Source organism: Canis lupus, chromosome 38, assembly GCF_003254725.2.
Source record: "Canis lupus dingo isolate Sandy chromosome 38, ASM325472v2, whole genome shotgun sequence".
NCBI classification, from domain to species: domain Eukaryota; kingdom Metazoa; phylum Chordata; class Mammalia; order Carnivora; family Canidae; genus Canis; species Canis lupus.
The window spans coordinates 10,244,815-10,388,993 of NC_064280.1; the positions used below are offsets into that span (position 1 = coordinate 10,244,815).

The 144,179-nt window shown below is 33.9% G+C and overlaps 2 pseudogenes; both read right to left on the reverse strand.

Annotated features, from left to right (window-relative positions):
* Positions 1–4,572: 4,572 nt before the first annotated feature.
* On the reverse strand, positions 4,573–99,214 carry LOC112642846 (splicing factor 3A subunit 1-like; annotated as a pseudogene).
* A 3,520-nt stretch (positions 99,215–102,734) lies between these two features.
* On the reverse strand, positions 102,735–107,336 carry LOC112642845 (translin-associated protein X-like; annotated as a pseudogene).
* Between the last annotated feature and the right edge of the window lie 36,843 nt (positions 107,337–144,179).

Sequence of the window (144,179 nt, forward strand, 5' to 3'; positions counted from 1 at the left end):
TTGGCTATATTTATTGATTGACCATGAGGAATAGTGACTCTGGTTGTGTAGCTTACCCCTTGTTTTAAGGCTTCTCTGCAGTGCTTTAGTTTAGAATATCTTTGCTGCCAGGTCAAGGTATGAAAAAGACACCAACACCTTTATCCATTCTTACTCTCAATTGTTTATTTATGTATTCATATATTTACATACTTTCAACATGAGTCTGTAAGGGATTGATGGGGATTTTAATCAGTCTATTATATATTGCTATAGAACAGGTAACTAAAACATTGTCATGTAAACACAATTGTTTTTATTTTCTTACATAATTCTTTTTTCTGATTTTATTGAAATATAATTGATATATATAAGATATATAATTGAATTCGTGTGTACAACATAGCCATTCAACATTTGTATACATTGCGAACTGATCACCACAATGAGTCGAGTTAACATCTGTCACCATACAAAGTTAATATGATTTTACTGGTTGTATTCTTCATAGGGTACATTACATTCCCATGACTTATTTATTTTGTAACTGTAAGTTTTTACCTATTGATTCCTTTCACCCCTTTGCCCCCTCTCCCCCTCTGACATGACTTTTTAAGGTGAGCTGAGATCAACTGGGCCACCATTATGGTGTGGCTGCATTTGGATGGAGGGTAGAGATTAGAATCAGCTGGTTCACTGAGATGACTGGTGTAAAGGGTTGAAGCATAACCCATTCCAAATTCACATCTACCTACAATCTCAGAATATGAACTTATTTGAAAACAGGGTCATCACAGATGCAATTAGTTAATGAAAAGTCATGCCAGATTAGGATGAACCCTAAATCCAAAAACTGGTGTTTTTATAAGAGAAAAGAGAGAGAGTCACAAAAACACAGAGGAGACACACACGGGAAAGAACACTACATGAAGAGAGAAGCAAAGATTGAAATGACCTGTATAATGGCAAAGGAATGCCGAGGACTGTTGGTAACCTCCATAATCTAGGAGAGACACAACAGATGCTCCCCCCTAAGACTCCAGGAGAAACCAGATGCACTGATACTTGATTTCAGACTTTTAAGCTCCAGAACGGTAAGAAGTAAATTTGTTGTTTTGGGCCACACAGTTTGCAGTAATTTGTTCCTGCAGCTCTGATAAACTGATACAACTAGCCTACTCTCTATCTTCATAAGTTTGGCATCCTTCCCTTTCACGTGGCTTTGCCACCATGTCTCTGTACATGTTCTCTCCAGCTGGACAGACAAAATTCTTTCATGCATGCTCAGGGTTCCAAAAGTAGAAGCTGTCAGGGTTCTAAAGGCTGAGAACTGCAAGGATCATAGAGTTTTTTCTGCTAAATTTTACTGATTTTGTTTTTAAGATTTTATATTTTTATGTCATCTCTACACCCAACGTGGAGCTCTAATTTACAACCCCAATATCAAGAGTCCCATGCTCCACTGACTGAGCCAGCCAGGTGCCCCTCTGTTAGTCTACTAACTGAAGCCACACTCAGATTTTCTGGGAGGAGACTGCAGCAAAGATGAGGACCAGGAGGTATATATTTCATTGGTGGCCTCCAATGTCAATAGTTTAATAGTCGGGATACTGGGTGGCGCAGTGGTTTGGCGCCTGCCTTTGGCCCAGGGCGCGATCCTGGAGACCCGGGATCAAATCCCACGTCGGGCTCCCGGTGCATGGAGCCTGCTTCTCCCTCTGCCTATGTCTCTGCCTCTCTCTCTCTGTGTGACTATCATAAATAAATAAAAATTAAAAAAAATAGTTTTTTTTTTTTTTTTTTAAAAATAGTTTAATAGTCTCCCTCACATAGTTAACAAGGCCAATTTCAATCAAGGGGTGTGGGTTAAAATACATTGTAAAGCTTTAAGATTTTATATCAAAATAAGAAACAGTCATCCCATGAGACAAAGGAATCAGAATTTAGCTGTTTTTCCTTCTTATTATTTCCATCTCATTAATAACTATTAAGATATTTTTTTTTTGGTACACACACATGGAATCTTCAATTTTTGACTAGTAGCTACTCAGGCAAAGCCAGGTTAAACTACATTGTTCTTACTTCTGACTTTGAGCTCCTTGGGAAAAGACCAAAATTAACAAAAAATAATGGCTTTTAAGTTCTAAAAATTTCTTCAACCTCTCAGTTGGAGAAAGTATCGCTGCTGCTTAATTATATAATGTGAAGCTTTACAGTAGAGTGTGTAAATGTGACATACAAAGATAATTTCCTGGCCTTCATGAAGCTTTTAACCTCCTAGATAATGCAGGCAATGCACAAGGGTAAAATACCAAACAAAATTCCAGGAGCAATAATAACCCTGATGAAAAATAAAGTAGAATTTTAATTAGAGTTCGCAAAGTTTTTCTGAGAAGATAATTTGAACAGAGACATGAATTGGCTAAGAGAGGAAGCCACTTGAAGATACAGGAGAAGCTGCAGGCATAGAAAATAGTGAGAATAAAGGTCCACAGATAAGAAGACAGTAGGAATTTCAAGAATTTGGGCAGCAACATTTCAATAGTTTTAGTTTGGTCCAAAGACTATTATTTCTTTCATGCCTTATTCTTTCCTGATGAGCCAAAACCACACTGGCTCAGCTAAAGCTGCTAAACAAATCCTTGTCAATTAGCTCACCATTTAATAGCATCTTGCCAAGGCACTAGATTTTACTGATGGCTTTTAAATTTTTGCTGCCAAAAAAGATTTACTTCTTTAAGGATTTCTTGGCAAAAATTGATGCATTACTCCCATCAAGTTGAAGTCACAACTCAGAATCAACTGAAAGAAATCATATGTGTGCCTTAAAAGCCTATTATTTATCTCAATTCCATATGCATCTTTCTAAATAAAGGTTCCTAGAATTTTTTGGAAGCTTGCAAATTACTGAAGTATAAAACCCATCAGAGAAGTTGGAATGAAAAATCCAGTTTAAAATCACTACAGCATTCATGTATGTTTACTACTATTTAATTATCTCATTAAATAAAGCCAACCTCAAAGAGGCATATAAGTTGAAAAAAAAAAAAAAGGAAAAACAAAACAAAAAAGGTATTCACAACAGGAGGTATTGAGCTTATTTTTTACCAATATTAAAATAGTAATGAGAAAAGTACCCAACAAGTACAAATGCATTTTTCTGTCACCTCTGTCAATTTGATGTCTTAAGAAGAAACACATTTTCTTCGACAATTATTTCACTTTATATGGCTATCACCATTCCAAGTGCTTTGGTGTTCTGTTCATTTGAGTTGGTACCCCAAAGAGTTCCCCTTAGTTTTTGCCCTGCCTTTAGTACATTCTGACCACTGAGACTATCTTGGCAAAACATGGCTACTATCCATGGAAAATACGCAATATGTAGCAGAGATTCCCAAAGCCACATTCTGGCCTACCAGCAGTGCTCTTTTGGAAACGTAATTTTTTTTTTTTTCTAATTGAAATTAGAGTCAATTAAGGTACTTGTAAAATTATCATAACTGTCTTTGTCTTTTAATTGCAGTGTTTAGGTAATTTATATTTAAATCTATGATTGGAAATCTATTTTCTATTTGTCTCATTATTTGTTACCTTTTCTCTTTTTCTACCTTCTTTAGAATAACTTTTTGTGATTTTATCTCCTTTTTTGGCCTCTGGCCTATTACTCTATGTTATTTTAGTGGTTATATAAATAGAGCACTATACTCTATCATATTGTATCTTCAAGCAATATACTATGTTCCATAAAATTATGAGAATCTCCCACAATATACTACCATTTGTCTTTTCCCGGCTTTGTTGTTCATGTTATGACATTTTTTTTCTATATATATTTTAAATCCCACAAGGTGTTTGTTTTTTATTTGGTTTAATCAGTCCATTATATTGTATAGAGATTTATAATTAAAAAGGTATTTTATATTTCCCCACAATTACTCTTTTCAGTGGTTTTCATTCTTGTTAGTATGATTTTCCTTCTGCTTGAGGGTTTTCAGTTAATATTTTTTTCTGGTACAGATCAGTTGGTTATTATTTATTTCAACTTTCTATGTCTGAAAAAAAAAGTCCTTATTTTTCCTTCATTTTGAAAGATATTTTTACAGGAGACAGATCTTGTAAGTTGGCAGGTTTGCTTGTTTTTTTTTTCCTTTCAGTACTTTAAGATGTTTCTCCTCTGTTTCCTTACACTGTATTCAATGAGAAGTTTCAATGAAAATGAAGAGATTTATCTTTGTAACTCTGTATAAGATGTGTTAGTGTATACTTGGAACTCATGCTGCTGTTTTCTGAGCCTGATGCCCACTTATTCCTATACTTTTTCTGGTCAGAATCTTTCTCCCAAGATATTCATCTGGAGCAATTCTATACAGCTTGAAGGTTTTGGGGTGGGATGCTTGGGTAATTCAGTGATTGAGTGCCTGCCTTTGGCTCACGGTGTGATGCTAGGGTTATGGGATGGAGTCCCGCATCGGGCTCACCACAGGAAGCCTGCGTCTATTTTGCCTGTGTCTCTGTCTCTCTCTTTCTGTCTCTCATGAACAAATAAATAAAATCTTAAAAAAAAAAAAAAAGAAATTATTGGGGTAAATCCTTCTATGCAATGAGTTGGCTTGGAGTCAAGGGCAGAGGTAGAAGCATGGGTGTCTCTGAGAATTGGGCACTTTTTGCCCTTCTTCATCATTTGAATCTTGATCCATATCTTCCATATCTTGCACTCAGGGGTCCTGATCTAGCTTGGGAGGGAGACTACTTGGCCTTGTACTGTTTCTCAACTGCCTCATCAGGTTGACTCCATTTCAACCTCCTTACTCTCCTCAAACTTCTTCTAGCACTCCTGAATGAGGATTTGGGCCCCCAGCTCCTCCAGGGTGGTGAGGGAGAAAAGTTCAAGTCTACGGTTTCAACTACCACAAAATCAGGGTGATTGATATGATGACCTGCAAATGGACACCTGGTCCTTCTCTTCCTCTTCCTTCTTTTCTTCTCTTGGAACTTGACCCACTTGAGTGAGTAAGAAACCTGGTCCAAACCTCTCTCCTTTTTTTTTTTTTTTCTTTTTTTTTTTTTTTTTGAGCTTTGCAAACAAGCCTTTGAGAGGGAATTAAGACTTGGTATAGTATTCCACCAGCTTGGTGAAATAGTTGAAAAGTTGTGCTGCAAGCAGAGGAAGTCAAACTGGTAGCTGTGCTGCTTTTTGTAGATCAGCTGTGTCAGAAAGCAGTGTCCATTCCTGGCAACCGACTTCAGTCATCAGCTTCATCACATGTGGGTCAAAGACTGAGATGGAAGTTGATGCTGTGAATGAGGGGCATGCTTTGGTGAAGTCAAACTCAAGAGAAGACTCCTTGGTCATGATGGTCTCCTGGATCACCTAGGCTTAGGCCTTCTGAGGCAGTTCCTACTGGGTGGCTGCTGCTGCTGCTGCTGTTGCTGCTGCTGCCACTGCATGACCTTGGGGATGGTGGCTGTGGGCTTCAGAACCTTTTCCTCCTTGAATTCACTGACCTAGTGATAATGGTAGGCATGGTAATAAGGGTCATTGGGGTTCAGGAAGTTGAAGTGAGAGTTGTTGATCTCATTCTGTTGTATCCTAGCTTCAAATTTAGGTCTGATTCTGTTCATAAGTTTGTCAGTTGCTGTCCATGATATTCCTGACCTTTGGAGAAGGGTAAATGATCCCCACCACTGGTTTGGAAGGGGTGGAATGCTCCTTTGAAGATGCTTCCTCTGTTTGCAGTCTCGGCTCTGTGGCTGTGGCAATGGTGGGAACACTCTCTTACATGGGTCTGGCCTATATGACTGCAACACTCAGAGCTGCCCAAGAGTCCATGAGCGGTGCTGCATGCATCAAGACAGGCTCCCTGCACCAACAGAGGATGTTGTGTATGTGTTTAAGTGTGTGTCTGTATGTGTTTCCTTTTAAGAGTTTGTGCCATTGGTTTTAAGCTATTTGATCCCACTGTGGCTTAATGTAGTTTTCTTCATGTTTCCTATTCTTTTTGTGTTTTTTACTTATTTGTAAGTTTATTTCATCAGATTTGCAAATTATTTTGCCATTTTTGTTTCAAGTATCTTCTTTAACCCCATTTCTTTCTTTTCTTAAAGGAACTCCAAATTTATCCATATGAGAGTGTTTGAAGTTGTGACTCAATTCATTGACGCTGTATTAATTAATTAATTAATTAATCATTTTATTTATTTATTTTCAGGTTCCATTTTAGTTTCTATTTTTACATTTTAAAATAATTTTCTCCTATAACATAGACTCTGTAGTTAATCTCATATAATGTACCTTTTACTTTAGTATGTATCCCCTAAAGATAAGGTTTATTTCCTATATAAATTAAAATAATCATTTTGAAAAAAAGAATTAACAATAGCTTGATGAAATTATCTAGTAGCCAGTCCACAATAAAATTTCAGAATGTCTCCTAAAGTCATCTTTATCCTGACAAGAATTCAAATTAAGTTATGTTTTACAATTAATTGTTATCTTTTTTGTATTTTTCATCTTAAATATTGCAGGCTGTGTTATTTTTTGAGGGGATATTTATTTTTTAATTTATCTTTACTTAAGTTTTTATTTTAATTCCATTATAGTTAACATGCAGCGTTATATTAGTTTCATGTGTACAATATAGTGATTCAGAATTCTATACATTACTCAGTCTTCATTAAGATAAGGGTATTCTTAATTCCCTTCACCTATTTCATTCATCCACCACATTCTGGTATGGTAGATACTGTATTTTTTTCTATAGAATTTTGATGTGGGACTTCTTTGTTGCTCCTTATTCCTTTTAACATGCTCAATAGTTCCTGTTTCTTGATATGAAATAGATACTTTAATAATAATTGAAATGCATTTTCATAATCATTGTAATAGTCTTGTTTACTAATCCTATCATTTAGGTCATTTCTAGGCCAGATTTGATTGATTTGCTATTCACCTCATTATGGGTCATATCTTTTTGGGGGGTGTCAGTGGTAGGTCATATCTTTATCATAATAATTACCCCAAATTCCTATTCCATGGAAAGGCCATAGGTGTAACACAATTTCAAAGATCAGAGACTTAATAACACTTAAAATGTTCCAAATTATTTTTATGCAGCATGTGTAATATTGAAATTTAATGGTTATTAATTAATAACCATTAATGAATTAATTAATAACCTTAATGAAACCTAAGTTTTGATTCTCCTAACTTTTCATGTAGGAATCTCCTTGGGTATTCCATGTAAATTGAGTTGAACATGGTCCAAAGGAATTATGAAATCTTGCAGACAAAAATTTTGCTTTCTCTTAAACATTATAGTTGCAGAAAATAAACACACACATACACACACAATCCTTGAATAGAAAATTATAACCTAAACTCACTTAAATAGCCATATATCCAAGATACATATTAGCAAACAGAATACAAAACATAAATATTATGCATATTTACCATGTGTTATTTATTCCAGAAATACAAAGATGATTCAGTATTAGGAAATCCATGAATATAACTGCCATAATGATAAGGTCAAGAGAGAAAAATCTCATGATTAACCACATTAATGTTGAAAGGAATTCAAAGTTAAAACTATCTTTGTCTAAAATCAATCAACTAAGGAGAAAAAGGAAACCTCTTACTTTGTGGATGCGAATGCAAACTGGTATAGTCACTGTGGAAAAGAGTATGGAGCTTCCTCAAAAAATTAAAAATAGAATTACCCTACAATCCAGTATTTGCAGTACTATGTATTTACTCTCCAAATATAAAAATACTAATTCATAGAGATACATGCACTCTTATGTTTACAACAGCATTATGTATAGTAGCTAAGATATAGAAGCAGCCCAAGTCCATTGACAGATGAATGGGTAAAGAAGAGGTGGTATATATAATGGAATATTATTCAGGCAAAAAAATGAAATTTTGACATTTGCAGCAATGTAGATGGAGCTAGAGACTGTTAATTGGCTGAGTGAAACAAGTCAAAGAAAGACAAATACCATATGCTTTCACTCAAATGCAGCATTCAAGAAACAAAACAAATGGGCAAAGAAAAAAAAAAAGGTGAAAGAGAAACCAAGAAATAGACTCAACTCTAGAGAACAAGCTGATGGTTATCAGAGGGAAGTAGGTAGGGAATGAAATAGGTGATGGGAGTTAAGAGTACATAAATCATTATAAAAAAATTTTAAAAATCAAATTAAATCAATAAATTAGAAATTAAAGTTTGAGTAAAAACTTTAAAATACACATACTTAAGTACAAAAACCATCATTCTATTTAAAAGGGAAACTAGAGATAATACTAGAGATAGTATTACTAAGTCAAAGCTGTTTATTGTACTCACCATCAGTGATTTAGAGATATTAGCTAATATAATTAAGGAGGAGAAAGGAATCAGATGATATATATTAGAAAGGGAAGAGTGAAATTATCTCTGGTTTTATGGATTGTAGAGATTAGGTGGAAGTCTATGACATGCTCAAGCACATCTTTATGAGATTAGGAATGAGAAAATTTTAGATAAAGGGAAGGGTGGGACTAGAAAAAAATGAAGTAAGAAATGAATAGAAAGCAGGGTTAGGGAGACCATTTGCAAACTGAAGTATTGGGGGATGGTAAGAGAGATACCCTTTGAACCTAATTAGTAATGTTTTTTTTTTTTCATCTAAATTCACTAGACTTTCTTAATGATATCTATAAAACCAGTCAGCAGTGCTACCTTAAATCAAGTTGTAATAAAATTCATTGAGAAAGGAAAATATTGATTTTCACATATACAACCTTCCCTTTTTAAGAAGAGGGTTCATATTTGAGAGCAAATGGAAGTGTATCTGGAATCAGAATGTGTAAATCTCCTATCAAAAGATATCTGAAAAATATCATTGAAGAATCTTTAGTTTGGGAAGACTATGAACTTCAGTAGGTTGAGAAGATTTTTTTTTCTTTCATTTTAGCACATCTTGAACATTTAATGACGGTAATAAACTGAGTCTTTAGTCTTGCCATGCAAAACATTTCTTTGATTCGAAGAGTATTTGAGAAAGCTTCTTGTATTTTAGGGGAAAAATTAATGCTACAGTTAATGAAACCTAAGTTTTGATTCTCCTAACTTTTCATGTAGGAATCTCCTTGGGTATTCCATGTAAATTGAGTTGAACATAGTCCAAAGGAATTATGAAATCTTGTAGACAAAAACTTTGCTTTCTCTTAAATATTATAGTTGCAGAAAATAAACACACACATACACATACACACATAACAGTAGGATGTATTATTCTTTCATAAAGCAAATATTATGATTGCCTTGGGACACAAATTGTGAAAACTTCACTCATATTTAAAATTTTTGACAACATCCATATTTTAAAAATTCTAATCTTGGAATTTGGGGAGTAAAAGGTTCATCTTTCATTCATTTTTATTGCTTTAAGATTCAATTTTAGAGGGATCCCTGGGTGGTGCAGCGGTTTGGCGCCTGCCTTTGGCCCAGGGCGCGATCCTGGAGACCCGGGATCGAATCCCACTTCGGGCTCCCGGTGCATGGAGCCTGCTTCTCCCTCTGCCTGTGTCTCTGCCTCTCTCTCTCTTTCTCTCTCTGTGACTATCATAAATAAATAAAAAATAAAAATTAAAAAAAAGATTCAATTTTAGAGATTGAATTAAATATTACAAGACATGCTTTACCTTATTTAGGGAAATACATTTATTTAGATAAAACAGTTAAGATTATTGTTTAATTCTTGATATATTTGTATTTGAAACTTACTTCCTGAGCACAATGTATTATTCTTATCTCTGTTTCTACTCTTCCAAGGTGAGAAAAGTCATATGAGTATTATGAAGGAAAATGAATAACTGCTCTATGGTTTGCCATACAAATTTGAAGATCAAACAATAGTAAACAGACTTCTAAAGAATCTTGGTGCATGTCATTTAAAAAATATTTATGATTGCCTATCAACCAAAACATGACATTATAAAAATATAAAGAACATTCATGCATCAATCCTTCAATTACATGAAATTGTATCAATTATTTCAGATCTTTTTCACTGAGAACCAAACATTATGGAAAAACTAAGTCCCCAATATTCTATCAACATATTTTCTAAATCTCTTCTCAGGGGAAACAATTCTAAATTTGGTGTTTATGATTCCCATAATGATATGTCCTCTTAAATCACATTTAATATTGCTTTTCACATTCTTGAAATATATGTTAATTTAGAAAACCACTGCATCACTGATGCACATGGCTGACCTAGAGATTACTGAATAAGTTCATAATTGAGAAAAAATTTTTTCCTCAAATATCATGTTCTTGTGTTTATATTTTTAACTTGCATATATCTTCAATGTAGCATGTAACTTATTAAACTCTCCATTTCCATTACTACTTAATTGATTGATTGATTGATTGATGATTCATGAGAGACACAGAAGCAGAGAGGGAGGCTGGGACACAGGCAGAGGGAGAATTCTGCAGGCTCCACGCAGGGAGCCCCATATGGGACTCCATCCCAGGACTCCAGGATCAAGCCCTGGGCGGAAGGCAGGCGCTCAACCGCTGAGCCACCCAGGTGGCCCAACTATTTGATGGATTTATACTATCTTATTCTATTCAACATATAAATCACAGTATGTTCAAATATTGAGGAATGAAATTTTACCCTTTCTTCAAGGTTGCCTGTAAAGTGTATAAATGTGTGCAACCTTTCTTTATTGGCATCACTCAAGTACTCATTTTCAAAAGTTAAAAGAAAATCTCAAATTCCATCCATAGAACACAAAATGTCACTGATAAGATAAATTCTTACATAATTAGCAGCCAAGAGCAATGAAAGAGAATGCATATAACTCAGTCTTTTATATATTTTTTAATATTGTCTATCTTTGTTTCTGTGAACTATAGTTTAATCACAGGGCTTACTAGTGTTAAATATTCGTTATTTTAAGTTTTTGAATGAATTATGTGTAATTATTAAGGTAAATGCAACCAAATTAACATCTGACTCATATATTTGAAGAAGAAAAACACTTTAATTCCAATTATTTCTCTATGAATGTAGTTTCACTCTATTATGAACAAAAAAAAAAATGCAGCTTGTGCTTGGGTTTTACTGCCTTGAGAGTTACATAGCTTTGATCAGTGGATCAATTTGAAAATAATGCAATTCATATTTTTTTAGATCTCTGATTATTTTGAGTTAGCACAAATGTTGATATACGATCAAATAACGTACTAAATATGTAAACACACCTATATATTTTGAACAGGTTTCAAACAAGAACAGCTTTACATCTAGAAGTTTCTTTATTAATTTCCACATCCTTTTTCATTTCTCCAGCACTGACTCATGTTTTAATCTTCACTGTGATAGTATATCATGAGAGTAATGGTGAAAGTTTCCTAGTGCCAGACATCTAGTCAGTGTCTCCAAGAACAGTTGTTCGGAAAAGTGCCAGTTTGTAATGGAGTTAATAATATAAGACAATAAAGTGGGCTTTTCACAAAACTAAATGACTTCAATTAAGCAGAGGAACATTTTTTATATGTACTGAGAATATGACCTTTGCATTTTTATTATGCTGTTTTTTAAAGAAATTGTAGTAAATATTAATGGTAATAGATATAAACAATATTTTTTATTTGAGAAATTTGCATGACAATTTATTGCATTTTTTTTTACAATAAAGTATTTTGGTTAAAAAATGAAATATAAATGCAACCAAACAGTAACAGAAAAAAATAATGTTTTAACTGACAAAAGCAGCCTACCACACTGACTGGATGGTTTGGATATGTCAATATAGGCTTATCAATTTTAACAAATGTACCATCCTGGTGGGGAGAAATGTTGATAATACATGAGGGTGGCTATGCATGTGTGTGAGCAGGAGGTCATGGGAGAATTGTGCCTCTCAATTTTGCTGTGAACTTGAAACTGCTCTTTAAAAAGTAGCCTTGGGGTGCCTGGGTGATTCAGTTGCTTAAGTGTCTGCCTTTGGCTCAGGTATTGATCTTGGGGTCCTGGGATCGAGCCCCACATTGGGTCCCTTCTCAGTGGGAAGCCTGCTTTTCCCTCTCCCTCTGCCCCTTCTCCTCCCTCTCCCCCTTGCTTGTGCTCTCTCTCTCTCAAAATAAATAAATAAAGGTTTAAAAAAATAGCCTTAAAAACAAATTTAAAAATTACTGATCAACATAGTCTTAATAGTTTCCTAAGCTTAACTTTAGGCAAATTTCTTCCTGCCTTTAGACCTATGATCACCTTCAAAGAATCCAACCAGCCCAACCAAAGAAGTCCCTCCTTTCTTTTCTTGGAGCAGTTGCTTTAGAAAACTTGTAACTGCGAATTTCCTCTCTGCCTCTTGAGATGTAAATCTTTTTTTTTTTTTTTTTTTTTCCCAAAAAATTTCTTAGCAGTTTTACAGCCCAGGACTACCTTTCTCCAGGACCTGGAAACCATCCCTTTGAAATGTCACCATCAAGGATGCTAGTTAGCTTTTCTCTCTCCTAGTTTCTGTGGAGAATAGGAGCCCGACCTCAGTAAGCATCTTGTCCAGAGTTGTAAAACTACCTCCTCTCATGAAAAGAGAAGAAAGTTTATGTTTCCTATGGGTAAGTCCAATAAGCCAACACAGATGGCCACTTTTTTTTTAATTTTTATTAATTTATGATAGTCACAGAGAGAGAGAGAGAGGCAGAGACATAGGCAGAGGGAGAAGCAGGCTCCATGTACTGGGAGCCCGACATGGGATTCGATCCCGGGTCTCCAGGATCACGCCCTGGGCCAAAGGCAGGCGCCAAACCGCTGCACCACCCAGGGATCCCTACCACCCACCTTTTGAAAAAGGAGTTAAGACTGTGTTATATTCTCTCTTCACTGTTGCAAGAGCGTCCAATAAAACTTTCTTTACCCATTTACTGTGTCTAGGGTAATTTTTGCTTTAACAAAATTTAGTGTCATTTGTGTTTTATGAAATGATAGTTTCAAGAACTGTAGGGTAGAAAATATAAGTGAATAATACTGATTAGAAATAAACTATATTAGTGTAGTCATTTCTTTTACTTTCTTCAAAATGTCCTTAAGCATGGATCTATACAAGTTTTAATTCTAAAACTAAATATAATAGCTTAAAAGGGTTGGACTAACAAAAATTCTTCTTTACTTCACTGTGATTGAAGTACAGCAATTGTGTTCATTTCAATACTTCTGATTTAATGTGTAATCATCGGAATTTGCCCTGCATATAAAGGAAATACCTCAGACGAAAAATCAATAATAGCAGTTTTGAAAATAATTTTCTATTGATGAGATTCTGCTTCCAGAATAAGACTTAGCCCACAATTTGAAACTTTATAGTAACATGAAAACAGTTCACAATTACTGTAATTTAGAATTTAACTCACATTCAAATTGAAATGGGTGGGAAAATAAAACCCTGTATGAAACTGTTTTCACTGTATGTGTTTTGAAGAATCTTTTAAAATGTAAAATCAACATTGCTATTCTAGTCACAGCAAAGCACTTTCCCAAATGTCATATTAAGCTCATTACTGGGAGAATGACAAGGCTTTCTAATGTGATTGTTATTTTCTCATAATAAAGGCAAAAATTGCCAGTGCTTCTGAACTTAAAATAAGATGTGATTGGAGTTGGATGAATTAGTTCTGATGAATATGTATATCAAATGGTTATATTTAAAAAGATATATCTGTATGCTTTGTTTCCATTCAAACCTACTAAACTTTTACTTAGAATATCCTCATTATCAACTTTCTTGATATCAAAGTTGCTTCAGAGTTACATTTCTAAGAAAAGGTTGATACAATATTTGTTACAAATTAAACATGCTTTGGCTGTCTTTTTCAAGTCTTTGTTGTCTATTTTTATAATATTCATACTCTTCATCACTCTGTTTTATATTCATTGGTTTGCTTTTAGCATACTATAATGTGTTTTTCTCTTTGCTTTAATAAAATGGTTGTTAGGAAAAGAAAATTGATGGGGGTTTCTTGAAAAATTTTAGCTATATAAAACACAATTTCAATTATTTATTTGTTTATTTATTTATTTATTTATTTATTTATTTATTTATTTATTTCAGAGAGAGAGAGAGAGCATAGAGGGAGAGTGGGAGGGAGAAGCAGACTCCCTGATGAGCAGAGAGCCCATGATGGGATCCCCTGAGATCATGACCCGAGCCAAAGGCAGACCTTAACCAATTGAGCCACCCAGCTGCCCCCAGAATTCCAGTTTTTAAAGTAAATTATAACAGACTATTTATTACAGACATTCATTATTATCTCTCAGAGAAATCCACAACTTTTAGGCTTATGATATACAAATTTCTTATCTTAAGAGATTTTGTTATTGATACGTGTGAATAGTTTTAGGCATATGATATGTTATTGATAGGTGTGAATAGACAAATGATATAACCAAACTCAAGTAGGGAGAATATTTGAAAAAAATAGAACTATTTTAGTCTAGATTAGATTTTCCAAGATATATCTTTGCATGCAATTTTAATTTCTTAATGATTATCAAATGGACACTTAACATTTTCTCTTCCTTATACTCCACTTCATTTTGAAATTATTCTATTTTTTCTTTTTTCTCCATTTCACTGAAAATGACCTTGCTTAAGTTGTTAAATTGAAATGGCATTTTTCATTTTCCTTGGCTTCTTCAGAACATTCCAAACATTTGACCAACCTCTGCCTCTACAAATGCTCTCTGAATTCAATTCCTCACAATATAGACCACAGTTATTTCTCATACTTTACCAGTTTATCCTAAATTATATCCTTCACCAAGCCAAAATCTTCTACCAGAAATGAATGCCGAAATTCCTTATGGTTTGGTCTTAGGGCATTTTTTATTTTCTACTCATACTCTTCTCTTTCCCCCTAGTTCAGTTGATCCCAAGCATAGCTGACATCAGAATCACCTTGGAAAAATTTCAAATCTGCATATTTTTGAGACACTTCCTCACAAATTTACTAGTACGATGACAATGTGGACTGTTTCCATAGCTCTTGGGGCGGATGACAAAGGCAGAGTCTTGCTAAAGCAATACAATATCCTGGCTCTGGCTTTTAGACTTTCAGAAATGATTGAGGAAGGAAATCATGCCCAGAATTCTACCTGGCTCATGATAAACACTTTGAACTTCAAAGTGAACTTTACCATGTCTTGGTGTCATAATGTGATCGTTAAAAAATTACAGTTTTCTTCACTGAAATGATATTCTATTGAATCTGAGCATTGTACACCCACATGCACATGTTCATTATTGCTATAGAAAAACTTCAATAATATTATTCTTTGTTGTATGTATGCTGAGTGAAAGATCATGTTTACATTTGTGCATTGAGCAAAACATCTTCCTTAATAAGGATTATTCATAGATTTTTCTAAGATGTGTACTATTTATCTTTTCAGATATTTCTATCTCTGTGTGAGTGCATCTTGATAATACTAGTACACATTTGTGATAAAGTTATTAGGAGGGGTTTCTTCATCCCACCCTGGACCAGGGGCTGGCATATAACGAACAAGTGACATATCTGTGTTAGAAAAATCACTTTGGGCAGCCCTGGTGGTGCAGCGGTTTAGCACCGCCTGCAGGCTAGGACATGATCCTGGAGACCTGGGATCGAGTCCCACGTTGGGCTCCCTGCGTGGAGCCTGCTTCTCCCTCTGCCTGTGTCTCTGCCTCTCTGCCTGCCTGTCTGCCTTTCTCTCTTTCTCTCTCTCAATAAACAAACAAATTAATTAATTTAAAAAAAAAGAAAAATCACCTTGATGAAGATATTCATATTGTTAACAATAGAAGACAATGACGGAAAAGAAATCTACTTTTACTTAGGGAGTGCAAACTCAATTCACACATATAAAATACTCCTGTAGTCAGAACATTCTCTTTATCACACTACCAGCTGTGGTATGGGATCCTTATTCACTTGATCAATGTGAGCTAAATATCACTCTTTGGTCTTTGTCATCTTATCATCTTATTAATCAGAGAGAAAACTTCATCTTATATATCTTTTTTCAGCATTCCTATTTTTCAGATAATGACACTTGAAATATTTTTTCAATTACTGTGGCCATTACCACATCAGTCAATTTCTCAAAATTTGATAAAGTCTATTATGGGACCTCTAGGGATGACATAATTAGGTGGTGGGTGGGTATGCCACTTATAATGACTCTACACCACTATTAATATTTCCTTGATATTTGGATTTTTAATGGATGATATTATAAGGAATTTCTAGTTACTCACTTTTTAAATAATGTCCATCATCAGGTCCCAGTGCCTGAAGCTAACACACTGGGCTAAAACTAATTGGGATGCAATTCACATCAATAAATGCAGTCTGATAGAAAATTATGTTGTTTCTTCCTTTCTTGATAATTGTACAAATGAGTTTATGCATTCACTTAGGTAAGCCCAGCTTCTGGTTTTTAATACTAGAGATATTTACAATTCAAGCTAGAGACATAAGGGTCAAAGAGAAAGTAAAAGCATGGATACTGCAAAAAGTTACCGTGCTTAAAGAGAAAATTGGCAGTGAAGCTCTATCAAGATAGTAAAGACATGAGGGGTCAAATTTACAGAGACAGAGAACTGTAGGGGTCTAATATCCACATTCTGTGATGTTCTCCCCCAGTGCATTTGCTAATCCCTCAGCTTTGCCATCAAGAGACCTTGAGGCAAGTAGAAGGGACAGCTAAGGGGCTAGTCACTAAGTAGAGCTTTTGCACTGATTGAGGAACATGAAACTTTAAAAATATCCACAGAGGACTGTTCTTCTCAAAAAACCTAGATTTCAGGTAAAACCCCAGAAAGGCTATACATTAAAATTAAAATCAAATTAGTTCTGTCCTCTTCAAAAGTAAATTCTCACAAGAATCAATGCAATTATCCTTTTTAAAATTTTTAACTTTTTAAAAGATTTTATTTATTTATTCATGAGAAACACACAGAGAGAGGCAGAGACACAGGCAGAGGGAGAAGCAGGCTCCATGCAAGGAGCCCGATGTGGGTCTTGATCCCAGGATTCTGGGAGCTTAACCACTGAGCTACCTAGGCGTCCCAGCAATTATTCTTTAGATATAAGAAATCTGATCCTATTACAATTATCTGTAGAATAATGTTAATTCCTCTTTGCAGAAAGATACCATCAAGAAGTTCTATTTTAGGGATCCCTGGGTGGCGCAGTGGTTTGGCGCCTGCCTTTGGCCCAGGGCGCGATCCTGGAGACCCGGGATCGAATCCCACGTCGGGCTCCCGGTGCATGGAGCCTGCTTCTCCCTCTGCCTGTGTCTCTGCCTCTCTCTCTCTCTCTGTGACTATCAAAGAAGTTCTATTTTTTATATGTAATTCCAATCATTCAATTAAAAAAATCCGTCTGATAAACAGAACCAGATGACAAAAACTCAAGATGTTGTCAATAACTGAATGTCCGATAAACACTGAAAACCATTTCTTACAATTGTAATATACATTAGGCTTTATTCTTTTCAAAGAGATTTCCTTCGATTTTCCTTCATCCACACAACAGTGCTGTGAGGTAGGTGGGCCAGACAACAGATTAGAACCAGAAGTGATCAATGTATGGTAGTTGTCAAATGTGATCTCTGAAATAATTTGTGATTGTATCTTAAGAAGGAGAAAAACTACTCCCTAAAATCTGGAGTCCACATTATTCAAAAGAAATTTTAGAAAATAAAAAGAATTTTCGAAAGGAAAAATCATAAGATTTAAGAAATAAACAGATTAGGGTGCCTGGTGGCTCAGTAGGTTAAGTATCTGACTCTTGATTTCAGCTCAGGTCATGATTCAGGGTCATGGGATTGAGCCCAGCTTCAGACTCTGTGCTCAGGATGGGAGTTTCCTTGTCTCTCTCCATCTGCTCCTCCCCTTCATTGTGCACTATCTCTCTCTTAAATAAATAAATAAATAAATAGATAAATAAATAAATAAATAAATCTTAGCGAAATTAGGAAAAAAAGAAATAAATAGATTAATACTATTCAAGACACAGCAGTAGATAGTAATAAAGCCTCAGAAAAAGGGTCAAAAATATCTAGACTAATCATAAAGAGACAAAGAATGTATGAAATGTGTAAAAGAGAGGAGTTATCCAACAAACTGTTAAAAAAAAAAAAAGAGAAAAGCTTAGCATCTGTCCATGTAAGTGGAGTCCCAAAATGAGAGAAGAGACTATGACAGAGGTGCTGTTTTAAGAAAAAAAATGAATAAATACATTTTGGAAATATGATGTACATGCAGACTTAGTCCATATTAAAAACTGCAAATAGATTTTTAAAAAAAGAAAAATTAGACATATCAGAGGAAAAAACAAAACAAAACCATAAAACCCAGAGGAAAAGTTAAAAGCAAGAGGAGAAAATATATCATCATCAAAAGAGCAAAGAGAAAACTACAATCAAATTGTCAGTAGAAGTATGGAAAATCAGATAATGACGGCCATCAAATGCTGAACACTAGAATCCTATTCTCAATAAAACTACTTTCAAAAATGAAATTGAAATAAATAATATTCAGACTAAATTTTATTTTAACACCAACTGGCCATTATAAAAACAACTGAAGAACGACTTCTTGATACTGAAGTTTTGTTAAAAATATTTATTTACTTATTTATGATAGACACAGAGAGAGAGAGGCAGAGACACAGGAGGAGGGAGAAGCAGGCTCCATGCAGGGAGCCCGATGCGGAACTCAATCCCGGGGCTCCAGGATCATGCCCTGGGCCAAAGGAAGGCGTTAAACCACTGAGCCACCCAGGGATCCCTGCAGAATGGTTTTGAATGGAGAACAGCAAATGAAGGAAGGAATGCAGAATATACAAAGTGCTAACTATGTGTGTGAATCTAAATAAGTACTAATTTACTAAATAAATACTACAATTATTTGGTTTTTGAGGTTTAATATGCTTATTATGGAAAAATGGCAACTTTCATTCAACTATTTAAATTTTGGACCTTAGAAATACAATTATAATTCCCATTTTAATAACTTTCTCGGGATCCCTGGGTGGCGCAGCGGTTTGGCGCCTGCCTTTGGCCTAGGGTGCGATCCTGGAGACCCGGGATCGAATCCCACATCGGGCTCCCGGTGCATGGAGCCTGCTTCTCCCTCTGCCTGTGTCTCTGCCTCTCTCTCTCTCTTTCTCTCTCTCTCTGTGACTATCATAAATAAAAAAAAAAAATAACTTTCTCTGCTAATTATAATATCTCATTTTTCATTCAGTTTTGATGAAATGATTACTTTTATTATTTTGTTTCATATTTTCCTGCTTTTTTGCATACCTCCTTTTTTTTAAACCATTTTATTTAGGTGTGGATGTCAAAAAATATCTGTACGTAATTAGTGTGCACAACTTCATGAGTTTGGAGCTAAGTGTATACAGCTGTGAAACCATCACCCAAATCTGTGCCCTAAACATATGCATCACTTCCAAAAGTTTTCTCTCACCCTCTTTCTTTATTGTTGTTGTTCTTGTTATTATTAATTTGTGGTAAGAACACAAGATTTCTTGTGTTGTTTGACAAACACCCACTTTGTCAACTTTTTATGTATACAATAGAGTATTGTTAACTAAGGGCACTATTCTGTATAACATATCTCTAGGATTTATCTTGCATAACTGAAAGTTAGTACCTGTTGTTTCATAACCCCTTATTTCCTCTTCCCTCAAATCCTGGTAACCACCATTCTGCTATCTGCTTCTGAGTCTATTAAATTCCTCATATAAATTATACCATGTAGTATTTTTACTTGTCTGTCTGGCTTATTTTGCTAATATAATATCCTCCGAGTTCATCTAGGTTATTATAAATGACTTAATTTACTTCTTTTTAAAGGCTAAATAATATTCCATTCTATGTATATATCAGATTTTTAAATCAACTCATCCATTGATGAATATTTAGGTTGATTTCATGTCTGGGCTATTGTGAATAGTGCTGTAATAAATATGGAAGTGTAGACATCTGTTTAAGATGCTGATTTCAATCTCTTTGAATATAAAACTAGAAATGGAATTTCTGGATTGAATGGTAGTACTGTTTTTAATTTTCTTTTTTTTAAGATTTTATTTATTCATGAGAGAGAGAGAGAGAGAGAGAGAGAGACTGAGAGAGGTGGAGACAGGCAGACGGAGAAGCAGGCTCCATGCAGGGAGCCTGATGTGGGACTCGATCCCGGAACTCCGGGATCATGCCCTGGGCCGAAGGCAGGAACTAAACCGCTGAGCCACCCAGGATCTCTGTTTTTAATTTTCTAAAGAACTTTTATACTGTTTTCATAGTGGTTATACCATTTACATTTTTTACCAACAATGTACAAGGATCCCCTTTTCTCCACATCCTAGCCAATCATTTAAATCTATATATATTAGTTATACTATCGGGTGTGAAGTGGCATCTTATTGTGGTTTCATTTTCAGTTCCATGATGATTAGTGATGGTGAGTACTTTTTCATGTACCTCTTGGCCATTTGTTGGTCTTTCTTATAAAAATGTCTATCCAGGACTTCCACCCATTTCTTTTAAATTGGGTTATTTATGTTTTTGCTATTGAGTTATAGAAGTTCTTTATATATTTTGAATATTACCTCTTTATAAAATGTATGATTTGCAAATACTTTCTCTCATCCCACAGGCTGCCTTTTCCTCTTTTAGACTGATTTCTTTGCAGTGCAGAAGCTTTTTACTTTGATATGATCCTGACTGTCCTGCTTGTCCTTTGCTTTTTTTGCCTGTTTTGGTACCATATCCAATAAATCAATGCCAAAAGCAATGTCAGATTCCTCTGCCTTTTCTTCTAGGAATTTTATGGTCTCAAGTTTTATGTTTAAATCTTTAATGCATTTTCAGTTAATTTTTGTGTATGTTGTAAGAAAAGGGGATACTTTCTTTCTTTTGCAAGTGGATATCCAGTTTTCTCAAAATCATTTACTTACCCAGTTGTATATCTTCATATTGCTTTTGAAGATCAGTTTACCATATATCTGTGGGTTTATTTCTGGGCTCTCTATTCTTTTCTATTGGTTTATATGTCTGATTTAATACCAGTATCATATTGGCTTTTTTGTTTTGTTTTGTTTAAAAACGTTATTTATCTGAGATAGATCGAGAATGAGAGAGATTACAGAAGAGGGAGAAGCAGACTCACTGCTGAGGGAGAGCTCAAAGGGCTTGATCCCAGGACTCCAAGATCATGACCTGAACCAAAGGCAGATGCTTAGCTGACTGAGCCACCCAGGCACCCCAGTACCTACTGTTTTACTTTCTGTAGCTTTGTAATGTATTTAGAAACAAGGAAGTATGATAACCTTCTTTTTGATAACTTCATTTTTCTTACATGAAATTACTTTGGCTACTCAATATCTTTTGTTTTCCATAGAATTTTAGGATTGTTTTCTATTGTCATAAAAATACCATTGGAATTTTGACAGGGGTTACATTAAGTCTGTGAGTCACATCAAATCATATGGACATTTTAACAATATTAATTCTTCCAAATCATGAACATAAGATGTTTTTCCATTTATTTCTGGATGCTTTAATTTCTTTCTTCAATGTTTTATATTTTTCAGGATATTTTTCAGCCTTTTTTTTTTTTGTAAAGATTTTATTTATTTATTTATTCATGAGAGACACAGAGAGAGAGAGAGGCAGAGACACAGGTAGAGGGAGAAGCAGGCTCTATGGAGGGAGCCTGATGTGGGACTCGATCCCGGGTCTCCAGGATCAGGCCCTGGGCTGAAGGCGGCGCTAAACTGCTGAGCCACCTGGGCTGTCCCATTTTTCAGCCTTAACCAAGGTTGGTTAAGTTTATTCCTATTTTTTCCATGCTATTATAAATAGGATTGATTTCTTAATATTATTTTTAACTAGTTCATTATGAATGAATAAAAATGCACTCATTTTATGGTGATTTTATATCCTAAAACTTTACTGAATTTTTATTAGTTCTAAAAATGTGTGTGCACATGTGTGTGTGTGTGTGTGTGTGTATGAAGTCATTAGGATTTTCTACATATAAGAACATGTCATCTGCAAACAAATAATTTTACTTCTTTCTATTTTGGATTTTTTTTTTTTGTTTAGTTTTCATTTCTTTGTTTTTGTCTGATTGTTCTGGCTAGAATTTCTAGTACTATGTTGAAAAAGCAGTAGTAGCAAGATTAGGTAAAAGAACAACCTAAGCCAAAAATTAGCAGAAGAAAGGAGATTAGATAAAGATTAGAACAGAATAGAAAAACTATGGGAAAAGTGGATAATTATTTTTGAAAAGATAAAATCAACAAACACTTAACTTTACCAACCAACAAAGAGAAGACACTAATAAACAAAATGAAAAATAAAGTTAGATATTAAAGAAATATCACAGGAAAAAAAGTTATAACAACCTATTATAAAAAGTTATATGCTCAGCAACTGAATATCCTAGAAGAAATGAGCAATTTCTTAGAAACATAACCTGCCAAAACTGAATCAAGAAGAAATAGAAAGCCTGAACAGACTGATAATAAATAGAGACTGAGTCACTAATTAAAAGTCTCCAAAGAAAGCCCACAACCAGATGGCTTAACAGGTGAATTTTACCAAAGATGTTTTTTTTTTTTTTTTTTTTAAAGTAACACTTCTGAAGTTATCCAGAAAAATAGAGGAAGGAGCACTTATACATTTTATAAGGCCAGATTCCGCTTGATACCAAATCCTTCAAGCCACAAAAAGACATGGAGAATAGCTAAATATATATTACTAAATTAAATAAGTCAATCTAAAAAGGATACATACTTTATGATCCCAACTATATTACATTCTAGAAAAGGTAAAATTAAGGAGATAGTAAAAATATCAAAATACGGTTGCCAGGGGTTGGGGTGGACAGTGTTCAAGGGCAATATAAATACATGGTATGAAAACAGAGTACTTTAGGGTGGTGAAAATACTTTGTATGATACCATAATGAGGAGAACATGTCATTACATAGTTGTTCAAACCCATAGAATGTATACAATCAAGAGTGATCACTGATATAAACCACTGCCTTTGAATTATTATGATTTATTAATACAGATTCATCAGTCAAAACAAATGTACCACTCAGGTGAGTGATATTGACAATAGGTGAGATATATGCACAGAAATGGGGTATTTAGGAAATCACTGTACCTTCCCATCAATTATATTGTGAACTTAAAACTGCTCTGAAAAAAAAAGTCTAAAACACACACACACACACACAAGGAATTAGGTATAGATGAAAGAGACCTCAACACAATAAAAGTCATTTAAGAAAAGTCCATAGCTAGTGCCACATTCAATGGTGAGAAATTGAAAGCTTTCCAACTGAGATATAGATGCCTCATAATCTTTGATGGGATACCACATATTCTTAATTACACTCTGTTGCATGTTGGATATTTTTAAATCTCTATATATAACTATTCCTCTTTTTATCTGAGCTTTAGTTATTTAGATATAGTTTGATCCTGTTGGGTATTGCAGAACAATTCTAAGTATTCCCTCCTACTCTAGTAAGACTTTATTAGTACTTCTCACATGATATGACTGATTGATCAGACAGGCCCTGTTCCCAGGCCTGTGCAGTACAGGAACTATTCCCTATAATTCGTAGTAAATCCTGGCACTATTTATATTTTGATATAGATAATTCTATGGGACAGTCCTGTGCATTGTAGGATATTAAGCAGCAACATTGCCCACTGTGGGCTAAATATCAGTACACCATCCCAGCCGTGACAACCCAAACTGTCTCCAGACATTGACAAATGCTCCCTGCAAGATAAACTATTCTTAGTTAAGAACAACTGCTTTAATTCTCCCTGATACCCAGGCATGTATAGTTTCCTCCCATGAATGCACAAACTACCATTCTACTGAATGATTAGGTGATCCCTTCTGCAAATGTCCAGGGTTCTTTTTTCATGTAGCTCTCATATCAGAATCAGAGATTTTTCCTATGATCTCTAGGTACCTTGGACTCCCCCTACCCTTAACTTCATCTCCTTAACTTAGGGAGTATGCTGCTCTCTGTCTCCATTTCTTCTCCATATCCCACAACCTAATAAGCTGGGACAATTGCAACATTCACCTTGTTTCCTATCCCCTCCCCAAATGTCTCAGGAACATTGTCCTTTGTTGCCAGGTAACCACTGTGTCAAAAAGTTCGTGTCATGTATTTTGTTTTGTTTGTTCTTCTTGTTTTCAGCTAGGAAGGCAAATCTGATGTCTTTTACTTCATGGAGGTCAGAAGTGGAAGTTCCTCAACACATAGGACTTGTTTTTTTAATACAAAATTAATGAGTTCAGGGATCCATATACAGTTTGAAAGTTTTAATTTTTAGTAGGCTCTATGAAGTCAGAGCCTTCATGTATATTATCTCTAGAATAAGTACAGAAGGCTCAGTAATGGACATCCAAAGATATCGGGTCTTAATTCCTGGAACCAATACGTGTTACTTTATGAGGAAAACATATCCTTGCAGATGTGACTAAATTAAGCATCTTGACATGGACAAATTAATCTAGACTATTTGAATCGGTCCTAAGTCCAATTACAAGTATCCTTACAAGAAAGAAGCAGGAGAAGATTTCATACACAGAAGAGAAGAAGGCAATATGACCATGGTGCAAAATTTAGGGTGATGTGGCCACAAATCAAGGAATGCCAACAGCCACCACAACCTGGAAGAGCAAGGAATAAATTATCTACAGTCTCCAGAGGGAGCAAAGCCTTGCTGGCACCTTGATTTCAGCTTAGTGAAATTGATTTCAGGGTCTGGCTTCCAGAGCTGAGAGAGAATAAATTTCTGTTGCTTAAACCATCAAGTTTAGTTACCTTACACAGTAACTAATAAATAACAAAAATATGCAAAACAAACACATGGAACGACTCATCTGTTGAAAAGAATAAAAGATGAGAGAAATAAATGTGAAACACATAGTAAGATCAAGACTTTAAATTCAAATACATAAGCAGCCTGTTTCCTGAATAAAACATGAGTTTTCAGTTTTTCCCCATGCTTGTTATTGACAAGTTCTGGGAAAAAAACTACTGAAGATATCAACTCTTCATTCTGTGAGATCCTTTTTGAAATGCTGGCCCTTCTAATCCTGGTTACCTCAGCAACCTTCTAATGATTAATATATAAACATATATGTACATACATTGGTTTCATTAATGCATTTTCCAGTAATCAAGTATGAAAGTTGTAAATTTTATTATTTAGGAGAAAATTCTCTTCAATGAAAGCATTCAAATGGAAGTTGACTCATTATATATTCCTTTAAATTCATTAATAATCTAAATAAATTTATAGTATGACAATCAAGACTAATATACAAATATAAGTTACCAAGATTACTACTTCCATTTATTCCAGAAATATAACTCATCCAAACCCCATTATTTTAAAAAGAAAGTTATTTTTCATAGAAAAATTTTGAGTTAATGGAGACCAAGAGAATTATCCAAAGAATTAATAAATGAATCTCTAGGCATATACTTGAAATAGAAAGAGCGGGTGAGTTTCAAGATTATCCACAGATTTAATCCTTTTTAAAATGAAAACCTAAAAAAACAATGAAAGCCTATGAAGCCAAGATATGCTATAAACCAAAAGATAATTTTAATTGTCAACAAATAAGTGGAACAATATAATTAGTAACTTAGTAACTAACTGCACAATTGGTTCATAACAATATATTGAAATTAAGATATGCAAAATATTTATACTTGCATTATCCTATTATAAAAGTTAATCATATGTTTATTTGAAGTCTGTTAACTTTATGGCCTTTTAATATTCAGAAATAATCCACTTGTAATGTTATTTAAATCTCAGTTTTATGCTGTCATGGTTTATCTTCCAGGAGTTTATTAAAGAAATAGCGAAACAAATAATGCCTCTTATTATTAGCCCTACCATATGAAGATTTAGAAGTGGTCCCACTTTTGTAAAAGGTAGTTAAGTAGTGGGGAAAACAGTCATTTTGTTTTTGAGTTAATGTGATTAAAAATAAATCCTGAATCAACTTAGTTATTACCTTCTCCATAATATGCTGTTTCTTAGTCTTTCAGGTAAACTTATCCTCTCTTTTCCATATGTTTTGTGATATTTTATTTGTAATTTTGTAATACAAATTATTATTTATATTACATATCATTTCTTTCTGTTTATTTCCCCAATATACCATGAATGGTCAAATCCAGAAACTATAACTTCACAGTACTTTTGTTTTCAAAACTAAAGGTTTCACTGAAGTCATCTCTAGTGGACAGATACACAGAGTAAATTTCTCACATAAAATTGAAATAATCTCTGCAGAACGGTTAAACCTTTCATCAGACAATTTTTAAATTTAGATAAAATTTTTCATGTACAAACACCATTCATTTCACTGTCTTTTCTTTCTTCTTCAATTGCAGAATCAAAAAGCTACATCATAATGAACTGTTGTAACTGTTTCTTCATTGAATGAGGGCAGAAATTTTATCTATTTATCATTTTGTTCTGAGATTCTAGAATACCATGCAGAAATAGTTACCCAGTTTTCAAATTCATATGTGGATACTTTACTCCATTCTTGTTCTCAAGCAATATGGATGAATGCAGAGCAAATCCTTAAAAAGGTTCCTCTCTTTTAAGAATTCCTTGACCACTCTCCCTTTGAGAGACATTGTATTTCTCTAGGCATAATGATAAGGCAATTAATAACTGCCTGTGGCATTAAGATAGAATGTCAATTTCAATTTGCAAGTAGAAATAAGACATATACAGACATTTATTTAGTTTAAAAGACTTAACATTTATATTATCCAACGAGTTAATTCATACTCTATGTCAGTGACCAAATTGTTCATTTACTAGTTATTTATGCTGTGAAACTGTGATTGAAGGATTTTAGTTTATAACATGCATGATTCTTATACTCTATAAATTTATAATATGTCCTATCAGCAAAAATATCCAATGTTAATTATCTCTGTAGTAAAGCTTTCTTCACATGATCACAAACCAAAGAAAAAACTGTTGATAAAACAATTTACATTGTTTTGATATTCAATCCAGGATCATTGGAATATGTTTTATGTAATTTTACTCATTCATATGTGGAAAAAGTTATAATTTAGCCATATCAAAAATACGTCTTATTCTAATAAAGGCAATAAAAATTGGCATTAAAAAACTCTCCATAATGGTAAAAGAATTGGTATGCCATGAATTCCTTTTTCGACTGAAAAATATCCAGATATAGTGGCTTATTTTTGTTTTCTTGGTAAGAGAATTTTGGAAAAATAATATGAAATTGTGAAACACATGAAATATGTTGAGTGGTGCATCCAACATTGCAATAGAATAATAGAAAGAATAGATATTAAAAAACAAAACAAAATAGGACTAAAGATGTAAACATTCAGGGATCCCTGGGTGACGCAGCGGTTCGGCGCCTGCCTTTGGCCCAGGGCGCGATCCTGGAGATCCGGGATCGAATCCCACGTCGGGCTCCCGGTGCATGGAGCCTGCTTCTCCCTCTGCCTGTGTCTCTGCCTCTCTCTCTCTCTCTGTGTGTGTGTGACTATCATAAATAAATAAAAATTAAAAAAAAAAAAAAGATGTAAACATTCAAAGACTCATTTTTTTTGCCAGTTTTTTTTTTTTTCATCTGTATGGTCCCATGAAGACAATGTTATTATCTATTTGTAGGTTTCAGTAATTTTCTTAAGATTTTAAGATAATTTTTAAAAATCTAAGTCAATTTCAGCTAGTCTTTTCCTTTACCTTAAATGAGTCTCTAAGTGTATTTAACATCATCATAACTGAGAGATACATGTATAATGACAATGTGTTTATATATCAGTGTCTTTACTCTTTGACATAACCTGTGAAATGTCATTTAAAAATGTCTACCATGTATTATTTATAATAGCATGCACATTTTTCAGATTGTGCTTGCCTAACTGTTAAATGCTCAATGAGTAAGAAAAGAAGTTAAAAATGGAATTTTTCATTCAAATTTTGTAGTACTGTCAAAGCTAGACAGAAAACATTTTGCATTTAAAAATAAATAAAAACAAAATATTTCATGTTTAAAATTGTGACATTTGTGTTTTGAACAGTTTAAAAAATAATTTTTATCTTTATAAGAGTTTTCTCCCCAAAGAGGACATATAAATATAAGAAGTGATTATTTTAATTGAATTACTTTTAATATTCTTATCCAGGAATTAAAGCTATCATTTTTTTTTAATTTTTAGAGATTTAGTTTATTTATTTGAGAGAGAGAGAGAGAGAAAGTAGGAGCAGGGAAAGTGCAAAAGAGAGAGAAGCAGACTCCTGGCTGACCAGAGAGCCCAACATAGGGCTGCATCCCAGAACCCTGAGATCATGACCCCAGCTGAACACTTAACTGACTGAGCCACCCATGTGCCCTAAACTACGTTTGTACAAGACTTTTTTGAGAATTCATTTTGAGTTATATAATTAACTAAGAATTATATTGAGATTAAGAATGATATTGATGGGATGATTGGGTGGCTCAGGGGTTTGCCTGTCTGTCTTTGGCTCAGGGCATGATCCAGGATCCCGGGATTGAGTCCCGCACTGGGGTCCCAAGAGGGATCCTGCATCTCCCTCTGCCTTTGTCTCTGCCTCTCTCTCTCTCTCTGTATGCCTTGAATGAATGAATGAATGATTGAATAAATAAGAAATAATAAATAAATAAATAAATAAATAAATAAATAAATAAATAAAATATAAAAAAAATTTAAAGTGAAAGTGATAATGGACATACTATCAGAATGATAGCCTAAGCACAAGGTAAATCTGATGATTTGTTTTGAAAGTTTCATATGTTACTATATGATTTATTTTCAAATCACCTGTGGGCAGACCTCTACCATTTTCCCTTTTTTATAGAGATTATTACATTTTTAAAAATAATGAATTACCCATATGTGTCTAATGCAACAATATCAAATAATTATTTATATTTTTTAGGACTTCTTTGTGCCAGGTAAAATGGTATAGATTGTCCCAATTAATCCACAACATTCAAAATGCTATGCTATAGAAATTTTAGGGTATATTACTATATCCATTTCAGAGGTAAAGAAGTTAAGAGTTTAAAACTGTGACTTGAGCAAAATCCCAGTGGTGTTATCTGATAAACTTCAAAATTCAAAATAAGGTCAGCTAACCTCTACTGACCTGAACCTTTCCACTTTGCTAATCTGCATAATAAAAAGATGCTTATAAAATTCTGACAAATGGGAAATAAATAAACAGACAGTAAGGGAATGCATACTTCAACTGATATATGTGATATATAATGTTGGCAACTTTTTTTCTGATTTCTATTTTTATATTTGGTACTCATGACAACAGGATAAAATTAAGGTTTATTATCATTATTTTGGATTATTTCAATATATCTTATTATGAAATCATATAAAACTTCAAGAGACTGATAAAAGAAGACAAAATAAGTATAGAACAAAATGTTGCATCCAAGTAACTGTATGTAGGATAAACAAAGTAGAATGAGTAAATGGGGAGCAGGAAGTCCCGTTTTAAAAAAAGATCCTTGTTTGATATTTGAGTATTTGAGCAGGAGTCCCAAATGATCTGAGGAGGCAAGTCATATGGATGTTGGAGATGAGCAATCCAAACACAGGTATCAATACTGTGAAGGCTGGGAGGGGCAATCTGAGGATGATGGTGGAATTACAGGACGAAGATGAAATAAAGTTGGACAGAGAAGGATGAGTAGAGGTAGATAAAAAAAAAAAAAAAAAAAGGTGTGGGGCAGCCCGGGTGGCTCAGCGGTTTAGCGCCGCCTGGAGATCCAAGATCAAGTCCCACGTCAGGCTCCCTGCATGGAGCTTGCTTCTCCCTCTGCCTCTCCCTCTCTCTCTCTTCCTGAGTGTCTCATGAATAAATAAATAAAATCTTTTTTTTTTTAAAGGTGTGTCTAGAAGAATTGTGATAAGAAAAGTAGACTTTTGGGATGCCTGGGTGGCTCAGTAGTTGAGCTTCTGCCTTCGACTCAGGTCATGATCCCAGGGTCCTGGGATCACTTCCTGTATCAGGCTCCCTGCAAGGAGCCTGTTTCTCCCTATGTCTCGGCCTCGCTCTCTGTGTCTTTAATGAATAAATAAATACAATCTCTAAAACAAAAAAGAAAAGTAGACTTTTTATTTATTTACTTTTGGAGTGCAACAGGAAGTCTTTGTAGGGACTTGACTCAGGAAGGATCTTTTATATTTAAATAAGATCATTTTGGGAATTATCTATTTGGGGCAAGCATAAAAACAGGGGAAGCATTTCCATTTAGAGGATATAGAAATAGTCCAAGTCAGAAATGAGGCTCATTTGGGCTGAGGTGGTGATGAAGTATTCAGATTCTGCATATAAATCAAAGATAGAGACAGCTGTAATCACAGATACATTGGGTGGGATACGTATAATGAGATTGGTAAAGAATGACTCCTGAGATCTAGAGCTCAGCAAGTGGAAGAATTAAATTTAGAGCTAATCTGCAAAACCTAGATTAAAAAAAAAAATCTTAAAACCTTTTTGCTCCCTTAGAAGGATTATCTCTGATTACTTTCATTCAAATTTCCAACTTTCTCTGGAGTAAAACTAACTGAATAAGTAAACTTAGAGCTATGGGAGTTGAACTTCTATTTAGCTATAAGATGCATGAATTTTAGTCTTTCTTTATTAATAGACAAGCAGTTATATAAAATCCTTTTTATCCTGTGAAATTTTCTTTTGGGTTAAATAAAAACCTCAAAGAAGTTTTTCGAAGTTTGGTTAATCAGAGGAATAACTGAAGTGCATTTTAAAGTGATCATGGTAAAAGGAGATACCTGGAAAATGTTTGAACAAGCTGAAGTCCTGTCCTTGGACCAGGTTTGAAATACACTTCTTTCTTGTAGTAAGAATTCTAAAGAGAGTTTTGCACTTGGATAAGCTTGCTGTGACCTTTGTAATTTTAGAATTGCCAATTATGATATAATTAAATGCTTTCATTTTCAAGTAGATTTAGGAGTACTTGAGAGACATTTCTGACCTGAGAAAACAAGCACTTAAGTCTGTTTCTTTCATAGGCTTATGTGAGGCTGATATCCTAGTAGTGACAACACAGTAGCAATTACTGCAAATATTTTCTTAACCATCTGTTGATAACTATTTGTTTCAATTTAATATAAAGAAAACAAAAAAAATTGTTATAGTACATTTGCTATTATTGCTAGACTCAAATATTGGAGTTATTGCACACTTTGAAAATGTGTGATTCAAATTAAAAAAAAAAATACTTGGACCCCAAATTCAAAACACAGTCATAGAATTACAATTCAGGGAAGGCAAAATAGAGGAATTTTCTATGCTGATGATCTTAACTCGATGATAGATTGTATCAGAGCAAGGAGGAGGAATAATTGCTCTTTTCATGTGTATTTTAGCTTACTTTATGTTTCATTACATTTAATACCTTTGTCCTTAGTATATTTTATAATCTCTTCCTTTAATTTAGCTTAATCTACTTTCATATCATTTTTTAAATTTTAAAATGTTTAGTTTTTGTTTACTTTCAATGTAAATTATATTTTCATTTCCTTCTGTTTTCTCAGCTGATTTTATATACTTATTTCTATTATTTGTTTATTTTTCTCATTTTGTATAAGTTAAGATATATCTATATACATGTCTTTCATGTTTTCAGCCTCTATCTAATTAGGTTTCCAACAATTCTCATATTCTATAAAGTAAAATTTTATTTTTTAAAAATTTTCATTCATTTATGATAGGCACACAGTGAGAGAGAGAGAGAGAGGCAGAGACACAGGCAGAGGGAGAAGCAGGCTCCATGCACCGGGAGCCCGACGTGGGATTCGATCCCGGGTCTCCAGGATCGCGCCCTGGGCCAAAGGCAGGCGCTAAACCACTGTGCCACCCAGGGATCCCTATAAAGTAAAATTTTAATTCCTGTGTCTTGAATCCAAATCTGCTAGGAAAAAAAAAATCTAATACACTTAAACAGTAATATCCCCATTCTCCCAAGATAGTGGCAATTCTGCTGGGTATTCCATTAGTCATCTAGAAGTTAGAACTTGGCTTCACTGTGATCTACCTCTTAACCAAATACACCTGCAGATTAACTATAAATAGAAATAGAAGTTATTTGGGAGGATAATACTCCTGAAAACTTTCACTATGGATTTCAATATTTAAACTGAATGAAAATGCCTGATTAACTCTCCTGACAAGAATCCCTGAAATGAGGAATTATAAATAATCACAAAAATAAAATAATTATAAAGATATTTCAGAATCAGGGTGTGAGAATTCTTTCCCTGTATTTTTTTTTTTTTAAGCAGGCTCTACACCTAGTGTGGCGTCCAAGCAGGGCTTGAATTCACAACCCTGAGATCAAGGCCTGAGCCAATATCAATAGCCAGATGCTCAATCGACTGAGCCACTCAGGTGCCCCTTTCCCTGTAACTTTTTGATAAACATATCATGAAATATATTCCCTTCTGATCAAAAGAGGATTTTGAAATATTTTCTTAATGGGTTTGTTTCCTTAATAAGGTTCTTTTTGAAAGCAAGGCTAAACCAGAAAGTAATAGGACTCTGAGACACAATGCATCTGATTTTATTTTATGAAATAAATTGACTCCACATGACTTAATAATGGCAGTTTCTCTCCAAATCAAGTTTACACAAGTAGATACCTCGTTTTTTGCATAAAAAGACTAACAGAAAATATGTATTGAATGAGAGTGCAAAAGTTAAACATGAAATTTATATTCATGTGGTAAGAGGAAGCTCTTTTTCTCAGGGAATTTGAATCATAAAATGTCTAAAATTCTACATCAGTTTTAGGGACCATCATTAAAATATACTGCCAGAATTTTGTACAAGTTCATTAAAATATACTGCCAGAATTTTTTCAGGTTCATAAATGGTATTATTTTCATTCATTTAAATCCAATAGAATCTCATAAAAGGTGAAGGTTTGCTACCGCTTTTGGCATGCCTAGGGACTTCCATGTTTGTCTAAATGATATGGAATTTATGACGTTTCCATTTGCATCACAGGTATCATCCTTACTGCCAGTTTTCTCTCACTTTGTAAAAAACAAAAGTGAAACAAAATTACATTTATTTAAATTCTTATACAAACTAGCATTGCTCTATTGGCACAGATTAAAAATAAAAACACTACTGAATTTGAGCTTTTGGCTTCCATATTTTATCACATGCCTAATTTCAATGTTATTCAGTAGTATCAACTAGAATTGTGTGTCAAAGGGTCATTTAACAGGTCAATGTGTAATATGAATAATCAGAAATTGTTCAACGGAGTGTACAAAATTAAGTTACCACCCTCCCACTCACCACAAATCTGGTCTTTGTGAAGTTTGTGATGATATCATTATCTAGTTGCTCAGTCCAGAAATGTCAGAGTCAATCTTGTTATCATACACTCACTACCCAATCCATCAGGAAATTCAGATTTTGACTACCTTTGACCATCTCCTAGTCATCACTGAGGATCAAGTCACCACTGGCTTAAATTGTCAGACCTCCTAACAAATCTGAGTGCTTTTTTTTTTTTTTTTCTTAGCCCAATTGATTATTAGAACAACAGAATAGTGACAGTGTTCTGGTAAAGTCAGAATTCAGATTATGTCACTCTTCTGCTCTGAGACGCTCAATAGCTATCCATTAAAGACATACAAAGGCATACAAAGGCCTATGTGACCTGCCACCCCTTCTTTGACCGCATATGCTACCATTTTTCCCTCGCTCTCTTCAATACAGTCATAGTGGCCTCCATGCTCTTTTTTTTTTTTTTTTTTTTTTTTCTCCATGCTCTTTTTACACCATGCCTAGGACTTTACTACCTCTGGGCACTTACAATTGTTTTCTTCTCTTGAAATACCCTTTCCCCAGATAGCTACTAGGGGAGGCACTTTTCAGAACTCTACCAAAAATCAGTTCTCAATGATATTTTTCATATTTAACTTTTGGAAATGTCTCAACATGTCTTATCTTCTTTGCTTTCATTTCTTCTACACCTAAGAATTTTATTTTATTCATTGCTATAACCCTAGTTCCTAGAACAATGCATGGCACAGAGTGAACACTCAATATATTTTCATGAAAAGGCTCAATAAATGAATAAAGCTATGTCTCTATGTAAGTAACAAGATCTAGACATTCTCAAAAAATCAGTTATTCTGCATAGCAGCTCCAGGAAAAAAAAATTAGGCTGGGGTTTCCAAACTACAGTAGTTCTCATACAGTGACTTCATATGTATGAAATCCTTAACTGAAAAGGTAATGATTTCATTTGCCCTATGTAGTTGAATCTCTGGAAAGGACTTCTCAAATCTTATAATACTTTCCTGGAATAGTAAAGATTAAGATTATAAAATACATGAACTTTATTTGTTACATATCCTATAATATTTTCTTTCTTTTACAAATCTGAATTAAAAATAATTTTATTTTTTAAAGAGGTTTCATATATGTTAGTTTCTGGCTAATAAATTGATCCTGTTCATTTAAATAACTCAAATGATTTAATCATATATGTATGATATGTGTGTATTTATATATATCACATAGATATATAGAAATAGATCTATAGAAATAGATATTTTCTCCTAATTGCAGAATTACTGGTTTGCTTTTACTACACAGCATTTTATCCTAATTATGAGCCATATATACAGGATTATAACATACTGTTTTATTCCCAATGTGAGTGAAGCTACTCAATAATTTAAAGTCAACAGATCAATATTTTCTCTTGGCTGTTCTGGGCTGAGATCAGTTTTCCTTTTTCCTTCATCCATTCCAACCTGTTTGATAGCTTATTACCATGCAACATAGTATTTTTGCTTCAGCTTGAATATAGTCAATGTCTGCTAGGTTTTTTGTTTGTTTGTTTTGCTTTGTTTTTGTCTGCTAGGTTAAGGCACATTGCTAGGCTAATTTCCCTGGAACTAAGTACTTGCTATGTTTGTTTGTTTATGATTTTATATTACATATTAATTTCTTGGCTTGAAGCTCTGAAGCTGCCTCTCAATAGTTGTGCTTTGGAGAGCATAGCACCCATGTGGATGAAGCTGTGCACTGGAATCAGAATCTAAGTTCTCCTTCATTTTACCATGGAGATGCCTGTTATGTGTATCTTATCTTTTTTAATTTTACTTTTCCCAAAGCATTGCAGACTGATAACTTTCTAAACTGTAATATGTGATTCAAAAATAGAATAAAAATGCATAAAAAATAAGAAGCCTTTAAAATATTAGATTCAATAGCAATGAATTTACTCATCAAATTATTATAAAATTTTCCAAATGTTTTCTCAAATTTTGTATTTATTGTATCACAGATATAACAATTTATGGACTGGCAGTTGTCTATGGAAACTACTTGTCCACTGAATTCACTGCTCTAGTGAAAATTGAACTAAGAATCTTGTTTTCAACCAGAGGAAGAAAATGTCATTTAAAAAGAATATAGTTAGTTAGACAGTTTGTCATATTTACAAGTGTCATATATATTACATCCTTTGAAATAATATTTACTGAAGATACCTGTTACAGTCTAATGGTGTGTGTTCTGTGCTGAGTGTTTTGAGGGACCAATGTGGTTAAGACTAATACAATGATCAGGAAAGTAGTTACCTCATTGTAAACCCACTTTAAGAGTGGTGTGAAAGAAAAGAAAAAAAGCCACTTGAGAGACCTTCGGCCAAAGCAATGTCTCAAAGGAGACACATTATTTCAGTCAAGAGATAGAAATTAATGGAAATGAAGAGGTTGAGGATATAGTGTATTCTAATTATATTGGCAATAAACATTTCGGAGCTGGGAAAGGGTGCATGTGGGGTTAGATAAAGGGATGTACAGAATTCTGTGGAAATGGAAGAGATAGGTGATGAGCAACTTCCTGACTTTTGGGTTTCTTGGGTGACTGATGGAACAGAGATGCATTCTATGAGGGGTTGTTTCTGCTTGTTTCTTAGGCACACTGGGGTAGTTGTGGCTGAAAGTATTTTTCTGTTTTTTCACCAAAGACATGCGGATGGTTCTCTGTGTTTCCCATCTCAGTTTCTTGCCTCAGGAGGAGCAGTGTAGCAAGGGACACAGAGAGAGAGTCTGGTTCTCACTCCTGTTAATGGTGTTTTACAAATAGAAAAATGGTTTCAGGATCAGAATAAGCTCTGTATTTCCCTCACTCTTGCCTTTCAAAGAATCTCTCAAAAAATTAGTGGCAGGACTAGATTTGTGGTTTACTGCATTTCAATTCCAATCCCTTTGTGTTCCCCTTAGACAATGTTGTCTGTAGCTCTTGGAATGTTACAATTAATATAACTAATAACCATTAAGTAAGTGTTTGTTATGTGCAGGCACTTTATATGGATAATCCAATTTAATTTAATCACTACATCAACCCAATTTGATTACGACTGCACAGTCAGTAAGTTGGAGAACTGCTATACCACACCAAGGACTCTTACTCCACAAGCTGCTTTGCACCAATTTCTCCTATTTTTAGATAGCAGGGTCAGAATGAGGACAGCTGAGTGTGGCAGACTAGACAGTGTGGATCCTGATGCAAATCGTGCTCGCTTCTGCTTTTACAAGGTTGCACTACTTTATAAACTTAATATGTTTCAAAGTAGGTTAGATTACCTGACCACAGCTTTTTATGAAATATTCCAGCTACATAAACATGCTATAATGCATAAGATGAAAGCTATTCAATGTGAGTTTGTTCAAGACATGCTCTTGAAAGCATGCTGCGGGCATTTGAGAACTGAACATGATTAAACTTATTTGAAATCTAATAATAGTTCAACTACATATCTGAAAATTTCTATAATCCTGGGGTCAAGCATAATGTTCACAATTATATAAAGATAACTTTTATAATTTAAGAAAATCACTGAAGAACTGGTATACTGTGTCAGTCTCAATCAAAGCAAGCTCACTGGTGATGTGCTTTTAACAAAACATTGAGAGGCCTCTGGAGACACCAAGGATGCCAATCTGAGGGATTCCTGGAACAGACAGATCTAATCATTAGGTTTGGCAGGGGTGCACAGCAGGGCAGTCATTTTCAAAGCAAAATCAAGGAGAAATAAAGTAAGTAATCCCTGGGCTGCACATATTCCATATCAGTTACTACTATTTTAATAGCCTGTTGGATAAAGGAATTTTTAAAAGTAACTTCCTCTGGTTAGCTCATTAAAAAGGCATCTCTCATAAATTAACTTTATAAGGGGCAAAAAGCCAGGATGTACATTGAATGTGAAGGGAGGAGAATTAATCAAAGTCATCTATTAAATAACTACTTGAAATCTATTTTTAATTGCATTTTTTAGTTTGATCTGAATATCAGTGCAGTTTTTTTTCAAGGCAAAGGGGTCCACAACCATGAGCAAGAACAAATTCCAAGAAAATAGCATTCCATATCATACAGTTTTCCATCTCCTTCAATGACTACACTTTCAGTTTTGCCTCTTTTTTTTTTTCTTTTTGGCATAGACTTCAATATTGTATTTTAATCTATAAGTCATTCTGTAGTCTTGGGGTCTGCAAGCCAGTTGATTAATATTATTTTATAAAGAAAGCCAAGCTATATCATTATTTACATTTTATTTTCTTCAGTGGCTCATATTTCTCCAACTTTGGAGAAATAAATTCTTCTTATTCTCAAACAACTTTCAATCTAGTTAGGGAAATGCAGCATGAATGTATAGTACATGTAGCATACTATTGTTAATCTATGTTATTTTTTTAAAGAACAATGTTATTATTTTTAAAGATTTTATTTCTTTATTCATGAGAGATACGGATAAAGAGGCAGACACACAGGCAGAGGGAGAAGCAGGCTCCCTGTGGGGAATCTGATGCGGGACTCGAGCCCAGGACCCCAGGATCATGACTTGAGTCAAAGACAGATGCTCAATCACTGAACCACCCATGCATCCCTAAAGAATAATGTTATTAAACAAATTTTAAAGTTACTTTACCTAGGAATTAAAGGCAAAAAATAATTTATATGTCAGAGAAAAATAAATCCTTTTAAGGTGGAAAAGGAAGTAGATAATAGATGCTAGCAAAATTTATTCCTTCTCTTTCATTCAACAAAGATTTAATTAAGCATTTAATATGTGCCACACTCTATGCAAAGTTCCACTGAAATATCTAAGGGTTAATAAGACAAAGTCTCTGCCTTCGGGACACCTGGGTGGCTCAGCGGTTGGGCACCTGCCCCTGGCTCAGGGCGTGATCGCGGTCTCAGAATCGAGTCCCACATCAGGCTCCCTGCCTGGAGCCTGCTTCTCCCTCTGCCTACGTCTCTGCCTTTCTCTCTCTGTGTTTTTCATGAATAAATAAAATATTTTTTAAAAGGCTCTGCCTTCGTAAAACTTATTAGTTGTTAGATTTAGAAATATGTATGTAAGTTAGAGGGGAGAACAAGTAAAAATACAGAAATTAGGAGGCAAATACATTACTTGGAATAAAATCATAATCATCATAATAATAATAATACTCAGCTATGGTATACTTTGTAACTTGGACATTATGTGATTAATAAGAAATAAAACTGGAGACAGCCAATTAGGGAAGAGTCTGAAGGAAATTAAAAACAAGCTCAAATCATACATTATTTCCATTGGCAAAGGGGAGGTGATCACAGCTTTCAACAGAGTACTGACATGCCAGGTAAGTTGTGAGGAAAACTGAGCAGCCTACTGGATGAACACAAGGAAAGAAATATAAGAAAAGGTACTGTTAGAACAGTTTGAGAGTACTTGGTAATTAACTCCTACAGAGAGTGGTACCTCTGAACACAGGAAGAATGAAACTTTAAGAGAGAGGAAAATAACATTTATGGATAGCCTAGGATATGTGTGCTTCATATGTCAACCTACTTAATCCACATAAAAATGTTTTATTGCATTTTAAGCATGAATAAACAGAACAAGAACATTTTTTTTAAGATTTTATTTTTTATTTATTCAGAGAGAGATTGAGAGGCAGAGTCACAGGCAGAGGGAGAAGCAGGCTCCATGCCGGGAGCCTCATGTGGGACTCGATCCTAGGTCTCCAGGATCACACCCTGGACTGCAGGCGGAGCTAAACCGCTGTGCCACTGGGGCTGTTCAAGAACATTTTTTGTTAAAGAGACAGAGTAGAGGTTCAAATCTTGGCTTTTCTGAATAAAACACTCATAGTAGTAATGGTAAAAAAGCATGAAAGAAAAAAAAAAAAACGCTCAATCAGAGAAATACAAACTAAAACCAGTATGAGATACTAGCCAGGAGAATGGCAGAAAGGAAAAAAAAAAAAAGAAAGAAAAAATGTACCGTAAATCCTACTTGTTGAGGACTTTTTGAAGCATTTGGAACTCTTATGCAATGTTGTTGTCAATGCAAAATAGAACATTCTCTTTGAAAATAACTTGAAAGTTTCTTATAAAGTTAGGCATGCATTTATCTTATGGCTCAGCAATCCAATACTCCTAAGTATTTGTCGAAGAAAAATAGAGACATATGTCCTCACAAAAGCCTGCATACCAATGGTTACAGTAGGTTTATTCATAATTGTCAAAACCTGAAAACAAAATATTCATCAACTTGTGATGAAAAAACTGTAGTGCATTTGTATAATAGAATATTACTCAGCAATAAAAAGAATGAAATACTGACAATTTAAAAATTAAAAAACTATGTTGGGGGACATCTCAAAAAGCACCATGCTAAGTTAAAGATATTAGACATACAGGGATCCCTGGGTGGCGCAGCGGTTTGGCGCCTGCCTTTGGCCCAGGGCACGATCCTGGAGACCCGGGATCGAATCCCATGTCGGGCTCCCGGTGCATGGAGCCTGCTTCTGCCTCTGCCTGTGTCTCTGCCTCTCTCTCTCTCTCTCTCTCTCTCTCTCTGTGTGTGGCTATCATAAATAAATAAAAAATTTAAAAAAATTAAAAAAAAAGAAATTAGACATACAATCATATTCTATGATTACATTTGTATGACTTCCTACAAAAAACAAAAGTATAGGAACATAAAACTGATCAATGGTTGACAAGGGCTTGGACGGAGGAAAAGGGCTTCGGTTACAAAGGCATGAGGCTATTTTTAGAGATGATGAAAATAATGTCTATCTTGATTCTGGAGTGAGTTTATAAGACTCTATTCATTTGTCAACACCCTTAGATTTGTACACATAAAAGGAATAAAATTTACTGTACCTAAATTATAACTCAGTTTTAAAAAAAATCCATGTGCATGCCATGCAGAGTGATAGATGATGAAGATGGGCTTTTGGGAAAAGACCTCCAACTATTAATATCTACAGGCTTTTGAGAGTGAAAAAATTTAGGCGTGTTGTTTTGTTTTGTTTTTAGAGCTTAAAATAATTACTTACTTCCTATGTGCTTTAGTTTCTTCATCCATGAAATGGTAATTCAAGCATTCCTTCATTCGTCTAACATTTATTGAGCTCTTACTACTGCGAGACATGTATTTTTATATTGGAAGCAAATTAGTGAGAAAATTACTAAGTCCCTAGATGTTGGTCCTCTTGAAATTTTCACTATACTGGAGGCAAATAGAAAATAAAACAGTAATTCTTCTAATTCATAGAATTGTTGTTAAGACTAGTAGTTACTATATATTTAACTTAAGGAAGATACAAATGCATATATCAAGGCAGGTATATACTGTTATTTTGTAAGTGGCTTATTAGCTCAATAACAAATCTTCCAACTTTGTGATAAAGTCGAATGCCTGCCTGTCATCACTTTGTGTGACAAGTGATGATATAGAAAGGGTTGGATAGGGAGCGGCGGTGGAGTGGAGGTGATCTAACTTCCTTCTCGTGGCTTCAGCTTCCTTAATGCCATTGTTTCTGCTACAAACTCCTAGACTTGCGCCCAATGTCCTGCATACAGAACTCCATACATGTCTTCTTACAAGCTGAAATGAGATCCTGGTGTGGAAATGGAGGTGAAAGTAGAATCTAAGTGCCCTGTGGCTTCTTACTTCATAGTCTGCCCTTATATTTTTCAGCCACACCCACAAGTCCACTTTCACACCAACTCTAGAAGTTCTGTTCCGTGAACTGATAGGTTCAGGAATACCCTTTCGCCGGCTTGAGTGGTCCTGCTAAATGAGTGGCCATTTGTTGCTTTTGTCTCCTGTGCTTTCTTTGTGGCTTTATGTTCTTTCTTCCTTTATTGCCACCAAAGTGAGGATTTAGGAGGTGTATCTTAGTTTGGTAGGGCTGCCACAGCAAAGTACTACAAACGAGGTGGCTTAAGTGACAAATATATTGTCTCACAATTCTGGAGGCTAGAAGTCTGAGCTGAAGGGTAGGTTTCTTTTGAGGCCTCTCTCCTCATCTTAACTTAGTTACCTTGTTGAAGACTATGTCAACAAATATAGTCATTCTGAGGGACTGGGTGTCATTATTCAACATGTGAACTTCAAGGGGATACAATTAAGCCCATAACTGGGAGTATTTGAAATTAGTTATTTCTATCAGGGAACTCTACTAGGTATTTTGCTTGTTTTATACTACCAAGTGTATGTAAATAAGAAAATAAATACAGGCCATTTCAACCTGATTGAATAGAGAAATACAGAGAAGTTTTTTAATTAGATTGGATTTCTCATCTAATCTAAAAATAGCTATGCTCCTTATAAGAGACATTTGTAGCTACTTTCAATCCTAAAATCTAAATCTGAATGATCTATACTTCAGATTAATGTCATTACTTCTCTGGAGCATATAGATTACACTGAATTATGGAAACTATAAACCTTAAATAAGTATTTCTTAGGTGAATAAATGAATAAGCAACCAAGGATATCTGTGCCATTTTGGGAAAAAATTCTGCCACAATTCTATTTAAACATGCAAATTAGCCCTCAAATAATTACACATTTGCCTCCTTTTTGAGTCAAAATCTCTTTAAAACAACAGTAAGGTAATTTTTCAAGAGACAAAGATAAGATATAGGATAACACAAATCACTAGAAGTGTATCAACCAAATACCTGGAAGTCAGAAAGAGGATGAATTGTGCCAGGGCAGATTCTTCTCTAGAGAAATTAAATATTTGAATGAAAAATCCTACTAGAAGTGACACTTGTGAATCTTACAAAAATGTTGCCAACTTTTCTCCATGCCACCCTAGATAAGTGGTTTTCAACTAGGGGCAAGGTTGCCCCCAGGTGATATGTAGCAAAAAGTAGAGACACTTTGATTAACACACTGAGGGGGTGCTACTGGCATCCAATGGGTAGGCACCAGGGATGCTGCTAAACATCTTACAATGCACAGGATAGCCCCTACAAGTAAGAATCCAGTTCTAATAATGTTACTTCTGAGAAATCCTGTGCAATATAAATCCTACCACTTTATACCAATTTTTAATTAGCTTTCAGGGCTTCATTCTTAAGAATGTGGTGTTTGAAGGAAACTATATGAAAGAGAAAAAAAAAGTGGATTAAAAATAAAACAGTACTCCAGAGAGAAAATAAGAACCTGCATATTATCGTCTTAATTGGTGTGGGAATGATTATCAATATTATCCTTCAATATCCCCCTAATAAATATCAGCTAATTGGGAAATAACTGAGAGTTGGCAAATAAAAGATTAAAATGTCATATTTATTACTAATGGATAAAACTATTCCTAGGCCCTCTACCTTAGATCTACATCCAAATGTGCTTTTTTTAAAAAAATATTTTATTTATTTATTCATGAGAGGCACAGAGAGCGAGAGAGGCAGAGACACAGGCAGAAAGAGAAGCAGGCTCCATGCAGGGAGTCTGATGTGGGACTGGTCATGGGACTCGATCCTGGGTCTCCAGGATCACACCCTGGGCTAAAAGTGGCTCTAAACCACTGAGCCACCCAGGCTGCCCACAAATGTGCTTCTTAATACAAGATCTCAGAATTATCCAGACATGGTAGACTAGAGTAGAGCTACATACAGTCCCCCTTCCCCTCTGCCTCTAAGTTGCAAAGCTTACCTGGAACAGAGCAATGTGTAACCTGGACAGGCAACTTGGTTCTAGGAAACAGAAGAAAGCACAGAGGTATACATGCTTATTTTCTCTTTCAAAACTCACCACTGGGTTTTCAAAATTCACTTCCTTAGGGTTACATTGTTGTTAGGTGGCTGAGAGAGATCACGTATGTTATGCTAAAGACTTCCTTCCACAGAGAAGAAATTACCATGGGTGGGAAAGCAATACTCTCTTAAACATAGAAACTAAAGGAAGAAAGAAGAAGAAAGACAGAAAGAAAGAAAATAGAAGATTTTGGTATTTATAAAACAAAAATAACTATTAAATATCCCTCAGGAAAGTTATTGGAAATTAAAAATATAACATATGAAATAAAAACAATCATTGGAAGGATTAAAACACAAAGTTAAGGAAATACCACAGGATAAAGATAGAATTATTAGATGACCCAGAATCCTACTACTCCGTAGTTACCTAAAGAAGACAAAAACACTAATTCAGGGCAGCCCCAGTGGCGCAGCGGTTTGGCGCCGCCTGCAGCCCGGGGTGTGATCCTGGAGACCCGGGATCGAGTCCCACATCGGGCTTCCTGCATGGAGCCTGCTTCTCCCTCTGCCTGTGTCTCTGCCTCTCTCTCGCTCTCTCTGAATGAATAAATAAATCTAAAAAAAAAAAAAAAAAACACTAATTCAGAAAGATATATATGTCTCTGTGTTTTTTGCAATATTATTTACAGTAGTCAAGATATGTGTCCATCCACAGATAAACAGATGAAGATGTGGTGTATATATAATAGAATACTACTAACCATAAAATAGAATGAAATCTTGCCATTTGCAACAACACGGATAGTAAGAGAGTAAAAGGCTAAGTAAAATAAGTCAGAGAAAAATAAATACCATATGATTTCACTCTTATGTGGAATTTAAGAAACAAGACAAAGAGGAAAAAAAAAACATACTCTAGAGTACAGACAGGTACCAGAGGGGAAGTGAGTGGGGGATGGGTGAAATAGGTGAAGAGGATTAAGAGTACAATTATCATCATGAGCTCCAAGCAATGCATAGAATTGTTAAATCATTATATTGTACACATGAAACTAATATATAATGCTATATGTTAATTAATCCTGAATGAATTTTTTTTAGTTAAAAAAAAGAAATGCCACATAAGAAAAAAACACCAAAATATGGAAAATAAGAGATATTAGAAAATTGAGAGATAAATTCATGGAAGTTAGTAGTCAGTTGATATCTGCATCAGAAAGAGAGAACAGGGGAAAATGAAAGAAATAGGAACTCTGAATCATTTGTGTCCAATAAAAAGTTGATTAAGTGAGGCCAACAAACAAATATTAGCCCATTCTGAAATTTCAGAATCTCATGAGAAAAGAGATGCTAGTGTGTATCAAAACTAACAATATTGTCTTTTATACTTCTATATACTTTCTTAGTACATAAATATATACTAAAATTGTTTATATACTAGAAATATATATCTCCTATTCTTTTTTTTTCTCTCCTATTCTTTATTCAAAATTGGGATAACATACCTCAAGTGGCTCATAGCCTTTTTCCACCAACTACAAACTGTAAACTTTTACAATCTTCTTTCTTCTTTCAGTTTCTATGTTAAAGAGAGTGTTGTTTACCCACCCTTGATAATTTCTTCTTTGTGGAAGGAAGTCTTTAGCATAACATAAGTGATCTCTCTCAGCCACCTTACAACAATGTAACCCAAAGGAAGTGAAATCTCACAAATTATTATTCTACAGTATACAATTTAATAACTGAATAGCTGCCTATGTTTTGGATATGTCAGTCTTTGTTTCTATCATTCACTCCTTTAGGAAATGTCTGAGAAGTAGTACTACCTATTTATCATATAGTTAATGTATAATTGACCTTTTAATAGCTTGTTTCCTCACTTTATTTAGGGGTTTTTTGCTTTATTTTGTTTTTTGTTTTTTACTAATATGTGTCATAAATAACCTCTTGCATACATCCCCAAAATTTTCTTGGTGTAATTAGCAGAAGTACAATTTCAGGGCAAAAGATGAAATATGTTTTATACTTTAATAATCATTACTAAATTATCTTGAAACCACTCTTCCATTTTCAAGATACCAGTGGTTTGAGAGGGTTCCATAACAATTCATTAAAGTTTAGGAAAAACAAAATTCTTGGAAGAGCTAATAAAATAGTGAGGAAGAAAAATAAAATTAGAGGATTGACACTACCTGACATCAAGTCTTAGTATGAAGCAAGAGTAATCAAGAGAGTGTGTTACTGGCAAAATATAAATGAATCAAAGGAACAGATCTCAAAGCCTACACACAGATTCATATAAATATAATTCAATTATGTTTGACAAAGGAGAAAAAACAATTCAATGGTAAAAGGATAATCTCCAACAAATGATCCTCAAGAAATGGATATCCACATTTAAAAAAAAAAAAAGTCTGGATAGAGTCCTTGTACATCACAAAAGTTAATTTAAGATGGATCATAGATGTAAGTGTAAACATAAAACTATTAAACTTTGAGATTAGAAGATAGAGAGGAAATTTTGGTGACCTTGAGGTTTATGGGGATGACTTAGATACCATATCAAAAATACAATTCAAAAAAGAAGAAGAAATGTGAGTTGGACTTTATTCAAATTGAAAAAAAATTTCCTGTTCAAGATACTTTTTGGAGAATGAAGAAAACAAGGCATAAACTGGGAGGATATATTAACAAAACATATTTCTGATAAAGGACATGAATCCAAAATATATAAAGAACTACTAAAAACTCAACATTAGTAACGATTAAAAAAACACATTAAAGGGCAAAAAAATCTGAAAAGACATCTCATTACAAAAGATATATAGAAGACAAATAAACACATTAAAAGATGTTCAACATCACATATCATCAGAGAAACATAAAGTATAATGAGAAATCACTACCCACCTGATTGCAGCAGTTAAAATCCAGAATACAACACTCCAAACTGGGGAGAGTGTGAAGCAAAGGGAACTCTCATTCATTGTTGGTGGGAATGCAAAATGGTGCAGCCACTTTGAAAGAGATTTGGAACATAATCTCAGCATAAAAATTTAATGATTATGCTCCTAGATACTTATACGAATGAGCTGAAAACTTAAGTGCACACAGTAACATGCAACTACTGCTTATAAGAGGTTTATTAATAATCATCAAAACACGGACAGAACCAAGATGATCTTCAATAGGTAGATGGGTAAAAAAAAAAATGTGGCACATCCATACAGTTGAATATTGTAAGAGAAATAAGGAAGTAAGCTATAAAACCATGAAAAGCCAGGGAGGAATCTCAAATGTATACTGCTAAGTAAAAACAGCTAGTCTGAAAGAGCCACATACTGTATGATTCCACTTTATGACATTTTGTAAAAGGCAAAACTATAGGGATGTAAAAGACTGATGTTTTGCAGTGGTTCAAGAAGAGGAAGGAAGGGATAAGCATATAGAGCATAGGGGATCTCAGGCCAGTGAAACTATTCTGAAAGAGACTGAAATGGTGGATACATTATGCATTTGTCAAAACCCATAGAGATATAAAACACAACGAATAAACTCTAATGAAATCTATGGACTTTAGCTAATAATGATGGATCAATATTGGTACTACAGTTATGCCAAATACATCACAAAAATGCAATATTTTAATAACAGAAGAAACTGCGTGTGAGGAAGTGGAGGGATATGGGAACTTCTGGTAAATTTTTCTGTAGGCCTAAACTTCTCTAAAACTAATGTCCATAATTTATTTTTATTTTTTTAAAGGATTTTATTTATTTATCCATGAGAGACACAGAGAGATGCAGAGAGAGAGGCAGAGACACAACCAAGGGAGAAGCAGGCTCCATGCGGGAAGCCTGAGGTGGGACTCGATCCCGGGTCTCTAGGATCACGCCCCAGGCTGAAGGCACACTAAACCGCTGAGCCATCCGGGATGCCCTAAAGTCCATCATTAAAAAAAAAAAAAAAAGTTTATTGTTTAATTTCTATATATGTGGGATTTTTCCTATTATAAGTATCATTTCCATGAGGAAATGCATACTAAGTTGCTTAGTGAAAGTAAATTATTGTAAAAGATTCAGGAAAATCATTACTTTGCAATTGTTTTGTTTTTAAATGTTCTTATAAGTATTTTAAAATACTTTTTTTTCATCTCTTTTTGCTATTAAAGCACTAGCAATAGTGAAAAATTTGCTACAGTGTCTCCTTGGAAATTTCCTCGTGTGCGTGTGTGTGTGTGTGTGTGTGTGTACACTGATATTCTTCTGATTTAAACCTAATGCCTGTTAAGCATTGCTCATTTCAAGTAGAACTGTATACTTTTTCATCTAGTAGATGATAATCTTTCATTTAATTGTTGAGTTGGAACAAAATATTACATACTAATTTAATCATGTTAATCACTCACAATTTTTATGGTTCTTAAATACATGATGTGCTAATTATGTAAGAGAAACCACAGTTGATCAAATGGAGTTCACATGTGAAAACAAAAAGATATGTGACTTGCAGACTCCCTCTTATCAGATGATACTATTTTAATATAGAAGCAACAAATATCTACCGACTTTCAAGTAAGCTTTATTATAAAACTATTGTGATGGTAAAAATCTATTAGTACTGCCAAAATTATAAACCATTCAAAGAGCATTTAATCATTCTTTATCTAATGTGAATTTAGTGATGTGAAAAAAAATTTCTACCCATCCTTCCAGTTTGCAATATTACAGTACATGACATTGTATTTCCCAGATTTTCCCTTTTCCTAAAAATCTTGGAGAAAGTTAGCTAAAATATAACCTTCTCCTAAGTGACTATAGATATTATAATGCCAGTCCTCCATTTAACCATCATCCAAATTGAAGTATCCATGGCAACAACAAAGGTTTTTAATACATCTTCAGTTTAGTTTAGTTTTTAAGTCAGTGTTCTTTGAGCTACCTGGCCTCCAGGGAACATTATATAAACTTCTTGGTGGCTCTGAAGTATACCATGTCCTCATTATGGTACTCTAAGTATGCTTGAGAAATGAGTGTACTACAGAAAAGAGGCTATTTCATAAATTACTCATAAAAATGCTGAGTTTAGGTTTCTGTCATTCTAGATGGGAAATTTTGAGACATAGCCAATAAAGTATCTGCATTGATTTCTGAGATATATGGTCTTGGTTTAGGTTTAGGTTAAGTTAGGTAGTTCTTCCTTTCTCTCATTACCCACCTTAAACCAGGTACTGGTGTCACTGACAGAAGGAACAATGTTTGACTGACAAATTCAGCATCTGGATGGGCTCAGATCTTTGGAGCAGAGCTAAGCTCAATAGCAACATTTTTGATAATTTTTGATATCTCTTGTTTCCTGATTCATTACACTGAATATTCAGAGAACAGCTGTTCAAGAAAAGGAACATCCTTTTTGGCAGAGACTTCGGGTTCTTTTTTTTCCCCCCCTTGAGCAAGTTGACAGTTTTGTGATTGCTTGTTGGATGAGTCAGCAAATCAAGAATAAGGCATCTGGAGCTAAGGGGTAGAAAGTTTCTACCTGATTTCTTTTAAACAGTCATTTTAAGACTGAATAAGAAAAAAAAAATCTGTCATGGACAAAATTCAAGACGAGAGGAAACTTTAATAAGGCAGATTCATTTATAATTAAAGGTTACTGGACAGTGTGGTCTTCATTTTTATTTTTCCTGAAAGAAGCAATTAATTATAGTTGACCCTTGAATAATATATGTTTGAACTGCATGAGTTCACTTATACGCAGTTTTTTTTTTCAGTAAATATAGTATAGTACTATAAATATATTTTCTCTTCCTTATGATTTTTTAACATTTCCTTTTCTCTAGCATACCTCATTGTAAGAATACAGTAAATAATAGACAAAACAAATGTTAGCCAGCTGTGTACTGGTCAACAGTCAGCTATTAGCAGTTAACTTTTGGGGGAGTCAAAAGTTACACGTGAATTTTTGACTGTGTGGGGTGTCAGCACCCCTAAATCCTGTTCTGTTCAAGGGTGATTTGTAATAATTCTTTTAAAGTTTTTATTTAAATTCCAGTTAGTTAACAAGCAGTGTAACATTAGTTTCAGGTATACAATACAGTGATTCAACACTTTCATACAACACATGGTGCTCAAATTTTATAGACTGTTTCCTGGATGTTTTCACAATATACATCCTTAAATCTGTGAAATTAGGGTGTATATAAAATAAAATGTGTTTTTTCTTCCCTTTCATTTCCATCACAATTTTAACAATTTAATATCTGTAATTAGATATGGGTTCTTTGTTGCAACTGAAGGCATAACTAATAATTTCATAAGAAAATTCTGATCCATCATAAAAGTGAATGAAGAAAGTGTACAAATAGACCAACTCTTGATGTACAGAAAACATACTGAACAACATATTAAAGAGTCTGGACAGGTAAAACAAATATATAAATTATGCAGTAAATAGCCAATGAAGTTCAAATAATATATCTGCCATAACCAATATTCTGCAACATAGAAAGAACTATGTCCTTTAATGTTAATTCTAGTTAAGAATTGCTTAACTAAGGAAAAATGAATTAACCAGTTCTATTACTCACTTGACAGATTATCAATTTTTTTTTATCTGTAAAAGGCATTTATTCTGAGAATCTAAAAATCTGGACAAAGAATATTGGACTTTTTAGAAAAAGCCTACACAGGATTTCGTGGTTTCTTCCTAATACATTAACAAACCAAATAAGAAAGAGAAAAAAGAACTTTTAAAACAGTATCTCTCCAGTTTGCCTGCAGTTATGTGATTTAAAATATTCCTGTTGTATTGAGGTAAATGCAAACTTTGGTAAATTTAGAAAAATTAATAATCATTCCAAAAAATACAAAACCAAAAGAGAAAAAAAAAAAGCAACAAAAACACAACCAAACCCTAAGATATAGCTTTCCTGGAACATATACAATAACTACAAAAAAATTTCATTCAAAAAAGTACTTGAAAAAAAACCCTAAAAATTCCCTCTTCTAATTCTCAGTTGGTGAGCTGACCATTCAATTGAGAGGATCCAAAGAAATGAAATCGCCCCCAAACACTCCCCCCGTATTGGGAAGAACTGGCTACCCCAGTTTCAGAAGCTGGTTGTCATCTTTAAAAAAAAATCTTATTTTTCTCTTGACTAATGTTATTATATTATTACAACAGCATTGCAAAATCTTTAATTTGTCCCATAAATACATAAATATAGATATAGGATACAGCAAGATTATTTCATTAAATTGTCTTAAATGGTGTCTGTTGGCCATTTGTCTTATTTGTAAAAGTGTCAAGTGTGTCAACTCCACTAAATTAAAAAATTATAAAAATAAATAATCTTAAACTATGATTCCATGCAATTCCTCTCCTTTGTTCTCGTTTTTCAATATTTACATCAATTATAGCTGTGTCACAAACAACACATTAGTCATAGACAGTACAATGTAACTTATCACAGGATTTTTGCTATAATTCAGTATTTACATGAGACTTTCTATCTAGAATAATTTATATCATTTTAAAAATAAAAGCAGGAAGGGATGCCTGGGTGGCTCAGTTGGTTAAGTGTCCAACTCTTGGTTTCAGCACAAATCATGATCTTAGGGTCCTGAGATTGAGCCCCAAGATGGGCTCTTCACTTACTGTGGAGTCTCCATGTCCTCTCCCTCTGCTCCTCCTCCTGCACTCTCTCTTTCCCACTCTCTCCAATAAAAAGTAAAATCTTAAAAAAAAATTTTTTTAAGTGGGGAGACAAACCCAATGCTACTGAATACTAACTTATGATGAACACATTTTACTTATATCTATCTCTATATACCTAGAAATCTATATGTATATATAGATACCTATAGATTTGTATACAGATATAGATCTAGTAATATATAGCTACATATTATCTATATATAGATAAATATTTTATATATATAGATATATATTTTTAATTCTCAAAATTCCATATTATTTTCCTCATATTACAGACAAAAAACCTTACTATAGAATTTAAATGATTGCTCTAGTTAATAAATTTGCAAGACCAAATTCATCTCTTCTGTGCCTTGCCCAAAAGTGTGATTTTTAACTGCTATATGACACTATCTCCAAGAAAATTCATTAGTACAAAAAAAGTAAATAAAATAAATTTAACAATATCCTTCTGAAGTGTTCTGAATGACCATTAGATATTTGCAATTTGAATGTTTTGATCATTATTAGCCTTCATTTATAAGACAGTAAATCCCTGCTATTTTAGTTATTCAGTATTTGTCTGCAATACTGTTTAAGGAATTTGTACTACCCAGTATCAGCTTGTGAAGCAGAATAACTTATGTAAGTTTGATAAAACTCCTTGGTAAGTCTGGTCTCAGGAGGATATAGATTGATGATATTCAGTGCTAAGTTCTGAGCTCAGCACTTACAAGGTATTTCTTAAATCCTTCTTACACTTTCTGTTGAGTCAATTGCCAAAAAAAATCTGTCCTTAGAGTAACTGAAAACTGCTCTAGATTGTCACTGAATGATATACAGAATACACTTTGATTATAGTAACAGACATTTTTATTTTTTACTATTGCATTGAACCATGAAAATAAATGATTTGTCAACTGTTGACAAGCAGATAATTGGTATAGTTCGTTCAACTAAAATTATGTCTATTTTTTAGATTTTCTACAAGGTTAAAAATATTATGCCATATGTCATGTTTCAATGGAAATTTGATAGTCTTACACAGTCTTTGAAAGTCTAGTCAAATATTTGTTTTGCTTCACTGCCATATATTCTCCATTAAAAGCAAAAATGCAACATCCTAGCAGTATTGCCAGCATAACCTATAACTCATTTAACTCACAGCTTAGGAATCATTTGATAAGAGCACTAGTATTTAAAAATTCTGGCTTCAAACATGAGGTAGTAATCTGAAGGTATAATTTAAATAAAACTAACTGTATTACCTAAATGCTCATCATGTCCTAGAAAAATTTCAGTTTCAAATGAACACACTTGGGTTTTTCAAAACATCAGTAGAGGATCATAAATGAAACCAGGGGGATCCCTGGGTGGCTCAGCGGTTTAGCGTCTGCCTTTGGCCCAGGGCGTAATCCCAGAGTCCCGGGATCAAGTCTCACGTCGGGCTCCCAGCATGGAGCCCGCTTCTCCCTCTGCCTGTGTCTCTGCCTCTCTCTCCTCTCTCTATGAATATCATGAATAAATAATAAAAAATAAATAAAAGAAGAAATCTCTGGGTAATTGAAAAATATAAATAATGCAAATCTAGTAATATAAAATTAATTTTTGAATTCTGCAAGCTGTTGCAAATACAGAAATTTCTGCAGGGTAGTCCAAAGGAATGACAATCCCATGTAGCCAAGAGAAATTTGGACATCAGGTAATTTTAGTTGTTGCAAATTCTGACAACTGATTATAAGTCAGAATTTCAACAAATGTAATTTTTCTTCATATTACTTATGATATATACATATAATATACAGACATATCACATGTATGTGTATATATAATATGTGTATAGATACAAAATATATAATATATATACACAAAAACCCTTATATACTCATATTTTATGTTGGATCAAAATACTTGAGAGTGTGTCCATACTTTTAAATAGTAATGTCTTTCAAAATCAGAACGTAATCTTCCAAAATGATATGAAGTAGAAAATATCAGCTTTCATACACAAATGGAGTCCAAAGGAAATATATTTTATACTAACACTTTTCTTTAGTCACAAGGATGCAAATCCTGTTTTGAAAAACTACTCAAAGCTGAGAAAATGAAAGAAAAAATAATTTAAAATATTGAAAAACATGGTTACTATGGACAATAGATTTCACATCAAGTATATTTAGTGCTTCAAGATTATTGGTAGTCCAACAGAGATTGCCAGTTTGCATTTATTTTCAAGATGGGCATATAAAACATTAGTAGACATAGCTACTATGTTCACATGCAGTCATCATAATTATCAGTAATATGAAACTATACATATATAAAAATAATTTGAATGCATTTAGGAATTATGCTATGACTAACCTGGGGAAAATGAACATAGAGAAATTAAATGATGAACAAAAAATAGGACTGTCAATCTGTATTTAATAATTATTAAGGGGTGCCTGGGTGGCTCAGTCAGTTAAGCATTGGACTTTACCTCAGGTCATGATGTAGGTGTCCTGGGATCAGGCCTAGCACTGGGCATCTTGCTCAAGGAGAAGTCTGCTTGTCTCTCCCACCTTCCTTCTGCCTCTCCCTGCAACTCATGTTCTCTCTCTCTCTCTCAAATAAATAAAATCTTTAAAACAAAAATTATTGATTTCAAGCAAATAATTAAAAAATTTAGTTAAATTATTATTTAATTGGCTATAAACTTGATTTAGACACAAATTATTGTTTTCAAGAAATGTCTTAAATCTGTGTTGTCTAATGAATGTTTTGTATTTTTCAAAAAAAAATAGTTGTTGCTTTTATTCTGATTATATAAATAAAAATTCTAATTGATAAAGTAATAAGAATTTATTTTTGTCTAATGTAGATTTTTTAGACTAACTACCTAAAATGTTATTGCCTGGGTCAAGGAATTCTTAATTTGTTGCAGGCATTTTATTTTTAAAATTCTAGGTTGTCTTGAAAATGTGATCAGTATACTAGAAAAGCATTAACTCATTAATCAAGATTTATTTGGCTAAGATTTAAAAAGATGTTGGTCTAAATATTGATGTGGACTCACTCTTTATAAACTGCACTACTTTATAAAATACAGCATTCCCTTCAGGGATCTGGATGGCTCAGTTCGTTAAACATTTAACTCTTGATTTTGTTTCAGGTCATGATCTCAAGAGTCCTGAAATTGAACTCCAGGGAGACTCTAGGCTCAGCAGGGAGTCTGCTTGAGGATTCTCTCCCTCTCCCTCTGACTTTCCACCCATTCACGCACACACTCACTCTCTCTCAAATAACTAAATACATTTTTTGGAAAAAAAAAAAATACAGCATTCCCTTAGCCAAAATTCTAGAATTTGCCACATATTTCTGTAAAATTTTATCTTTTGTAATTAAATTATAGTATCTAAAACTATGTTGAGAGAGGAAACTGTATCAGAAAGAAACACCGAGTATTAAATAAAAATTAAACATATATTAAATCTGTGAACAGAAGACAAATACCTAGACTTAAAAGTACAGTGCAAAGTGGTCTTAAAAAAATATATAAAAAAAATAAAATAAAAAATAAATTTAAAAAATTTAAAAAACATGTAAAAATAATAATAGTTCTGTGACACTTATTTTGTTGTTAAAGCATTAAAAACTCTCAAACTGCTGGTATATATATATATATATATATATATATATATATATATGTAGTTATCTACCTAAGACCACCCGCTTGTGCTTGTTATATATATGTATATATATGTGTGTGTATATATATATGTGTGTGTGTGTACATATATATAACTAATACTAAACATTAGGTACATTGAGAATTTTAGTATTCTGTTTAAAAAAAAAATATTACCAAGTTTGAATAATGCTCTTCTTTTCTTACCATATGATTTATGATACATAGTGAGAATCTTTCTCTGCCTTGATGAATTATAATTACTTTCTAAGTTTGGATAAGCTTCCATGTATCCTTTGAAGTTTTAATGTCATGAAATATCTCAGTGCCTTTAATGCAAAGTTTTTTTGTGGATGTCATTTCCTCTGGGACATTTTCATCCTTTTTATCAAAATTGCTTCTCTCATTTATGTTGATAAGTTTGCCCATCCTCTCTTCTTTCTAACCAGTCTAATTTTTCCATAACACATTAGGAAGTTAATTCACATTGAAAACTCACACTGATTACCATCAGTTTACCTGGTGGTTGGAAAAGAGGGAGAGTGTGAGGTACTGTGTATGTACTAAGAAAATATGTAGGACTTTTATGTTTTATGTATTTAGTAAAATACTTTAGAAACTGGGAAGTAATAATCAGGCACATCCAAGTGAGAAAGATCTTCTTAAATACAATTGTCAAAATTTTGTGGAAAGTGTCTTAGTCTGTCTGCCTGAGATGTTATGGCAAAATACCCCACACTAGGCACCTTCTACAGACATTTATTTTTCACTGTTTGGGAGGCTGGGAAGACCAAGATCAAGGTGCCAGAAGATTCAGTTGTTGGTGAGGGCTCTCTTCTATCCTGTAGACAGTATCTACTCACTGTGTGCTCACATGCCCTTTCTTCCCTGAGTACTCATGGAGAAAAGAGATTTCTCTCTCTTCCTCTTCTTATAAGGGTGCCTGGGTGGTGGCTTGGTCAGTTGAGCTTCAGCTCAGGTCATGATCTCAGGGTCCCCACATTGGGCTCCCTGCTCCCCGGGGAGTCTGCTTCTCCCTCTCCCTCTGCTTCTTCCCCTGCTTGTGCTTGTTAACTGTCTCTCTGGCAAATAAATAAAATCTTTTAAAAAATTCTCAAAGTATTAAGATTAGAACTTTAATGTGTCAGATCTGACACTTTCACAAAAATTATACATGTATTGTCATATTTCTTGTAAACCAAATCTTGATGATTGTTAGTCTCATTTTATTGATACAAATACTCAAGTTTAGAGAAGTGAAAGTTATCTACCTAACCACAAAGTTCATACTGTGGTGAACAATCAAAATATTAAGGGAAAAAAAGCACAAATTCAAAAATAGCAACCAGAAGCAAAAGATTAGGAGAAGCAAAAAAAAAAAAAAGACATTGCCAAGAATTGAATTTAGACTATTACAGCAGGTTAGGAAGCAAGAGATTAGAGAAAAGGCAGACAAGGATATGATTGCCTATTTATGCAGTAAGCCTTTGTTGTGACCAGGTATTGCACAGAGTTGTGGGCAAAATAAGAGATTAAAAAAAAAAAATTGTGGTCAAGAGACAAATACAAACACACACACACACACACATTGTGTATGCAGAACAAGGACCCCCCCAAAAGATGTCAACATCCTAGACCTCTGAGACCTGCATATAAATTAAATTACATGGCAAAGGGGAATTAAGATTACAGATGGAACTGAGGCTACCACTTGTGATAGTTAATTTTGTGTGTCAACTTGGCTAGGCCACAGTATCCAAACGTTTGGTCAAACACCAGTCTCGATGTGCTGTGAAGGTGTTTTTCAGATGAGATGAACTTTTAATTCCTTAGATTTTAAATGAAGATTACCCTCCAAAATGTGGGCGGGCTTCATCTAATCAGTTTAAAGCCATAAGAGGAAAAGACTGAGGTGCCTGCAGGGAGAGGGGATTCTTTTCCCGACTGCCTTCAGACGTGAACTGCAACAGAAATGTTCCCTGAGTCTCTACCCTGCCAGGCTTTTAGATTTTGGAGTTGCCAGCCCTTATGATCGCCTGAACCAATTCTTTAAAATAAATTTCTCTCTGCATATATGTGTACATATCCTATTTATTATATTTCTCTAGTGAACCCGACTAATATACCAGTCAACTGATGTTAAAATAAGAAAATTACCCTGAATTGTCTTGGTGTGTCCAGGGTAAACACAAGGATCCTTAAAAGTGGAAAAAAAAATGAGCATCAAAGAGAGATGTAAGGAAGGATAGAAGACACTGTAGAGATGCAATGTGAGATGGACCTGTCCCACCTCTGATGGCTTTGAAAATGGGGGAAGCAGACCACAAGTGAAGAAATGTAAGTAGCTTACAGAATCTGGAAAAGATAAGGAAACATTTTCCCACAGGACCTCTAGAAGAGCAAAACTCTGCTGACACCTTGATGTTAGCTCAGTGAGAACTGTGTTAAGCTTATAATGTACAGAATTGCAAGATAATAAGCGTCTGTTATTTTGAGCCACTAAGTTTGTGGTAATTTGTTACAGGAGCAATAGAAAACAAATGCACTCTTTCTACTGTACAAAATGAGTGATGCATAACCATATCAGAAATATGCTTACTTATAAAGAAATCTTTGGTAAATTCTGAAACTATCTGCTATATGTCTTGAATCATTTGAATACCATCATTTTTTTGCTAGAAATAAGAGAACTCTCTGTACATTATAATTACCTAAAATATAAGGGATCTTATAGGATAAAGTGTGCAGAATATTCTGTTACTGAAATCAAATAAATGAGCCAGATACTCATGAATTAATAATAGGTGGAATTTACATGTGAGATCTTTATATTTAATTTAATTTCACTTAAAGTGTCCAATCATGGTTTCCATCTTGTTCACAGAAACTAAATGCATAGCTACTAAATGCACTGACAATTGGAAATGCTGCTAAATGTGAATTTTTTGCAAGATAATATTTTCATTAAACATGTTATATATTTTTTATTGTTATGGGGAAATTAGAATGAGAATGTGTAATATTTTCCATTATTTTGTCCCTATTTCTTTATGGCCCACAATCTGACTCTACAGTTGGAGAGAATATCATTCACAGGTATATCCTGGGACAACTGGGTGGCTCAGCAATTGAGTGCCTGCTTTTGGCTCAGGGTGTGATCCCAGAGTCCTGGGATCGAGTCCCACATCAGGCTCCCTGCAAGGAGCCTGCTTCTCCCTCTGCCTGTGTCTCTACCTCTCTCTGTGTTGCTCATGAATAAATAAATAAATAAAATCTATAAAAAAAAAACTGGTACATCCTGTCAAGGAGGATCATCATCTTATCATGCTTTGTATTACAATAGGTGCCAGTAATTATATTAATGGCAATTTATCCCTTTACATGAGTGATATCAAAGTACTGATCTGATCTATTTATATTGTGGTCAGTCACTGACAAAACCCCTAGTCAGTGACAGTGGACTGAAAGAAAAGAATATAAAGAAGCCATTATCTATTTTTAAGTATCCATAGAAACCATCCCAGCGATATTAATTTCAAGGACTATTTAATTTTCAGAGGCCTCTTATCCCTCTCAAAGGTAGTGTGATCAGGAGAAGAGGTTGGTTATTTGTCAAAATTTAAAGCTATTTAGTCATTTCTAGAATTCGAGGAACACAGGACATGTTGTACAGGAGGCTTTTTCAATTTTTAAGTGTTTTTTTTTTTTAAACTGAAAGTATCTTTAGCTTTTTCTAGTAGTAGTTTTATTTAGCAAACAAAATAAAAATTAAAGCTTAAAATCCTGGGAATAAATTGTCATACAGAATTATCAGTATCTACATGTTGTTTATCAAATGAGTTAAAAATTTTAAAATTGGTATCAGTAACACAGGGAATTTTTTACAGGAAGCTTTTTTTCATTTTCAGGTGGATTTTTGTTGTTGTTGTTACTGAAACTATCTTTACTTTTTCTAGTACGTGCAAACAAAATAATAATTAAAGCTGAAAATCCTGGGAATTAGTTTGTCATATGGAATTATCAATATTTACATACTGTTTATCAAAGGAGTTAAAAATTTAAAAATCGATATCCAATAAAACATACATATTTATTAACATTTGTCCAGCCAGCAATCACTGAGAGTTGTGATGAGAGAGGATTCCTGCCCTCTAAGCAAGTGTCAGAAAGGAAAAACCTTTCCTTTTACCATCTTAAATTTTGAAAATGGGGGCCTGTAAATTAAACTAACAAAAGACACACTAAAAAGAAGAAAGAAAACATACAATTTAATTAATACTTTATGTACACAGAAGTTCACAGAAAAGTGAGATTCAAAGAAGTAGGTGCTCTCAGGGGCTTATATACCATTTTAACAAAGGAAAAAGGTTTGTGGCTTCAAAAGATGATAAATCATGGGGAATTAACTAGGAAGACTTTTTCAACTCATATTTCAATATAAATGGCAGAGTTAGTATCTGGACTCAGATTTGTCTGATGTGAAGTCCTGTGGCTGTTAGCCATGTACTTCATTAGGTAGAAATTAAACTTGTGAAGAGAGATGCAAAATACATTCTAAGAACAGGAAAAAGCTTGCACAAAAAAACTGAGATATAACATATAACATGGAGAAATGTGCATCTGGACATCAGAGTATAAATCAGAGAAATGACAGGAGATGAAGTTAGAGAAATAACCAGGGGTCAGCTAATGAACTGTTTTAATGAATCTGGACTCTATCCAAGAATTTAAGCTGAGAGATGATTAGAGAGAGATTTACATTGAAAGCTCACACTACGGGAATGCCAAAATGACTGGAAAGGGAGAAGACCCAGAGGCAGAAAGCCCAGTATAAAGAAGCTGTATATCAAAATGATATGATCCAGTTGAGAGATACTGGTGGCCTGAGACAGTCACACTGGAATGGCAGAAAGTAAATGGATTACAGAAACACTGAAAAAAAAATTACAGAAGAGAGTGCTCATTGAATATCTGAATGGATGAGGTGGAAAAAAGAAAGAGGCTGATTTATGCATGGGGATGATATTGGGAAGAACTGAAAAGAATTTTTAGAGGAAACTATGAGATGCGGTTTTGGATATACTAAATTTGAAATCCCTTTGTAAAATCCAAATGCAGAAGGTCAGTTGGTAGTGAATATAAATCTCCAGTCCTCTAGAGAGGGATGTAATTGTATAACCTGGCAACATGTGGATTTTAAGTGAGGCAGAGTGGATGAGATCACTAGTGTTATGTATGTGGAATGAGGAGATAAAAGTTCTGGACGTAGAGAGGAGTGCCAAGAAAGCCTGTGTGGCTCATGGAAAACCAGAGAAGGAGTAACCAAGATAGAAGATTAAGTAGTTATTTGCTGAAAAAAAAAAAAAAAGCAAGAATTGCTAAAGCAAAGTAAATACTTCAAAATAATTGCTCAAATTTACCATGATGATGAAACAAATATGAATTTTTTGGATATTCTTTTAGTAATACAGAAGTGTCCATAACCTAGGCCAGTGGTGGAGAAGTATGGAAAAATAAAAGAGTGAAGAAAGCTAAAAGTTAAACATGATGGTAGGTATGTATTTTACGTATTTTTTATAGATGTTTGTCCACCTCTCACCGCTAGGAGGAAGTTCTGTGAAGCCAGGAATTTCCTTTTTATGGCCGTAATCCCAGCACAGAGTTAACTGATTACTTTAAAAAAAAAAAAAAAAAAAAAGTACTTATGAATATAAACTCCAAATAATTAAAAAATCATACACAAAATCAATTAAAATAATAATTTTAAGGATTGTGGATCTTTCTGAAAGACTGAATAATAATCAATTTCCTTTCCCTCATCATGTGTTACAATTTGAAGATGCTACAGGATTCATTTCTGATTGACATGTTTTTTTTGTTTGTTTGTTTTTGGCAAGAGCTTTTTTATAATTGCTTGCTATTTCTCAATTGTCAAAAAGCATCAAGGGAAAAAACGTTATTTAACACCTTTAGGTAACACCTTCTAGAGTAAGGTTAGCTGAATTCCTATGGAAAAAAATGTCAAGACAAGAGGATGCATTTTGGTTCAGATAATAAGATACCTTGAATATATATTCAGTAGTGCTACATATTTAAAAATTTTATGGAGAGTATTTTTGTGACTTGATTACCACAAGAATTCAGGTGAAGCAAACAAAAAGTGGAAGGTCTGGCTATAAAAATTTTAACATAATATTTCCTAGTCAAGGCCCGCAAAATTTTTAGTTACATTTTGATTTCCTCAAAAAAGTGACATATTGCTGAGACTATACTATGTTGAAGACCAGGGCAATAAATATATTTATGGGAAGAATTGTTAGATTAGCTCAAAAATCTATGGTACCACAAACACCCCACGGGCATTTATATTCAACTTATGCAGTATTTCCAAGGGCAGGCCACCTGATATGGTATGTTCATAAAAAGTACATAGCTTAACTATTGGTAAGTCCCAATATAACCTCTGCAGAAACCATGTATTCAAATATTTTCTTCTGGGAATTGTAGGAATTTGCTATTATTTGCAATAGCATGTTTCTTTCCTATTTGCATTTTGCCAAACTCTGCCTGACAATGCTTTTCAAAACATGTTGTTTATCTTAAAACATGTTGATGTTAAAAATCAAATATCATATCTAGAGCTTTAGATAAATAAGTACCGGCTCTGGACTATACTACATCTGTTTTTTTGTAATGCATTTTCCAAAGAAATTCGGTTGTTACATTAGGTATATTTTCCTATAGCTAAGTAAAAGTTAATTAAGTTCTCTTTCAATGGTGACAAGCCTTCCATAGTTGGTTCTTATATTCTGTTGATAGAAAATCAACTGGCATTGATGAAGGTGATATGCAGTCATATATGTTTTTTTTTAAATCTGTTGAGATTAGAGTTCTTTTGTCTCTTTATGTCTATAGATCAATTATTTTTGAAAGATTTTATCTAATTGTTTTATTCTTTATAGGAAGTTCTTTTGCCTCCCCATAATTATTGCTTACCTCTAATCTTTAGATTTACTTAAGAACTTGAATTTTTTTGCTTGCATTTGTATATCCTTTATTCTTACTTTTCATAACAGTAAAAAGTTTCAAGAAGAGAACAGAGGTCAGTCTCCTTCCATAATTTTTTAAATGCTCTTGTTCTCATTCTCCAATCAGGAAGGTCATCAAGGTGATCTAGTCACTAGTTTAATGGAGCAACTAGTCTCCCAATTGCTGACCTCTTTTACACTTTCCATTTGGCTCAATCTCCCTCACCTTATAATGAATACTTTCATTAGCCCTGAACTGGAAACATACCGCTATTAAGACCTGACATTTTTACTTTTATAGTTAATCTCATTTCTTCAAATTATTTCTCCTCCATCTTTATCATAATTCTCCTTACAGTGCTTAAATCTATTTTTTTACATATCCCAAATTAATCAAAATCAAGCAAAAAACCTTAGTTTCCTAAATAGTCTTACTAGGAGATTTGCTATTTGAAGGTCGTTGAAAAAACAACTTCAGTCTCAACCAAAATGCATGATTTCTATAAAAGAATCTTTACTCCTGGGATCCCTGGGTGGCGCAGCGGTTTGGCGCCTGCCTTTGGCCCAGGGCGCGATCCTGGAGACCCAGGATCGAATCCCACATCGGGCTCCCGGTGGGTGCATGGAGCCTGCTTCTCCCTCTGCCTGTGTTGTGTCTCTGCCTCTCTCTCTCTCTCTCTCTGTGACTATCATAAATAAATAAAAATAAAAAAAATAAAAAATAAAAAAAAAAGAATCTTTACCCCTTTCAATTAATCATATTCTTATACTGTCAATATAAATTAGGTGACTGTCATGTGATACCACTATTAGCTACTCACTTTTCAAGTGAATTCACTGTCATTTTCTCTTGGTAGCTGTTACTTATGTAACATTATCTAAAGTAATATACTGATCTTCTAACTAGTTTCATTATGTGAAATGATTTTATTTTATTTTATTTATTTATTTTTTTTTTTGTGAAATGATTTTAATTATTAAGCCCTGATCCAACACCAATTGGCAATTCCACAGCTCGAGTTCTGTAGGGAAGAGAAAACCATTTTTGCAATGTGGCCATTTACAAGAGCAATATTTATGAAAATGTGTTCTACAGAACATAGATCATACAAACATTTATTGAGAAGGGAAAATAAATTTTGAAATGCTGCCAGTTCCAAAAATGTGGAGAAAAAGGACCCTCATGGTGGGAATGCAAACAGGTACAGACACCCTGGAAAACAGTATGGAGGTTCCTTAAAAACTAAAAGTAGGGATTGCATTAAACGTGTATATTGCCCTGGGTAACACTGACATTTTCACCATATTAATTCTGCCAATCCATGAGCATGGGATATTTTTCCATCTCTTTGTGTCTTCCGCAATTTCTTTCAGAAGTGTTCTATAGTTTTGAGGGTATAGATCCTTTACATCTTTGGTTAGGTTTATTCCTAGGTATCATATGCTTTTGGGTGCAATTGTAAATGGGATTGACTCCTTAATTTCTCTTTCTTCAGTCTCATTGTTAGTGTATAGAAATGCCACTGATTTCTGGGCATTGATTTTGTATCCTGCCACGCTACCGAATTGCTGTATGAGTTCTAGCAATCTTGGGGTGGAGACTTTTGGGTTTTCTATGTAGAGTATCATGTCATCGGTGAAGAGGGAGAGTTTGACTTCTTGTTTGCCAATTTGTTTTTTTTTTTTTTTTTTTTTTTTTTTTTTTTTTTTTTTTGGTTTTTTTTTTTTTTGTTTTTTTTTTTGTTTGCCAATTTGAATGCCTTTAATGTCTTTTTGTTGTCTGATTGCTGAGGCTAGGACTTCCAGTACTATGTTGAACAGCAGTGGTGAGAGTGGACATCCCTGTCTTGTTCCTGATCTTAGGGGAAAGGCTCCCAGTGCTTCCCCATTGAGAATGATATTTGCTGTGGGCTTTTCATAGATGGCTTTTAAGATGTCGAGGAATGTTCCCTCTATCCCTACACTCTGAAGAGTTTTGATCAGAAATGGATGCTGTATTTTGTCAAATGCTTTCTCTGCATCTAATGAGAGGATCATATGGTTCTTGGTTTTTCTCTTGCTGATATGATGAATCACATTGATTGTTTTACGGGTGTTGAACCAGCCTTGTGTCCCAGGGATAAATCCTATGGACTTTCTTCAGAGAGTTAGAACAAATTTTTTTAAGATTTGTGTGGAATCAGAAAAGACCCCGAATAGCCAGGGGAATTTTAAAATAGAAAACCATATCTGGGGGCATCACAATGCCAGATTTCAGGTTCTACTACAAAGCTGTGGTCATCAAGACAGTGTGGTACTGGCACAAAAACAGACACATAGATCAATGGAACAGAATAGAGAACCCAGAAGTGGACCCTGAACTTTATGGTGAACTAATATTCGATAAAGGAGGAAAGACTATCCATTGGAAGAAAGACAGTCTCTTCAATAAATGGTGCTGGGAAAATTGGACATCCACATGCAGAAGAATGAAACTAGACCACTCTCTTTCACCATACACAAAGATAAACTCAAAATGGATGAAAGATCTAAATGTGAGACAAGATTCCATCAAAATCCTAGAGGAGAACACAGGCAACACCTTTTTTGAACTCGGCCATAGTAACTTCTTGCAAGATACATCCACGAAGGCAAAAGAAACAAAAGCAAAAATGAACTATTGGGACTTCATCAAGATAAGAAGCTTTTGCACAGCAAAGGATACAGTCAACAAAACTCAAAGACAACCTACAGAATGGGAGAAGATATTTGCAAATGACATATCAGATAAAGGGCTAGTTTCCAAGATCTATAAAGAACTTATTAAACTCAACACCAAAGAAACAAACAATCCAATCATGAAATGGGCAAAAGACATGAACAGAAATCTCACAGAGGAAGACATAGACATGGCCAACACGCACATGAGAAAATGCTCTGCATCACTTGCCATCAGGGAAATACAAATCAAAACCACAATGAGATACCACCTCACACCAGTGAGAATGGGGAAAATTAACAAGGCAGGAAACAACAAATGTTGGAGAGGATGTGGAGAAAAGGGAACCCTCATACACTGTTGGTGGGAATGTGAACTGGGGCAGCCACTCTGGAAAACTGTGTGGAGGTTCCTCAAACAGTTAAAAATAGACCTGCCCTACGACCCAGCAATTGCACTGTTGGGGATTTACCCCAAAGATACAAATGCAATGAAACGCCGGGACACCTGCACCCCGATGTTTCTAGCAGCAATGGCCACGATAGCCAAACTGTGGAAGGAGCCTCGGTGTCCAACGAAAGATGAATGGATAAAGAAGATGTGGTTTATGTATACAATGGAATATTACTCAGCTATTAGAAATGACAAATACCCACCATTTGCTTCAACGTGGATGGAACTGGAGGGTATTATGCTGAGTGAAGTAAGTCAGTCGGTGAAGGACAAACATTATATGTTCTCATTCATTTGGGGAATATAAATAATAGTGAAAGGGAATATAAGGGAAGGGAGAAGAAATGTGTGGGAAATATCAGAAAGGGAGACAGAACGTAAAGACTGCTAACTCTGGGAAACGAACTAGGGGTGGTGGAAGGGGAGAAGGGCGGGGGGTGGGAGTGAATGGGTGACAGGCACTGGGGGTTATTCTGTATGTTAGTAAATTGAACACCAATAAAAAAAAAAAACCCTAAAAGTAGAATTACCATATGATCCAGTAATTCCACTACTGGGTATTGATTGGAAGAACATAAAAACACTAATTCAAAAAGATATATGTACCCATATGTTTCTTGCAGCATTATTACAATAGCCAAAATATGGAAGCACACCAAGTGCCAAAATGGAAGCACCCCAATCTTCCTGATTGGAGAATGAGAGCAAGAGCATTTAAAAAATTATGGAAGGAAACTGACCTCTGTTCTCTTCTTGAAACTTTTTACTGTTATAAAAAATAAGGATAAAGAATACACAAATGCAAGCAAAAAAAATTAAAGTTCTTAAGTAAATCTAAAGATTAGAGGTAAGCAATAATTATGGGGAGGCAAAAGAACACACATATATATGGGATATTAGTCACAAAAAATAATGAAATCTTGCCATTTGCAACAACATAGATGAATCTAGAGGTTATAATGCTAAGTGAAATAAGTCAGAGAAAGACCAATGTGGAATTAAAGAAACAAAAGGAGCAGACAAATTAAAAAAGAAAGAAACCAAGAAACAGATTTTTAGCTATAAAGAACAAACTGATGGTTACATGAGGGTAGTTGGGTGGTATGATGGGTAAAGAAAGATTAAGAGTACACTTATGATGAGCACTGAGTAATGTATAGGGTTATTGAACTACTATTTTGTACACCTGAAACTAGTATAGTACTGTATGTTAGCAATATTGAAATTAAATTATTAATTAACTAAAACTTAAAGAAAATTCCATCAGTTATGTTCTCATAACATACAAAATGATTTAGTATATTAAAGGCTCTGAGAATGCGTGCAAGAAGAAAAAGTATATGACTTTCCTTAACATGAAAATTCTCAGACTTGTGTATCTAAAAAGTAATCATTAAATCTTTCTTTTTTGAAAGATTTATTTATTTGAGCAAGAGAGCGAGAGAGAAGAGAGAGTGAGAGCACAAGTATGGGGAAGTACGGAGGGAGAAGGAGAGACAGAAACCCAAGTAGACTACCCACTGAGTGCAGAGCCTGACGTGGGGCTCAGGGTCATGACTTGAGCTGAAATCATGAGTCAGACACTCAACCGAGCCACCTAGGCACCCCAAAATCTTTATTTTTCAAAACATGCATTAAAAATACTTGGGAGTAGTATTTCATGAAACATTTATGATGTTATTCTAAAATAGTTTGATTGAGGAATAGGACCCTGTTACACACTCAGAGCGAAACCCTGAAGGCAAATCTTGACAATATGGTTCCCTATGTTAGCTACTTATTAATTTTGAGATGGCTGGTGTAACATTCCTGCCAATGAGATTTGGGCAAATTTGTTGAGAATTCTTAGAAAGGTTTCCTTATTTATAAAAAGACAGCCATAGGAAGAAACATTAGCTCTTAATTCATAAGCTATTTTCATCTCAAATTAGTTATTTTTTTCTTATAGGAAGGTGGTATAAGCAAGCTGTAGGTATAAAATGACTTGAAGCACAAAATTCAGCTTCTAGAAACCAACGAAACAGCCAAGTGTTCACGCAGCAATAAGCACAGAGAACCATACTTGGATGTTGGAGAAAAAGACCGTCAGGAAGTTATATTACCATCTGCTGCATTTAATCCCACTTTGTCAGGTTCCTTCCTCAGTTAAGTTTTGGTATGTCTCATTCCTCATAATATAGAAGTATGGGATCTTGTTCCAAATACTAGGAGTCATTTGAGACCTTCTAATAATAATGTGCAATAAAGTGTGACATACTCATACCAATTCAATAAACTACTCATTTTCAATCTGATGTTTTCTAGTATTAAATTAATAGACACATACATGATGCCTAGTATCTTTTCCCAAATTCACAATTATCATTTTGTTTCTGTAAAACAAAATGACATTTGACATTTGAAAATGACATTTCTGAGACTTGAGATTGGTAAGCCTTTGTATTTTTGTATCCTCAGTTCTCTGAATTGAGTATTCACTAAATTCTTGATTTTATCAAAATAAAAAGTTTAGAGCAATAGACTTGCAATATAACAGTTAATTCACAAATATCAAACAAAAGATAAATTATTTCTAGAGGAAAAATAAAAGATTACTATTTTGAGCGAATGTCTGAGGAACAGAGAGGACAGTAATATATGATGAGTTGAAACAGTATTTTATTTTCTGGCCTGGAATTCAGATTTATTCATTTATTTTTCTGTTTTTCAATTTTTTATTTAATTCTAGTTAATTAACATATAGTGTAATATTGGTTTCAAGAGTAGAACTTAGTGAATGAATCATCACTTACATACAACACCCAGTGCTCAGCACAAGTGTTCCCCTTAATACTCATCACCTATTTAGTCTACTCTCTACCCACCTCCCCTCCATCAACACTCAGTTTGTTCCTTATACTTAAGTCTTTTATGGTTTGCTTCCCTCTCTCTTATTTTCCCTTCTCCTATGTTCATTTTTCTTAAATTCCACATATGAGTGAAATCATGGTATTTGGCTTTCTCTGACTTATTTTGCTTAGCATAATATACAGACTAGCTCCATCCACATCATTGTAAATGGCAAGATTTCATTCTTTTTGATGGTGGAGTAATATCCCTAGATAGATAGATAGATAGATAGATAGATAGATAGATAGATAGATAGATTTTCTTTATCCAGTCATCGGTCAGTGGACAGTTCGGCTCTTTCCATAATTTGGCTATTGTAGATAATGTTGTTATAAACACTGAGGTGCATGTGCCCCTTAAAATCTGTATTTTTGTATCCTTTGGGCAAATACCTAGTACTGCAAATCTGGGTCATAGGTAGTTCTATTGTTAACTTTAAAAAAATTGTAATTTTTCTTAAGATCTTATTTTTTTTTATTTGAGAGAAAGTGAGAGAGCAGGAGGGAGGTGCAGAAGGAAAAGGAGACTCCCCACTAAGCAGGAAGCCCTATATGGGGATCAATTCCAGGACCTTCGGATCATGACCTGAGCCAAAGGCAGACACTTAACCTACCAAGCCACCCAGGCCCCCTGCCCTTATTATTTGTTAATTTGAGGAACTTCCATACGCTTTTCAAATTGGCTGCACCAACTTGCATTCCCACAAACAGTGTAAGAGGGTTTCCCTTTCTCCATATTCTTGCCAACATCTGTTGGTTCCTGTGACATTAATTTTAGCCATTCTGACAGGTGTGAGGTAGTATCTTATCATGGTTTTGATTTGTATTTCCCTGATGACCAATGATGTTGAGCATCTTTCCATGTGTCTGTTAGCCATCCAGATGTCTTCTTTGGAAAAATGTCTATTCATGTTTTCTGCCAATTTCTTAACTGCATTATTTGTTTTTTTGGGTGCTGAGTTTGAGAAGTTCTTTATATATTTTGGATACTAATCCTTTATAAGATATGTCATTTGCAAAAATATTCTCCCATTCTGTAGGCTGCCTTTTAGTTTTATTGTTTCTTTCACTGCACAGAAGCTTATCTTGTTGAAGTCCCAATAGTTCATATTTGCTTTTGTTTCCCTTGCCTCCAGAGATGGATCTAGAAAGATGGTGATATGGTTGATGTCACAGAGGTTGCTGTCTGTGTTCTTTCTAGGATTTAGATGGTTTCCTGTCTCACATTTAGGTCTTTCCACATTAGGTCCTTTCCATTTTGAATTTCTTTTTGTGTATTGTATAAGCACGTAGTCCAGGGGTTGCCTGGGTGGCTCAGCAGTTGAGCATCTGCCTTCAGCTCAGGGTGTGATCCCAGTCCGGGGATTGAGCCCTGCATCGAGCTCTCTGTGAGGAGCCTGTTTCTCTCTCTGCCTATGTTTCTGCCTCTCTCTGTGTGTCTCTCATGAATAAATAAATAAAACCTTAAAAAAAAAAAAAAGTAGCCCAGTTTCATTCAGCATGTGGCTGTCCTGTTTTGTTGAAGATTAGTTGAATTTGTAGTTATGGGTCCATTACTGGGTGAGTTGTAACAGTATTTGAAAGAAATTGCCCTTTCCTCCTGTAAGACCCCTATTTTAAGTGCATGTAAAATGTGTAAAGATTTTATGCCGGAAAAATTGGAATTAAGTTTTGAAAACCTAAATTATTTTTTTTTTATTGGTGTTCAATTTACTATATTGTGGAAAATCTTAAACACTAAAATATTTAGACTGTTCAATAAGAAATGAGAAACAATTGAAGATTGTGAGTAAAGGCTGGGTGTTATACTATATGTTGGTAAATCGAACTTCAATTAAAAAAAAAGATTCTGAATAAAGGATAATGCAATTCTGTACAGTTTTAGGTCAGAAAGGACAAAGAGTGAAGGCAAGGAAATTAATAATAGTTATATTACACGAAGCCACCTGATTGTAATACCGTTAGGAGCTGACTTCAATGGATGTTGAATGAGAGGTCCAGACGCAAGGTATAAGGTGAATCAGTAAAACACAAGAAGAACATGACATTAAGAATATAAACTTTGGAAAGAGACTGTCAAGATTGGACTAATTAGTGGCATAACCCTGCAAACACTGGTGCTTCACTTAACCAAACCAAAGTTTACAAATCTCTAAAGAGAGGATAATAGCCCCTTTTGTAATGGTTACATAAAGTAATCTGTGTGATGCTTCTAGCATACTCCTTGACACAGAGCTCAATAAATGTTAGTTATCCTTATTACTATTGTGCTATTTTTAGGATATTCAAATTCATCTTTGCTTATGCTTTGTTCCATACAGCTAAGTAGCTTGAATAAATAAAGCATGGATAAGTACTATGTCACTCACAAAAATTTATTAGAAATCAAGTGAATATAAAGGTCAGACATGCATAATTAAATTGTATGATATGTAAATCCTAAATTTCCATACTGAAGTTCAAATGACTGCAGATAAATAATTTTTCTTAAATGAAAATCTCAGAAAACTAAAAGGTCCTGAATAGATCAGTTTAGGGTACTCAAGGTATTGACTTTATCACTGAGATAATAACTGAGAGTAATTATTTTACATTATAGAAATTGCTTTTACTAATGACAATTATTTTATGAACAATTTTAAATCATTTTTTAAAAATCTAAATGTATATTTTCTTCTAAAATCACCACATTCCCTTTTTTTTTTACAGATTTTATTTATTTATTCATGAGAGACACACAGAGAGAGAGAGACAGACAGACAGACAGAGACACAGGCAGAGGGAGGAGCAGGCTCCATGCAAGGAGCCCGAGTGGGACTTGATCCCAGGTCTCCAGGATCAGGACCTGGGCTGAAGGCAGCGCTAAACCGCTGAGCCACCCGGGCTGCCCAGTCACCACATTTCTATACTTACTCTCTACTTATAAATACCATACACTTGAAGATGTCTACACTGATGGATACATTCAATAGTGATCCAGTTTTAGGATGTTTTTCAACAATGAATAGATGTATAAAATGTATAGAAACTTTTCCGGCTTCCAGATTTTCTTAGGAATATATCAGAAAAAGGCTTTAAATTCCTGTGTAATATTTTTAATTTTGTAGGAAATGCTTCCTTGTTGCCACATAGTTGATAGTCCACTGGCACTTACACTAAAATATTATATTCCATTTTATATTGTATCTTAAAATTGTCATCAACTAAAGGAAAAACCTCCTTCTTGTGTTATGTATTTCAGTAATAAACATATAAAAAAGTCACTAAGCTCTTTTTCCTAATATATGTGTCTAATAAGAGTTTTGTGCCATTCTAAAAAATCATTTGTTATGAAATAATGTGTTGGCTTCCAATTACTTTAATTGATTATATCTCAGTGATATTATATACAAATTAGGCATGTAACAATGAGAAAAATAAATTGTCAACAACTTTTTCTTGAGTATATTTTCTACCAACTTTAGACCTTGTTTTAAAATTTGTTTCACATTTACATTTACATGTTCTGAACTATATGCTGTACTAGTTTTTTTTTTTTTTTCCTTATAGATTGTAACTTTAAATGACATCTAGATTTGGTCTGTTCACTTCTTTTGGTAACAACATCGAGTAATTTAGCCCTGCAAAGCATTATTTGGTGTTTATTCTTAAAATCTATGATAAGTTTTAAAGGGATTCACTGCTTTTTATTTAAAAATAACCCAAAAATCATTGTAGTGTGAATTCCCCTGGTATCTATACCCAATTTAAATTTCAACATGGCCCTTATATTACTTTTTTCAATAGTTGCTAGCCTTCCACAGTGTTATATAATTTATTACTGGTACCATCTTGGATTACTTATAGCATGTAAAACTAAATTTTCAATTGCTTGAAACATCAAAATTTTATTTTTGTTCAGTGCACATGCACATGGTTTAGCACAGAAACCTGATCATCATGGTCTCCAGAGACTTTGGCTAACAGAAGCTCCAACATGACGCATGCTTTCATGATATCAGAGGCAGAAAAGGGAGAATGTGTTGACATTCTAAAATCTTCCTAAATACTTCACATATAACTTCTTCAGAATAGCAATACCCAAGTTCTAGTGAACAAAGAGCTATCTATGACTGTCTCCAGCAGGAAAAAATAGGACGTTTATGAATAGCTTTAATGATGATCACACCTCAGGCCAAAAACATTCATATTAAGCTTATACTCCTTTATGTGCACAAAATATTACTATCTTCTTTTTTCAAAAAAGAAATTAAAACACCAATTCTAATAACAGTCTAAAAATTTAAAGCTCAGATGTGATATTTCTTGCTTCAGACAATTTCTAACTTAAATATACTTTCTTTTGCCACTTTATATTAAATAATTGGACAGGGTTGGTATAATAAATATTCCTTATGATAAACAGGAAAAAAAATAGAGTCGTAGCAGCCATTTTTCTGTAGCTTTTGTTTTTTTTTTTTTTTTTTTTTTTTTTTTTTTTTTTGTAGCTTTTGTTTAAATCCCACTCGGCTAACCTTGTGATGGGCTCCTACACTAGGCTGGGCTCTGTCTTGAGAGCGCCCTTGAAAACCTCCCTGAAAGAACTGGCTTCATTAGTGTGAGACAAGTGTAGTCACACAGAACCCTACATTTAGAATGTCCACATCCTTTTTTTTAAGATTTTATTTATTCATAAGAGACACACAGAGAAAGAGGCAGAGACATAGGCAGAGGAAGAAGCAGGCCCCATGCAGTGAGCCTGATGTGGGACTTGATCCTGGGTCTGCAGGATCACACCCTGGACCAAAGGCTGGCGCTAAACTGCTGAGCCACCCAGGGATTCCTGGAATGTCCACATCCTTGATTAAATGTTCTGTCACCATCTTGAAATTTCTAATAGTTTTATCTTTGAATTTTTTTTTCAGTGAAATTTAATTGCACAATGGAACTTGCACAGTAATCACATGCAGGCTTAGGGTTATGAGTATAATAGGAGGGGGGAGGGGATTAAGGGGTTTTGAGGAGAAACAGTGGGCTACGTGTGCACTAAGCACATGTGACCACCTAGCACACACTACCTCAGTAATTGGGGCCAAGGGGAACAGAGGGGATGGCCTAGGCAAAATTTGGGCTGAGAGTTTTGATGGTGATGAGGGCAGCAATAGCAAAAGTAACAGCAGTGACATTAGGGCCATGGCCCCAAGAGAAAGGAGGACACTGCATGGGAGCAGAACCAGCCCCAACGTCAGAAGTCATTTTGCCCAAGAGTCCCAGAACATGTGCACAAATATTAACTCTCTGGAAGAACAGAAGCTGCTGATATGCAAGCAGTAAACTTTGTCAGTAAGTTGCTTTAAAACTGAAATAGAAAAAAAAAATAAAATAAAAAAATAAAACTGAAATAGACATGGTCAAATGAAAACAAATCACACTTATATAAGGAGATATTTACCAGAAAAGCCTATTGTGGGATGCCTGAATGGCTCAGTGGTTGAGCATCTGCCTTTGGTTCAGGGCATGATCCTAGGATCTTGGGATCAATTCTCACATCAGGCTCCCTGTGGGGACCTGCTTCTTCCTCAGCCTATGTCTCTGCCTCTCTCTCTGTATCTCTCATGAATAAATAAGTAAAACCTTTAAAAAAAAATCCATAAGCCCAAAGAAAAACTGAAGTTTGGCCAAGTCAGTTTGTGACTACTGGGCAATTGTGTCCATAAATAGCTCTGTTATTTCAGACAAATTAAGTCTTTAAACATAATTAGGAATAAGTTAGGATTCATTGTGAGGTTAAAGCTTATCAAAGTAGTTTTCATGGTGAAATGGACTTCATGTTCTTGTTGGCCTTGAAGGACTAGCTGTATTGTCTTTTAGCATGCTGTCATACTGATTGTTGGAGGGAATTAGAGATCATGCACTTGATGAGAGTATACCTAGAAACATATAAAAAAGAATACTCATATCCAAAGGATATATAGTGATTCGAAGGGGCAACTGCACCCCAATGTTTATAGCAACAATGTTCACAATAGCCAAAATATGGGAAGAGCCCAGATGTACATTGACAAATGGATAAATAAAGAAGATGTGGTACATATTTACAATGGAATATTACTCAGTAATAAAAAAGAAAAGAAATCTTACCATTTGCAATGATGTGGATGGAACTAGAGGGTATTATGCAAAGTGAAATAAGTCAATCAGTGAAAGATAATTATCATATAATTTCACTCATATGTGGAATTTAAGAAACAAAACAGAGAATCAGAGGGGAAAGGAGGGAAAAATAAAATAAGATGAAATCAGAGAGGGAGACAAACCATAAGAAACTTAACTATAGGAAACAAATTGAGGGTTGCTAGAGGGGAGGTGGGTGGGAGAATGGGGTAACTAGGAATTGAGGAGGGCATTAATGATGGGCATTAATGAGGACGTGATATAATGAACACTGGGTGTTATATGCAACTGATAATCACTAAACTCAGTATCTGAAAGTAATAAAACACTATATGTTAATTAATTAAATTTAGGTAAAAATATAACATTTAGAGAGGTCAGGTAAGGAAACAGAATTCTGAAGTTTGAGAACCATTAAGATTATTTCAGGACACTGGAGCCAAAGAAACCATCCTTAGATTGCAGAGTGAGGACAATAGTGGAAACCTAATTTCTCAGTTTTCTGTTAGAATAGTTTTGGTTATGGTACAGACATCTGACATGTCCCAGGGAACTTATGCACAATAGCCACTTTTGGCCACTGTACAAGCAGTCCCTCAGAGAGCTAGAATAATGCCTAAAGGCAGATTATCGTAGAGGATCACTCACTGTAGTCATTATGGCTTTCTGGCAATGTTGGTTTTCATAAGACTATCCACAGTCCTAGTTATTTCTTGGAGCAGAGCATGGAAAATGCAAGATTTCCAGTGAACTCCTTGAGTGGATCACATGGCAGCTGCTCCCAGAATGAATACACTGGAAGAATATTCCAAAAGATGTTATTCCAAGCAAGAACACCTTTTAGATTTAATTCCAACCTTTTGGTCTCTTGTTCTAAGTCTTGTTAAAAATGTGGTAAAAAAGGACAGTCCTAATATCCTCTGGGACTGAGGTTTTGCATTTAAGTCTCCAGCTGTGATGCGTTTGGTAGGCCTTTTGGATTTCTAGAGCCTAGAAAACTCAAATCCAAAGTAATGGAATAGTTAACGTAAGAAAAGAAGGCAGTTTCATTAAAGAGTTGACAAGAGCTCATAAGATTAGCTTGATAACAGAATCTAGTCCAATTAGTAGGCAGATACCAATAGGCAATATTGCCATAAATAAAATATTTCCCATTAAGTTCTATCCAGCTATGTCATGGAATAATTGTCCCATAGATTTGTAGTTCAGAGTTTATATTGGCCTTTTTGGTGGAGACATTGTCCCATTAAATTAGAGAGAGAGAGAGGAAGAGGAAGATCAATCCCAAGCATAACAAGTGAAATTATGTTAGGATCATCTGCGCCTATTAGCGCATACAATAAGGCAAGGAATATGTACCCTTATATGTACCCTAATAAAAATGTAAGTATTTTTTATTGTTAGCAGAGTATGTGTAATTACAAATACTTAAAGCTCATGTAAGGACCCTTCATAATGTTAGGGTGAAAAAAAGATGGCCCTTTTGGAAGCATATTGAAGAAAGTTCATTTTTTTAAATCTAGAGAGAGAACCTAAAAGACCTTTGATAAATGTGATAAATATCTTTAAACCTGAAATAGATATAGGAATTTGGAGGAAGCTGGAGGCTTCTAAAGGAAAATGAGTATATAACCAGAAATCAGAAATAAGGTTGTGAGACTGTGTTATGAGTGGAGTGAAGGAATGGGAAAACAGGTTGGATAAGATAAAGAAGAGGGATCCCTGGGTGGCGCAGCAGTTTAGCGCCTGCCTTTGGCCCAGGGCGCGATCCTGGAGACCCGGGATTGAATCCCACGTCGGGCTCCTGGTGCATGGAGCCTACTTCTCCCTCTGCCTATGTCTCCGCCTCTCTCTCTCTCTCTGTGTGTGACTATCATAAATAAATAAAAAGTAAAAAAAAAAAAAAAAAAAAAAAAGGTAAAGAAGAAGAAAATACAAAGTAAGGCTCATTACGGAAGATTGCAATTGCAATGGGGGTGGGCAATTATGTGGATGGCAAGGGTTACATGTAGGAGATAGAGAAGGAGTATATAGCAAAGGACAACAACAAAAATAGTGATGACAGGAAAGAAAGGAATCTTAAAGGGCCTTGTACAAATATCTTGAAGAAAAGCAAACTAACTTGTATTTCTATCTGTTTGGTCCAAAGTACTTGGGAAGGTGGTATACCTGGTGGTGCCATCTTCTTCTGAGGAATCATGAGAGAGTTATGATTAAAGTCTCCAACCTGGTGTCTACTATCCAGAGTAGATTTTGTTCCTTTTTGGTGAAGAGATATGCATCTAATTTGGCCCTTCTGAAGTTTGGTAGTAGGGTTAGTGGTAAAAAGGATGATATAAGCGTCTTTCACACAGGGTTGAAGATTAGTCTTCTGATGATGTCCTCTCCAGAGAACTAAGTTTTTAATTTACAGGTTATACAGTGGTATGGATGAAAGACTAGAAGAAAGCAGCCTCAACTCATTGATGTGAAGTGTGAATATAATTAATAAGCCCTTTGAAGTATTTTACAGTGTCTTGGTTGATCATCTTAGAATCTTCAAAACTTCAGGAAGAATAGAGAATTTTCATAAATTAGCCAGTTACTATTTTATATGGGGACATTAGTGTGACCCAGCCGAAAAAGACTGGATGGCAATCTGGGCTGAGAGTAAAATCTCAGGCCACGGGAGATTAAGTATTTTCATTAGTTTAGCAATCTTCAATTTTAGTAGTCCATGAGCTCTATCATTCTAAATGATGGGATTATTTTATCTCTTGGTACCTTATGTCCCTATAGAGCCAAAGTTTATAATAAGTCTTGGGTACCTTGCAGAGAATTGTTGAATGTTGTAGAACAAAGAAAGAAGTCATCTACATGTTACATAAGAGTTGAATTGCAAGTCAATAAGCAAAATGCTTAGATATGCATTTAATGTCTCAGCAAGATAAGTTGTCTCTTTCTGTAAATCCTTATGGCATAACTATCCAGGAATATTACTGATTTTCCACGTAAAGGAGAATAGGCATTGGGAGTTAGGATGAGGATGTATGCTAAAGAAATCAGAGTATAAGTCAACAATGGCAAAATGAATGGTATTGGAGGTATGAACAAGAAGATATAGTGTTGAAGTTTGGGACACAAAGGAATCTGGTTTTAAATTTTTATCACTGGTAAATCTTGGACCAGTTGGCTCAGTTATGTTGGCTCTCCCACCTCTGAATGGGTGTGTTGTAGATGCCAGAGGTGGGCATAAGGAGCCCCTTTCAAGGAATCTTTGAATAATAGAAATAATAATCATTAATAGGTTAATAGATAATCATAATAGGTTAATAGAAATAGTAATCATTATTCTAAAATAGTAATATTTAATATTTAGTTGTAATATATTATGATTAATATATGAATATAATATATACTATGTGATAGCAGTTATTAATATTGTCTCAGGTTTTAAAGGGTACTGGGTTAGGTTAGGGAGGTCATAGTTAAGATCTACTTCACTTTTAAGTTCTCTGCTTCTCAAATATGCCATATGTCTCTAGTTTCCATAGCCAAAGTGAGTCAGGAATGTGACTCAGGAATGTGAATGAACATGTTTTGACTGTAGGGATGGTCAAGGGCTTGGGATACTGTGAAGGGGGCAATAAAATGGAGGTGATCTCTCAGAAGGCAAAGATGGGGATAAAATAAACTTACCCCTAACCTTAAGTTCTCTTCATTTGCAATTAAATTCTACATTATTTTATTAATGCTTTTATATCTATCACTTCTATGATACTTCAGTAAACCATTTCAATGGACCATTGATTGATTATTATGAATTGGAGCTCTGTTGCAAGATGATAATATTAACAAAGTGAAAATTTTAACAAACAGTAATAATAGCATGTTAATGATGTGATAAAATGATAAGTGGAGACAAAATGCATTGTGTTAACATATACTAAATAATACAAAATGGTCAACAGAGCCCTTGTACACATACACATCTCTAAACCTCTAGTGATTTCTATAAATGAAATTTAATGAGTGAAAATATTGACTATTCATGCATTTTAGATTTGTAAAATGTGAAAACAATGTTTTAGTTCTCATTTTCTTTGTACTCTGGACATTGTAAATTGCCTCAGGGATCCCTTTTTAATCACAATATCAGTTCAGTAGTCTGTGGACTCTATTTGTTAAACAGTATTTATTAAACATGCTTTGCAAACCCCCAGCACTTTGTTGAGGTAGAATTCACCAAGGTCTCATCCTGTTTAAACGTTCTGACAGCAAAAAACAATTGTGAGTGCCAGTGATGTAATACTTAATCTGATCTACTTCGATCAAAAGTGTTAAATAATAAATTATTTACATTTAAGACAGTAGCTATGTTTATGATTAGATCTAACTGACTAATCAATGGGTATAATTGTGTTTCAACAGAGTTGGTTTACTTCCTTTTATTGGTGAACTCTCTGATTTTTTTCTCTGATTATTTTTTAAAAGATTTATTCATTTATTTGAAAGAGAGACTGAGAGACAGATCAGTGGGAAGGGAAGAGAGAGAGGGAGAGAGAAACTTAAACAGATTCCATGCTGAGAACAGAGCCCGACACAGGGCTCCATTCCACCATCCCGAGATCATAACTTGAGCTGAAATCAAGATTTGGATGGTTAACTGACCACGCCTCCCAGGGACCCCTGTTTGTTTGATTATTTTAATTATAATTTAGGTCCTATTATAATCCCTAGTGACGGGAAGACTCAATAGTAGATATTTTTAATGGATGAAAATAATGATAAAAATATTCTAGAATAATTTGGATTATCACATCAACAAAACGATTTTATTTTATTTTTTTTAAAGATTATTTTTTATTCATTTATGATAGTCACAGAGAGAAAGAGAGAGAGAGAGAGGCAGAGACATAGGCAGAGGGAGAAGCAGGCTCCATGCACCGGGAGCCCAACGTGGGATTCAATCCGGGGTCTCCAGGATCGCGCCCTGGGCCAAAGGCAGGCGCCAAACTGCTGCGCCACCCAGGGATCCCCAACAAAACGATTTTAATTTCATTTTCAGTTACTCCATGATTTATTTTCATTAGATACTAGTTTACATACCAAGAAATATTCTATAATAAATGAGAAATAAGCACACAAGAGATAGAAGAAATTTAGTAGTGGAAATATTCAATCTCTTATGTAAATGTGGTAGGCCAAAAGCCTCAATTTTCAAGTAAAAATCTATGTGATACAGTAAGTATCACATTATGTATTTTATTTTATTTATAGTATCACCTAAGAGAAATATATTATCAATCATTTTAAACAAGCCATATGTGAAGATATCAAACTTATTTATGTTTTGGGTATTACCACCTTTCCACTATGGAAACAATATGTTATGAACCCAATTTTTTATTTTTATATTTAAGTGGATCAAATTGATATGAGTGGCTAAATCTCTGTTGAATATATTTTCCTACTTTAATATTATTACATATGCACTAACAAAAGTGACTACAAGTTAGGGCTATTTGCATACTTCCATTCTCTTTTGTAGAAATTGGAACATTATATTCATTTAGTCAACATGCTACTTCATGGTGAGTCATTCAGTGTCTGCACCCTTTCCATCACTTGTTTCATCTTCCCATTCTTTAATCTTGATCCAACATAAGTCTCTTGGCCCCTCATCAAGTCCTTCTGAAGTTACTTTGGAACATTATCCTGCTGGCACATCAAACTCAACATATCCAAAGCTGCACCTTTTTTTTTTTTTTTCCCTCAAACCAGTACATTTTTCTGTCTTCTATATCTTCAGAAAAGCACAATCTCCCACCTACTAATCCAACTAAAACTCTCCTAACAATTATCAAGAGCCATCTTTCTTTTACTCCTCACAACCATTACTGATGACCGTAACTGGACTGGCTCTTAATCCACACATTGCATCAACTGAGCATGTGGATGTGCATGCATGCTAAATGATTTTTTCAAGCATTATTTCACACAATCCTACATTATTCATGTTGTTATTATAAAGGAATTTGAGTCCTTTATAGTTACTAGATGGCAAAGGTATCATTTAAACTCTTGTCAGTTTGGTTTCAAATTTTGTTTAGTCTAACGTTTCTTGATAAGAATCATGCAATTATCTTCTTATTGCTCTCCATGAGACTTATCATTTTATAATCAATTCTCCATAGTAACAGATTTAGCTAACATCTCTGAACAATAAAGAGAATATTGTAATAAAATGAGTCAAATAATTTTTTGGCTCCCAAGCACATGTAAAAATTATGTTTATAAGTAGTTTATTAATTATGCAATAGCATTATGTCTAAAAAATGTATATACCTTAGTTACATAATATTGTATTATCAAAAAAATGCTGACCATCATCCAAATCTTCAGTGAGTCATAATCTTTGGCTGGTGGAAGGTCCTGTTTCCATATCAACGACTGCAGCCTAACCAGGGTGTTGATGATTGCTGAATGTTGGGGTGGCTGTGCAATTTCTTAAAATATACAACAATAAAGTTTGCCACTTTGATTCTCCCTTTCATGGATGATTTCTCTGTAGTGTGCAATGCTGTGTAATAGCATTATGCATATAGTAGAACTTCTTTCAATATTGGACTCCCTCCTCTTGAAACATGTCACTGATTATCAACTAAGTTAATGTAATATTCTAAATGCTTCCTTGACATTTCAACAATCTTCACAGCAGCTTCACCAGAGTAGATTGCATCTCAAGAAACTACTTTTTTTGCTCATCTCTGAGAAGAACCCTTCATCTGTTAAAATTTTTAATCATGAAATTGCAGCAATTTAGTCACATCTTCAGGTTTCACTTCTAATTCTAGTTGTCTTACTAATTCCGCCTCATCTGCAGTTACTCCCTCCATTGGCATCTCAAATCCCTCAAAATCATCCATGAGGGTTGGACTCTTCTTCTAGACTGCTGTTAATGTTGCTATTTTGACTTCTTCCCACAAATCATGAGTGTTCTTAATGGCGTTTAGGATAGTGACTCGTTACCAGAAGGTTTTCAGTTTACTTTGCCAAGATCTATCAGAGAAATCATTTTTTATGGCAGCTATAGTCTCACCAAATATATATTTTTTAAATAATATGACTTTAAAGTTGAAATGATTCCTTGATCCATGGGCTGCAGAATGGATGCTGTGTTAGCAGACATGAAAACAACATATCATTGTGTATCTTCATCACACTTTGGGTGACTGGGTTCATTGTTAATGGACAGTCACATTTTGAAAAGTAGGTTCAATAGTAGGTTTCAATAGTAGGCCTAAACTATTCAACAAACCATGTTGCACGTAAACAGATGTACTGTGATCCAGGCTTTGTTGTTCCACTTATAGAGGACAGAGTAGATCTACCATAATTTTTAAGGGCCCCAGGATTTTCAGAATGGTAAATGAACACTGGCTTCAAGTTAAAGTCACCAGCTGCATTAGTCCCTGACAAAAGCAAGCCTGCCCTTTGAAGCTTTGAAAGTCCTAGTTGGCATCTTCCAATATAAGGCTGTTTTGTCTACTTTGAAATCTGTTGTTTAGTGTAGGCACCTTCATTAGTTATCTTACCTTTTGGATAACCTGCTGCAGCATCTAAGTTAGTACTTGATGCTTCACCTAGCACTTTTATATTATGGAGATGGCATCTTTCCTTAAACCTCATGAACCAACCTCTGCAAGCTTCAGACTTTTCTTCTATGGGCTCCTTATCTTTCTCAGCCTTCATATGACTGAAAACAGTTAAAGACTAGCTGTAGATTAGGCTTTGGCTTATGGGGATTATATGGCTGGTTTGAAATTCTATCTAGAATCTGCTTTTTTATCACTTATGTGAAGTAGCATTTTTAATTTCCTTTAAGAATTTTTCCTTTATATTCACAATGTGGCTGTTTGGCCCAGGAGGCCTAACTTTTGGCCTGTTTTTACTGTTACATGCCTTCCAATAAGTTCCCTGTCTTATCTGGGCATGGTTTGTGGTGCCCCAAAACAACTGCAATGGTAACATCAAAGATTATTGATCACAGATCACCATAACAAATAATAATAAAAACACTTAAAATATTGAAAGAATTAGTAAAATGTAACACAGAGACACAAAGCAAGTAAATTCTGTTGTAAAAATGGCGCTGTCAGACTTGTTAGGTACAGGGATACCATAAGGTTTCAATTTGTAAAAAATGGGGCAGCCCAGTTGGCTCAGTGGTTTAGCGCCACCTTCAGCCCAGGGCCTGATCCTGGGCTGCAGGGATCAAGTCCCACGTCAGGCTCCCTGCATGGAGCCTGCTTCTCCCCCTGCCTGTGTCTCTGCCTCTCTCTGTGTCTCTCATGAATAAATAAATAAAATATTTTTTAAAAAATTTATAAAAAATACAATTTCTATGAGGCACAATAAAGCAAAGAAATAAAACAAGATATGCCTGTGTAAATATTCATTAATCAATTAAAGTATTTAAACTGTAATCTTCCATATTTCCACCAAGAAATTTTTCACTAAAGAAAATTTTCATTTACATCTTTAGTAAATTTATTTTTTTTTGAATTTCCCAACTGAATGGTCTACCACCTATCACTTTTTAATTAACTGTAATTGAGTACAATTAATGGATATTTTTATTAAGAACATGATTTTTTTTCTTCCTATTTTGGAAAATTTCCCCTGTACTGGTTATTTCAAAGATCAAATTTATATTTCTTCCTCTATGAAATAGTGAAAACAATTTTTTACCATACCCTGTATTAGATATTGTCAATTTAAAGTGTCATATGTTTTGTCATGGGTCTTACTATGAAATCATCCTTTCCTTCTTAACATTTTGTCTTCCCAAATTTACATATTTTAGAGGCAAATTTATTAGCATATTTTTATATAAAAATAAAGGATCAGATTAGGCTATTTCTTTCTCCATGCACCGTGACTTCCAAATCTTTAAATGTAAAGACCAACTTCAGATTGCAGCAATCAGTATATTTACATGGTTTATGGTAATTGGAAATACCCCTCCATTTCCCTCAGGCTTAATTAGGAAAAACATCAAGAAGTTTAGTGACTTTAATTAGCCAGTTATTCAGTATGTATTTTTTTTCATAATTAAACAGTTCTGTAGCTACTACTCTCATCACCACTATAATGAGGAAATAAATTACCTCTTAGAAATTGACCAGATTTAATAAGCAATTTCAATGGAAACTAGATTTATCTTGACTCCACTAGTCAATGGGTATGACCATCTCATCATTCCAGATTTATGGTATTCAGAACTTCCCCAAATTGAACATAAACTACTTTAGCTTAATATAACAATGAATTCCCAACCTGGCAAAGAGTCTCAACTGAAATTTAGTAAAAATCTATTGAAATAGTTAATTTATCACAAAGAAGAATTTTTATTCAAGTAGTATTATGTTTCCAGAAATTTTTGATTTTCTATTTTTATGACAAAATATAAATCTAAATTGGAGAGGGCATTAGCAATTAACTACTATTCAAAATTTCAGAGGAGAAAATAGTGGGATACAATCAAATTCAGATATTTAGTGACCTCAAATGAAATGAGAAAACAATTGTTATCTAATTTCTGTCTACACTTTTAAAGTGAATTCTAATAGTTTTAATCGCATGATTTGCTGACAATTATTAGTGCAAGTAAAAATCAATAAAAATTATCAGTCACAGGTAAAACCAAAAGCAATGCTTAACTTAATAGAGAATAATTCAGTCTTTTTACAAGCACTTTTACATATCCATATTAAAGTTATGAAGGTTAATTATAAAGAAAATCAAACATTAAAACCTTTTTTTTCTGAAAAAAGTCGTATGTTTTATAAGTATTACCACTATTGTGTGTTATGTCAAAATAAAAGATAATTAATTCTTCAGTAAGTGACATTAAATAACAATGTGATACAACAGTTTAAAATATACTCACACTTTTTTTAGATTTTATTAAATATGTCAAGAGACAAATAAAGTCATAGGGGACTAATCTTACATACCAAAATTACTATTTTAAATCTTGGAAACATGGAACTCATTTAAAAAAAATTACTTAATTTAAGAAGTACTGTTGGAAAAAAAAAAAAAAAGAAGTACTGTTGGAATTAGAGATTCTTTTACTTCAAGAAGCAATGAAAACAATCTCTAAAATATGCGCCTTCCTTCCATGCTCAATGTCAATCAAATAGTTTATCTTTGAACTTCTATTATTCCACCATGTTCAAACATTAAATGTTCCTCTAATTTTCAACTATTCAAGAGCGGAAAGTCTGACAAAAATCAATAAATGAGATACATAGATAGTCAGGTAGTTGCCAGGACAAGCATGTATTAGATGTTTTTTGTTTCAAATGCTATCAGCTGAACTCAGCATAGTGTGCACTGGGGAGGCAGGGGCTGGGTTACTGTGTGTCTGTGATTGGGACTCGGGAGCAGAGCTGGCTGCCAGAGCTCTGAGGATGACATCAGCACTCTTACGCATTCACTCTCCTCTCCTTTTCCTCTCTATTGCCTTATTTTCAAAACAACCACTCATCGGGCCAGCCTGTGTTGGACAGATTGTGACCACCTAAAATACTTCAGCAGTAATCTAGTCAATGTTTATGTCTTTCCAATCCATGTGTTGTTAGGAGTCAAAACTTCAGTTTTGTTATTTTTTTAAGATTTTATTTATTCATGAGACACACAGAGAGAGGCAGAGGTAGGCAGAGGGAGAAGCAGGCTCCTCACAGGGAGCCTGATGCGGGACTCGATCCCAGGACCCCAGGTTCACGACCTCAGCCAGAGGCAGATGCTCAACTGCTGAGCCAACCCAGGTGCCCCTGGTTTTGTTATCTTTAAGTAAGACCTGTCTTTAGGATTTTTGTCCTTAAATAATGGATATCGATGTTCCACTCACTTTCCTTGCCTGAAGCTAAGTGACTGCAATCTTGGCCAATGTCATTTTTGGCCATTTCATAAGATAGTTTTCCTCTTCCTCCTAGTTGCATCCTAATGGCTTACTCTTTTGTTTGTTTGTTTGTTTCATTGAGATCATTGACACAGAACATTGTATTAGTTTTAGATGTATAACATGATGTCTTTATATATATACATATATATATATACATATATATACACACATATAAAGACATATATATATATATATATGTCTTTACTACTTACCACAATAAGTTTAGTGGACGCCCATCACCTCACATACTTTTTTTTTTTTCTCGTGAAGAGAACTGTTAGTACCTACTAGAACTTTCAAATATACAATCCAGTATTGTTAAATGTAATCACCATGTTGTACATACATCCCAAAACTTATTTATCTTATAACTGGAAGTTGGTACCTCTGGACCCCCTCTCACTCATTTCATCAGACAATGACAAATACCATATAATCTCGCTTACAGGAAGATCTGAAAAAAAGCAAATTCATAGACATAGAATACAGATCGGTGACTCACTCTTTACAGTGGAGTTTTGCATTGGCTGAGAAAAATAGCTAAAACGGATCTTAGTCACATTGCCTATTGTTTCTAGCTCCCTTACTTTTATAATTTTGAATTTGGGAAAGAGAATTCCACTTTTTTTTTTTTTTTTGAATTCCACTTTTCAACCCTAGAAGGTACATGAGCCTCTCTCTCAAACACCGTGGTTCACTAACTTTAGGCATAAAGTCTTCTTTTAAAGGGCAGAATCTGTTTCTCCTTTCAAATGTGCCAGGACAATTGTTAGTCTCTTTTTTATGTTTCTTAAGGAGTTCCCCTGACATTTTGATATTTTCTCAGGTATCATCACAGCCTTTAGTATTAATAATTGTGTGATCTAAGCAAGAAGAAACAACAAAGTTTTCAATAGCCACGTATTTTGTTATTGCTTAATTAGGATTTCTAACTTTCTAACTAGGAAAACAGTCTTCTGCCTTCCTACTCGCAACACAATGTACTTTAGAAAATTACATGAGTCACTGCCAACAATCTAGCACCATTGTCAATTTATTTATTTCATTAAATAGTCTTCCTGGTTTATGTGACAAAAATATAACATAAATTATTTTAAAAAAATAAGCCAACACAGGAATTCATTCATGAAACTGGGAAGTAGAGCTGAGTACAAGAGCTCAAACCAAATCACCAGGACCTTTTATCTCTAACTTGTGACCTCAGATCTTCTTCCTTCTGTATTATGCTTGTTCTCAAGTGGTATTTTATATATGGGATCAAACTAGGTTCTGGCCACTCTATATTTACAAATTATAACCCTAGGAAAAACAAAACAAAACACTTCCTTTCTGATAACTGCATTAAAAAAAAGACAGAGGTATCGCTAAATTGACATGTCTATAACGTGTTTATTTATTAAAGAAACAAAAAATGAAAAAACTGTACCCAGGATAAACCAAATAAAAAAAATTCTATAATACCACAATAGTTAGAAACTCTCTGGAAGATGGTATCATGTTTTAAGAGTGTTAGTAACTATAACCACTGCATACAGTGGAAAGTAACAGATGGTTAAACAACTAGTACAGGAAAGTGTGTACAGAAAAGTAGAAATGGATCTTAACATAAGAGTCGCCTCCATGTGTCCATGTGATTATAAGCAATACTTGGAAGACTTTGTGTTATATTTCTTTAGTTTACAGTATTTTGCATATTATGAAATGCTCAAAAAATTCCTCATAAAGTGTTTCCCTGCTATCAAATAGATACAGATAAAGAGCTATTAAGAGATTTTAAATCACCTTAAAATTTACTAGACATGTGACATTTAATTTGACATAAATGGAACATATTACCCACACTTCTCTTTAGATTGGTAGAACTCTTCTAAATAAGACAAATGAGCATATATGTGAATGTTAGTGTATTCCATTTCAAATTTTAATGATAAAAATAAATTCTAAATTTTATGATATTCTGTTGATTTACTGTACTGTAAAAGTCTCCACCATCCATTACACTTTATTTGCTAACTGCTTTAATATAGCAATTAGAAGTCGATTAGAAATGTCCAGGAACAATAATACTTAAAGATCAATTAGGAACCCATGCTGCTAGGAAGATTAAATATTTACTAAAATAACAACAGCCTTGAAACTAATGGTTCAAACTTCATTACTTGAATACATTTTTTGAACTGCTATTTTCTGCCTCACTTCACTGTAATTGCAAAATGTAATAGTAGCAGTAAACGTTTCAAGCTAAAGTACATAAAAGGCACAAAGCTTTTAGGTCATAATGACACTTTAGATATTGTACACAGAATCACAGGCACTTTTTGGTGCAAGTTTATAAAGGTCTGATTGAAAAGAAAGCTTTGTAATTATATTATTTAAGACTAATTATATTTAGTGCAATTGACGGAAAATAAAGCTACTAAGTTTATTTCTTATGGGGAAAAAAAACAAAATTGAAATGTGTTGAACTACACATTATGTCTTAGTAATTTACAAGGTAACAATAAAGCCACAGTTATGTGAAAATTTAGTCACAAGATTCCGTAGAAGTTGTTTCCAATCTTTCACCACTGTAAATGTTACTGCTATAAAAAAGTTTTACCTATAATGTTTGTACATTTATTGCATAGAATATAAAAAGGCATTGGGCAGTTTTTAATAGTGACTTATAGACATTTTATAGTTATATCTCTGAGAGGAAGTTTCGTTCACATACAGTAAAACTCTTCAATCGATATTCTCTGAAGAAGAAAGCAAAGATCACCATGTATATGGTTGCACTGGACAACCACTTAATTGTTATGACTTCAAGAATACCAAGGTAAAAATATATATAAAATAAAATAAAATAAAATAAAATAAAATAAAATAAAATAAAATAAATTTAAAAAATTAAAAATAAATTAAAAAAAGAATACCAAGGTAAACTCGTGAATAAATACCAAACGTATAAATAAATAAAATAAACAAGTGGAGGGATCCCTGGGTGGCGCAGCGGTTTGGCGCCTGCCTTTGGCCCAGGGCGCGATCCTGGAGACCCGGGATCGAATCCCACGTCGGGCTCCTGGTGCATGGAGCCTGCTTCTCCCTCTGCCTGTGTCTCTGCCTCTCTCTCTCTCTCTCTCTCTCTCTCTCTGTGTGACTATCATAAATAAATAAAAATTTAAAAAAAATAAAAATAAAAAAATAAACAAGTGGAGAAATCCAGTCCTGAATAAGTCTTTCAGTAGAGCCAGACTTTGGAAGGAAAATGTAGGCCTAGAAAATGTAGGCCAGCCTACTGAGAATACTCAGAAGGAATCTAAATAAATTGGGCATTACACTTATTTCCTTTCCGGGTTGCTTTTCTCAGGGAGAAGGAAAGAATAAAGGTTACTTGAAACTGTCCAAAAGAAACTACACTTGAGAAAAGTGACTATATTATTACTGATAATATAACAGTATAATATACAAAATTGAAATGTTATACATACTGTGGGATATATTTATCCCAAATGCTCTAGAATTTACATATATATATGAATATATATGTGTGTTTATATATATTCTCCATTTAAAAGTATGCTTTAAATATAGCATTTTTCTTAGCAAAGTTGATTAAAAGCAATATTCATTCAGAAAATGGCATGTGGTTAGGAATTACATTTGGAATGATAAAGAAGAAAATAATATTCATCATTTTTTCTATTAATCAAACAATTAAAAATGAAAGAAATTAAGATACATATCACTAATTCATTATTGCAGCTTTTCCAATATATATCTATGCTGTATATATTTCAGTATATATTTAAAGTTACATTTCTTTAAAACATTACGAATCTGTAATTTTTATATAGACACATCAGAAATACCTGCCTCTGAAACAAGTTCATTTGAATTTATATGTGACCACTTAAATTATCTGTAAAACTCATCAGGTCTTATCACCAGAAAACCAGCTGGATATGTGATATAGCTTGTAGATGTCCCAATATTTATAAGACAATGATCCATTAAAATCTATATCACTAATTGAGTTCTCACACAAGTAACAATCATTTTAAAGACAAAATTGATTATCCTTTCACACATATAAAATGAATATAAGCTAATTTAAAAGTAAAAATAAGTAAAATCTGTTACAATGGCAAAAAAGAATGCATATAATATTAAAATCTCTCAATAAAGAATTTTTTTAAGAAATCCAAAAGCTATGAATAATACAGATACCTATGAAACATGTTTATTTCTTCCAAAAGACATTTACAGAAATAAATGAAAATAGAAAGAAATAATCCATAAAAATATTTTTCAAGCCAATCAAGATTCAAGATGTTTGCTGTTTTCTTTTCAAATCCCCTTTCAGTGTGTCCTTTGAAATGTGAAATGCCAAATGAGCAATTAAGTTCCATTTGTAGAGATTCTTTAAATTTAATGTATCTATAAAGTTTTCTCTCATCTATTCTGTTTTTCGAGTTCAAAAATATGGAGTCATCCACCTTAATTCCTTTCTGTCTTTACCACCCACACCCAAATGATCACTAACTGTATTGAAATTCTCCACCTCTGCAGTGTCATCATTAAATTGAACTATTTTCTGATATTTCCCTCTCAACCACTCCGACAGCCTCAGGTGTGAGTCTATGCCTTCACTCTTGGAACTCCAATGTATTATCCAGCAGCAATTGCCAGAATGATCTTGTTAAAATGTAAATTAGAGACAGAGTGGAATTAAATGTGGGCAGAAAATATATAACTATGCTAAATACAGTACAGCAAAAGTTTTAACTGAAGAGATATCTATGTTTAAACAGTGTGAATGAGGCTTTATAAGAGACTAGTTTGAAATGCAAAGATGAAAATATGTTGCTGCATCTTCAGGTCTCAGATACACTGGAGAATTTTTTTTTCTTTTTCTTTTTTCTCTTTTCAAGCATCTGGATATTAAACCACTCTTGGCAACGAATGTGAATAAGTAGACAAGGAAACAGTTTTAAATTCCTTGGTCTTTCTAAGCAGTTAAATAATTAGAATTTCTACAGTAAAACTGTGTTCTAATCTTGTTACTCTAGTAATAGTGGTGGATTGTATGAGAAAAATGAGAAATAATTATTACATTTATGAGTATTTTTTGTTACTTTATACTGAATTTTTAGTCTTTACAAAACCTTAACATACTGCAAAAAAAAAAAAAAATTCTTGCTTTCAGCTTTAGGCCATCCTTATATCATCTTTCTCACCTCAGGAAAGAGTAACACTATGTATCCATGTGCTCAGGCCAAAAACCTGAGATTAGTTCTCGTTTTATCTCTTTATCATACCACATACTAAGCCAATCTTTCAAATTATAAACATTATTTATCAGCTCTACAACTAACACTAGTCCATATCACTATCACAGTCTCTTTCTTTTGAACTAAAGACTCACCCACAGATCCATTTTCCTTTTTCTTTTATCCCAGACATAATTTCTTTATAGGATTTGTCACTATTTAGGTTACATCACATAGTATAAAGGGTTAGATATTATGCTACAGTAGAAGCTCTAGCATCACCTTACCCTAATTATTTTCTTGTTTCTTGATTAACTTCTTCTCCCTACAAGAATAAATAGGGACATTCTGGTGGAGGTCTAAATCACTAAAGTAGGCTTTTAAAAATATGATAAATTGGGATCCCTCGGTGGCGCAGCGGTTTAGCGCCTGCCTTTGGCCCAGGGCGCGATCCTGGAGACTCAGGATCGAATCCCACATCGGGCTCCCGGTGCATGGAGCCTGCTTCTCCCTCTGCCTATGTGTCTGCCCCTCTCTCTCTCTCTGTGACTATCATAAATAACTAAAAATTTAAAAAAATAAAAAAATATGATAAATAATATGTCACTCGATAACGGTATATTAAAACAACAATGAGCAACCAGTATACATCAGCTAGAATAGCTAATTTAATTTAAAACACTTGTTAGTGTTTAATTTAAAATTACACAAGTCAGTGAAGATGATGTGGAGAAAAGGAGTTCTCATTAATTGCTGGTAGGAATGCAAATGGTATGATCAATATGGAAGACAATTTGGTTGTTTCTTACAAAACCAAATATCATCTTAAAAAAATTATTAAGCAATTGCATTCCCTGGCATTTACTCAAAGGAGTTGAAAACTTAATATCCACAAATCTTGTACAAAACCCTGCAAGCAATCACTATGCCCGTCAATAGGTAAATGGATAAACACACTGTGGTACATCCATATAATGAGATATTATTCAGTGATTAAAAAAAAAAAAGAAATGAGCTATTAAGCCATGAAAAGAAATGAAGGAAACTTCAGCACATATTACTAAGTGAAAGAAGCCAACTAGATAAGACTCACACTATATGATTCTAACTCTATGATCTTCTGGAAAAGGCAAAATTATGATGACAATAAAAAGACAGTGACTTAAAAAAAAAGATTAGTGGTGTGCGAACAGAGAAGAGACAGAAAAAGAAAAAGAGAGGGATGAATAGGTGGAGCAAAGATATTTTTAGTGAAACTATTCAGTATGGTACTGAAATACTGGATACATGCCATTATGTATTTTTCAAAACCCACAGAAGATACAACAAAAAAAGAGTACCTTAATGAAACCTATAGACTTTGGTTAAAACAATGTATCTATATTGGCTTATCAACTGTAATATGTATATTACAAGTATATGATACTAATGCAAGAAACCATTAACAGGAGAAACTATGTGTAGGGGGTTAGGAGTCCCTGAAAACTTTCTGAACTTACCACTCAATGTATCTCTAAAACTGAAACTTCTCTAAGAAAGAAAGTCTTATTTTAAAACTTAAAACTTTTTTTTTAAGTTTTTAAAAAGATTCATTTATTTTATTTGAGGGAGGGGGGGAGTACAAGTGGAGAGAAGAGTAGAGGGATATGGAAAGGAAGAGAGGATCTCCAGCAGCCTCCTCACTGATGCAGAGCCCCATGTGGGGCTTGATTCCATGACTCTGAGGTTGTGAGCTGAGTGAAAACCAAGAGTTAGATGCTTAACAGATTGAGCCACCCAGGTGCCCCAAAACTTAAACCTTATTAAGTAAACATAAAAAATATGAAGAAATATATTAATTAATGACCCTCAAAAACAACAAAAATCCACACTGAAAAAAAAATACTAAGTGAGTAATTCACTGTTGATGGTAAAAAGTAAAACTTAAAAAAAAAAAGACAGATTATTGAAATTGTTGTTTTTATCTCAATCCATGTTTCTTCATGTTTGAGTCATAATAATTTTAGATATAAGGCATTTCATATTTATAGTCTGAAGCTGTATTGATGAGTATTCATTGTATATTTATAATGCTAAGGGGGAATTTACAACCAGATACACATAACTTGTAAAGTGGGAAAAACTAATTAAAGAGATACAATTTATTCTGTTTACTCACAAATCTGAGTTCATCTGTGAAATTAGTAAAGTTAATTCTACTTTCAAAGTTTATGTAATTTTATTTCATAAAATTCTTTAGCATGAATATTAGATGGTTTTTGGTACAAACTAATTATTAATATCATGATTGATTTAAATATTGAGAACCAAGACTATATATATATTATGTATAGAAGAAGTCCCTGTATCTATTTAAAAAATGAGGATGTAATATATTGGGTTTGGGGGAGGTCCGGTTGCTCTGGGCTTCATCTTAGCATTTCAGGGGCTGGGGGAGCCTGGGGCTGGGGAGACCAGGGGCCTAGCCCCACAGAGTGAGGACAATGTGACCTCCCCCTCTCCCCTTGTGGCTTCTCCACTCAGTGCCTTAGGGGGAGAAGCGATTCTGCCCTCTCTTCCCTCCTCTTCTCTGCCCCCACCTTGGGTGTAAGCGACAGGAAGAAATAATAATAATTTAAGATTCAAAAAAAATCTGATATATATATATATATATATATATATATATATCTCAATATATATATATATATCTCAATATATATATATATATATATATATATCTCAGATATCACAGAACATCACACTTTTTGCTCAAGACCCATCAAAGGCATCTTATTTCAAAGTAGATTCTACATTCACACAAATGACCCACAAAGCCCTACATGACCTAACTCTATGTAGAGCTTCTGTTTTGTTCTTCCATTGCCTACCCTCCAGGTGCTATTGCCTCTTGCCAGTGTTTGAACACATCAATCAGACTTCAATCACAGAGCCTCTGAACTTATTTCTTCTTCCTGGGATGATCTTCCCCAGATAATCTTATGACACTATTTCACTTCTTCAAATTCACAAATCACCCTTTATCACAAAGGCCTTTTCTGACTACCATTTTCACCCAGACCACCATAATCATCCTGAGCAGCTGCTATCCAAAAGGTCTTTCTTTAGTGACCACTCTACATAAATGCCAGCTCCCTAGGACACTCTTTTCTCATTATTTTGTTTTATTTCTGTCACTTATACAACTAAGTCACTCAACTGAATGTAAAAATGAATATACTAAATATATTAGTTTCTATGAATGTCTACTTTCCCCATAAGAATGTAAGTTCCACAAAGAGCAGAGATGTGCTGATTTTAATTCACTGAAAACTCTCTCTCTCTCTCTACCTGCATACACATACACACAAAATGGACACATATGCATTATAATGTTGCCATAAATTAAAAAACAGATTATACAAAGTTATGCAATATATTCAAGATTTTTTGTAAGTTTTAAGAATAATATACTACCAGAATTTTCTCAGATTATTATAATCATCTTTACCTTAAAGGTTGCATTGTATGATATCACATATAATTATCAGAAAGTATCTAATCAATGTATTAATTAGTATTTTGTTTTGATGAAATAAAAATGGTTAATGAGAGATAAAGAAATTTGGGGTTCAATTACATACTTGTGGCTTTTCTATTATATATTACATAGCAAATTATTTTAGCTTTCTGATTTTCAGGTTCTTATTTAAAGATTTATTTATTAATTTTAGAGAGCAAGGGAAAGAAAGTGTGAGCAGGGTGATGGGTAGAAGGAAAGGGAGAGGGAAAGAAGCAGACTCCCTGCTGAGCACAGAGCCTGATTTGGGGCTTGATCCCACTACCCCAAGATCAGGACCTGACCCCAGATCAAGAGTCAGACTCTCAACCAACCAGGCCACCCAAGTACCTCTCTCAGATTCTTTAAAATAACTGCATGAAATGAGGCTATTATGCTTACATGAGAAAATATTTATTGCTAGTCTATAATAAGTATATAATAAATGTTAGCTGCTATCATCATTGTGATCAATATATAATTATTAGAAATTTAGGTATTATATATTTACTTATATGATTAATACTGCAGTATCATCTTCATATGTACATTTCAACATTTCTCTTAAATTATGCCTTTGAAATATATTCTAAGAAATAGAATTACAGTATCAGATTAGTTGAAGACTTTTGACAAACATTGACAATTGTCTAAAAAACATGTAATAACTTAGAACTAGAGTAATGTAAGGGTAGTTATTTCTTCACACTATTATTTGGATACTAAATTTTAAATGTTTATATGATAATACAAATAAGATGTCAAGCTGTAATTTTATTTTTTCAGATATTTTATCTCTTATTATAACTTTTATATGATTTCCCTCTGGGCATATTCTTTTATAAATTCAATCTAAACCTCATATAGTTATCCCTTAACTGTTTAAAGTGGTTAATAGGATTTTTTTGCATATTAATACATTTTTTTCTGTCCATTACTTTATAAATGCTGATTCAGAGTTTACTGTATATTGCTTAATTTTGCTTATGATGTTTTATGAAAAGTAGACTAATTAAAAACTTTTTATTAATCTTCTCTATTATGGTATGCTCAGAGTTTATAGAGCATGGAAATAATCTAGACCTTGGAAGTAGTATTGATTTTTGCCCATAAAATGTTTTATTTCTTTTTTTGGGGGGGAAGACATTATTGATACCTCTTTAAGTCCTTACAATGATTCTCCAACTATTTCTTAAAGCAATAGTAATAATTAATTTTCCAAAGAAATTAATTTTAGGTTAAATGATTAATTTGTAAAAAGTGTTAAGTTTTAAAAAGTCTATTTTATTTATTTTATTTTTTATTTTTTTAAGATTTTATTTATTCATGAGAGACGGGGGCAGGGGGGAGGGAGAGAGGCAGAGACACAGGCAGAGGGAGAAGCAGGCTCCATGCAGGAGCCTGATGCGGGACTCGATCCTGGGACTCCAGGATCGCACCCTGGGCCAAAGGCAGGTGCTAGACCGCTGAGCCACCCAGGGATCCCCAAAGTCTATTTTAAATTATAACCACCTAATGCAGTAAGGGTGGGAATAGAGTTTATCTGAACTATCTTTACCTTAGACAATATTAAATACTCTACCTCTGTCTTTGTCTCTCTCTCTCTCTCTCTCTCTCTCTATATATATATATATGTCAGACATCAATTACATGTTTTAATTTATATATAATACAGATATGTATATTACAGAATGTTTAAGATAAATATAGATATGTAATGATGTTATATATTTTATTTCTATATTTACCTATAAATATATCTACTAGATGTGAATAATGTAATGTGTAATACGGATATAAGTATGTATATCATATCATATACATATAGTGAAAAAATGTATAAATGACCAAACCATATTGATGCTATAAAAGCATAATTAGATGTTTTCACTAAAGTATATAACTGAATGAAAATGTAATTACCTAATAAATTCAGCTTACATGCATCAGATCTGAATTATCTGATCTGAATTTACATTGAAGATTTGAATCCTTATTATCTGTGAAAATGAATATTCATACATACCCAGGATGATATTCCAGATTGAGAATCATTTTAACTAAAAGCTTATGTATGTGTGGTTTAAAGGTCAGTTAATCCATCATAAGCTTTTGCTTGGTTTTACATGAAATTTTTTTCATTCAAATCAGAGTACAATAGAATATCTCAAAATTCCTAGGGCAAGTTTATTGGAGTATTTGCAACTCATATTTGTGATAGAATATGATTTTGAAATAGAAGTATAGACTTAAGTTGTCTAAGTAAAAGAAGTGTTTATTTGTGTGAGCCTATTTATAAGCTAATTTACATGTGTTTTGACTCAGGTATTTCTTGATTGTGTGAATTATTCTATATTGTCCTCATGATTTTTATTCAGTGTTAGAGTTGTCCTCTGGTTGTAAAACACATTGTTATGTTTTATGGAATTAATTAGCCATTTTCACTTGGTATGGGTTTGAGAAGTTTATAAGTATGGAAGGTTACTCAATATGGTTTCCATCCTAGTGGAAAATATTACAAAGAGAGTAATAATGTGTAGTCAGTTTTGGTCACTGTGGATCAATAAATTTTAGAGTCAATGGAAAAGAAGAGAGTGATGATGTTTGCCTAAGGCATTACAATATTAATCATGTTAATATAGTCATTCTAAGTTAAAGAGGAGGGCCTAACATCCTATAATTTATAGATAAATCCAAGTTTCCAAAGTTTCACTTATAGTAGACCAACAGGAAGTTGATATGGAAAAATAAAAATGGTGTTTTTGTGACATTAAATAAAATTTCTTATTTGAAATATGGATTTAAATATCATGCTTTTCAAGGGCAGAAAGGTCTGAAAGTCCTTTCTAGGCACAGTTTCCTCCTTACACCATTCTCTGGCCAAATAGATAGAGAAGTTAGTTAGTTAGTTAGTTAGTTAGTTAGTTAGTTAGTTAGTTTTCAGTAAGGGCTTTTTTCAATGTGAGGCTTGAATTCATGACCCTGAGATCAAGATCTAAGCTGAGACCAAGAGTAAGATGTTTAACTGTGTGACCTAGGTCTCCCAATTCTGAGGTATTTTTAAGTTAATATAGTACTATTTTTTCCAATGTCAGAGATAAAACACAAGTAACAGCAAAGGCATAATAAAAATAATGACCTAAACATAAGTAACAGTGGTTAGCATTATTTGTATTTTGTTATTGTAAATGTAAGGAGCTGTATATGAATTACCTAATTTAATTCTCACAGCAGCCTATGGGGCTCTTCTACAAGCTATGTGATGTATTGGAAACTTAAATAGCTTGGGATAGCTTACTCCAAGTAAGCATTTTTAATACAGTGTGATATCAGGATTTAAACACAGTTTAGGAAGACTGGAAATGTTGAGCCATATAATTTTATGTTCTACAGAAATGATTGACAAATGAGGGTATTAGATTTCACATAGTGTGATTTTTCTTTCTACATCCTGTGATCTTTGAGGGAGAGGAATAAGTGGACTCTGCACTGAGTGTGGAGCCCAACACAAGGCTGAGTCCCACCACTCTGAGATCATGACTTGAGCTAAAATCAAGAGTCAGATACTCAACCGACTGAGCTAAACAGGAGTCCCAAGCTTTACTTTAAAAAGAAAAAAAAAAATAGGTCTTCAGAGCTAAAGGTAAAAATACATATTCAGAGTATACTTATAAAGGGTCTAATTGGCTGGAATACCCAATAATGCAAATATACATTCATAGACTGTAATAACAAGGCTAAAGTGAAATTGAAGGACATTTTCTCTAGAATTTGAGGGGAAAAATCATGGAAAAAAATCAATAACTATAACATTAGCATTCATTCAATAGGAAGTGATTCATAATTAATTCATTTCACCATCTCATCTATATTTCACTGATGTGAACAAATAGAAATGTATGGTTTGTAATAAATAAGTTATGGATATACTTTATGTTTAATATATATAACCTTGATTTAATACAATTTCTTACAGATCCAATAATGCTGACTTCTATGATTTATAACTTTTTTCCTAACATTTTGTGGTCAAAAGGTAATTCTGATAACTCTCAAATGAGTTTTTCTCAATATAACCCAGAGACTATTCATTTATTATTAAATTTTGTGAAATTTCTTAGTCAGGAAACTTGATACAGATTTTTCCAGATAGAACATATTCCTCATTACTCCCTTTACAGCAACAATCTCTTTCTTACTTATGTTTTTGCCTAAACACCTAAATAAATAAAGCAATCCACCTATAAAAACAAAAGATTGGTATAAACTTGTACAATAAAACCACAATCGCAGATTTTTAAGTGTACAGTTTCTTATTGTCTTATCATTTTTTTCCAGTAATAATGAATGAAGATAACTGGAGAGAGAAGGAAATTCAAAGTGAGAGAGGGAGAGAGAGTCAGAAACAGAAACAATGAAAGAAAATGAAAAGAAGCAAAAATATTCTGATGGAAAAAGTAAAGATCTAAAAATTGGTTAAGTTGATTACAGGTTAAATGCTAATTTGGTTATGTTTTTAAGTGCCATATTTTGTATTTCTAAAATTTTTTACATGCAATTATTTATTTTTGTTGTATTTTCTTAATAGAAAATAAAGGTAGAATAGGTTTATGCTTTGGGACCGTGGTGAAGGAGGAAGTACTGATGTTCTGTGTTGCTTTTAAGTGAACTGATGAGAGGAATGAGTGATAGTGTAAGTCTATTAGGGATGCTATAAGAAAAATATTATCTATTGGGTGGCTTAAACAGCAAACACTTATATCTTACAATTCTGAAGGCGGAAAGTCCAAGATCAAGATGCAGGCAGATTCGTATCCAGGAAAAAAAAAAAAAAAAAGATTCATATCCAGGAAGGGTCTGCTTTCTGGTTCAGAAATGGCTTTCTTCTCCAGGTGTCTTCAGGTAGCAGAAGGGCAAGAGAGTTCTCTGGGGTCTTTTATAAGAGCACTAATTTCCTTTATGAAGATTCTGCTGTCATGATCTGATCACCTCCCAAGAATCCTACCTCCAAATACCATCACACTGGGGATTAGGTTTCAACATATGAATTTTGAGGGGTCACAGTCTCCAGAATTCTGCCCTGGTCTCCAAAATTCATGTTCTCGTCACATGCAAAATAAATTTATTCCATCTGAACAGCCCCAAAAGTCTTAAGTTATTTCAACAGCAACTCAAAGTCTAAAGTATGAAATTTCACCAAAATCAGACACAGGCAAGACTGTATGTATGACTCATCCTGAGGCAAAAAAAAAAAAAAAAAAAATTGCTTTTCAGATGTGAATCTTGTAAAGCCAAATACATTACATGCTTCCAAAATACAATGGTAGGACATACATAAGAGAAACATTTCCATCTCAAAAGGGAGAAAGAAGAAAGAAGAAAGAGGTAAAGGTAAGTTTCAAATCTAATGGGGAAAATAATGAACCTCAAATCTCAAAAGTGACTCTCTTTAGCTCAAAGCTCTGTCTTCATGACCCTCTGGGGTTGCAGGGTCACTCCCACGCCTCCGGGGGACAGCCCTATCATGGCTTTCTGCCTGGCTCTCCCCAGTCTGACAGGTGGCCTCATCTTTTGAAATCCAGGTGGAGGCAGACATGAGCCTTGGACTTTTACACTCTGCTCTCTGGTGATGATTGTGGCTGAAGGATGATGCTGAATTGCTTGCTGTGCACTCCTGAGGGGAGGCCATTACTGCACTAGGGCTTACCAAAACCATACCTGGGACAGTGGAGGAGCCTGGTGCCAGAGAGTGAAGGGAGCGTGCAAAGATAAGTGGCAACTGGCATCATGCAGGGAAGTGTGCTGCTGGATCCCAGAAGCATGGCTCCTCCTTTGAAACTGCATTGTTTCCCAGGCCCTTGCATTCTGGGCCTGTGATCCGTGAGGCAGCCCTGATGATCTCTGAAATGCCTTTGGCATCGTTCTTCCATGGTCTTAAACAATAGCTCCTGGTTTCTATTGAGATGGCTGACTTTGTATGAGTACAAATCTTCTTATCAAATGGTCAACTGGCCACACCCTTAGTGTTCTCATATTTTGCAATATGGATAGATTGAGAATTTCCCCCAATTTTAAGTTCTACTTCCTTTTTTTCTTAACAATTCAATCCTTAAGTCACTTCTCTCTTCGCATAGTTTACTATAAGCAATCAGAAGGAAACAAGCCAACCTTCAACATTTTGCTTAAAAATAGCTTCAAATAGCCAACCTAATTACCCACAAGTTCTACCTTCCACAAAGTAATAAAAGGCAAACACAAATAAAGTCTCTGATGCTCTATGACAAAGTTTGCCTTGCCTTCACTTTCCAATAATATGTTCAACATTTTCGTCTGAGACCTCACTGGAATGGCCTTTACTGCTCTTATTTGTACCAATACTCTATTCAGGATTACATAAATATTCTCCACGTTTGAGGCTTGAAGAAGCTGTCACCAGGATTGCCTTTAAAGGTGTAGGTCCATGGCAATATAGGCTTTTTCTAGCATAACTACGAAACTCTTCTAGGTTCTATCCTTTCTCTAGGCCCAATGCTGCCTCTTGATCTCTAGTTATTGTTTACAGAAGTATTCCACTTCTTAGAACCAGTATCTGTTTTAGTCCATGTGGGTTACCATAACAAAATACCATAGACTGTATGGATTAAATAACAACAATTATATCTTATAGTACTGGAGACTGGAAGTCAAAAATCAAGTTGCCCATAGATAGAGTCAGTGTATGGTGAGGGCCACACTCCGGTTCATAAATGGCTGTATTCTTGCTGTATCCCCACATGGCAGAAGAAGCAAGGGAGCTCTCTGGAGTTTCTTTTAGAAGTACACAAATCTCATCCATGAGATTTCCACCCTCATGACTTCTCAAAGTCCCACCTCCAAATATCATTACATGGGGCATTAGTTTTTAACATATGAATCTAGGGCAACACAAACATTTTTTTTAAAGATTTTATTTATTTATTCATGAGAGAGAGAGAGAGAGGCAGAGCCATAGGCAGAAGGAGAAGCAGGCTCCCTGAGGGGAGCCTGATGTGGGACTCGATTAGGACTCCAGGATCATGCCCTGAGCCAAAGGCAAATGCTCAACCACTGAGCTACCCAGGCATCCCCAAACATTTGGCTTTTAGCAAAGACAATATTATCTGGCTAGTTACTTACTTTGGTTAAGAAAAAGTCCCTTTAAGAGGTGTCTAGGTGGTTCAGTCAATTAAGCACAAGACTTTTGATTTAGGGTTAGGTCATGAGTTTAGAGTTGTGAGATTGAGTCCCACCTTGGGCTCCAAGCAGAGCATAGAGCCTGCTCAAGGTTCTTTCTCTCCTTCTCCCTCTGCCCCTTCTCTTATTTCTAAAAGGAGAAAAAAAAAGAAAAGAAAAGAAAAAAAGAAAAGAAAAGAAAAAAAGAAAGAAAAGAAAAAAAAGAAAAGAAAAGAAGAAAAGAAAAGAAAAGAAAAGAAAAGAAAAGAAAAGAAAAGAAAAGAAAAAAAGAAAAGAAAAGAAAAGAAAAAGTTCCCTTAAGATCTGTAAAGTAAGGCCAAATGTAATCCATGATTAACCAACACATTTTCAGGAGAAAGTAAATTACTTAAAAATATCACAAACTAGTATTGTAAACTACTGTCTCTGTAAGGGAAGTTGTATATTTGTAAGAAGGTTATCAGAATTCTATAGTTTAAAAGAAAATAACCCATTAATTCATGCATTGAATTATCAATTAATGTAATTGTTTTTTAAAGATTTTAAAGACTTCAGTTTTAAACATCTATAAGACATTCACCAATGTATTTATTATTTTACTTTTAACATTATAAATTTAACTTCAAGTGACAGAAGAAACAAGTTTATGTAATGAGATTATATTTTAGCAGTATGTCTTCGAATAGGGAAACCAAAAAAAAAAAAAAAAACCTTACTACCACCAAAATAAACCAACCAACCTAATTTATTAGGCATGTCTACATTTTCCTTCACATGATTTTTTTGGGGAAATTTCAGTTTCAAAGAATCAAGTCCTTGGAAACAGAGCAGCTAATCTTTCTAAAACTAAAATCCAGTATCTTAGATGCTCAAAATTCACAAACCCAATTGAAATGTCTGGTTGTCAGCCAATAGTGTCATGCTCAAGTCAGTTTCACACCACAGGGAATAATCTATAACTAATTTTAGTATGTAAATTCCAATTCTAAACATAATTAGAGACTACCATTGCTATTCCTGACTGTGTTGGCAATTGTCTTATTGCTGAATTGTATACGATAAATTTTCTTTGGCAACTTTTTATACTATCAAATAACACAACTGGACAACTATAAAAGTTTGAATTAACTAAGTATTTGAAAAATTTAAGACTTCATTGTAATTATTTAAATGTAATTTCTTATAGATACATCTATAAGAAACATCCTAATGTACCATAATGACAACAAAAGAACAACTAATAATCATTACTAAAACTTTTCAGATATATGTACAGGTATAGGATTGAACTCAAACACCAGTGAAAATATTATGATGTTAGCTCTAATTCACTATCAGACTTTCTGTGATAAAGGATAAACATTAAATTTAAAAACTAAAATCTGGGTATCCAACAATTTTTTGGAAGGCTACTTTAAATGGATTAAATATGACCTAAAAATTGGCCAGAATATTTAATGAATTCTCATGATAATACCTCATAAAATTAAGTATACTGAAACTTAATAATTTTTCATTCTTGTTCTATGGAATAAACTTATTTTGGAGGCTTGGCAAAATATTACCAAGAAATTTAAACATGAAAGTCAAGACAACATGCATAAGAACAAAATCACCAATTTAAATAACACATGGTTTCCATTAAATATTACCAGTCCAAAAATCACACAATGTAAATTAAAATAGGTATAGCAGAAAATGCACTCAAGCATGTTCCCATTTCAAAGATAAATGATGGAAGTTTAGCCAGCAAAAATTCAAATTGGCATATATGCAAACAATTGTATGCAAACTTTATTGAGTAAGATATAAGAAATGACTTGTTTCAATAATTTTATGTACAGCTTGTATACATTTTAAAACAAGTAAAACTGAAAACATTTCTATGCAAAAGTCACAATAAAGTCCAATGACATACTAAAAATACTTTAAAAGTCTCACAAAATGGTCTCTCAAAAGAATAACTGAATATGGTATTCAATAAAATAACTGAGTAAGGTGTTCTTCTTGATCAGTCCTTTCTGTATTTTTGCTTTTTTTTTTTTTTTTTTTTTTTTTAAGATTTAAGTTATTTATTCATGAGAGACACAAAGAGAGGGCCACAGACATAAGCAGAGGGAGAAGTAGGCTCCCTGTGGGGAGCCTGATGCAGGACTTTATCCTGGATCCTGGGATCACCACCTGAGTCAAAGGCAGACGCTCAATCACTGAGCCACCCAGGTGTCCCAATCATTTCTGTTTTAACTGAAAAGACATCTGCCAATTTATTTTTGGAATTTCAGAACTTCTGACTTTCAAGGCATCACAAGCATTCTTTGCTTTGGCCAAACTGTGTTTCAAAGTATACAACTTCTTAGAAATATCACAAGATCCAATGAATGAAAACCCATTATACCCATTATAAACGACATAAAAATGGGCTCATTTCAAAGGGGGTGTCAATGCCCCATTCCCCATATTGTTCACACACATCTCCATCAAATCTCCAGTTAAAATAGCCATTCTCAGAACACCTTCTGGGAATGACAGAAGGTAATCAACCAGTGTGATTTTCAGTCTTCATTTTCCAAAGTGCTTCCCCTCTGCATCAGAGGAGGGGGGTCTTATTTTCTTTTCATATTCTTCTGTTGTAAATAACAACCATTTAATTTCATCCATACTGATAAGTGACCATGTTTTGATGAAGTGCTGATAGGAGACAGCCTCCACATATTCCTGCAGTCCTGTAGTAATGTCTCTATGGATTTGATGCATGTCTTCTCCTGAGAGCTGCTGGGGGTACTTGTGGTATCTTTTGCCTAATACCATCCAATTTACTTACCGATTCAGTCAATATCTCTTCCATATCAAGAGCACTTGTAACCCTATGTAGAAGAAAAATCAAGCTTTTACTTTGAGTAGTTATATCCCCACTAAGTCTCTCCTATTTGTTGTGTTTTGCATTAAGTTCCTGCTGAAATGATCTGAAGGCCAACATCCCAGGTGAAGATAAATTAACACCCTTCCCTTCTCTTCTCTGATTATATGGGGAATTGTCATGCTTCCTTTCCCTGAACCTCCTGATCCTTTTTGCTGATCATGTTATCACCACCTACAGTGAGATGAGCAGAGAAGGGCCTTGGAGCCAGTGGCGTGCCAAGGTACTGGCTGGAGAGCTTGCCCAGTAGCCCTTTGCAGCTGGCCTAAGTAAACAACTCAATTTATTGATTTACTTGTTAAATAACAAGTACACACACATATACTTGGCACAACTCCTAATGATATAGTGTATTCCTATGACAAATTTTGAAAATCAATAATATTAACTTTAGGAACTGTAGTAAATCTTGGTGTTTGGTTTTATGTTTAAAGGCTAAAGGCTCCTGGTGTTTGGTTTTATATTTATTTGGCTAGGACTTATGCTGTGTTTAATATCTGCTTTAGCTGCAGATGTCAGAAACTAAAATTTCTTCTGCAGCTTTTGTCTCTTTTGTTGTCTTGGATTTTCCTTGACACTCCTTTCTGAATAGGGTGCCCTATCAGGTTCTGGCCTCATAGAATGAATTTGGAAGTTCTCCTTTCTTTTCTATTTTTTGGAATAATTTGAGAATAGGTATTAACTTTTCTTTAAATGTTTGATAGAATTCGCCTGTGATACCATATGGTCCTGTACTTTTGTTTGATGGGAGATTTCTGATTATGGATTCAATTTCTTAGCTGGCTGTTGGTCTGTTTAAGTTTTCTATTTCTTCCTGTTTCCGTTTCAATAGTTTATATGTTTCTAGGAATTTCTCCATTTCTACCGGGTTGTCCTTTTTGTTGGCATATAGTTTTTTTCATAATATTCTCTTATAATTGGTTGTATTTCTGTGGTGTTGCTTGTTATTTCCTCCTTCCTCATTTGTGATTTTACTTATTTGGATCCTTTCTCTTTTCTTTTTGAAAAGTCTGGCTTGAGGTTTCTCAATTTTATTAATTTTTTCAAAGTACCAGCTCCTGGTTTCATTGATATGTTCGATTGCTTTGTTGTTGCTGTTTTTGTTTTCAGTTTCTATATCATTCATTTCTACTCAAATCTTTATTATTTCCTTCCTTCTGCTAGCTTTAGACTTTGTTTAGAGGAAAGTCCTAGACTTAGCAATTAGACAACAAAAAGAAATAAAAGGCATCTAAATTGGCAAGGAAGAAATCAAACTTTCAGTAGTCTCAGATGACACGATACTCTATGTAGAAAACCCAAAAGACTCCACCACAAAATTGCTAGAGCTGATGGTCAAATTGAGTAAAGTCGCAGGATACAAAATCAATATAAAGATATCTACTGCCTTCTATACACTAGTAATGAAGCAGCAGAAAGAGTAATTAAGGAATCAGTTTCATTTACAATTGCACCAAAAACAATAAGATATCTAGGAATAAACTCTTAATAAAATAAAGAGGTAAAAGACTTCTACTCTGAAAACTATAAAAGACTGATGGAAGAAATTGAAGACAACATAAAGAAAAGGAAAAACATTCCACACTAATGCACTGGAAGAATATTATTAAAATATCTACACTTACCCTAAGCATTCTATATGTTTAATGCACTCCCTATCAAAACTTCATCAGCATTTTTCACAGAGCTAGAACCAGCAATCCTAAGATTTGTATGTAACCACTAAAGACCCCAAATAGCCAAAGCAACCTTGAAAAGTAAAACAAAGCTGGAAGCATCACAATTCCAGACTATAAGTTATATTACAAAGCTGTAGCGATCAAGACAGTACAGTAGTGGCACAGAGCAGACACATAGATTAATAGACCAGAAGAGAAAACCAAGAAATGACCTCACAACTATATGATCAGCTAATTTTCTTCAAAGCAGAAAAGAATATCCAATAGGGGGAAAAAAAGAGTTTCTTCAATAAATGGTGTTGGGAAAACTGGACAGCAACATGCAGAAGAAAGAAAGTGAAACAGTTTCTTATTCCATACAGAAAAATAAATTCAAAATGGATGTGAGGCAGGAAACCATCAAAATCTTAGAGGAGAACACAGGCAGTAACCTCTTTGACACTGGCCACATCAACTTCTTCCTAGATAGGACTCCTAGGGCAAGGGAAACGAAAACAAAAATAAAGTACTGGGGTTTCAACAAAACAAAAAACCTCTGTACAAAGAAGGAAACAATCAATAAAATTAAAAAGCAATCTATGAAATGGGAGAAGATATTTGCAAATGATAGATCTGATAAAGGGTTAGTATCCAAAACACATAACGAACTTGTGTGTTCCCCCAAACCAAATAATTCTATGGAATTAAAGAAATAAAAACAGCGGGGTGCATGGATGGCTCAGTTGTTAAGTGACCAACTCTTGATTTCAGCTCAGGTCATGCTCTCAGGGTCCTGTGACTGAGCCCCAGGTAGAGCTTCATGCTCAGTGCAGAATCAGCTTCAGTATTCTCTCCTTCTCCCTTTGCTCCTCCCCTCATTTGTGCTCTCTCTGTGTCTCTCTCTAAAAATAAATAAATAAATCTTTAAAAAAAATAAAAATAAAAACATCACAAGGATCAAAATATTCTGTGTAATCCTCTTGCTTAATATTTAGTTGTATTCATTTGGCCCAATCAATTTCTAGTCAGTTCTTTGTTTTCTCGATGAAATAGAAATTATACCACATGTTCATTCAGTTTATTACACTGTCAGAATTAAATAAAATGTGTTCAAGATGTTAAGTTGTCTAAATAGGGAAACTGAATTTGCCAAGTATAGCCTTCTCAAATGCTCCCAAACTGAACAGTAGTGCATATATTAATAGTGTTGACATGATTAAGATAACATGTGAAAACACATAGAAAATTATGAGTTTGAAAAATAACTGATGCCATTTTTTTAATCAAGAGTTGTGTTACTCTTATGTATTCTGTGCATATACATTCTTTTGATTGTGAATCAACTTTTAATTAACTACAAAAGAATTCTCTAGTTCTAGTCATGAATCCTGATGAAATAACATCTTAACCCCAGGGGCATGGAAATAAATCAATCTCGCTCCAATGTAATAATCAGAGGAACAACAATTTCTCCACATAGCAGTTAAATCTGCTGTACTAAAAATCTTGTGTGAGGTTTATACAACAATCCTTATTCCCAGCACACTGGACCAAAATAGATTATTTTAGAACTAAAATTTCTCCACACTATATAAATCGGATTTCAATTTAAATTCATTCTAAGCCCATCTATAACTTTTAGATCACTGCTTTTGGGGAGTGTTGATGCAGAAAATCACATTATTTAAAGGGAAATGTTTTAAGATGACTTTAATTTTAAAACTCAAAATCATATATCTTAACAACAGATACTGGATACGAAGCTTATCTCTGTACTCTGGGAGTTATACATTTTCCCTATCTCCTTTTAAGTCAGGGCATTCATTTAACTAGTCAATGTAAGATGTAGTAAAATTCCTGGCTACAATTTATTCACAACCATTCGAAGAAGAATGGTTGATGGATTGATATATTCTGAAATTGTGTATTGAGCTAGAAGAAAACAAATCTGTAAAATATATAAATCTTTTGTCAGGCTTTACAAGTTCAAAACCATTTGAAGCTTTTCTACATCTCCTGATGTTTAAATACCTGTGTGATGACATATTGAGGTTAGAGTTCTCAATGAAGCAGTTCTGTGTATTTCAAAGCACTTGCATTGATTTTATCACTAGATAGCAGCTATGTGACAATTGATGGATTGTAGGGACCACAGTCCATTAACTCTACATGCCTATCTGTTATCAGCAGACTTTTAAAGTCTCCTTATTTTTGATTTGCACTTTTGATATTTACTAAAAAAGGCACACTTTTATTTGACCAATATATTTTATGCTCAAGAAATCAATGATATTAATTACCTAGAGTAGACTTAAGTAATATGTATCCAAATCGATTGGTGTGTCTTAGTACTTTATTTTAACCAATAACATAAAATAAATGTTGATTCCATAAAGAGACAGAGCATTGATTTTTATTTTCTGTTGAATTCTTAGTTCTTAATAAATCATCCTGTTTATTGATAGTATTGCTGGACATGGGGGAATTGTCGGTTGATATGTCATTAACAAATCTCAGAAGGCTAAATCCACTTCCTCACCAGCCCTCTATAATGTCAGTTGAATCTTTAACACAGAGGAATTATTTTATAATAATATAATTTACGAAAAAGATCAATAAATCTAAGGAGGCTGAAGGAACATTTTAAAATCATATTGTTAGGAAGTTTTGAAAATCTTAAGGTTTGGTTAAGTGTGGACAGCACTTTCTTCTACATCATCTTCTATTTCTTCTATCATCAGCAGTTTGATGGCTCTTTTTATACTAAATGCACTTAAAAGAAATCCACAGGATCTAGTGAGAAGGTAGTCAAATTTACATGGTATAAAAATCTAGATGGAGATGCTTTTACTATTATATACTAGCTGAATTTTTTAATCTTCTTAAATCCCAGTTTTGTTATCTGTATAATATGGGTAATTATAGCTATCCTGTTGTGAGAGGTACAGGCTGAGAGGACATAAGGTAGATTCACTGCAATAAGTCAATCATTTCATAGACCATAGTTTCAAGCAAAACTAATTTGGACATTTGATGTAACTGATAGATGTCAAAATAAGATCAGGTAGGAAAGAAAGTCTTTATTGTGGTCACAGAGACATAGTTAAAGCTTTATGAAGACCGAAAGGAATTTTTATGTGTGTGACAGCACAAACGTTCTCAGCTGAAGGATTAGACATATCTCAGAAAAAGTCTGGATTACATAACATACAAAATATAAAAAATAAATAAGGGTGCTATATTTCTTCTAAATTTCAGACATCAGATCTTAATAGTCTCATTAATTGATGAAATGGCATTAATGAGATGTAAATAAGCAAGTATTACATTAGGGAATTTGATATATTTGTATTCTATTTTTTATTAAAGTAATTGTAACAAAACACTATTATTGACAATAAAATATACTTTTAACATTAACCTGGACAATGGCCTATAGTTATATAAATTATTTTAAGATAAAATTACATATAAAGTCCTGTAATAAAAGGACATACAAATCTCACAAGTCTTATGAACTGTGAGTTAATATTAAAAATCAAGTCATTAGGAAATGTTTTTTTAATGTAAATTTTGTATTAGGAAAATTTTTTAAACCATAAAAATTATGGATGCTTTGATGAAAGAAGACCAAACAATCTGATCACAAAAAATAGAAATGTATAGGTCAAGACAAGGCAACCAAAAGTATTTTTGTTCAAAACAAAATTGAAGGACAAATAGGAAACTCAGTAAAATGTTCTCAACAAATGATACATGCTCATTTGTTATGTAGAATATACTTGAAAAAATATCAAACTATTCTTTTATTATTGAACTCACAAATATTATTTTTTGGTAACATGGTTTAACTGAAAAAAGATAATGCTGACAAAGCAGATATCTTGACACATTGCTGGTAGTAGTTTAAAATGGCATAATTCTTCTAGAAAATAACCATGAGCTTTAAACATATTCATGTTAACCAGGCAACTCCCACTGTAGAATCACTCCTAATTAAATAATTCCAAACGTTTGATATAGATGTTTTTGTAAGAAATTGTTAATAAAGCCCAACATATTAATGTATTCACTAGTTCTAGGTAACCTCAACTCCTTGAGGAAATGAAGGCAAAATTCAGCATTAAAATTTTGAGGGAAAAGACAAATATTCTAAGTGTTAATTGTTGTTGTTTTTTTTTTGATTCTTCATTTGTTATGTGGCATATGCAAAATTATCCCATTACCTGATGTTTGTACCTTTTTTTCAAAAAGACATTGATTATATAATGAATAATATACAATTTTAAAAAATAATTCACAGTCTATTATAGGGTAGCAATGAAATCATCTTATGCTTCGTTGGTCTTACTAGTGACTTTTTCGAATATTTATCATAGTGAACAGTACCTTATTCTATTTGCAAGATGTAATTATTTACTGAACATTAAGTTTTGTGAAGTTCATACTTAGAGCTTCATGTTCAAATAAGAGGGAAAAAATATCTGGAAAGAGAATACAGGGACTGATACATTTACTGATAAAATCTATTTAATGATAGAAAATCTAATGAAAAACAGGTAAACACTGAATTTCTCTTCAAAAATGGGGCTAAAGTTTAAATAATTGATTTCTAGATATCTGCTTATGAACTAGTAAAATACAATATGCATCCAGACACCTTTATAATTGGTGGAAAAATAGCCTTAAGGAAGCACACTAATACTCTTGTAATTCCTCCATCATTAAATGATACAGATACAGAAAGTCCATTTCTTTCATATTGTTATTCCTTATTAGAAAAAACTTTATTAATCACTTCCTCAGGATATCTTTTTATTGAAGTTCCTATCCACACTTAACACACTCAGGTTGGAGGTTTGGGAAGCTTTTTCCAATCTTCTGTGTATCGGTTTGAATCTATACTATTCAGTTATCTCCCCATCCTCTCCCAATATGCTCCTCACTGAGATGGAGTACGTGTACCCCAAGTGAATGACACTTTGCTCTATCATTCTCCCAAATTATAGTCACCATTATCTCTCACCAAGACTGATCAAACAGCTACTCATACTGTCTCACTTTCAAGCATGCACTTTCTTTTTTTTTTTTTTTTAAGATTTTATTTATTTATTCATGAGAGACAGAGAGAGAGAGAGAGGCAGAGACACAGGCAGGGGGAGAAGCAGGCTCCATGCAGGGAGCCCGACATGGGACTAGATCCCAGGTCTCCAGGATCATGCCCTGGGCTGAAGGCGTGCTAAACCGCTGGGCCACCGGGGCTGCCCAAGCATGCACTTTCATGACCTATCGTCCACAATTTACACCAGTATAATTATCCAGGGATATAAATAAGATTATATCTATCATTTGAATGCTTAAAACATTCCAAGGGCTTTGAACTGCATGTGGAAAATACGTAAACATTTTATATTTGCCTCGTAGTCTCTCCATGCTATGACTCTGACTTCTCTCATTTTATCAACTACAGACACTCTTATTCACTATGAGCTTGTCCTGGGTTGCCAAATTTAACAAAAAAGTAAAGAAAAAAAGAAAACATATACTTAAATTTAAATTTTAGATTTTAAAAACCCTCTTTTTAAAATTTAAGTATATGCCATGCAATAGTTGGAATATAGTTCTAGCAAAAAAAAAGAAAAAGGTATTTATCTTTTTATTTAAAATTCAATTTTAACTGAATATCTTGTATTTTATCTTGCAATGATAATTCTGACTCCCAAATTCCTTTATCATCCTCAAAATTGTCCAGCTTATATACAATCACAGAGTTTTTTAACATGCTCTTCTCTGTATCTGAAATGTTCTTTCTCTAGGTTTTCACACATAACAAATGTTAAAATTTAAATGGCAATTAGGCCCCCAAATAAAACATATGTGAAAATTCAAAATATAAGGTTAAATAACCATATGCAGTTTTTTTTCAAAGATTAAAAAAGCCAATTTCACAAGTCTAGGACTCCTCCATGACCTCAAACATATAAAAAGGGACAGACACACACAAAAAGGGAGGATTTTGTGAGGAAAAATTCCTTGAGGAAGGAAGAGAAATTCAAAGCAGACAAAAGAGAACAAAGCACCTGTGGTAGCCTGAATAATGACCCTCCAAACATGCCTATGTCTTAATCCTGGGAACCTATGAATGTTAACTTTTTACAGCAAAAGATGTGATTGAATTAAAGATCTTGAGAAGGGGAGGTCATCCTGGATTCTCCAGATAGGTCCAACGTAATTGTGACGGCCCTTATCAGAGGGACCTGTGAAGAATCAATCAGAGAAGAGAGCAATGCAATGAGAGGGGCAGAGACTGAGAAGAGGTACCACATGAAGGCAGAGGAAAGGGCAAAAGCCAAGGAGTTCAGGCAGCTGGTAAAAGCAGGAAACTGCAGGGCAACAGATGCTCCCCTCAGAACCTTCAGAAGGAAGCAGCTCTGCAGATACTTTGATTTTAGCCCCATGAGACTCAGTCCTCAAGACTATGTAAGGATTAAATTTGTGTAGTTTGAAGCCATTCAACTCGAGGCAATTTGTGAAGGCGACCACAGGAAGCTGATACACCAGCAAACTCACAGTCCCTGCCCTTTTCTTGTTACATCTCCCAAACTAAAGCTGTCCTGCTCTTGGGGGAGAGAAATATCAGTTATTGCTAAATCAGGGTCACCATTTATAGTTAGACCACTGGATGTTTTAATTAATACGTTTTCAACTGAAAGTGAATTAAAGTTTATCTTTGAACCAAAATGGATCAGGAGAGTCACTGGATTTGCAAGTATTCTCAGAGTCTTAGAGTTGAACTTCCAGATCAGTGACTGTTCCTTTTAAAGAAATTCTATTCATGTTGGTCTTAAATTTGACATTCTGCGAGTGGCCCAGTTAAATTAATTCTCACTTAGTCATTCTTCTCTATTACTCTGAGTTCATCTTAAAATTTTGGTGGGGAGAGTGGTTTCAATCCTCAACCTCTTTTTACAACAAATATGATTAAATATTTTGGAATCTCTTAAAAATTAAGCTAAGCAAAATGCATTAAACCTTTTTAGTTAGCCATTGAAACAGTCTTGTTGACCAGAGAAGGTGCTTTTAGGCATTCCTTGAATGATAGATAGTATGTGTATTTCTCTTCAAAAATCAAGCACATAAATAAATGCATCTGGTAGCCTCTCTAGTCTGTTGCTAAGAGACGGCAAATTACGTGGTTTTAGAATTGGGGAACAAAGAAAATTACTATGTTTAAAGCATGTTCTAGAAAGAAGAGAAAAAAGAAAATACAACAGGATTTTTATCAAACACAAGCACTGCAAACATAATAGTATTCATCAGTATAAGATATTTCAATATGAGCACCCTTATGATGAGGGACAGGAGAGGAATGGTAATGATAAGCAGGATGACAAACAGAACTGAGAACATTAAGAAATTCTTATCTCTTTCAAAATCCAGAGGCATAGTACAAGCTTTGCTTTAATGTTAGGAAGACTACTTACTTGGTTAATTTTTAGCACATTAAGCCAATTTCTTAAAATAGCATGATAAAACATCCTCAACATACCAATTCCATAGAAGTAAGTGAAAAAATTAGCACCTTGAGGAAAGATTCATATTTTGGCTACAGACAAATGTCTAAAGTTAGCCTAGTCACTTTAAAATTATACAAATACAACATAAAGAATGCACTAAGGATAGGAAAAAAAAAATACCATTGCAATTTACGTCTGCAGGCTACTATTCTACTTCTATCTTATAAGTATTGGCTAATGCTCAAGACTCTGCCTCATTTGCTCTTTGTATTTTATACATTCTCCAAAGAAAGTCCATGCAAAAACTTAAAGTCAATAATTCACATCTCATTTTATCTCACTTAATACTAAACTGTATTTTTATATACTTAACGAAACACTAAACATCATTTTCTGAATGTTCATGATCATTTTCAATGCAATCCAAAATTAAGCACCTTCAAGAATCTCCTCTTTCTCCTATATTTCTACATTGATTAATAACATTCTCCTTAATCATTTGCCCAAGCAACAAACCAGAAACTATCCTACATGCCATTCATTTTCAATATTTAATCAATTATTAGTACTCTGTTCCCTCATATTCATCCCAATTCTGCTACTTACAAGTTCATCATCTACCTTTGAGGTTATCTCAAATCACTCTTTATTGATCTTATTAACTCTCCTTTTGCTTCCCGTTATTATATAGTACTATTGGCATTTACTGGAAACTGAAATTCTTTACCAAATCCCTAACAATGACTTAATGAAATAGAAACATTTTAATACATGATTTCTCTCTCCTCTGAAACCTATATGTCCACTGACCCTGCATCACTTTAAATTATATTTTTTCTCAACTTTTCTTCAGTCTGCACTACTCCTATAAAGCCTTTCTTGATGCCTACAGTCACAAGTAAATTCTCCTTTCTCTGTATTTCCACTCTGCAAGTAAATTCTCCTTTCTTTGTATTTCCACTCTGCCTTATTTAAACCTCACATATCATTCAGAGTTTCTGGTTGCAACCAACAAAAATATTATAGCCATTACCACTCTAACACTGCATGGTATTTATCTTGTTATTTCATACTGCACCATACTAATTCACTGATTTCATATTTGCCAGCCCCTGAGAACTGTAATCATTAAAAATACTGGGACAAAAAAAAAAAATAATAAAAATACTGGGACAGTATTGAACAGAGTTCATGGCATGCAGTACATGTTCCTTGTATGTATGCTAACTGCATTTTAAAGTTAATCACATGTAATAATTTAGATGAAATGCATTTATGTGGTTCATAATAAGATTAGGCAGAAAACGATTCAGTGTTGGTGGCAGTAAGGTGAACTGGGTACTCTGAGCCTCATTGCACTAAAGTGAAAGTATAGGCCATGTAAATTGCAACAGGAAGAGCTTAATATATTATGAACTTCTCGAGCTGAACTCCAAAATAAAAATAAAAGCAAACTTGGTTAAAAAACAGAATGGAAAGCAGTATACCAAAATAAGAACAAGAACACTAAGGCAGTAAGCAAAAGGATAGCCCTGAAAGCAAGTAACCATTTCATTACTGTTTTCTGAAAATTAAGGTTAAAAAAGGCAAACCTTAGGTATAGTCCCCAGGTATTTAAGATATTGAAATTATTAGACATGAAAAATAAAATTATGTAGGAAATACATGTGGAGACCGAGAAAATTAAGGCCATTCCACTTTAAGTTCAGCATTAGCACAAGTACAGCCATCCCAGGCCCCTGTGAATAAGCTAAAATTTACATTACTGCAGTTACAGGAAAAAAAAACAAAACAGCTTTCAGCTTAACGACCTAGAAAGCCCCATATTAGAATGAGGACAGAGCCCAAACCAAGGGCAGGAAGCCCCATATTAGAATAAGAACAGAGCTCAAAGCCCTTGAAAGCCCCATATCAGAATGTAAACAGAACTTGAGAAATTCCTTCCCCCCTTCTGGAGATCCCCTAGACCAGCCCTTAAAACTCAGCTGAAACCCACATCGGGGTCCAAGTCCCTACTCCGCTATGTCGGGTATACTTGGACCCAAGCTCGAGCTTGTAAATAAACCCTCGTGTGTTTGCATCGGTGTTGGCTCCTTGGTGGTTTCTCGGATAAGTAATCTTGGGCACAACATACATACAAAATAAAAAAAGGAATCACATAAAAAATGAGCAAGGAACAAAAGATTATATAATGGCCTACAGAATTTGAAAACTATATAGATGTATTTTATACATGTGAAAAAATTGTTTCTAAGTTCTAAAACCAAAAACTGTAGATAAGACACACACTAGGTAGCTGGAAGTTTTGATGTAACTAAAAAGAAGCACAGAGAGATTTAAATATAGAAAGAGTCAACAGATATTATAGGACATGGAGGATAGAATGAGAAAATGTAAAATTAGCTAATCACAGTCCTAGAAGAGGAAATAAAGATGTTGGAAGATAAACAGTATTTTAGAGATAAAACCTAAGACTTTTCCAGATTTGTTGAAAGATGTGAAGCCTCAGATAAGCTGTCACAACACTTTTGGCCTACTTCCTACTTGAAGTTGAACAACTTCAAGTTTTGCAGGCCACAGTTTACTTTTTGTGTTATGACATTACAATTTTTGGTGAGACAATCCCTAAAAAAAATAGCCTATTTGTTTCTGGCCACTGCAATGTACAAGTAGCTACAGTAGTCTACAACTACAGATCCTGTTGTTAAGCCTCAGGGCTTTATCTTATATTTAGCAGTCTCTGTTTCCTGCTCATCCTTCAACTTGTTGTTTTTTATGAAACAAACAACTAGGGTTGGACCTTGTGCCCTTTTACATACTGACTCATTCTATGCTGGCCTCCATCACAGGGCAGAAATTCATAACAGAAGATGTGTTCTAGAAGAAGGTTGGGCCAAATATTTATCTTTTCATAAGACCAACACTTCAGGGTCATAGATTCTAACTCTTGTGCCTTGTGATTTAGAGCAAAAGGCCTCAAACCTCCCAATTCTCCATTTAAGTGGACAATAAGCCACAAGCAACTGTAGCACAACTTTTTTTCCATCCATTACAACTTGCCGTCAGCATATGTCTAGCCTATTCACATTTCTTTTGCAATGTTTTGTTTACAAAAGAGGATCAGCAATGACTTACACATTTTCTTAATTTAACCTAACATTCTCACTAACATTACAGTGTGGTAGGTATATGGTTTGCCTTCCATGATAAAATCAACAAAAATTAGCCAAATGTTTCACCAGGGATAACTCAATACTATAAATATATCAACTCCTCCCAAATAATTCTATAGATCCATTATACCATTGCAAGATTTTTCCAGTAATTAAGTATAAAATTTAAATGAGGAAGTCAATATCTAAAAGTAGTTTGAAAAAGAATATGTTGGGATGGCTAACCTTACCAAATGTAATTTTTAATACAAACTCTCATACTTAATATGGTGCTGTTTTGTAGATTGACCAATTAAAATATCAAGCAATATAGAAACTCCAGAAAGAGATGAACAGATATGATGAACATTGCTTTATTACAATGATAATATTATAAGTCTTTACAATAATTGTTCTGGAACAATTGCTTAAATATCCATAAGGATAGGAACTGCATTATTATATGAAAGTAAAATTAGGTCCTTTTGTGTAATTTATACACAAAATTCAATTCTAGATAAACTTTAAAACTAAAGTGAAGAAATTATAGAACATGTTTATGATCTCAATTTTATAAAGAGCTTCTACAAAGCACACAAAATGAATAAATCAAGAAGGTGAAAATTAACAATTTTGATTGTTCTGAAATTGGTAATTTTTGTTGATAATGGAAGGATAGAGCAGTGTTTCAGAGAAAAGATTTGAAAAGCATAGTTCAGAAAGAATGATATCCAAAATGTTCAAGAAATGCACGTCATTAAGAGAAAATGAGACATCCCAGGAAAATGTGGCCTGAATATATAAAACTACTACTGCACAGAGAATGAAACATGAATGGCAGAATGTTAAATCTTATTAGTATTAGGGAAAAATGTAAATTTTGAAAACATTGAGATATAATTTTTTCCTCTCTAGATTTGTAAAAATTGAGAAATTTGTTAATACCAAATTTTTGCATAGATAAGTAAATAAATACTTGTTTAGTGGGAGTGTATAAGTGATAAAAACCATTTGGAAGTATCTTTGTATTATCTAATAAAGATGAAAACACATAAACTCTAAATACCAGGTATTTCACTGCTGAATAACTTTTGCAGAAATCTTTGTATGAGTATAGGGGCATACAAAAATATACAATGCAGTGCTGCTTATGATAGGAAATACCTGGAAACAAATGTTTTTTAACCAGAGACTAGATAACTGTATTAACAGACCAGATATTCATACCATAGGCTATTAAATATCAGGACAGATAAGTATACAATAGTTACCTAAAACAAAATTAGTAAGATTTAAAAATGCAATACTTTTTAAGAAAGGCCAGCTATGGATGAATACATAAAGTAAGATGCTGTTTGTAAAAGACTGAAAAAGAGGCACAATAATAATTTAAAAACCCATTGTTTATGAATAAATGCCTTCAGGATTAAACTATAATAGGAAGGTAAAATTTGATAAGCAACTACATTTGGCAAAAGGCAGGAATATGGGAAATGGAGGAGTACAGAGATGCATGCAAACTCATCACTAATGTTTTTAAGTGGAGTTGTGCCTCATAGTATAAATTATCTTATTATACTTCAGAACTTCTATGTATATAATGCATTTTGTTTTGTATCATGAAATACTGCATATCTCTACTGCAATCTTAATATCATTATTATCCTATGATTAATTCTTGTCCCGGCTAGGTACAAACACTGATGAATAGATTTGAAAAGTTTCATGACTTCGCTCTCCTTGATCTCTGCCCTACAGCATTGCAGCGGTTCATCTTTGCCTCTCTTTCACTCCTTTTTCTTGTGAAGAGTGAAGAAAATAAAACAGACATATGGGTCAATTTTTTTTTAGGAATATCACTTAGATATTGCGCCTATGGGAGGGTAAATGCATGAAGAGAGTACACAGAAGAGTTTTGTGTGTAAAGGAGAGAGGATTTACAGTGATACAATGGCAAGAAAAGAGTTCAACTGATTCGAGAAGTCTTTTGAGAAAAGAGAAAAAGAAGATTCCCTAGAACTGCACGGTTCTAGGGATTCAAACAAAGGATATTTTCACCAGAGGTGACTTCAGACTATTTACTCCAACCCCACCAAATGTTTTTAGCAAAACATATTTCAGAGTGCTCTTTATACATCTACTGCTTTGAGATTCCAACACTGAGCTCTGGATTTTCACACTTAATAACAACAAACAAACTGAGAATGAGAACTTTGTTAGAGAAGGTATGTGACTTTCATGAGAGTTCTAAAGCAATTAGTTGTAGACATTTATCAGGATTTTATGGTTACCCAATATTTTTCCTGCTTGCCAATTATTCCACCATGGGATTCCTGCCTTATACTGCGACAGTGATTCTTGGACATCAGCCCTGATTGTTATCCTCTAAGCGAAAGTAGAGTAATCTGCAGCACTGAATGTTCTGTGATGACAGCAACAATGTCCTCACTAGTTCAGTTCTGAAGTTTCAATAGTTTTGCTTTCTTTTTCTTTGTTTGTGTACTCTCAGTGCAGAAGTTGGGTACTGGGGTGGACGACGAATTTATGGAAGATTCACATTTATAGACATTGCAAATTGAATTCCTCAAATTCTATTTCAACCTCCTTATCCTTTGTGTTATTATTCTGAGAATAAGAGGCTGAGAAGTAAACACCCAACATCCAGTCTTCCCTTGAACCTAAAAGTTTCTGTGTTCACAGTTTAGGCTAGTGAGATAACAAACATTTGGGTAGATGGTTTTCCCTTCCCAGGGAAAGAAAGGAAGAAGGAAGCAAAGGAGGATGGGAGGGAGAGAAGGAGAAGGGAAAGGAAAGGAAGAATATGGGAAGGGAAGGATATGAGAAGGAGTAAAACATGAAAAGAGAAGAGAAAGGGAAGAAAGAAATCTTTCTTTGTTGTTGTAGTTCTCCTCTCACCATTTCAACAGCAAAAAAAATGTAATAGCCAGATTGAAACTTTGAAGTTTAAAGTCTTAAGCAAAGAATACAGGAATATAAAAGAAGCTCATTGAGGGAATATACACTGGACACGGAAAGGCCTCCCAACAGATATCTTGTCATGTAAAAAAAAAAAAAAAAAAAAAAAAGAAAAACTTATTAATTATTCAGTCATGTAAAAAAATGTACTTATTAATTATTCAGTCATTGTATATTACTTTTTCCATTGCCCAGGGCCTAACTGAAATAGTTCATGGCACAAGAAGAATAAATATCATGGAAATTGATAATGTTTGACTTTTTATTATATTTAAATAATAATGAGCAATTATATTATTACATAACAAATGGGCACACTACAAGCAGAATGAATTCTGAAAATTACAAATATGTCACCAAGTTTAAATCAAATATCAGATTAAGCCTTCACATTAAAAAAAAATAAACCTTCACATTTAAAGAATTAATAATCCTCACTGTGCTTTGTGAATAGTCTTGATTGATTAATATGAATTATTCATTGTAATTAGAATTATACTCATATTCTCAATCTAAAGTTTAATTTTTATCTACATTTCAAAGTTGTTTTCCAATTGTTTTTAATCCATGCCAACACCAGTAGCTTTTCCTGTTGACACATCCGCTCAACAACTTTGGATTTAAAATTGATATTATAAATATATTGTCTTAGTCTCAATCTGCTCTCACAGACTCTCAAAATATCTGCCTGCCTATCTCAGGTATTCCTCGGAATCAGCCGAGTTCTATCTCTATGGTACTCATGAGGAAGCAAGACCCTGTTTTTCTGCTTCACTATCTTCCTGGTGGTTTTCCATGTGGCTTCTGCCTGAGAAGAACACTGTTCAGCATAGCAGAGCTGTTGCCTGCCGGTAGTTTCAGGAGGCCCTGGGAAAGAGAACAGTAGCTGTCTCTCAGCTCCGAGTTAGCCTTTGGCATGCAGGCACTGAAGATAAATATTGCTTAAACTCAAATCTCAGAAAATATTTGTCAGCTACTTCATATCTTATGACATTAATCCCTAAAGATTTCAAAGAACGGTGTGATTCTGTTGATTGCTTGAAACGGACCTTGCTAACAATTTTGCACCATGTAAATAAGCTTATGGCACAAATCAAGTTCAATTTATGATTCCTTTTGAGGAGAATGTGGTGGTTAAACATTTGCCTGACACCACTGATTCAAAAACCTTTACCAACCCAAACAAACAAAACAAAACTGAACAACAGAAACAAAGAAACCAAAACTATCACTGAGTTTAGGAATGGGAAGGAGATAGCATAGACTTTTGCCATCATTTGTCCATTTTTTTATCAGAATCTGGTACACATAGAAAAATTAATCAAATAAACCACAACAACAACCAAAAAACTCTATACCTTTGCCTCTAGCCAAAAAACAAAGGATCTTTTTGTAATAACTCATGAAAATGAAAGTCTGAATGTATTAACTGCCCCCAATATCTATAAACAACTACATTCTGAATTATTTGAAATTTATGATATAAAATCAAGAGGTTTATCGAAATAGAATCTGTTTCCCTTTTTGATATTTTTTTTGTAATTAGTCAAATTTTAGGCTGCAACACTGCTGTTGATCTGCCCTTCTTCTCCACATCAGACAGGGCAAGCTGGTAAGAAAATCTGGGTGCCCTCTACTTTGATAGAGGCAGGGAGTTCAGATCTTTAAGCGCCAGCAGGTATGTAGGGATCATCATTTCAACCCTGTGTCCTAATTACCACAGAGTCCCAGAGCCACTTCCCCTTCTCTAACAAGCCATTTTCTGATTTGCTTGGAACCCTGCTCCCTCCAAAACATCTTATTATATGAGTGATAAATACCTTTATATTCTTTTGTTTTGTGTATAGCACCTTTAATCATGACATCTGAATCAAATTAAGGGGGTATCCTATCTGGATGAAATAATGAAAATAATTACAAAGGCTATTTGGGCTGTACTTGATCCAATGGGAAAGAATAGCTAGGGGAAAGTCCATAAGGAAATGTTGACTAGAATGGTATTTATTTATATGGAATCTAACAATCTGTGGGAGAATGCTAATATTATAATTTGTCCATATTCTTTGGTGTAGTGTAAGGTATTCCTTGCTTTTAATGATGCCATTATTTAAATCCTGTGCCTAGAGTCCAGCAAGTGGGAAAAGATGCAGTACAAATAACTGTCCAATCATTAGCTGCAATGTAAAGCAAGAGGCTGTGTCTGACTTGGTGCAGCATTCTATCTTCTAGTATCTGAAACAGTGACTCTTTGAGCAGAATATACAGAGCACAATAATATTAGAAGTAACCATACATATTTTAGGCTTATTTAGAATATCAAGGACTATCCTTTGGCTGAGAACAGAGGGGAAGAAAAAATGTGACAAGGACTGCATTGTATAAGAAGAAACCTTTGAACTAAGACTTGAGAAATGTTTAGGAATTCCAAGAGTAAGGTTGGTAGAAATGAAGTTGAAGCTGGGAAACAGCATTTTAAACTCTGTATATCTTAAACAATAATAACGAGTTGAGAATTCAAGCCAGACAGAATACAGAAAAAGTGTAAGCATAAGCAACAAACTGAATGAATCCCATTAATGTAATGTTTAGGAAAAGTAGACAGAAAAAAAGTTTACTCAGTATTATTTAAGTATAAAATTCCAAACAGCCTTTGAGCAGTTTGCAGTTTGGATCCTGGTTATCTTTGGTGAAAGCAGCTTCATTAATGCAAGGTTCATAAAGGGGACTTCTGTACTCCTAATGTCCAATTTCTTGATCTGGGTGGTGAGTAAACAAGTATATTCAGATAATGAAAATTTACTGTGCTACGTATTATGATTTGTAAAATTTTCTATGTGAGTAATATACTTTAATAAAGCTTACTTTCAAAATTAAAATAAATATCAATAGATTCTGAGTAAAAATACGAGAATGATAAAGTTTGGTTAAGGATTTAATTAATACTGATCAACAGTGGGATACACATTTGGAAACTGGAATGATATTGTGATAAGCTATAAAAATGGTTCTAAGAAGTTTTGATATGTGAAAATTATACACAAAAATACAAAGAGCAGCACAGATATGGTTTAATTTTACCAAAAGTTATCTGTAATTAATGTAGATAATGAAAGGTAAGCAGTAAGTGGTGACAGCACAGTTAGGAATTAGAACAGCTGATAAAACAACCAGACAGTAGTTTATGCGGCAATGCATTAGCATGAGAACAGTGGGAATATATCCTTACAAATCAGGCACTATACGTACTAACATATCTTGCAATTTAATAAGGTTAAGCTAAAAAGAAAGTGTAATATAAAACTACTAAACCTCCTAGCTAATGACACTGAAGATGCTCATAAGAGGAATTTGAGGCCTTAAAAGTTGAAATGAAGGACTGTCAGGACATGCCTGAGTTCTGCTTTTCCTTGTATTTTAGGAGAGTGAGAAAAATTGAAACTGCTCTTTGTTTGGAAAAAGTTCAATTAAATCAATGTCTCAGTGCTTTTGGGGAAAGTCAGCCATTCACTGGATGGTGCTTGGACTCTATTTCAAAGTGGCCCAAAGGTGTTATAAGAAGTGGTAATTAGGTTTATCAAACTGATTTGTATAGACTTTTGCCTGAAGCTATGGCTTATTTGTTTCAATAAACTCAGTGATAACAGGCTTAAGCCTTCCTTATTTTCGAAGGAAAAGTCTCTTGACCTTAATACAACCTGGCATGAAAGGAGGCAAATTCTTCAGCTCTGATCCATTTGAAGTATAGAAATATGCAATTTGAGGTGGCAGTACACTGATAGATTAACTGTATTTCAACATGGACATAAGCACTCAACCCCAGAAAAGACTGTCTTCTCCTTGGCATTGGCAGGAGAGGGTACAGTTTGTAAAATCTGGATGATTGCAGTAGTCTCAATGGCTGCTTTAGGGCTCTTATACTAAGTATTAGTCTTGCTACCTGAATACATACTGCAGTTCTCTAAAATATTTGAGTGCTGTTTTAGGGCCAGTATTATATATTATTTTGTTCTGCATGCTTTGCCTCCTCTAGCAGAACAGTGCACACAGGAAAATCAGATTATGGGGCTCTCTCATAAACCCCACCAATTCTACCCAGCTAGAATTGGGTAGCACCCATCTTTCCTTTTCCTCGTGTCAGAGCAAAAGAACAAAATGTGTGCCCCCTCTTCCTAACTACCAGTTATCTGCATTATCTGCATATAACCTAATTCCTATACATATCTATCTCTATTGGGCATCTTCTTTGGCTGTGCACCCTATTCTACTTGTCCAACCTATGAATAAAATTTATATTTTTATGTAATTATAAACTGTATATATTTATATTTATCTATTTTACAAATGAGAGGAAACAATGTATAGAGATTGAAATTCATATGCTTTCAGAATCAAAAGCAACTTTGTCCAAAAATAAAATACATAAGAAGAAATGTTTAAAAATCTTAAAAATGTATATAAAAATAGAATCTTATTATTAATTTCCTTATGTTATTGACTCTTAAAAAAAAAAAAACTTGTATAGCATTGACCTATTCAATAGAAGATAAATTCTACTCACAGGAAGAATTAGGCACCTATTATATATTTTCTTTTTAAAGAAAGTACTATAGTATTATAGTATTATATTATATAGTATAGTATTATATATTATTATATTATATATATTATATATTATTATTAAAGTATTATAGAGTGTTAGTGTGAAGAAGTCCCTGGGAATACTCATCACCCTCTCCACTGTCCCCATGTCCATCACATGCACAAGATACCTAATATTAAGACAGAAGGATCCGCATAGCTGTGGTTAGTTGTGTCACTAAGTACATTACTCATGGGAAAAGACCAGTGTCTATTGAGAGACACTCTCTCAACAAACAAACTCACATCTTCATGGGTTCCAGTTATCTGGGAAAATTGTCACATGCCTTACTTTTTGACTCCTTAACTTACATTAATAAAAAACACCTAAATCTTATAACATCATAAGGCAGATATATAAGCCACTGACAAACATCATGGAAGGAACATTGGAAATCATAAGGGAAAGGTCACCTACAATGATTTTATTTAATCCTTTTACACTGAGTTGCCTTACTGAAGGGTCATAAAAATCTCTTAACCAGTTCAGCTTTAACACTAAAGCTCTACATTAAGAATTTAAAGAAAATTAGGCCATATTATTTTCACATGGATATTATCTGAATATTCTCTGAAACATACATGTATGCATACACACATATAAATATATACATACATATATATTTATTTATTTTCACATAACAACTAAATTGCTTTATAAGTCATATATTATTTTTGAACAAATGTTCTTTCAATACCTACAGAGTATATGAAAATCAAGTATTAATTCATTTATTCACCAAAACATGGGACAGTACTAGACTAAATGTTGAGATTTACAAATATAAATAGAATACTACCATTATATTAGTCATGCTGATTAACTCTGATTATTGTAAGACATAATCAAAATAACTCATTGTGTTAACAAATTATATATTTGTCTCTTATAACACAGTCTAATTATAGTGTTCATGGGAAATATTCCATATGATGTTTTAGAATCTTGGCTTCTAAATTTTGACAACACCAGCTTCTAGGGCTATGTTCTCTGCTATTGTAGCTATAAACCTAAACCTGCTATTGTAGTTATTGTAGTTTATAGCTACAATAGTTTAAACTCATTAAGTTTAAACTAATTTAACTTAAAAATTAAGTTAATCCAGTGCACTAGCACATTTTAATTTCTCAACAGCTACCTGTGGCATGTGGCTACTCTATGGGAGAGTACATTATTATCTCTTCTTGAGCCTTTCATTGATATATACATATATGGCAAGCAAAGAAAGACAACAAAACAGAAAGATCATTCAGGAGGTTTTAGAATTCAGACTGAAAAGAACCATTTTACTTTTTCCCACTTTATACTGGTTGGAGTTACATCTGGGCTCAACATAAAAGAATCCCTCTTTCATAAAAGAAAGAGGGATTGTTAATATTTTTATGGCCATATGGCCATAAGGAAAATTGAATCTGTTCCATGAACAAATAACATAGCTACTGCTACAGTCAACTTTTGTAGTCACTGATCACTTACTTCATTTTCCTTCAATGGATAAACTTTACTCACATACATACTGCTCAAGAAAGATATCACAAAAACCATATTGTCTCTGCCTAAAGGCCACATAAGGTTCAGTCTAAAGCCCACACCTGTTACAGAGACAAGTATCTATAAAAATAAGCATCTATCATAACAGGTAAATTAGCTGTGTTTTCTGACAATGTCCTTAAACCCTATAACTATAATTCAATAAGATGTTATGAATTATATTAGAAAGGAGATTACAGACCAATTAAAAATGAAATCATTATTCTTCATTAAAGATATGAATAAAGATTTCCACATAACTATAAACAAAGGCTGACTTTTATTTAAAGTAGAGGGACAGCTCACATTTATTAATGTACTCCTTTTCATCCTCCTACATCTGTAGGTCATGCTTGTAAAAATACTGTTTAAAAATACTACACAAACGTACAGAGAACTTGAGGAGGCTTTTAGATTAATCAAATGAATTGTTGTATAGTGTTAATTTCCTCAATCATCTGTCAACTTTGATGTCTACATTTATTTCTGCTGTTAAAGCCAGAAAAGTTAGACTATAAATTTATTAGTGTATCATGCCTTTGCCTCAGTAAACACATTCTATTATTATGAATTAATTATAAGAAAACAGCATATATATTGTTAAAACTTTTAAGACAGTGATTTTAAAATTAATACACAGAATGGAATGAAACCATCATATTTGCAATTGGAATCCTTATATGAGGAAATATCAAAGAAAAAATTAGGCTCTTTCTTACCAAGCAACAATGAAAAATGCAAAGATAACTCCTCTCAGTTATAGTCCACAGCTGCTCTTGCACATCCTGCAAAATAAACAGTCTCAATTATAAACTTGGCACAAAGAATAACGTTTGTGTGTTATAATCAGTGTAACTTACATGAGCTGATTTTCTCAAGCTCTACGACCAGTAATCTACAGGTAAATAGAATATTCTACATTTTAGGATGTAGTTCATAATTTAGAACGGATTAGCATTTAATATACAAATAACATTACTTAGTATATTTACTTGAAATCTGGAAATATTCAAGAAATAAGAGAATAAATAAAAAGATGAACTATATATTTACATAATTACTAATTTAGTTTCATTAATTCATGGTACTTTCATAACTGATTTCGCATATTACCAATGTAAAATAGTCATCTAAGAACAGGTAATTTTTATACAAATGTAGTCCTTATTTTCTGGAGTTGATTATTTTTTAAATTACACCAAAACTTAATGGTAAAATAAATAACTCTTCATTTAAACTATCTTTTCTTTTTTTTTTTTACTGAAACAAATTCAAACATAGAATAAATTTGTAAATGCAATCACTAAGAAGCATGAAGATTCAAACAGATTAACATGAAATTAATATTATATTGTATATTAACTGGAATTAAAATAAATACTCTAAATGGGGGGAACAAAAGTTCAATGGTATACATTTATTTTCCCCTAATAATTTTACCTCTGAATATCCCTGCTGGACAATATCAAGAATGACATTATGAAGGGCTGATACTACTTACTTAATTCTCTCTTAGCTAGGTCAATGTAATGCTTCTGACCAAGATGTTATGTTTTGGTGAGTGGAAAAGCTCAGGGGATTTTTTTTCTTTTTTTAGCAAATGATGTTAGTTGTCTTCAAATATCTGTTCTCCCCATTTTTATTTTAGTAATGGAAACTATCAACTCAAGTTTTAGTGGCACCAGAAAGCCAGAAAACCTTGAAGCTCAAAATAACCATATAACTAATTTTTGTCAAATAAAATGTGAACAGAAATGGTATGTGCAACTTCTGTGCTATATCTGCAGGATAAACTTGTACACCTTTCCTTGCCTTTTTCTCTCAGCCCAACATCTGAAGCCAAATGTGTTAGTGGTCAGCTCTTTTGATACAATGAACAAAACCCATACTCTGCAAGAACTGTGGGCAAAGAGATGGAGAAATCGGATCTACACTCTAAATAACTTCATGAAGCAGAGCTGTCCAATTTCATCACAAGGCCTCCTCCTGCAAACTTCCTATAAACTTACTTCTCCCAGTCTTAGCTCCACACTCTTTAGTGTCTGTGCCTTCCTTTTCTCCAGACAGTACATTAGCAGCACATACGAAAACTGTCTAGTAAAGCATAACTCACCTAAGAGGAATAGATGAGGAATAAACTAATAGGGAAAAATCAGAATTATCTTAAGTAGGCAAGAGAGAGAAAATTTTGCAATTCAGAGGAAAATAAACACTTCTATAACTAGCAGGGGCAAAATACTTAGAGTTCAAAAAAAATAGCTATCAATTTAAAAAGAAAGGGAATACAGGTAAGTTTTGACATTATACAAGGGATTGGACTTAGAAAACATACTAGTAAAAGTTATTAACAGGGAGGATTCTTAATTTAAATCTACTCAGTGATTATTGTGTATATTTGAAGTTGCAATAGAAAGATTAATTACGGATGGAACTTCAACTAGTATTCCCTCCCTGTGAGAAACTTGGATAATCTTAACTAATTCACATTGGTGCTTATATGAAAATCCTAGAATAGCTACAATTTTGATCACTATGCTTATATAGTAATTGATAATTTTCAAGACTCAAAATATATGTTGAAGTATTAAAGGATAAATTACCTTATATTTTGCCTTTGGCTATACCTAAGTTACTAAATTGGGTCTCTCTTATCCCATAGAGTAAATTTAACCCTCAATTCTTAATTGAAGCATGTACTTGAAGTGTTGAGGCTTTTTATTTAAAGCTTATTCATATCACAGAAGTAATTGTGATTGACTCAAGTCTTGTGGCTTCTCTGAAATTCTGCTTCCGTGTTATAGTAACAGAAGTGTGACTTCAATTTTCTCTTTTGAATTGAGAAATAATTGAGGACAGTTTTGAAAAGGAGTCAAGTGCTTGTTTTCTCTGAATAATCCTGCAATTTTGTGTTTTGAGTGTAGCATGGTGAATGGTGTGTTTAATGCTGATGAGCAAATTGCATTTAAGCCAGAAATGTAAGAAGGGTTTGCAGATAAAAGAAATACAGTGGGTAAAAGCAGATAGAACTAATTAATGTGGATCCATTCCAGTGGAAATTTGTGGTTCTGGCAGTGATTAAAGGAAATATATGGATTAGAACTCAAAAAACTCAAATGACAGAGATGAACCAAGATACGAAAATAAATAGCAACCATAAAGATAGAGGCATGCTAAGCTGCATAACTAGTTAAAATTATTATATGCATTTTATGAAAATGTATATTAGGTTTCTTTTTTGAGCAAGGTATCAGGTTAGAGTATTATTTAACTATAGGCAAATGAAAAGACTGGTGAATTAAAATATTATAATGGAAAAATTTCAACTACAATTTCCTCATTATGTATATACTATATTATTATTTCTAAAACTATCCAAGGACACCTGGGTGGCTTAGCGGTTGAGCATCTGCCTTAGGCTTAGGATGTGATCCTGGGGTCCTGGGATCAAATTCTGCATCAGGCTTCCCGCAGGGACCCTGCTTCTTCCTCTGCTTATGTCTTTGCCTCTCTCTCTTTCTCTCTGTGTCTCTCATGAATAAATTTTTTAAAATATTAAAAAAATAAAACTACCTAGAAAAATCAGATTAATCCCTTAAAGATGTTTCCCCACATCCTTATGATAGAAATAAAACTGTTCATATTTCAAAATTAAAGAATACACAAATAACGAGAAAGAAGTAGCATGTAGTATGTATCCATGCTTTGTTTCTTCATTTTTCTTTGTGAAGATAGGTATGTCTTATTAAGGGCACTGAAGTGGCAATACTCTTTTGAGATACAAGACATTAATTGGAAAATTGATTTGTTAAAAATCTTTGAATTCTTTAATTTTCAGATGATTTGCAATCCACCAAAGAAAAGTAATTGAAATGAAATGCAGAAATATATCAATGACCATAAAAGTTAACTTGAGACTCTCTTTACGACTACCAGATTTATTTTTACCAGATTTTATCAAGTATTTAATTTTAATATATGCATCCCTTATCAAAATAACATGGCCAAATTATTGTGTTTCCTCTCCTTAATCTTACATGTTATATCATTTATCAAACTTCAGAAAAGAATTTTAGAGCAAATAAGCAAAGACGACAAAATGGCTGAACTTTACAGTTAACTGGTTGAGCATTTATTTGAATTAAACATTTAAATGTGGCTAATTAACTCATTAACCTTTACATTAAAAATTCTATTTCACACTGTGTACTACATCAAAGTTCAGATGTGGTTCAGCTGTTACTTAATTGAATCTAAGGCCAAGATATTTTTTCAAAGATTCTCTATTAATTCATTTATTACAAGACCATAAACTTTCAGAACAATGCCTAGATATATTTTACTATTATTTTATTATTAAACAAGTTTCACTCTCAATTATATATTTTTTAATACTTTTACCAAAAACACAAATCCTTTTCTAATGAAGAGGCATAATTATGAAAGCCCCACAGCTTTCAAATATAAACATGATTGAGTCAACAGATTCTTTATTATATAAATTATACAAATTATATATTTCCACTTCAATTTTATAGTCTTGTTTATGTTAATTTTTAAATTATATTCAAGAAAATATAACTAAAGTAATGATATTCCATATAAACAAATATTCATAAATCAGAAGTTTTCTTCAATATCATAAAATTTCATATATTATTATGGTTACTATATTATTATATGGTAAATAAAAACTATTCTCTTTCATAGTTTAAAAAATAGAAATATTGTAATCACAGTTTGGCTTCTACCAAGCATAAAGTTATCTATCTATCCATCCATCCATCTGTATCATTTATCTCAAATATCTAGTTGCTTTTCAGAGTATCTTTTGCCTATATATTTACTATGTGACTGCATCATTCCCTTCAATCTTTCAATAGTGAAAGCATTTAGGATAGTTTTCTTATAATATTTACACTTTGTTATGTTTCGAAAAAATGAAAAAAATAAAATAATCTTAAGGCAAAGATTAGGAAGCTTTTTCTAAATTTACAAGATGAATGAAGTCTGAAAAACACAGTTCTTAAATTAGCTAAATTGGCAGTACAAAATGTGAGAACAATGATATTTACTAGCAGAAAGATACATAGAAGTCTCCCCTCATAGAATATTTTAGCCATACATAATCTACCTAAATTGCTTATTTTTAATAAGTATAGAATGTATGAAACCTAGTTGAATGAAGGATAAATGTAATCAGTACCAAGCATTTCATTATTTTTTTATAATTATAAATGAAGAATCCCTAAATCTGAAAATAGCTACATTTTAAATGTGTCTGCACGTATTCAAATCTCATAACCTGATGCAGTGTTCAAATCTCATAACCTGATGCAGAAAAAAATAAATATTTAAACAAATATTTCTCATGATTTTAGGTTTCAAAGTTTTTAATTTCAGGCATATTTTATCTATGATTGATTCTTGGTGTTTAGCCTTCCCAAGTTCAGTGTTAGGTAAGAGCTAGCTTCTATGAATCAACTTTTATCTTAACACAACTTGGTAGCAGTAAGATTGTTTTCCAGACCTATGGTTCGCTTTTTCAACAAAAAAGAGAGAGTGAAAAATCTGAAAACTAAACTTATTGTGATGACCTCCTAGGCATCCTTGGGATGCCGTAATAAAAATAAAAGTTTACTGGATAATTTTCAAGATATGAACTTAGAACAGGGAGACTGGCCAAAGGAAGAGATAGATAATGAAAAGCATTAAAATAAACAAAAGTAAGCAAAAATTACTATTTCCTCACTGTTCTTGGCATCCCCGTTGAAAAATTTATAAAAAGGAAAACTAAAACAGTCTAAGAGAAAGTAAATATATTTGTTTTCCTTCTGTTAAAGAGAACCTTTTTAATATTTTTCTGGCACCTGATTAGATGTCATAAGTAAGAACCCTACATGTGTCAAGAAGCCAGGCTATCACAGAATGCAGAGGACATTCTATTAAGACATGAGCTTCAATGTACCATTATTCCCATGCAGAAAGACAGGGAATCTTTAAAGCCCCCAAAGCATAAGTTAGAAGATATGGAGATTACTGGAAGTTACAGTAGAGAGTTATAAAACAAGACTGCAGATAAGTCTGTCATTTTAACCTTATATAATAAGGACATGATGCCAGTAACATAGGTTATGTGTAAATGAAAGATTGTGACTTACTATTCTTATATGATATCCACCAAATCTCTGTTTCATCTGGTTTTAATTGTAATTTTAAATGGGAACTTTTGGAATTGCTAAAGTACTCCCATGCAGTAAAATTATACAATGTATTATTCCAGGAGGACAGGAAGTCATTGGCTGAAGCACTTCTGATTCCCTCTAATCATTTTAGTAGCTTCATCTTTTTAGAATATCAGGTCACGGAGACGGACACAAGACTATAGGGATTATTAGGGTAATTCCCCAAGCACTTCAGTTATATCTGATATAATAAAATCTACACAAAAGCCACAACAAACAAATGATGATTGGTAATGCCATAATGAAATTGGCAAGCATCTTTTCTCTTCAATGTCAAAGTACAGCCAAGCATAATTGTAATTTCATGAAAATTAAAATATTATACTTAGCTATCAAATGACTGTCTAAAGTTTTAATTAACCATGGCAAAAAGGCAAAATAATAAAATCTAGTCAAAATATTTAGATTTGTTTTAAATAACTCATATATTATCAGTGACACTATGTTTTTAAATATTTTTCTATTAATCCTTGTTAGTATTATATGTGTTTGGAAGAATTTAGAACACATTTTCAATATTTTGATTGTGAGTTCAAAATTCAATGAAGATTAGCCACAGACAAGATGGAGAACACAGGTTTTCATGTCTAGACATTCTCTAGACCTTCACACGTGGCCTATGTGGCCAACTTTGTCTTGTAAGATCCTCCTTCTCTCAATATGATCTCACTTTAATTTTCAAAGCTCTAGTGAATATGTTATAGTTGCTCTGCATCAGAAACAGCTACCTCTTTCTTCCTCTTTCATAGAGAATTCTATGGCTCTTGGTGATATGAGAGTCATAAAATGCAAGGTGTCTGCATCTTTGAATGTCTGCATGGAAGAAAGCCATCCACCAAAAAGAAACACTTGAACTATTATGTGAGTCAGAAACACAATTTATTTTGTTATGGGAATGCAAACAAAATTTGATGCAGCAGCTGGTTGCAAATGGGGTTCCTAGAATATTAAGTACTTAAGATATGGAACTGGATTTGTTCAGACACTCATTTTGAGTTCAATATCTGGCAGGACCATATCCCTTATGTTCTTTTGAACAAATACTTTGAAAAATATAAATTCATCATACATAAGCAAATATGTATTTGACTCCCATTATATTCAAATACTTAACTTTTTAAAAATGTATATTGAATGTTTTTTTCAATATACATTATACAATTTCATTGCAAATAACCTTTTATACTTTGTTTACTTATGAAGTTAAAGCTCTAATTTTCCTGTGCATTAAGAAGCAATTCCTATAAAGTGAAAATGAGGGAATATTGAGTTATTCTAATCCAAAAGGAAACTTGTGAAAATTGATGTGTTGTGAACTATGGTGTCATAGTTGGTTGCTGGTTTGTGGACACACTCATCCTCTTTTCCTGTAGTAAAATTTCAAAAAAAAAAAAAATTAAAAGCCATGTGTAAAAAGTGCAAACACATAGTATCCCTTTTATTTTCCAAAGATTTTTTATTTTTTTAATTATTGAGAATTTTTTTGTCCCTCAGTGTAGCAGGTATGTCTACCGATGTGAACCCTCAAAACAGTGAAATTCATTGATTCCTTTTTCCACATTCTCCTCTTTGATGCTGCATGAAGATTTTATCATTATCCTCTTTTTAAGTTTGATAAAAATATTTCTATTATTACTATTGATTTTTTATCAAGGTGAAGTGATTCTAATGCAGTGAATCAGTTGCAAATAATTATTCTTTCTTAAAGGACAAATCACTATCTGTCTAATCAAAACACAATATTGAGTCTCTCTGCTCCGCCCTGTTCGACCAACCGCCGCTTCTGGTGCAGTGCAAGCCGTGTCCCTGAGACACAACGGTGAAGGCAGGAGTGAACGGATTTGGCCGTATTGGGCGCGTGGTCACCAGGGCCGCTTTTAACTCTGGCAAAGTGGATATTGTTGCCATCAATGACCCCTTCTTTGACCTCAACTACATGGTGTACATGTTCCAGTATGATTCTACCCACGGCAAATTCCACAGCACGGTCAAGGCTGAGAATGGGAAACTTGTCATCAATGGGAAGTCCATCTCCATCTACCAGCAGCGAGATCCCACCAACATCAAATGGGGTGATGCTGGTGCTGAGTATGTTGTGGAGTCCACTGGGGTCTTCACCACTATGGAGAAGGCTGGGGCTCACTTGAAGGGTGAGACCAAGAGGGTCATCATCTCTGCTTCTTCTGCTGATGCCCCCATGTTTGTGATGGGCATGAACCATGAGAAGTATGATAACTCCCTCAAGATTGTCAGCAATGCCTCCTGCACCACCAACTGCTTGACTTCTCTGGCCAAAGTCACCCATGACCACTTCAGCATCATGGAAGGCTTCAGGACCAACGTCCGTGCCATCGCTGCCACCCAGAAGACCGTGGACAGCCCCTCTGGGAAGCTGTTGCATGACAGCTGAGGGGATGTCCAGAACATCATCCTGCTTCCACTGGCGCTGCCAAGGCTGAGGGCAAGGTCATCCCTGAGCTGAACGGGAAGGTCACTGGCATGGCCTTCCATGTCCCCACCCCCAACGTGTCAGTTGTGGATCTGATCTGCCACCTAGAGAAAGCTGCCAAATATGATGACATCAAGAAGGTGGTGAAGCAGGCATCAGAGGGCCCCCTCAAGGGCATCCTGGGTTACATTGAGGACCAGGTTGTCTCCTGCAACTTCAACAATGACACCCACTCTTCCACCTTCGACACCGGGGCTGGCATTGTCCTCAATAACCACTTGGTCAAGCTCATTTCCTGGTATGACAATGAATTCAGCTACAGCAACCAGGTGGTGGACCTCATGGTCCACATGGCCTCCAAGGAGTAAGAGCATCCCAGACCACCAGCCCCAGCAAGAACAAGAGGAAGAGAGAGGCCCTCAGCTGAGGGGGGAGTCCTTGCCCCAACTGAATCCCCCAACACACTGAGAATCTCCTGGCCTCCAATTTCCATCCCAGAACCCGAGGAAGGGGAGAAGCTTGGGAGCCCTACCTTATCATGTACCATCAATAAAGTATACTGTACCCTGCTAAATAAAAAACAAACAAACAAAAAAAAAAACCCACAATGTTGCCATTTCTTTTTATCCTATACTTATTTTTCCAATTTCCTTTCCAAACAAAGTTGATTTCTTAGTGGTCAATAATGCATAAAGGAAAACCTATATGGGATATCTTGGAAAACATTTTACTTACCTTATAAGAAGACAATTTAAAAGAAAAAAATAAGAATTGTGGGTTCATTTTTTTCTTCCAGTTTAGCATATAGGATTGGTGGCATGAAGTATGAAATTACAGCAGCATTCTTATTATATTGAGGAAAAAAGGAAGAATAAAAAGCTAAGAGCCTGAAAATTAAAAAAGTGGTATCCAACAAAGTCTCTTATCCTGTAAAAGCTACAAGTTAAGGTCTAGCAGTATCATACATGTTGCCAAAGAAAGTTTGCTACCTTGAAACAGTAAGGGAAAGAGACATCTTTGTCTCTGGAAGTCTGTAGTATATACTTAAAAGCCTTTTTTTTATAATGTGGTGATTTAGGGGTGGTTTAGGGGTGGTATATGTAAGTAAGAGTCTGTTCTCAATTCGATGATTGATTGATTGATTGATTTTTATCAATTGGATGATTTAGAAAGACAATTAGATTATCGTGGAACTTTGCTTTTAGTTATTAGGTATAAAAATGAAAAAGGGGAGAAGCAGCAATAGGTACCCATGCTACCCAGAACATGGACATATTTAATTTTTTTTTTTTACTGAAGAATGTTCTTCTATCTTTGCTAATATTTCCTGAAGATTAATTGTTTATTTGTGTTTCCTAGATGTTCACAGTCAGATGCAAGCTGCCACCTGTCAGAAGCCAAGTGTCAGAGTCATTTTTGTTTGCTTTGTTATTGTTATTTTTTAAATTGTCTCACTTTCTTGACATGTTAGAGTTACTGACTAGCCTAGGAGCACTTACTTCACTTTCTGTACTGTTATTAATCAAAGAATAAAGAGACTTAGATCTCAAGCTAGGGATTCAGTACTCACTGCCATAAAACCTAATTCATTTCTAACACATATATTCAGCTATGTGAATTTTTTTTAAAAAAAGAAAAAAAAAGAGGGGAAAATCTGAGTTGCATTGAGTCATGAAAACTGGTGATCGAATGTCTAGTGTTCAAAAAATTAATTTCATATTGAATGATATTTTAGTTATGTCAATATAACATCTCTTTAAAAATAGAAATGTGGGCATCCTGGGTGATTCAGAGGTTTAGCACCTGCCTTCAGCCCAGGGCATGATCCTGGAAACCCGGGATTGAGTCCCACGTCAGGCTCCCTGCCTGGAGCTTGCTTCTCCCTCTGCGTCTGTGTCTCTGAGTCTCTCATGTGTCTCTCATGAATAAATAAATAAAATCTTTAAAAAATAAAAAATAAATAAAAATAGAAACATAGGGGGCACCAGGTGGCTCAGTCCCTTAAGCATCAGAAATGTGATTTTTGGCTTAGGTCATGATCTTAGGGTCGTGAGATTGAGCCTTTCATTGGGCTCCACACTGGGAGTGGAGCCTGCTTAAGATTCTCTCTCTCCCTCTCCCTTTGAACCCTGCCCCTATTGGCACACATACTCTCTCTAAAAACAAAATGAAACAAAAAATATAACTCACCATTTCTTTTTTTTTTTAATTCCTGTATAGTTAATATAGAATGTTATAGTAATTTCAGGTGTGCAAAATAGTGATTCAACAATTCTATACATTACTCAGTACTCATCATGATAAGTGTGCTCTTACCCCCATCACCTATTTCACCCATCCCTCCACCCACCTTCCCTCTGGTAACCATCAGTTTGTTCTTCACAGTTAAGAGTCTGTTTTTTGATTTGTCTCTCTTTTTTCCTTTGTTGATTTGTTTTGTTTCCTGAATTCTACATATAAGTGAATTCATGTGGCATATGTCTTTCTCTGATCCACCTATGTTGTTGCAAATGGCAAGATTACATTCTTTTCTATGGCTGGGTAATATTCCGTTATATATATACACACATATATATGTGTGTAGATAGATAATATAATAATATATATATGTGTGTGTGTGTGTAGATAAATATAGATGTATAAATATAGACATACACACATGTACCACCTCTTCTTTATAGATTTCAAGATATACTACAAAGGTGTAATAGTCAAAACAGGTAGTACTGGCGAAAAAAAGAAAAAGGCACTGAGATCAGTGGTACACAATAAAGAATTATAAATAAACCCTAGATTATATCATCAATTAATTTTTAATGAAAGAGGCAAGTATGTGCAATGAAAAAGTCTCTTCAACCACTGGTGTTGGAAAACTTGGACAGCTATATGCGAAAGAATGAAACTGGACTGTTTCTTACACCACACACAAAAAGACTTAAAATGGATTAGACCTAAATGTGACTTGAAAACATAAAAAATCCTTAAAGACAACACAAGTAGTAATTTCTCTGATGAAGGCCATAACAACATATTTTTAGATGTATCTCCTAAGACAAGGGAAACAAAAACAAAAAATAAACTGCTGGGACTTCATTAAAAAAGAAAAGCTTCTGCACAGCAAGAGAAACAATCATCAAAACAAAGAGACAACCTACTGCATGGGAGAAAATATTTGGAAATGACATCTAATAAACAGTATGGAAAATATATAAAGAACTTATACAACTCAACACCCAAGACCTCCAAATAATCCAATTTAAAAGTGGGCAGAAGACATGAATAGACATTTCTCCAAAGAAGACACATAGATGGCCAACAGATGCATGAAAAGATGCTCAACATCACTCATCATCAGGGAAATGCAAATCAAAACTACAATGAGCACCTCACACCTGTCAGAATGACTAAAATCAAAAGCACTAGAAGCAGGCATTGGTAAGGATGTAGAGAAAAAAGGAACCCTCATGTATTGTTGGTGGGAATGCCACTGTGGAAAACAGTATGGAGATTTCTCAAAAAATTAGAAATAGAATTACTGTATAGTCCAGTAATTTCACTACTGAATTACTGAAATTACAGAAAGAATACAAAAACACTAATTTGAATAGATATATGCACCCCTGTCTTACAAAATTATTTACAATTACCAAATTACAGAAGCAGCCCAAGTATCCATGGATGTATGAAAGGATAAAGGAGAGGGGGCATGTGTGTGTATCTATATATCTATCTACACATATATGAATATAAAATGGAATATTATTCATAGAAAAGAATGAAATCTTACCATTTGCAACAACATAGGTGGATCTGGAGAGTATAATGAAATAAGTGAATCAGAGAAAGACATATACCATGTGAATTCATTCATATGTAGAATGCAAGAAACAAAGCAAATGAACAAAGGAAAAAAGAGAGACAAAGCAAAAAACAGACTCCTAACTGTGGAGAACAAACTGATGGTTACTAGAGGGAAGGTGGGTGGAGGGATGGGTGAAATAGATGAAAGCGGTAAGAGCACATTTATCATGATGAGCACTGAGTAATGTATAGAATTGTTGAATCACTATATTGCACACCTGAAATTACTATAACACTCTATATTAACTATAATGGAATTCAACGTTTTAAAAATGAAAATTAATTTTGCTTTATCAATGTATACTATGAGATATTATAAACATATGGTTAAAATATTTTGAGAGTTCTCAGAAATGACAATTAGGAAAACAGAAACATTATTTGTTCTTTTTTGCAAAATGATATTCATCCAAATTAATCAACCTTAAACATAAATTACACAGCAAACTTAAAAATTAAAGGAATAGTAGGCAAAGGATTCACTGCTCTCTGATTGAAATACCTTAATTTATGGAAAACTGTGTATGATTGTCCATGTGAGTATTAAAATAAAAGAAGGGAAAACAAATTATTTGACTAATCAAAATTAGACTGGAAAAACTTGAATTTTCCAATAAACATTCGCTAAAATTTATTATACAAATGCATTTTGGCACTGTTTTAAGATAATGTGATTCTTTTTTTCCTCTTGCTATGGAACAGATTTTTACATATTACATTTTCTGATATTATCCTTACATTTCTTCCTAATACGATTTTAGAAGATATGCATGCATTACTTCCTCTCTACTTGTATCATTCATTTATTTATTCAATATGTTGTGAGCTTCTGTCTATAGTTCAGGCACTACTTCTAGGCAATGAAGATGAAAGCCAGGAACAAAACTGACAAAACCCCTTGCTCACTAGAGCTCATATCCCAATATAATGCTTTAATTAACCTTTCACAAGTGATGTTTATTGCTTGAAATTTTATAATGTTATTGTAAGGACAATGTGAATACCATACATGTAAGGATAAAAACAGTATAAAGAATAAAATATCCTATCATCTTATTATCATATTCTATTGTAATTATCAGGCCACAAAACAAAATATTTTAGAATAATGTTTCTGGATTTATTTTGTTAAAAATTAGGGTAAATACGTATGATTGGACCTGACTCTTACACATGATTTTTCATACTGTGCACATATGAATGATACTGAGACAAATATCTAAGGTAATTAGAATCAATATAAGTAACTGTTTAAGAATCAATTTTTGTAAAACAGCCTCTCTACAGAATGGGACATTATGTGGTAAACCATATCTACTTAAGGGGAAGAAAATAAGAATATCATACAACCTTAAAATAAAACTTCATTCTTGGCTTGTTTGTTCAGAGAGTGCGTATTGATTCTTTGTTGCTTCAGTAAGATACCTGAGAGACCTATATGTCTAGTATGAAACAATAAGCTTTCAAGGGTTCAGAAGCATTAATAATTTATGTGAGATGTTAGTGGATTATGTAGTTGAAAGGTCCAATTTGGGTAGTGATTGATTATGCAAGGTTCTCAAAGAAAGAGCTGAAGAAACAAATATTCAGCAGAAGCAAAATTTTATATTCTTATAATCAGGAGGAAAGAAGAGGGAAGAGCAATTGTAAGATTTAGAGAAAGCATGTGGTAGACAATTTCAATAGTCATAGCCAATCATCTCAGTTCTTGATGCTCCTTCTCTTGTATAACGCCTCCCTGTCTAGGATGTTCCATGTGGCTGGTTTTGGCTAATGGGAGATTAGTAGGCATCAGGCAGGAAGAGAGTTGGGTTTTTTTGTTTTGTTTTTCAAGTGCTTGCATAGTGGGACTCATCCTTTTGAAGTGCTAGAACTTGCTTTTTGAGAGAACTAACCCTGAAATGGTGTATTGGAGGACGTGTATCTAAGATATCTTAATTGCATCTGGTCCTAGTTTAGATGACGAGATCCTGGTCTTCAGGACTGTCTAAATACCAAAATTGGATGAAAATTTGATGGTTTTAGGATTGGGGGTAGGTTGGTGTATTTTGCGTGTAGAAGGAAAATGAAACATTAAAATCCCCAGGGGAAGGATGTGGTCGGCAGTTGAAATGCTATTCCTTCAGAACCAAGCTTTCCACATTTCATACCCTTTTGTAGTCTTCTTCCACACTGACTGGACTTTTGATATTAAAATGTTTAATGAACATAGAGGCTTGAAAAACTCTTGCTTAATTCCAGACATTCGTAAGAAAATGAATTTTTTTAAAAGATTTTATTTATTTACTCATGAGAGACACAGAGAAACACAGAGAGGCAGAGACACAGGCAGAGGGAGAAGCAGGCTCCATGCATCTCTCTCTCATGAATAAATAAAATCATATATATATATATATATATATATATATATATATATATATATTTCTATAGTTGTTTTAAACCATTGTTATTGCAGGTATATTTTTTTAAAGGCACACCTAAAATATATGTAAAATAAAACAGAAAAGAGACACAATAAATCGGCTCAGAAAACAAGGGAGCAAAAAATGAAAAGGATTAGAAAATTGGCAGGGTAAAATATGAAAAAGCTGGATAAAACAGTATTGAAGGTATAAGGTGAGAAAATAGCTTTGGCATGGAGAAAAGAAAAACTTTGTTGTAAGAATAAAATATTAAAGGAGTAAAGATACACAAAATACATTTTGAGTTGGGAATCAGATAAATTGAAGAATTTATGCAATATGACATCAACCTTTTGAGTACAATAAAATAAGAAAAAAATGCAGCATTTGTCTGGAAGCTCAAGGAGCATGAAAAAGATTTGAAAAGCTTTTCTGTGGGATATAAGTAAAAGTCAATATAAAATTAATTTTAAAATACTAAAGAATAAAGAGATTTGCTTATACTGTGATAGACTTAGGAAACAGAATTTTATAATTATTTTACTATAAGTGATGTTCAGCAGTCTAAGAATGAGAATTTGGATGGGCAAGGATTCAGGTGTGATCATTAGTACACCAGTGGTATTAATCTAGGCAAAGAAAAAAAAATCTAGGCAAAGATTTTTATAATTCTTTGTCTTTCTTTTGCATGTGTTAACTATGCTGTGTTTGGGCATGGATCTCTTTGCATTTACGCTACTTTGAGTACTTTGAGTTGATTGAGCTTCTTGGACATGTACACAGATATTTTCCAGCAAAACTAAGGTAGTGTTCAGCCATTCTTTTTTCAAATATTTTCCCTACTTCTTTCTCTCTTTACTCCCTTATTGGTACTCCTTTTTTTTTTTTTTTTTTTTTTATTTATTCATGATAGGCACACAGTGAGAGAGAGAGAGGCAGAGACACAGGCAGAGGGAGAAGCAGGCTCCATGCACCGGGAGCCTGACGTGGGATTCGATCTCGGATCTCCGGGATCGTGCCCTGGGCCAAAGGCAGGCGCCAAACCGCTGCGCCACCCAGGGATCCCCCTTATTGGTACTCCTGCTCTGTGTATTTCTCCTAGCAAAATCTCTGGGTCATTCCTTAATGTGCTAGGTGGGTTGATACCTCAGGTATTATGATTTCCTCTCTAACTGAACTACAAGACAATTGGGGACCTTGTACTTTCAGCCTGTGTACCTAGGGGAGAATCTCCATCCAACGGGTAGACCCTGGCTGAAGAAAAGAAGCCCCAGACTCTTGGCTACACTCACCAGAAATCTCGTCTCTTCTACTTAAAATTGGAGAGGATGAGAAATACTGATTTCTGCCCCTTCCAGTGAAATACAATTACTCTTAAGTGGGACCCAATGGGAGAGAGATCCCATCTTTTTGACCACACCTGTATGGAGTAGAGTTCTGTGGTTTGCTGAGCTGGGAGACATGAGGATGAAGGGAGCAGGTCATGTTTGAATGCCACAGAATATGTAGGTTTCCCTGAATAAATGTATTTTTTAAAGATTTTATTTATTTAGGGATGCCTGGGTGGTTCAGCGGTCAAGCACCTGCCTTCAGCCCAGGATGTGATTCTGTAGTCCCAGGATCGAGTCCCGCATTGGGCTCCCTGCGAGGAGCTTGCTTCTCCTTCCTCTGCCTGTAAGAGGAAGGAGATACATACAAATAAATACAAATAAAAATCTTTTTTTAAAAAAGATATTTGTTTGTTGTTTGTTTGTTTGTTTATTTATTCACGAGAGACACAGAGAGAGGCAGAGGGAGAAGCAGGCTCCTTGCAGGGAACCTGATGTCAAACTTGATCCTAAGACCCCAGGATCATGACCTGAGCCAAGGCAGACACTCAACCACTGAGCCACCCAGGTGTCCCTAAATGTGTCTCTATTTGCTTTTTTCCCTTAGAACAATTTCCAGGGATTATTTAAATGGTTATCTTTAGTAGTCTTCACCAGCTCTGCTTGTTTTACTAGGGAGTATATTTGTGGAGTTTATCAGGCTGTCATCTGGGAAACCAATCCTTGCCATTCTGGATATCAAACTAAACATATTTTTATTTGAAGAGATGGAAGATATGTTGTTTTAACACACAGGAGAATCTCCAAGTTATAATCCTAAAGTTACAGAGGACTAAAGTAATAAAGAGCTTATTTTAAGCCTTTACTAAAGCATGAATGTGTTTCCCATCTCTTTATAGTAAAAATGCTTTAGATATAAGTAGATGAATCAATAGCACCAGCTCTTTAAGTCTACTGAATAAATAAGTATATACAAAAATAACTGAGATATGGTTAAGGAATAGTTTCTGAATTTGATCAATGTACTAATTTCTACCATGACTGAACATCTTTTATAAAAATATGCTTGTGTTCCAACTAAATTTTTGTGTACTAGAAAACTTTAGCAGTGTCAATAATTACATATGACACATAATTGTATAACTTTTAATTATTCATATTTGCCAATTTTGTATTATCAGCAATTGAACTGGGTTATTTGTCCATTGCTCCCACCGATAAAAACCCATCTATATAATGCCTCAAAAGTCCTGTAAGTTTTGAATGATGAAATATTGTTTATATTGGTAGATATATATCATACAACTGAATAGCATGAAAACTCTCAGTAGTTTTACATAGTATTTATGCAAGAACCAGCATTTATAGATGTGCATTTTTGCTCATGCTCTGGAACTTACTCCAAAATAATTCCAATTACATTGAGTCTTTTATTCTTAAATCATCGCCATGATCACCTTTGTGCATCCATCTGTTGTGATATATGACTCAGTCTGTCTACTGAAATGTGATTGAGTTTATTCAGTTGGATATCAGAATGCCTGTTTAACAGTGTATTTACAGTTCATTTATTTCTGTGCTATCACTGTTTTGTGATTGGCAGGTCCATGGCCACATATACAAAAGTAAATCAGAATTCTACCAAGTATTCCACCCAAAGAACATTAGACTTAGAAAATATTTGGTGTTTGACCTACTATTTTCTTGTAGGTTTTGGTGATATTGTCAAATTTAAATTTAAATACACACACACACAGAGAGAAGAGTAATTCTACTCTTATTGTATACAAACTTTTCTTGGATAATGGAAATGAAAAAACAAAATCGAAAACAAATCAACTGCAAGCTATGACAGAACTCCAAAGCTCCATGTAAGAAAAAGGGAAGAACTTGAATTTTTAGCCTTTAATAGAAACCACCTTAATGTACAACACTTGATATCCAAACAAATGTATTACATTGAGAAAAGTATTAAAGTAACTATATGTAGATTTATTATTGATATTAGCCATATTATTTTTGGTGATAGCTGGATTAAAACAATAAAAGACAGGAAAGTTTAAAGTGGTAACATATTTTCATGCTTGTAATTGCAATTAAAATGCTGCTTAAACTAGAAGCCTTTGAGCAAGTTTGATCTCAATTTCTTTATTACTAATATGTGGATAACAATGCCTATTTTGACTTCAATTTTTGATAGAGGTTCATATTAAATAACACCTATAAACACATTTTTAACCCTATAGAAATTTAGACATTTTATTATCTTTATTATTACTGCAAAAATGACTTAGCAGTCACACACTGTGTAATATCAGAACCACTCAGTTTCAAGTATGTGCTATGTACATGGATGGTATATATATTTATTTAAAAAATGTTAACTGTGTCCATATCTGCCTTACCTACTATGTTTTAAAAGTGGCAAGTACACAAGCAAGTTTATTGATGCGAATTAACTGATTTATATAATGGTATTTTAGAGTTAGAAGTGAGTCTAATAAAATCCATCCATTCATCTTACTATTAGGCCAATGTCACCCAATGAAGTAAAGAGGATTTGATTTATTTAGGATCATAATATGGGAAGAACTGAGATTAGAATTACGTTCTCCATCTCCAATTGAGTTACTCAGCATAATACCCTCCAGTTCCATCCAGGTAAGTCAATCGGAGAAGGACCATCATCATATGTTTACACTCATACGAGGAACATAAGAAATACAGAAAGGGATTATAAGGGAAAGGAAGGAAAATGAGTGGGAAAAATTGGAGAGGGAGACAAACCATCC